The sequence below is a fragment of the Mustela lutreola genome, chromosome 8 (assembly GCF_030435805.1).
Source record: "Mustela lutreola isolate mMusLut2 chromosome 8, mMusLut2.pri, whole genome shotgun sequence".
NCBI lineage: Eukaryota > Metazoa > Chordata > Mammalia > Carnivora > Mustelidae > Mustela > Mustela lutreola.
The window spans coordinates 63,611,778-63,754,424 of record NC_081297.1 but is presented as its reverse complement, the minus strand read 5'-3'; the positions used below and the strand labels follow the sequence as shown (position 1 = coordinate 63,754,424).

At 45.4% G+C, this 142,647-nt stretch overlaps 2 protein-coding genes across 11 annotated transcripts in view; one reads left to right on the top strand and one right to left on the bottom strand.

Annotated features, from left to right (window-relative positions):
- GALNT6 (polypeptide N-acetylgalactosaminyltransferase 6) overlaps window positions 1-34,591 on the bottom strand; it is a 34,636-nt gene extending 45 nt beyond the window's left edge. The window contains exons 1-15 of one of the 7 annotated variants that reach the window (XM_059185308.1): window positions 34,511-34,580; window positions 33,447-33,534; window positions 28,869-28,943; window positions 27,319-27,441; window positions 25,516-25,601; window positions 21,795-22,387; window positions 19,874-20,046; window positions 9,995-10,144; window positions 8,798-9,032; window positions 5,249-5,366; window positions 3,682-3,882; window positions 3,010-3,141; window positions 2,299-2,400; window positions 1,608-1,760; window positions 1-641 (exon numbers count right to left, since the gene is read on the bottom strand). The exon at window positions 1-641 is cut by the window's left edge and continues 45 nt beyond it. In XM_059185308.1, coding sequence (XP_059041291.1) covers window positions 528-641; window positions 1,608-1,760; window positions 2,299-2,400; window positions 3,010-3,141; window positions 3,682-3,882; window positions 5,249-5,366; window positions 8,798-9,032; window positions 9,995-10,144; window positions 19,874-20,046; window positions 21,795-22,285 — 1,869 coding nt within the window. In that variant the 5' untranslated portion in view covers window positions 22,286-22,387; window positions 25,516-25,601; window positions 27,319-27,441; ... (1 more) ...; window positions 33,447-33,534; window positions 34,511-34,580 and the 3' untranslated portion in view covers window positions 1-527. Of the gene's footprint in view, window positions 642-1,607; window positions 1,761-2,298; window positions 2,401-3,009; window positions 3,142-3,681; window positions 3,883-5,248; window positions 5,367-8,797; window positions 9,033-9,994; window positions 10,145-19,873; window positions 20,047-21,794; window positions 22,388-25,515; window positions 25,602-27,318; window positions 27,442-28,868; window positions 28,944-33,446; window positions 33,535-34,510 lie in introns of all 7 variants that reach the window. The other 6 variants (XM_059185310.1, XM_059185309.1, XM_059185307.1 and 3 more) reach the window with 6 other exon arrangements.
- A 31,119-nt stretch (window positions 34,592-65,710) lies between these two features.
- Window positions 65,711-142,175, top strand: SLC4A8 (solute carrier family 4 member 8). Of its 4 annotated transcripts, XM_059185305.1 has the most exons (26): window positions 65,885-65,939; window positions 72,506-72,737; window positions 77,921-78,002; window positions 88,172-88,318; window positions 88,695-88,830; window positions 90,547-90,707; window positions 93,590-93,778; window positions 94,636-94,727; window positions 95,650-95,807; window positions 96,707-96,794; window positions 97,919-98,065; window positions 98,676-98,776; window positions 105,295-105,469; window positions 106,071-106,204; window positions 106,988-107,233; window positions 112,086-112,191; window positions 112,760-112,921; window positions 115,851-115,964; window positions 119,112-119,273; window positions 120,177-120,428; window positions 123,621-123,689; window positions 125,386-125,559; window positions 128,374-128,511; window positions 133,198-133,289; window positions 135,332-135,427; window positions 136,805-142,175. In XM_059185305.1, the coding sequence occupies exons 2-26, from the start codon at window positions 72,723-72,725 to the stop codon at window positions 136,815-136,817; spliced, it is 3,249 nt and encodes a 1,082-aa protein (XP_059041288.1). In that variant the 5' UTR covers window positions 65,885-65,939; window positions 72,506-72,722; the 3' UTR covers window positions 136,818-142,175. The 4 variants fall into 4 exon arrangements, with proteins under 4 accessions (XP_059041286.1, XP_059041287.1, XP_059041288.1 ...); XM_059185303.1 differs by lacking the exon at window positions 72,506-72,737 and having other exon boundaries at window positions 65,711-65,939; XM_059185306.1 differs by lacking the exons at window positions 65,885-65,939; window positions 72,506-72,737 and adding an exon at window positions 66,081-66,221.
- Window positions 142,176-142,647: the final 472 nt, after the last annotated feature.

Here is a 142,647-nt window from a genome sequence, read left to right as displayed (position 1 = left end):
CTCACAGGGTTACTGTGCAAACGAAAGAAGATAAAGGATTTCCGTCAGGGTGCTTTCTATAAACTAATTGGCTCTAGAAATTTCAGGCAATATCAGCAGGGAGACTCCTTAGACCTGTAGTCTCTCTGTTTGAAGGTACTGCCTCACTAGTTCTGTGGGTGCCCAAATGACCAGGGACTCAGGACGTGACTGCAGAGGTATTTTTCTGGAATTCAGAATTGCTGCCTTGGGCCCTACCCAAGTTGCCTTGTGCTTGGAACTCTGTTTCAAGAACAGGAGGTAAGCTCTAGAGCTAGTATCATATGTTCCAGTGGTTTCTTTCATCAACGTGGAGGACGGAAAACGGGCCCTGCGTTGTTGCAAGGAGTAGAAAGATCCTGCCTTGATATCCATTGGGTTTAGAAATCCATCTTTAAGGCCTACAGAGAAGCTGATCAACAGGTTCTCAAATATCAGGTTCCCCAAAATCCTATTTCCTGAGAGGCTTGGATCCCCATGGGGGAACCCCCATGGGGGTGATTGAGGACTTAGTTGAAGAGCCACTGCTGGTGGGGGTCACTGGGGTTGCAAGGGGCCATGGCTGGCTTTTTGTCCTCAGATGTCAGGCAGGTACCAGATCCCAAGTTCCTGATTAGCCGGTCCTAAAAGAGGATACAGTAAAAGATCAACCTGGGCTTCAGATCTCTAACAGTGCTACTAGGGGACAGTGAGACGGGGAACAATAAGGAAAAAGCAAAGGAAATGCAACAAGACACAAGGGGACATTTCTAAATTTCTTTCTTTGCATGCCAGCTCCCCTGAGAGGATACATTCCTGAGTTTCCATCTGGGTCCAGAGTCAATCTCCCACTTCCGGCTTTAGCCCGAGCAGCTGGAATAGAGGAAGGCGGGACCATGGGGCTAATGCTCTCAGGGACCCCTCTTCTAAATGGCCAGGCTCAAAGGTCTGAGCCCCTGCCGCCTACTCCCACCTCCTGCCCTTGATCATATTTACAGCCTTTCTTATGGCCCGTATCTGCCTTGGAGACTGGGGTATGGTGGGGTGTGGAGGCCCATGGGTACTGCTAGTCTGGGTCCAGTATTCTAGAAGTTACATTCTGTATCCTGAGGCAGTATGGTATACTAGAAAGACCCTAGGCTTTTAAGTCAGAATGATTTAGGTCTGAATCCCAGGCCTGCCATTTACTAGCGACCAGCCTTGCCAGCTTCAGCGGGATCATCTCCACCGGGGGCGGCACTCCCTCCACGGGAAAAGCCTCTGGAAGAGTAACCGTTGTAGGTGAGTGTGAGATTTGTGCCCGGCGCACACATGCCAGCAGGAACCGTGCATGAATCTTCACCTGCATCTCCTTGGCTTCAGCCTAAAAATCCGTAAGCCACGACAGCGATGGCCTAACTCCCAACCTCAGCTTCCTATCAGCAGAGCCGGACCTCACTAGACGTTCCTTATGCCCCAAGAGCCCTGCCCGGGACCAAGCCCACTGTCTCTATCCTCTCCACAGTGTCTTGATCTTCTCGATTGGCTAAAGATGCAGAAAAGAAGGAAGGGGTGGGGGGCAGCTGTGGTCGCAGGCTCTTGATTCTGAGCTTTCTGGGCAGCTGACTCACCTGGGTCAGTTCCCATTCCTCATCCTTGGGGACTTGGCTGTTTTTGCCAGTGAAGTGACAGCTCCTCAGGCCCAGGGTGCTGGCACCGGCGTGTAGACACAGCTGCTTCGCAATGTTGTGGCGAAGGTCCCTCTGGGTTGTGTACTCAAAGTACTAGAAGTCAAGACAAGAGGAGGTGGAGAGTTTGCCTGCTGCCTGCCAGAGCCAAGCGCCCTGAGATTCCAACCAGGAATCTTGCTTCTGGGGGAAGCATGTGAGGGGGTGCCACACCTCAGTAATTCATGCGCCGCCTTCAGAATTTTTACCAGATCTAGGTTTTTCTGGAATAATGTTACTATATATATATATATATATATATATATATATATATTATATCTTTATATATATATATATAAAGATTTTACTTATTTGACAGAGAGAGAGAGAAAGCACAAGCAGAGGGAGCAGCAGAAGCAGACTCCCCATTGAACCAGGACCCCCGCCCCCCTGCCACCATACGGGGCTCAATCCCAGGACCCCGGGATCATGACCTGAGCCGAAGGTAGACGCTTAACCGATAGAGCCACCCAGGCGCCCCAGGAAAGGACTATCTTGAGTGGATAAAAGAGGCCTGTGGAGAGAGGAGTTGTTCCAGAAGCAGGCTTCAGTGGGGCCTGCCCGGTACGGTGGGGGTCTGGGGGGGGCCGCATACCTGGTTGCCACCCAGGCCATGGCAGGTGTACATGATGAGGGGCTTCCCCCCGTGGTTGTTCTCACCCACATCCAGACACTGGTTGGTGCCGAGGTTCCGGATCTGCAGAGCGGCGAGCAGAGAGGGGAACCAGAATGGCACCGTTAGGAGTAGTGTGGTTTGTCGTGTGGGGCTCAACTAGAATAAATCTGTGTGGCTCGAATTCTCCTCTGCTCCTTAACCCACACCCCTAGAGATAATAGCAAAGTGAGGTGCTGAGCCCAGAGGCTGGGCATGGGCAGGCTGGGGAACCTCCCAGGCTGCCAGGTCTCTGGGAGAAGTCCTCGACACACGGGAATTTCCTTCCGAGCAATGATTCTCCAAGTGTGATCCCCAGACTGTCAGTCTCCCCTGAGGACTTGTTAGAAACGCAAATTCTCCAGCCCCATTCCAGTCCTACTGAATCAGAAGCCCGGGTTTCAACATGCCTTCCAGGTGATTCTGATGCAGGTGAATGAGAACCACTGCCTAGGGGTTGTTTCCCCCTTATCAGGTTTAGTTATCTCTAGAAGCCCCAAAGGAGCCTGCCAGTCTTCCTTTGGGTAAAGGAGTGTAAGGAGTAGAAACTGATTCCTGTTTGCCATCCCTGGGTGGGGTAAGTGGTCCTGAACCGTTCTTGGGGGTGGGGGTTTCTTACGATGATGGGTGGGCAAATTGGCTTGGGAGACTTACAGCTCCGTAGAAGGTGGGCTTCAGGTCGGGAACAAACATCTCTGGATAGATGTTGTTCAGGAACCAGGAAAAGTTGTGACAATGTAGTTGTTCCCTCAGCTTCAGTCGTTCCGAAATGTCCCCAAAGGATTTCTGTCAACCAAGCCAGCCCCCAAAGAGTCAGTCCCAGCCGGCCTTGACCTGCTCGTACAGAAGAAGTAGCCCAGTTTCTGGGGTCCCCTTCTTCCAGAATGGCTCTCCTGCTCGGGACCTGTTGGGGCTACTGGCTTAGCCCCACATCTAAGCGCCCCTGCCACCCCCGCTTTGGCTTTAGGACCCCAGCCCATAGCCTCCTCCCTCCCGCATCTCCTGTGACTCCCCTGTCAGTTTTCACCCAGACATCAATTCTGAGCCTCTCAGAGCAGACCCCTTCCTCCTGTGAGAGGTTCTTCAAATCAGTTCTCCCTCCCCTCCTAAAAGATGCCAGGACTCTCCAGGCGGGGACGACAAATCTCTCCCGTCTTCAAACTCAGGCCTCCCTGGGCTCTAGCTCACAGGGTCTGAGGGGTAAAGGGAGGCACTGGTGTTGCGGGCGTAGAGATGGGCGGGCCTCTACCGTTAACCCCTTGACTAGGGTCTGGGTTGCTGCACTTTTCTTCACCCAAACCCCTCCCGAGTACCATTTCCTCTCACCTCTTGGGCCATCTTCGCTGCCTGCATATTTCTCCGATAGAAAATCTCCTTGTAGCTATCCATCCAGACCTCAGCCAGGCGCACCTGGTTGCGAGCAATGACGCTGATGCCCTTGGGGAAGGTGTGAGGGCTCTTGGTACGGAACACGTGGCCTACCACAGAGCAAGGGATGATCTCCAGCTGGCCCCCGCACTGCCACACCTGCCACAAGAGGACACAAGATAGGGCTTTCAGGGGGGTCGTGGGTCTCTGGTCACTGCCCACCCCTCCCCAAGCAGCTGTTCTTATCCCAGGTGCTAGGGTCAGGGAAATGCTGCTCTCTCTCCTAGAAAAAAGGACATGGACCAGGAGTCTTCCTAGGCCATGACTATGCTCTATGATGTTAGTTCAACTCTGATTTACACAAATGGAGGTTTGCAGGATCCTAAGGGTTGTCAGGGCCCATTTTAGAGAAAAGACGGTTCGCTAACTTTGTGTCTGTATACCTACTCAGAGCTTTGGTCCCTTGGTTTGTTGACCTGTAATTGGGATTTTTGTCAGCTCACCCAGGTGTTATGGGAAACTCCAGCTCCCTCGAATCAAGATACACTTGTGATCCAATTAGAACATTACTGCATCACTTGTAGTAAGGCTAGTCCATTTCCAGGTGGGCTGGCCCGGTCACCTGAACCTTCAGCACTCCACCTTCCCAGGACACTGAATGGAGGGCGGAGGCCCATGAACGAGCCTAGAATCAGAACCCTGAGAGCTACAGGAACTGACCTGGGGACGCTTCTCTAGGCTAGTGGAATGATTTAAGACATCCCTCCCACCTGGGTTCTCTCTTTCTTAGGTTTTATGTTAGTAGGCATGTTGTTATTCATTTTAGTAGGGCAGCAACAGAAATACACGGTCGTAGTCATAGTAACACAGGCATTGGTGTTACTATGGCACTGTGAGAAGTGACTTCACACACGAACTCATCTACTTGCTAATTACCTCTCCCCTTAGCGTGGGGGATGTGTGCGGACTTCGTGAAGAGGAAATTCTTTCTTCCTAACCTAATCCTGATTTGCCTTATTCCCGGAATCCCTCAGAGTTTGGGTTGCCATCTTCAGTGATGCTGAATTTGGTGAGCAGAGAGTAGGAAAACTTCAAAGGCCACCAGGGCCTGTGTCCTCTAACCTGGAAGGGGGAAATCCGACTTTTCCTGAGGAAGGACAGCGACTGCTGACTGACCTGTTCCACCTTCACCCTAACACTTTTCCCACAGACCTCATGAAAGACATCACCAGGCCCCACATGTCCAGTTGCTTTACCACTATCATCCCTTCCCTCTGAGGAGCTCAGTAATTTGTTCTGAGTTGTCCAATCTGATTCCCAAAGCCCTCCCTGCACAGACGGGGGGTGGGGGGGGGGAGCAGAGGAAAGGTGCCACCAGGACGGGAAACAAACAACCTTTTAAGTCCATTTCCAGCTGTGATAACCCCCCCCCCCCCCCCCCGAGGCTGCCACGGCCTTAGAGACAGGGGCTTAGGCTGTCCCCTGGGCCACGGTGGCTCCCCCATGAAGCCCTCTTCACTCTCACCCGGAAGGACATTTCCACGTTCTCCCCTCCCCAGATCTCCATCTGATTATCATAGGTACCGATGTGCTCAAAGTAGGACTTGGAGATGGAGAAGAGGCCGCCGGCAAACGTCGGGGATCTGTGGAGACAGAGGGAGAAGCACGTGCATCTTTGTGGGGGAGAACAAGCAGAAGCCTGGTGTGGAAAGCTGTGGCCTTGGTGCTAGCCTACCACCCACCACCTCGATTACCTCCTCCTCCCTGTCCATCCCCCCTCCCCCCGCCTCCTTTCTTCTTTCATGGGAGGTGCAGCCCCACTTCTGTTAACTTATTCATTCAGCAAACGTGCGCGGGGCCTTATTGTGTTCTTCCCACCTTCTGGGATCAGGCCAAGAAAAGAGGTATTATCGTCCCTCTTGAAAAGCCACTCATTCATTTGTTCCTGGCATGTTACGTCAAACACGGCCCGCCGGGACCCATGCTGCACGTGAGGCAGGCAGCCAAGAAAATTCTCGTTGGCTGAGAGCTCAGTCTAGCAGCCGATGGGAGAGGCACACCATCCTCTTCTTTTTGGCAGCAAAGTTCCTAGAGCACTGGCGATACTCAGTTATTAGAAGCTGTGTGAAGCGGTCTTCAAAAGAGGGTGCAAACCATGAATGAATGAGTGGTATGACCCAGATGGACCCCATTCTGTTTTGAAACCCCTGGTCCTTTTCTAGGGACTAGAAAGCCATGGTGTTAGAAGGGCAAAGTCTTGCTGCACCAGAAATTTTAGCTTTGGGGGAAAGCTGCCAGCTGCTCTGAGCCAAGAAAACTGAAAAGAGATGCTCCTGGAAACAGAGGAGGAAGTGAGGGGAAATTTAGCTCAATTTGGACTAATGGGTAAATCTGGAGGTTCCAAGGAGCTTCTGGCTTTCCGACGAAGGCAGGGAGGTACAGATACACTGTAAGCAAAATGGGCAAAAAAAAAAGTCTCGTTCCTAGACCTCACATACCATGTTGCTCATAATAGAGGCCGGGCTAAGAGTTGAGTGCAGGGTCAGAGACTGAGGAAGACTGGGGCAAGGAGTCTCTATGGAACCATTAGCTGTTGGCAGCTGCGCCCTGGCCAGCCTGGCTTGGATGGGGTTTTGCCGCCCTCAGTGGGTGGCTCCAGGTGCTACACTCAAGCAGCAAGAGACTGAAACCTTCTGGGTAATTCTAGAACCTAACAAAGTGCTTTACACACAGCAGGCGCTCCATCAGTGCTCACCAGACTGGACTGATGGGTCCAGGAGCCTGACCTTGGCGTCCCCCTGTGGTTCCCGAAGTAGGAGCTAGCTCCCAGAGCCACTTTCTGGAAGGAATTTCACTCAGGAGACTCTCATGCTCAGGCAGGCTTTCCGTCCCTGGTTCTGGCCTCTCCCAGGCATTCTAAGCCCTCCCCCACCATAAGTCCTGGCAAGGCTCAGAGAGCCCTGGGACTCCAGATGATTACTTTGGAGCTAATCTGCTTCTTCTAGAGGGTCTCCCTGACCTGGGCCGTCTCTTGGCCTTGAGAGGTGTCTCTGAGCTAGAAGGCGCTGACAAATTACCTCTGAGGATAGACCTTACCTGCGGACTTCAATGTAGACCCACACCCAATACCCTCTGACAACTCCCTGTACTTCCTGGGCCCTTTTCCTCTCCTCTTAGGCACCTGCCAGCTTTGAGAGTGGAGGATGGGAGGCTACTGCCCACAGGCCTCCTGGTGGGCTACCATGCAAAACGCCCGGGGTAAGCCATGCACACGGCCAGGGCGCCTACACCAGGAAACAAATCCATTCCTCAAACACTGGAGCTTTGTCTTCTAGTGGCATGGTCCTCAGACACTGGAGCAGGAGACAGCAGTGATGGGCGAGGGCCAGGTGCCCTGTCCCTGACTCTGCCACTGTATGCCTGGCCCCCATTTTGGGGAGGGGGGCTTTGTTGCCGTGCACACCAAACAAAAGACATCCATGAAAGAAGTGCTGGGTCGGTAGGGACTTCCAATTCCTTTTCTCTCTCCTGCCCTCTCTTTTCTTCTTTCCCTCTTCGGTTGCTTCTTTTCCTCCTTCTAATGGAGACAGAGCAAGTTGGCTGGTTGGGACCATGGGATGCCTCCCTGTGCACCCACGGGGTCTACTGAAGCTCTGGGTGGCATTTCTTAGGATTTGGGCCTGCGGAGGGGAAGGAACTGCAACCCTCTCCTCCTTTCAATCCTTCCCTCTTAACCTCTCTGCTTACCGATCCCAAACCTTTGCTCCCTCCATCCCTGATGTATATTCAGTTAGGTTTCCTGATCAGTATGGGAAAAAAATGGCACAGACAATCCCAAACCAGAGCACTCTCTACAAGTCACTCCCCAGCTCCATTTGGCTGAGGCATCTGGTAAAATAAACTTGTGGGGGCGCCTGGCTGGCTCAGTCAACAGAGCACACGACTCTCGGTCTCAGGGTCATGAATTCAAGCCCCGTGTTGGGTGCGGAGCCTACTTAATAAATACATAAAATAAAATAAACTTGTGGTCCCTATCAATGCCAGAGGGCAATCTGGAGAGGGAAGGACAAGGTGGGTGAATGCGGGGCAGACCCAGCTGGGCATGAAACAGTGGGTCAACTGGGGCACTAGGGTGGCTCAGTCATTAAACATCTGACTTCAGCTCAGGTCATGATCCCAGAGTCCTGGGATCGAGCCCCGAATCAGGCTCCCTGCACAACGGAAAGCCTGCTTCTCCCTCTCCCACTCCCCCTTCTTGTGTTCCTTCTCTCACTGTGTCTCTGTCAAATAAATAAATAAAATATTTAAAAACAAAAAACAGTGGGTAAACTTTCAAGTATCCACACCTTAGCTCAGGGGCGGGCACACTAGTACAGCCTACAGGCCAGAGTGGGCCTGACCTCATAAGGCGCTGGGCAAAGAATGAGTTTTACACTTTTCAATGGTGGTTAAATGAAAACAAGCCAACAAGGAAGAATGTGCAACAGACTGTACGTGGCTGGAGGACCCCAATGACTTGCTGTCTGCCCCTCTACAGGAAAAGTTCACGGCTTTGGTAACACACTGCAAACAACTAAACACAGATCTAATTTCCTTCAATGTTTCCAGGCCTTTCAAAGACAGTGACCTGGGAGTATAAGGCCCGCTATTACAAGGGCAATTTGACAGTGGCCTCTACCCCCCATCTCTCTGCACCTCTGTATGTACCTGTCATGAACTTCTACATGTGGGTAGTAATAAGGAGACAAGCTATGTAAAGCCCTCAGTCATTGCCTGGCACAAAGTAAGTGGTGAAGAAGAGCGGTGGGTCATAGTGGGAGGCAGCGCAGGGCCCCAGTTAGGGGCTTGGGCTTTGGATCCTCATTCCACCAGGTGCATTGTCTGAGGCTGACTGCTTTTCCCTAGGAGGCTGGGTTCTCCCCTGTAAAGCAGGCTAATCCTAGTACCCGCCTCAGAGGAGATGAGGAGTAAGGAAGCTCTACCACATATTTCGTGGCGTGCCTAATACACGTGCACCTAAAACGGCCCGGGTCCCTGGAAGCCAGCTGGGGGCTCAGCAGGCTACGGTCCTTACTTGATGGGGTAGGTCTCATCTTTGCGCCTCTGCTTCTCATGGGCAGGGAGAGCCTCCCAGCCAAAGGTCAGACTCCAGTCAAAGTTGCCACGGCTGTGGACTCTGCCCCTCGGGACGGGCTTGGAGAACTCGAAAGTGTTCAGGTCTATGGTGACGATGTCTGGGCTCACCACCGCTGTCTCCTCCTCAGCAATGCGAGCCAGGAGGGGCTCCAGCCAGCCGTGGAAGCACTCACCTGCAGGTCGGGACCAGAAGACAGCAGTCAGGGTTGTGCCCCAGCTGAGCCTAGGCCCCACACCCATAGGGAGACTCAGGAGGGCAAGAGAACCTTCCCGATACTCCCTAGTGTTAGAGAAATGGAGGCAAGTGCCACAACTGTAGAAAGCATAGAAAGATCTCCCGAAGCCCTCCTACCTAACCCCCTCACCCAACCAAAAGGTGGAGGTAACTTTGAAGGGAAGGACCCGGATGGGTGACCTTTAGGGTTTCCAGCCTCTCGGCTGAATCAGCCCTCCAAGTGTGGATTCAGAAGGGGGTGTTCCCTTTTCCAGAGGGACCGCACCTCAAGCTTCAGCTCTGGTTCTGGAATAATAATCCACTTCACTCATCTAGCCCTTTGAGATTTTCAGTGAACGGTAGAGATTACTTTATCTGGCTGTTGGTCAGTAAGGTTGGTATCTTCATTCCCACTTTACAAATGGAAACTGAGGTTCAGTTACTGGCAGAGCCAGAAGGCCAAACCAGGTCTCCTGACTCTGAGTCTAGAGTTTTCCCTAATACGTATCACCGCTTTCAGGGAACAATTTATTTCCGGACAACGGCGGGGAGGTGTCTGGGTTTGGGGCAAAGAGGAGGCCTTTTGCACTCGGTGTGGCCCTATGCGAGAGCTCCATACAAACTAGTTCCCATGGGTGACAGGAGGCCTCTCTGCGGGCTGTGCTCAGAATGAGGTACCCAGCAAGCAAGGAAGAGAGAGGAGAGTCTGGGGGCTCCAGAGCACATCCTTGGGCTGGGATGAGAAGAGGGCATGTGAAGCTAGCTAAAGTGAGTCCCAGGCCACCTTTACTCCCAGAAATAGCAGGGACCTTGGTGATGCCCTGGCCCCTCCTGCTCTTCGCTCCCCCTGGGTGCGGGATGGGGGCGGGACGGGAGCACCCTCAGGCCTCCCGGGTTCGAGGCTAGTCCCCTTGTACTCACAGTGGGCGTCCAGGAAGGTGAGCACCTCCGCCTGGGCCACGCTGGCCCCCAGCAACCGGGCAGTGATCAAACCCTTCCGCTCCTCCTGCCGCACGACCCTCACGACCTGCATCTTCTTGACGTACTGCTCCAGTTGCTCCTTTAAGTAGTCTGGAAGGGACAGCCTCCTTGGTGCCGGCTCACCGCTGGGTGGTGAACCCCGCGCCCCCCTCCCCCACGGTGAGCAACCAAGCTGGGTGCGCTGGGGCTCCCACCGGCCCGGACACCTACTGAAGGAGGCAATTCCCTGGGTGTGGCCAGCGCCTGTGTCCACCAAGCCCACTGGGCCGATCCTGTGCTGGTTTACCTAGGAACTGCCCCCCCAACCCCCCTCCCCCCCATGTCTCCAAGTCAGGACCTCGGAGTTGTGGTTCTTTGGTCTCTAGTCAAGGATAAACTTCTGCCAAAGGCACTCAGCTGCCCCTGGGTCTCTGCATCTTCTCAGCCACCATCTTTCCTAATTGGGATTCCAGTCTCCTCTCTTCCCCACACCTGGGGGGCTGCGGCAGTCCTTTCTCAGGACCCCGACTCCCTGTCTCCGGGGCTCTCCCAAGTGAATGCACAGGTAGAGCACACAAAGACTGATTTCTGGCTTGCTGGGTCAGCCATAAGCAGTCGTGCTCTAATCCTCTTTATTAACCCCTCTGCATGGAGAAATCTTTAAGAAGATGAAAAGATACTGAGCAGCTTTTTAATTAAATTTTAAAAACCCAGGTACCAAGTGTCGGCCCTGTGGCGGTCACAGGGTGAGTCTGCCGCTCAGAGAAGTGGCGACTGCAGGGAGATCAGTGACCCCCCCCCCAACCGCCGGGGTTGTGCAGGGCTGGGGAGCCTGTAATGGGTGCAACCATCCTGAATTTGGGGGTGGGGGGGAGGATAGCTCTGCTGAGATCTCCAGCTCCTTCTGTGACAAGGGTTTACTTCATAACACTGCTATTCATTCTGAAATCCTAAAGGCTTACAAAATAGCTCTCTTCTGAAACAATCCATGTTGAAACCCACTCTGAATCTTATTTATGGTTTATTCACCGCTCTACGGTTCATCTGTGCCACGGTTCTGCTCCCGACTGTGCAGAATGGAGTGGCCTAGTGTTTCAGAAGAGGCAGAGGGCAGGCATGACAGAAGTGTGACCTTTCTGGGGCGCCTGGGTGGCTCAGTGGGTTAAAGCCTCTGCCTTTGGCTCAGGTCATGATCTCAGAGTCCTGGGATTGAGCCCCACATTGGGCTCTCTGCTCAGCAGGGAGCCTGCTTCCTCCTCTCTCTCTCTGCCTACTTGTAATCTCTGTCTGTCGGGTAAATAAATAAAATCTTAAAAAAAAAAAATTAAAAAAAAAAAAAAGTGTGACCTTTCTGTGTGGGGCTGTGGGATCAGCCCGGTGCTTAGGTCTTGCTTCAAATGCAGTGTTATACAAATTGTGGGGCCTGAACTCAATTAATTTTGGGGGAGTATGATTGATTTCTCCTCCTGGCCACACATAATGCCCAAATACTTGAGCACCTACCATGTGTCCACCATTGAACTGGGTGCTTACATGTCGACTTTCTTACTTAATCTTTTCTATGAAGATTAAAATGCTCTGAAATCTGGGTATATTCCCTGATATTTAGGACTCATTTGGCTTCAGCAGTCCAGTGCTCTCCAAACATGTGCTCACACACCGCCCAGATGGCAGACGTTATCCAGGGCAGGGACGGGCCTGGTCTGGGTCTTGCCCTCAGGAAGCTCCTGGGCTCATAATCCAACTAGCGCCCCATGTGCTGGCTCTAACAGGAAGGAGGAGGGGGGAACGTCAACCAGGAGCCTCACCTTCTCAGCATGGCTGATGTTTCCCCTGAGAACTTACCTAACTGTGCGCAGAGGAAGTTCATGGTGGTGGAGATAACCCAAGGACAAAGCATCATAGGAAGTGGGTTTTGTGGTGAGAGACTGAGAAGCACTGAGCTGTGAACCCCAGGGGGTGCTAGGCTCTACAAAGCCCTTCTCCCACGCCTTCCTTCCAGTTTCAGATGGTTAGGCTGGACCGGGGCTTCGAAGCATGAGCCCTCCGCCCTTCTAGGGGAGTGAGACAACTCCCCTAAGGAATGCCTCTCCTTCCTGTCACACCCTTGGACCCACCAGACATCTGTCCAAGATATGAGCGGAGCTGACTGTGGAGACACAGGTGAGCCCATCTAAACTCTCTTAGGTTCCCCAGACGCTTGCCTCCTAATTCAGGTTCAACAACCCCAGCCCAGCTCCATTCCTCATGACTGGCGTCTATGAGACTCCTGTGACCTTGAACACACACGCACTACTCAGTCCCACAGTCTGAACTAGCATCTATATGCAGGTGGCTCCTAGGTCTTTTCTCCTGGTCTTGCCATCTCCACTTGGGAGTCTAACAGCACCACAAACCTAACATGCTCAAAATGGATCCAGATTGCCTCCCAACCTGCCTGCTTCTAGTCTCCCAGAGTCAGGATGTGGTACCAGCATCCCTCCAGCGGCTTTAACCCAGAAGTCATGCTGGATTCTTCCCTTTTCTCACCTACCACAATCAGTCAATCAGCCAGTACTTATGTGCTCTCTAATAAATAAATAAATAATAAACAAAATCTCTCTCTTTTTTTTTAAAGAATAAAATACTTAGAAAAAAAAAAGAATAAAATACTTAGGAATAAATGTAACCAAAGAGGTGAAAGACCTGAAAACTATAAGACATTGTCGAAATAAATCACAGATAAATGGAAATCACAATAATAAATCACAAATAAATAAATAAGCAAATCACAAATAAATTGACAGATATACCATGCTTTGGAGGGGAAGAGCTAATATTGCTAAAATGTCCTTACTACCCAAAACAATCTACAGATTCAGTGCAAATATCAATAGCATTTGTCACAGAACTAGAATAGTTCCAAAATTCACGTGGAACCACAAAAGATCCCAAATAGTCAAACCAATCTTGAGAAAGAAAAACAAAGAGAGAGGTATCAAAATTCCGGATTTCAAACTGCAAGTCATAGTGTACAAAGCCCAAAAACAGACACATAGATCAACGGAACAGAATACAGAGCCCAGAAATAAACCCGTACCTATAGGGCTAATCTATGACAAAGGAGGCAAAAATATACAATGCAGAAAAAAACAAAAAGGTCTCTTCAATAAATGGTGTAGGGAAAACTGGATAGCAACATGCAAAGGGGTAAAGCTGGACCACTTTATTACACTGTACACAAAAATAAACTCAAAATGGTTTGTTAAAGGCCCAAATATAAGACCTGAAACTATAAAATTCCTTAGAAGAAAAAAAGTAAGCAGTAATCTCTTGGACATCAACTTCAGCAATATTTTTTTTCTGGATATGTCTCCCCAAGCAAGGGAAACAAAAGCAAAAATAAATAATTGGGACTACAACAAACCACAAGGCTTTTACACAGAGAAGGAAACGATCAACAAAATGAAAAGGCAATCCACTGGAAGGGAGATGATATTTGCAAATCATATATCCAATAAAGGGCTAATATCCAAAATATGTAAAGAACTCATACAACTCAACACCAAAAACCAAATAATCTGATTAAAAAATGGGCCAATGACCTGAATAGACAATTTTCTAAAGAAGACATACAGATGGGGGTGCCTGGGTGGCTCAGTCGTTAAGTGTCTGTATTTGGCTCAGGTCATGATCCCAGGGTTCTGAGATCGAGCCCCATATCAGGCTCCCTGCTTGGCAGGAGGCCTGCTTTTCCCTCTCTCTCTACCACTCCCCCTGCTTGTGTTCCCTCTCTCACTGTCTTTGTCAAATAAATAAATAAAATCTTAAAAAAAAAAAAAAAGACATCCAGATGGCCAACAGACCCATGAATAAAAGATGCTCAACATCACTTATCATCAGGAAAATGCCAATCAAAACCACAATGAGATATTACCTCACACCTGTCATAATGGCTAGTATCAAAAAGACAAGAAATAAGTGCTGGTAGAGGATGTGGAGAAAAGGGAAACCTGTGCACTGTTGGTGGGAATGTACATTGAGGCTGCCACTGTGGAAAACAGTATGGAGGTTCCTCAAAAAACTAAAAATAGAAGTACCAAACAATCCATCAATTCCATTTCTGAATACCTACCTGAAGAAAACAAAAAATCTTATTGTACATTGCAGCATTATTATTATTTTTTTAAAGATTTTATTTATTTATTTGACAGAGAGAGATCACAAGTAGGCAGAGAGGCAGGCAGAGAGAGAGAGAGAGATGAGGAAGCAGGCTCCCTGCTGAGCAGAGAGCCCGACGCGGGACTCGATCCCAGGACCCTGAGATCATGACCTGAGCCGAAGGCAGCGGCTTAACCCACTGAGCCACCCAGGCGCCCCATTGCAGCATTATTTATAACATCCAACATATGAAAGCAACCTCAGTGTCCATCAATTGATGAATGCATAAAGAAGATGTGGTGTATATATACAATGGAATATTACTCAGCCACGAAAAATAATGAGATCTTGCCATTCACGACAACACAGCTGGAGTTAGAGGGTATAATGCCAAGTGAGGTAAGTCAGTCAGAGAAAGATAAATATGATTTCTCTCATATGTGGAATCCAAAGATTTTATTTATTCATTTTAAAGAGAGCAAGAGAGAGCAAGCATGAGTCGGGGGAGGAGCAGAGGAAGAGGGACAAGCAGACTCCCACCTGAGCGTAGAGCTTGATGTGGGGCTTGATCCTACAACCCTGAGATCATGACTTGAGCTGAAATCAAAGTTGGAGGACACTGAAGACATTATGTAAAGTAGAATAAACCAGAAACAAAAGGACAAACACTGAATAATTCCACTTATATGAGATACTTAGTCAAATTCATAGAGACAGGAAAGTAGAATGGGGGTTGACAGGGGCTGGGGAAAGGAGGGAAGAGGGAGTCATTGTTTAAAAGGTACAGAGTTTCAGTTTGGGAAGATGAGGGAGTTCTGGTGATGATGGATGGTTTCACAACAATTTGAAGGTATTAAATGTCACCGAAGGGCACGCTTAAAAATGGTTAAGATGGTAAATTTTATGTTATGCCTATTTTACCACACACAGATACACACACAGGGAAAATCCAAACACTGACCACTGCTTACAAAGGTCTTGGATTCAGTTTTGCTCATCTCTTCAACTCACTTTGTACCAGTGGTCTTTTTGTCTGTTTGCTCGCTACAGCCTCGCTGCCTTATTTCTGCCCCATTAACACACCTAACCTCAGGGGCTTTCCACTTAGCAGCGACCAGCTAGAGAAGCCTTTCCTGGTTACCATGACTACAGCAGCTCCCTGATTACTCACTAGCCCATCATCCTGCATCCTGCATTCTTTTTCTTTTTCCTCTAATTTCTTCAGAGCACTTATTATCTGAAATTATATATTTTCTGTCTTTTCCACTAAAAAAGTAAACTGTATGAAGACAGAGACCTTGCCCAGCAGGTTCACTGCTGTAGCCCCAGGGGCCGGCCCAGGGTGTGGTGCCCTTTAGGTACCTATAAGAATACTTATTAAGCAAATCAGTGAACGCCTGCTTTTGTTTACTCTTCTCTTGCGGGCTCCCCCTTTTCTTCCTTGGCTTCCGAAAAAGCTAGAAAAGAACAACAGAAAAGCCTTTCTTGTAGGCAGGACTTCCTCACTCATTTTTCCTGTTTTGTTTGTGTTGATTCTGTTTTCATGCCCATCTGTGTTCTTTTCAGCCTTGAATCTAAGGAAATTTTTTCTTGATTAATCCATTTGGAAGGATAAAAGGAGAAATAAACAAGTATGACACCCTTTGGGAATGTTCTACGATTCACTGGTCCAGATTCCTTGTCGGCCACTTTCCACTTCCAGGTGTAAGGAGGAGACAGGCAGATGCAATTAACATGTGGAAATGGAATTTCTCTATGGGCAGAAACAGAAGGAAACAGCAAAATGGAAGCTTTCCTGGAAAATCTGGGACCCAGAGTTACAATCGAGAGGCCTTCTTATATTATAAAACATGCACGGAGGTAGGAGAGAGAAGTGATAAAGCAACTTTACCTGTTGAAATCCACCCTGGAGGTTGTAATTCAGCTAAAATTAGAGGCTTTGAACAGTTCCTGACCTGTATTACTGATGAGGGAGCAGGAGGCTGGCCGAGGACAAAGCAGGAGCTGGCGCCTTGCACCCCCTCTTCACCCTTTCCCCTCCATAAGTGTAGCATCCCTCAGGCAGCCCTGACTGCCATGAACAATAAGCAAATAGTTAACTTGCAGAGCTCACAATCCTGCTAGACAGGAGTCTCCCTTGGCTTACAAATGTTCTAAATCTCACTAACAAAGACGATTGATAGCAGGATTGTGACACCCCACCAAAAAGTCTCCCAACTATCTTAATGTTAATGGCTGGTCTAAAGACAACATTGATCCAGCAGCAAGGGCAAGGCCTCCGGCAGGCCTGGAACATCCTGGCACCTTGTAGGCCCTCCTTAGCATATGAAAACTCCACTGACACCTCCCTTCCCCTCACCTTCCCCCAACAGCAGGGTACAGAACCTGCCATCCCTCACTACCCGGGGCAGCAGCTCTTCCTGCCCACGGGTCCTGTCCCCGTGCTTTAATAAACCACCATTTTGCACCAAAGATGTCTCAAGAATTCTTTCTTGGTCATCGGCTCCGGACCTCAGCCCACCAAACCTCACCTAGGTTCTAGAACTTCATCATTACTAAGAGTTTAGGAGGCCATGAGAGGACCTGTCACTCCAATTCTGAGCAGCATGGGGAGATGGAAGGGGGGACATGGAAATCTTGAGCTAATCCCAAGTGCTCCCCAAAAGGTCTCCTCCCTGGGTTTCACAGTGTGTGTCCTTAGGGCTGCCCTTCCCTCCTTCCCTTCCTACAGCACCGCCCCCCGCCCCCCACCCCCCAGTGGCCACCACCTCCTCCTCACCCCTCTCTCCCTGAGGAACTTGCTCACTGAGGATCCTGTTTACTTCCTGACTCTCTGGGTCGCAGGTGTATCTGATTTCCTTCCATCCATCTAGCAAACTCCCACAGGAGGGAGGTCTAGCTTCCCTCCCCCTCAGACTCCCCAAGGGGCTGGGAAGGGCTTTCAACACAGGGACACCCTGTTGGGGGCATGGTGGACCCGTGGGCCTCAAGGGTCAGTTTTGAGAAGTTCGAAGAGTGTGCCAGACTAGAAGCGTACCAGGCTGCTGAATGGGCCATGCAGGAATGAAATCTGTGCCTGGGCTTCGGACTCCAAAGGGGGAAAGAGAAAGAGCCCCAGCCTGGCACCAGGCCTCTCAGGCCAGTAGCAAACGTCTGTGTCCTCATGGTCATACCTCTACTGCTGGGCACCAGGGGAGGAGGGCACAAGAGCGTGGACATTGTGTTTCCGCAGAGACACAGCCCTTGTTTTATGCGTAATGGGAGCCGGTTAATCGGATCCAACGGTCAAACATGTGGGCAATTTTATCCCGCTGTGGACCACAGCAATTTCTGGCCACGGATCTGAGTTTTTCCCCTTTCCCCCGAGGAATTGACCACTACTGAAACACCTCTAGGGTCCGAAAGGTCTCGAGGTGGGGTTATCATAGGGTCAGCAAATCCCCTGGAATTACATGCAAAAAACGTAGGTGTGTGCACCTTGGTGTAACAAGTGTACACTCTTCTAGGGAGGGACCAGAGTTGTAACAGATTCTCAAAGAGGCCAGGCTGCAGAAGAATAGGAAGGAGAATTGGAAGGCCTGCTTTAGGTTTTTTAGGCAGGTGACTGAGGGTAATTAGAACTGGCTCTCAGAGAGCCAGAGAGAATGGAAGCACATGTCTGGGGGCTGGCTAGGGGCAGGCCCTTTGGAGGAGCCGTGGAGGCCACTGCCAAGTCCATCCCACTAGGCACAGGCTGCCGTGCCCTTGAGAGGCCACCCATGCCGGCCTGGCTTATGTCACTTGTCTTGCCTGGTCAGAAGACCTCTCCCTTTCGGATGCTCAAAATTCTGACAGGTGGCAAGCCGAAACAGTTTAGAACTCCCATCGCCCAGTTGGGCAGCCAAGATCTGCGGGGAGAAGGGTCTCCAGAGAACCCAGTTTGAGAGGAAGGACAGCTGATACCCTTGCTCTCATTCCAACCATCCCATTGCTAGGGCCCTCCCACGTCCCTCCCATGTCTGGCAAACTCTCTGTTCCTCCCTTCCAGAAGACCAATCTCTAGCTCCTTATCCACAGACCCTATGATTGCATCCCTGATGCTGATTTGCCCTTGCTCTGTAAGTGGTCCTGCTGGGTGTCTCTTCTCCCGGGGGAAATGTGACCACCCTGAAGACACAGTTCTCACACTCAGCTCCTCCTTCCACCCCTTGCCTCGCCCCATTCTATTGTTCTGGCATCAGCCTTACTCTAGGGCAGGAGGGAGACTGGGGAAGGTCAGAAGGTAGCAGGACACTCGGGGCATACACTGGGAAGTGTGGGGTCAGGTCCTGCCCTTGAGAAGGGAGCACAGGCCCCGGAGGATATGCCAGGGGAGACACAGATGCCATGTGCTACAAGGAGAAGGCTGTGCCAAGCCTAAGGGGAACGTATTGGTCCCACGGCCCCTGCCCCCGTTCTGGCCCACTGTCCCACTCTCGGGTGACTCTAAGAACTTCCTCTCCAGAGTTGGGGTCCTCTGCCTCCCTTCCTGATATTCACCCTCTCCCAGAGCTGCCACCCTTCTGAGACAAGATCATTCTCCAGCTTAAACACTTTCAATGACTCACTTTTGTCCTCAATAAATACTCTGAGCACGGTGTGAATTTCAATTCAACATCTTTTTAGTGTCATTTCCTACAACAAACCTCAGCTTCAGCCGAATCCAACCTCTCAATAGTTCACAAACACACCTATGTCTCTAGAACTCTGCTTGTGCCATTCTCTCCTCTGGGAATGCCCTGGTGAGCCTCTTCTCTCCCCCAGACAAGCGTGCTTCCATCCGGCCGCCACTGTGGGCCACCCTGGGCACACCACGCAGAAATAACACCTGGCTAGGGACCCTGCCGGTGCATGGCTCCCATACAAAGAATAAATTGGAACAAATGCTAATGGAGCGCTTACTCAATGCTAAGTACTCCGTGGCGTGTGAATTATTCCCTTTATCCCCATCTCTGAGCCCTCGCCCATCATGTGAGGGGGTCAGTTGTCTTCATTTTCAGAAGAGGAAGCTGAGGTTCAGAGAGGGTAAGGATCTTGCCCAAGGTCACAGAGCTCGGAAGAGTCAGGGCTAGGGTTTGAGTTCCTGGGTGTCGTAAGCGGCCCTCTGACCTATGCACGTTGTTGGCTTTTACAGGGCAGCTCTGTCCCATTTGTCATTTGTCATGGTATCCCCTCCACCTAGGTCGATGCCAGGTGGGGTATTCAGTAGAAATTTGTGGAATTTCTTTAAAGGGTGGAAGCTTGGGTAGCAACCTCATTTACCTCTCATCAACTACAGCAAAGAGATCTTCTGAGGCACTCTTCGGAGAGCAGAAGAGCGCTCTAGCAGGTAGGAAATGGAGAAGAAGGCGCATCGCCACCCACTGCCCTGCCTTCTCCCACTATTTCTGACGGGGGGTTGCGCTGGGCAGCTCTAAGAGTCTCAGAAACCAGAACTGCAAAGCTTTGAGAGCTCACCGGCTGACATGGGAATAAGATTCGGCTCTGGGAATGTGGTCTATGTGGCCCCTGCTCCTACCTTCCTCTCCCTCCCCTTCCTTCTCCCTGCTCCTGGCCTTTATGATGAGCAGTGGTACCAGGTCACAGGTAGTGGGGGTGCGTGCTCTCCCCAGAGGACCCGCCCTCCTTCCGGAGTACCAGGGGAGACAATGGCTCTCCCACCGGGGCCCCCTCCAGCCTCACCATCAGTGCTGGCGTCATCCACCAGTATGATCTCCTTCAGCAGGATGGCAGGGGCAGTGTGCAGCACACTGTACACAGTTCGCAGCAGTGTGGACCAGGCCTCGTTGTGAAACACGATGATGACGCTGGTGGTGGGCAGTGGAGGGCAGCGGCGGAACTTCTGGTCGACACATCTAGGAGGATGGAAGCATTGATACAGCTCTCCAGGTCCTCAGGAGCTCCGGGGGTAGGAGGTCCCTGTCCACAGGTTGCCATCACTGTCTTCTGCTCTTCCATGCGGCTGGGAGGAGCTGCTCCCTGTTCCTGGCTCACTCTGATCTTCCACCAACCCGAGCCTCTGCACAGGTCCTAGCGAACCCATTCCAAACCCCATCTGCCCCACTGCTGGCTCGGTGCCCCAGCTTGAGGCAGAGGGCTCCCTTGCCCTCCCCTTGACTTCTCTTGTCTGCTCCAGGAGTTCCCAGGGCTGACTCTTTCTTCCTCAGTAATGTGTGCGCTGCAGAAAGTGTAATCCAATCTGGAGGTCCCCAAGGGGATGTAATAAAGGGCAAATTTGACATCTGAGAAAAGTGACTACAATTTCCATACTCCAGGAGAGAAAAAGGCTCTTTTCTTTACAATTTACAGTGCTTCTCTAACCCATTTCCTCATTAATTCCCTGTAATCTGATACTATCATCACACATGATTTCCTGTGACCTTTTCTGTGTCTTCATCGGCTCCAGCTACCCTGAGTAGGTGGCCACACCGCCACACTCTTGACACTCCGTCTTGGCTGGGGGTAGGATGCTGAGAATCCTAGACCTCAGGGAATCATTTGGGCTGACAGTCTATTTTTTTCCCTCTCTCTTCTTTTTAAGATTTTATTTTACTTGTTAGAGAGAGAGAGAGAAGAAGCAGGGGGAGCGGCAGAGGGAGAGGGAGAAGCAGGCTTCCCGCTGAGCAGGGAGTCGAATGTGGATGCGGGTCTCCATCCCAGGACCTGGAACCCTGACCTGAGCTGAAGGCAGGTGTTTAACTGACTGAGCCACCCACGCGCCCCCTGACGGCCTTTCTTATCCCCCCTCTGCTGTCAGATTTCTTACGAATCCTCCAGAAATGATTCCCCAACTTCCTCCCCTGGCTGCCCTCCTGCCTGACACCCCTCCCTGCTGAGGAGCTCTTGAGAACTCCGAGTGGCCCCTCCATCTAGGACTTTGATACTTGGTCCAAGTCTGAGGACCCCTAGGTTCCAGCACTAAGTACTCAATGAACTCAAGAAGGGGGTTGCCATGTGAGAAAAGGCGAGAAAGGATCTAACTCTTGAGCTGGGACAGACAAAATCTATGACTTGAGGACAACGTGAGCAGGCCATGGCAGCCTCAGAGTGAGGCTTGGAGCTCAGAGATCTCTGTGTTGGTTCACTGCCCGGGGCGGTAAGTAAAAATGGCTCCACATGGAGGCTGGAGTGAATTCCTGGTTCTGTGGCCCTTCACAGAGGGAAGCCAGGAGGTGGAGGGATGGTCCTGACTATCCAGGCTCCTGTCCGGAAACAGCCCTTTCTCAACAGCTCAATGGCAGAGTCCCACAGGCTCTTCTTGGGCAGGCCTCCGCAGAGGGCGGGCCATCGAGTCTGCAATCTGGAATCATCCCTCCCATTTACCCTGGTGCCAGGTCCTGGGACCTGAACTCCTCCTTCTGTATCCCATCACCTTGGTCATTTTACTGTCACGGTCTCCCTGGGCCTCTGGCCTGACCACAATACCAAGGCCGAGGATAAGGGCACTGGTCAGGAAAAGAAGGGAGGGCTTAGAGGAAATCCTTGCCCATATCATACAATCACCAGCAGCTCTCTACCTGGCATTTGGCCCATGGCCATGACCGCACCAGCCACACCTAGGGCAGAACCCTGGCCTCCCCCCAGGACTCTGGGGGCTACTTACTCAGGGGGTCGGGTGTCTGGCCCCAGGGCCCTCTGCAGGGAAATCCGGTCACTGGCAAAGGCATTGAAACAGTGCTTCTTATAGCCTTCTTCCTTTTCCTGGGTCTCCAGGCGTGTCCACTTGTCCTTCTGAAATGCCTTCCCATCTGCCCCGGGGCTATTGGGATCCTGGGGTGGCCGTTCCCAGAAGGGCTTCAGCTCAGCTGGAGTGTAGAACCCAGGCAGGCAGGACTGGTTTGTGGAGATGGGCGTCTCCTGGGGCTCGGGAGCCCTGATCTGGAGCTTGGGCATCGAATCTCGAAGGTTGTTCACGGCCCCCAGCATGAGGTCCAGCACGTGATCCTTCTGGCTCACCAAGGACTTCAGCCATGGTTTCTCAGTGGCCTGCTCCGTGCTACTCACATCCCTGTGCAGGATGAAGAGGAAGAGCACGAAGGCACTGCCCACCATGGCCAGGCGCAGGGGCATGTGGCGTCTGCGGAAAAGCCGCATCCTCAGGGCCCAAAGGGGACCCTGGCCGGGTCAGCCCGAGTGCTGTGCCCAACCCTGGAAATAGCTCGATAGGTTGTAGCAGCCACTCCTTGGGGCCTCAGCCTGAGAAGGGAAGAGGAGAGAGAGAAATGAGCCAAGGCAGCAGTGTGGAGGGACTCTGGGGGCTTGGGGTTTGAGTCCCGGCTCTGTCCCTGAATGGTGACCACACCTCGGCCCCATCACATCACTCTTCTGTGCCTCAGTTCCCTCTAGCCACAAGATGAGGAACCAGACTCAGCATTGCTCTCCTACTCTGAGACTGACACCCACGGATCTGGGATTACCAAATGCCGAAACTCTGCGTGAAAAGGTTTAATCGACATAACGGCTTTGGGAAATAATGTGACATTATCAAGCAAAATTTTAAAATGTGCCCACCCAGGGGTGCCTGGGTGGTGCAGTCGGTTAAGCCTCTGCCTCTTGGTTTCGGCTCAGATCATGATCTCAGGGTCCCCGGGTGGAGTCCCGGGTTGGGCTCCATGCTCAGTGGGGAGCCTGCTTGGAATTCTCTCTCCCTCTGCCCCTTTCCCTGCTCTCTCTCTCTCAAATAACAAATAAACAAATCTTAAAAAAAAAAGATTTTATTTATTTATTTGACAGACAGAGATCACAAGTAGGCAGAGACACAGGCAGAGAGAGAGAGAGAAGAGGAAGCAGGCTCCCTGCGGAGCAGAGAGCCAGATGTGGGGCTCGATCCCAGGACCCTGGGATCACGACCTGAGCCGAAGGCAGAGGCTTTAACGCACTGAGCCTCCCAAATAAACAAATCTTTTAGAAAAATTATGAAGAAGAAAAAAAAATACACACCCAATGACCCTGCAATTTTACGCCCAGTTTTATATCCCAGAGAAACTCCTGGATCTATGAGCCAGGAGGCGCGTACAGGAAAGCTCTGAGCAGCGCCAACTGCAACAGTCCAAGTTAGAAACACTCCATGTCCACCGACAGAATGAACAAGTGAGAAATACCCACAGCACGGAGAACTCTACAGCAGTGACAAAGCATGAGCTACCTTGACAAGCAGCTGCATGGGACAGTCGCCAGGACCAGACAGGAGGCCACAGCAGGATACAAACAGGATGGGGCGCCTGGGTGGCTCAGTGGGTTAAAGCCTCTGCCTTCAGCTCAGGTCATGATCTCGGGGTCCTGGGATCGAGCCCCACAATAAAGCTTATTGGTTAAACACTAGATGTTGGTGGCAAGACACCTGGGTACAAATCCCTGCTGAGCAGAGAGCCCGCTTCCCTTCCTCTCTCTCTGCCTGTCTCTCTGCCTACTTGTGATCTCTGTCAAATAAATAAATAAAAAATTTAAAAAAAAGATACAAACAGGATGCACCCACTTGCAGAAAATTCAGAAAACTGGGAAACTAATGATACTGTTTATGAACACAAAAATAAATGGGTGGTCAAGCTATAAAGAAAAATGAAGGCGGTGGGGAAACCCTGAAGGAATAATAAAACCAAAATTTCTGGGGAGGGAAGAAAATGTGTGGGAATGGCGGCTGCTGGTGGAAATGGTATTCTCTACACCCTTACATGTATTTTGCAAATATTTTTCTCTATCTACTCATATTTAATTAAAGAAAAAAAAATACCTGAGGTTCTATGACAACATCTTTCAGGCAGAAATGGGATTACGTGTTCACCAGCTTCTACCCTTAGGCCCATAGTCGCATAGCTCAAAGGACGAATGCAAAACTTTCTGTGGAGAACTCTAGGAGCATAAGGTGCTTTTTTTTTTTTTTTTTTTTTGTTAAAGCTTTTATTTATTTATGTGAGAGAGAGTGTGTGTGCACGTGGGGGTCAAGGGGGAGAGGCAACGGCAGAGGGAGAAGCAGGCTCCCCACTGAGCAGGGAGCCCATTTCGGGACTTGATCCCAGGACCCTGGGATTACAACCTGAGCTGAAGGCAGACACTAAACCAACTGAGCCACCCAGGCGCCCCTGGAAGAATAAAGCTTATTGGTTAAACACTAGATGTTGGTGGCAAGACACCTGGGTACAAATCCCAGTTTTGCCCGTTCTAGTAACAATAGCATCTACTCTGAGTGTAGTAAGGATTAAAGCTCAACGAAATAATTCATGGAAAAACTTTAGCAGTCTGTGTACATAGTAAGTTCTCAAAAAGTGTTAGTTTCCATTGTTAGCATCTGTGTGTCCCTGGGACAGAGCTGGTCATCTTTCTAAGGCTCCATTTCCTCCTCGAGAAAGTGGGGGTAACAAATACTTAATGCACAGGGTTACAGTGAGGTGAAATCAGAGATGATGTCTGCAAAATACTCAGCAGCATGCTGGGCACATAATAAGCCCTTGATAAATGCTATCAATTATTCCTATTATTATAATTAATAAATCCCTGCTCAGCTTCCCAGCAATTATCCTCAAGTACCTGGTCCTTGGCCAAAGCCACATTCATTACTGGTGGCATGTCTTGTTTAAAAGTAATGCCGGGGGTGCCTGGGTGGCTCAGTGGTTAAAGCCGCTGCCTTCGGCTCAGGTCATGATCTCAGGGTCCTGGGATCGAGTCCCACATCGGGCTCTCTGCTCAGCAGGGAGCCTGCTTCCTCCTCTCTCTCTCTCTGCCTGCCTCTCTACCTACTTGTGATTTCTCTCTGTCAAATAAATAAATAAAGTCTTTAAAAAAAAAAAATAAAAAAAAAAATAAAAGTAATGCCGGTTGAGCTACTTAACGCTGTCATTTAAACACACAAGTTCCTTCCTGCCTGTGGAGAGAAGCCTGGTGTCTGGAGTCACTTGGATCTGGGGGAGATGGGCCCACTGTGATCTCAAGAGGGAACAGGGCTAGACATAGTTTTCTTTTATAACAGTGGATTCAGTAGCATCATCAAAAGTCAAAACAAAATCTCTCTGAGCCACTGTTTTGTATCAGGAGTCGGGAGAGGATATGTGTTCGTTCTGCCAGCACTGGGAACACCTGCTACGTGCCAGGTACTCTGCCAGACAGGTGTGTTAAGTGGGAGCTTATATACAGAATTAAGAATATTCAGGTTACGACCTGCTGAGCAAGGAGGCACAAGCCACCCCCACGGGATTGGCAGGTCGCTCCCCCAGCATCTGAGGTCCCACTTAGGGGAAGTGAAACCCATGGGGCCATTCTGACTTGAAGGCCCAGTTTCAACACATCCACACAAAGGAAGAAGCAGAGGTACAAGACTGATTTGTACTTACCAGTCCCAGAAGGGAGGGGGCGCAATGAGCCGGGGGAAAGGCTGTCCTCAGTTTGGGGCCACCGGCAAGCGGGAGACAGAGAGCACCTATACTCAAAGGTGATTGGGACAGAGGTCAGTAACTTTGCTTGGGCTTAACTCCTAAGTGATTATTTTAAAAAGGTGCCCCGCTAAAAGCGAAGTGGGAACTTTTGGCAGGTGTTCTAAACTCAAGTCCTTATTGAAACGTCCAGACTATAGATGTGAGTAGGATGATCATACTTGATAAAATGCCAAGGCAGCAACTCCGAAGAACAAAGTTGTCTTTCTCAAAACTTGTTTTCCTTATCACAAGGGGGGTAGACAGAGATGAGCAAGTACAGCCCTCAAGGACCATAGACTCAATTGGAAAAGTCAGATTTTTTTTCAATTGGAGTATAATTGACCTGAGAAGTCAAATTTTATTTATTTATTTATTTGTTTATTTAAGATTTTCTTTATCCATTTGACAGAGAGAGAGACAGTGAGAGAGGGAACACAAGTGGGGGAGTGGGAGAGGGAGAAGCAGGCTTCCTGTGGAGCAGGGATCCCCATGTGGGGCTGAATCCCAGGACCCTGGGATCATGACCTGAGCCAAAGGCAGATGCCTGATGTCTGAGCCACCCAGGTGCCCCGGGGAAGTCAGATTTTTAAATGGAAATCGCCTAGGGAGACAGGCATCCTTGATGCCCAGGAAGAGAGGACACAGAAAACTCAACAAGTGCAGAAGAGTGTTGGCAGTGAAGAAGTCCCTCGGTGGGAGGTGCCTGACCTGAGCACTCACCCACAGGAAGGGGCTGGCCAGGCAAGGTGAGTGCATTTCAGGCAGAGGGAATGGCACAGACTAAGGTCTAGAGGCAGGAGATAGCACGGCCAAGCAGAGAACTGCCCGTGGTTTGGTATGGTGGGAGCATGAAGACAGGAATTGCTGAGGACGGGCCTGGAGAGGTGGCTGCAACTGGGTCATCATGCCAAGGAGTTTGCCTTGACCTGAGGTATGGGAGCAACAAAAGCTTAGCCAGAGCCCAGCATTACAGGAAGACAGTAGGCCAGCTGGTGGAGGGTGTCTAGGAGATGGATCGGACTGGCAACTGGATGGCTAATGGAGAGGGGTTGGGTGGGGGGTGTGCCTGACCCAAGATAGTAGTGGTGTGGATCAGGAGGGAGGATATGGTGCTAGGAAAAGTCCCATGGGTGATGGGGTGGGACACAGAGGGACAGGGAGCAATAGGAGAGAATTCCTTTTCCTAAGAGAGTTTAAAATCTAGTTGGAGAATAAGAACTGCTAGCGCTGGCTCCAGGTAGCACCTGTCCAAGGAGAAGATGGGAGCAGGAAAAAGAGCTCTCACCGAACACCCTTTTGCACTTTGAGCCCTGATGACATTACTTCTTCAAGAATTAATAAAATTAAAACTTAATAACAGCACAGATGGGAAGTGCTAAGTTGAAAGAGGTAGATCTCTTTGGGTTGGAAGAAGCCTTCAAGGAGGGAATGAGGATACAGTGGAGAGGCAGATTTTTGCCCTAGAGGTTGAGCTATGCTGGGCCAGCACAAGGCGTTGAGCTAGACACCTCCTCAATTCTGGAACTGCGTCAGCTAAGCACAAATAACAGAGTCTGAAAAGTGGGGGGTGTTTGCCATGACAGTGTTGAACCATCCTGCAGGCTGCACCTTCCCTGATACTTTCTGTCTACCTTCCCACTCCAGCAAGAAAGGGAGCACAGTCAGAAACAAAGACCTGGTAAGAGTTTAGTTACCAGCTGCTGCCAAGTGTTCGCGACTCACCTCCTCTAAGAAGTCCTCCCTGATTGATTCACTTAGAATCACCCAGATCACTCCAATTCCCTTGTCCGGGCATTGTCTCGTGGTCCTTTGCAGTGGGGTTCACCTCTGCTCCTTTTATTTCCCCTGGACAAAGAGACCTAGGGTTAAATTGAATCCTTCCAAGCTTCTGCTCTCTCAATCCAGCCTGCCTGTCTAAGCCTTGCTCTCTGGAGACTGCAGTTCCTCAAGGTACTAACCACATCCTGAAATGAAATGAGACACCTGTGATTAGCTGTGGCGGTAAGGAACGAGGTCTCTGTTTGCTCAACATGTGAGCAATAAGAAAGAGCCCAGCAGAGCGCCTGGGTGGCTCAGTGGGTTAAGCCTCTGCCTTCAGCTCAGGTCATGATCCCAGGGTCCTGGGATAGAGCCCGGAATAGGGCTCTCTGCTCAGCAGGGAGTCTGCTTCCTCCTCTCTCTGCCTGCTTCTCTGCCTACTTGTGATCTCTGTCTGCCCAATGAATAAATAAAATATTAAAAAAAAAAAAAAAAAAGAAAGAAAGAGCCCAGCAGAAGGGACACATAATCGGATGGAAGCCAGAAGACTTTGGGATTCAGGATTTCTGGCCTCTGCATGGGAGAGTCCCAGAAGTGTGGTTAGCAAGAGTAGGGAATCAGCCCTCCACCAGCCTGGTCAAGGAGTAGTCCCTGTTGTATGTATTACTTGGTCAAGTTCACAGGATTCTCCCCCGCAGTGTCTTGTACAGCTCCCCCACATTTGAGCTCCCACACCTGGTCTCCAGGACCACTGGCAAATGTGTCCATAGCCCTCACCCACTCATTCCCCTCCTGCTACTGGTGAGGGGAATTCCCAATGCTTTTTCCTCCAGCCATGCTTGGCATTGCCACACATGAACCATCTTGTTTCAGTACCGAGATGATGCCAGAAATCCTCTTCCTCCAGGAAGCTTTCTTAGATTGTACAAATGGGACCTGCCCCTCTGGCCTCACTAGCCAGAACACAAGCTTACTTTCTGTCACTGAGGTTTCACCCAGCCCCAGGGTCTATCAAACCACTGATTACAACTCACTGTAGGATTGTGTACTAAATTTAAAGTGCTGCAAATCAGCATGAAAATATTCTTTAAAAGATGAGAATAGAGGGGTACGTGGGTGTCTCAGTTGGTTAAGTGTCTGCCTACAGCTTAGGTCCTGGGGTCCTGGGATTGAGCCCAGCATCGGGGCTCCCCACTCAGCAGGGAGCCTGCTTCTCTCTCTCCCTCTGCCCCTCCCCTGGCTCTTGCCCATGCCCACACTCTCCCTCTCTCAAATAAATAAATAAAATCTTAAAAAGAAAAAAAGATCAGAATAGAATAGAACAAAAAAGAAAATGCCAAAGTGGATCGCATGCAATATGGGTGTTTTTTTTTTTTTATTTCATATCAGTTATTAGATATACATATGTAGAGTGTACCAAAAGTCTTAGCAGTTTTAAGCATTAATAACGTCAGAAGTGTAAACACTATAGACTCAAGAACATCACTTGAAAATTTTATTAAAATTTCTTTTACCTGATTTTTATGAATTCTGATGAACAAATTTTTATTTTATGCTTGTCTCTGCCCATTAGAGATGATAAACATGTCCTGATACAAAATGAAAAGGAAAATTTTGTTGTTTAAAATTTGTAAAACTGGGGCACCTGGGTGGCTCAGTCATTATGCATCTGCCTTCAGGTCAGGTCATGATCACAGGGTCCTGGGATTGAGCTCCCTCTATGGCTCCCTGCTTGATGGGAAGCCTGCATCTCCCTCTCCCACTCCCCCTGCTTATGTTCCCTCTCTCGCTGTGTCTCTGTCAAATAAATGAATAAAAATCTTTAAAAATAAAGTAAAATAAAATTCATAAAACTCAATAAAAGTGAAAGAAATGTAAATTCCTACATTTTCAAATGATGCTTTTCTGTCTGATTGTAGAATTCATACCTCTGATGTGAGTCAAGTGTAAAAGCGCCCTAAGATTTTTGGGATACCCTTGTAGGTGAGTTGTCACCACGTCTTGCTGTAAAAGGTCTTTCTTATTTTGGCCCAGTCACAGAAGTTGAAAGCCAGTGACCCAGTGCTGTCCCTCCTTTTTACATTATAGCCTCCTCCAAGAAGCCCCTTCAGATCTCCCAGAATTCCTCTCTCCACCCTCCTGTCCCTCCTGTGCCAGTGCTTCCACACTGGGCTCCTCACTGCCCGCCTCAGGTTCAAAGGAGTCTGTTCTCTCTCACCCCTTTGTGAGCGCCTGGCCAGAGAGGCAGGGTGTTTTACCCGTTTTGTCTCTTGCAAAGTCTAGCCCAGGTTTTTCAGGGAGTAGATATTCCATAAATGCTTGTTCAAGGAGATGAAGCCCAAGCGGTTCAAGTGAGCTGTTCCAAGCTACAGGGGTAAACGCTGGCTTCACTAGATGATATTTTGAATGCTCTTAGAGCGGCAAGCATTTGAGTTCCGTGACACTCTGTTGTCACACCCTCGGCAGGCCCCTTTGACTGGGTCTGCCCATGAGTCCAGCGCCCTCCTCTTACAGGACAGGCCAGAGGGGTTCGGTGACTTCCCTAGTATCACACAGCTTGTGGCTCCCAGAAGCAGATGCCAGTCTCCCAATTCCCAGGACACTGCTCTGTTCTCATATTCTTACCTCCCTCTTGGAGGTCACCTGGGTGGGTGGGGACTGGGTTAGGCTCCCGTGAGCCTGGGGCCAGGCTCTTTTCCCCAGTCTCCCCACCACCCACCATGCCACTCTTACACAGCCCCGCCCCTCCCTGGCGCCTGCCCTTCCCCAGAGCCTACATAGGACGACAAATGCTTTAACAATGACAAAATTGTAAGTCCCAGGCAAAGTTTCAGCTTCCGTGACAACCCGAGTCACCCACCCCAGAACACGCCCTTGCCAGCCAGGTGGCCTTTTTGTAACAAAGTTTCTGTTTATCTGCTAAGCCGCTCACCTCCGGGAGACGTGGCAGCCAGGAAGTAAGCAGCCGACACCACCACGGGGATGTCTGCTCAAGTTACTCAGACTACAGCTCAATTACAGGTTCTTCGAAAAAGTGATGACTGTCAGACCGATCTCACTGAGGGCGCAGGTGTGTGGAGCGAGACATTATGCTGGGGAGGGGCAGGTCAATTTCAAGCCACTGGTCTGGGGAAGGAGGGGAGGCACCGAGAGGCCCTTTGGGGCCAGAGGATTCTTTCTGTGACCAGCACTTCTCCATCAAACACAACACTCATTTCACTTCCTCTGTTCTCAAGCTTAGTGAGTTCTCTCCTGCAAACCCCTCCTCCCACCCTCTCACCCTTTTGATTACAGAATGCTGGGAGGTTTTCACTTTCCTTTTAATTACACCTTCAAGACACTTCAACTTTTCCTCAAGATTCAGGCAGCAGGACTGTGGCCTATTTCCCCAGAAAGATGTACTGAAAGTTATTTCCGTAGCTAGTCTCTCCAGTTCTCCTCCCCCCTCCCCCACTCCCGACCTTGGTATCTAGGTTCATTTTATGTTTGCATAACATTTTAAGCCAAAGTTACCCACGGATATTCCATTGAAAAACGCAGCCCAAATTTGCTCACAAGGTACGCCTAGAACAGTGCTTGGCATGTAGTCAGTGCTCGATAAAGGTTTGCTCATTTATTCCAAGTCCGCAAAGACCACTGAAAATCAAAATAATACGGGACCAAACAAAGTTCAGCAGCTCACAGGTTTTTCACTGGAGGACCCTAGACCCGTTGGGTCGGGTGCAGCAGGGATGGGTAACTGTTCTCCAAAGGAAGGCTCAGAGACTGCTGGCTCCTCCGTGCCCAAGTGGGGGAGGGGGAGAACGGAAGCGGGGAGGAGGGGCCCCAACCGTATTCCTGAAGGGAGGGCCCCAGATTTGAGGAGGGGGTGGTGAGGGGGTAGGGCAGAACAGTGGTTTTCCTTCTCTCCTTATCCCATAGTTTGCTCCCCGCGGTAGGACAGCTACCCAGGACCACCCACACTCAACTTGCCAAGCCCTGGAGCTTAGGGTCTCCACTCCGCCCCCTAAGTTGGTGGGTCTTCCCAATCCTCCCCCCTTCCCGCGCCCCCGTCCCCAGCCCGGAAATCCTTGAAAAAGCTCCTGCCCCTGCCCCACTCCCAGGCACCTCGGGTAGTTTTCAGTGCCTTCTCAAGGTCAGGTTCACTCCACGCCCACTCCCAGGTCCTGCTGATTCATTCCCTGCCTCCTGGATCCTCCTCTTCCTCTCTCTCTCAAAACCGTCATCCCAGACCGCATCCTTATCTCCCCACATCTGGAGGCTCAGCAGAAGCTGCCTGCCAGCCTCCTCTGCCTCCTGCCCCTCTCCCTTCCACAATCTGAGCGGGTCTGTATTTGATCCTTAGCAAAACCCTGGCCTAAGCAACGGACTTCCCGTTGTCACTCACCCTCCCTGCCTTACCTTTTCCTCCTTACCACCTTTCCCTTATATTCTTGCTAAACAAGCAGTGTTCTTTTCTCTTTCAAATTCTTCCTTAGACTCCTCCCCTCCTCCAAGAAGCCTTCTTAGACTAAGGTGCATCGGTCCTGTCCTCAGGATCCCCCCATGTATTTGTTACTAAGTTTCACCGCCCACACTTCCCCCCCTGTGTGGGACTTCCCTACTAGATTTTGTGAGACCGGGAGAACCAACAGGTCTAGACTCAGATTACCTAGATCCTGTTCGCCTTCTCCTTCCCTGTCTTTAAATTTCCTCATCCTCCATCTTTGGCCTCCAGAATGCTTTTTCCGACCAACCCACCTAGCCTTCTCAGCCCCACAGCATCCTACAGCCCTGAGGAATTTGGGCCTGCTATTCCACTGCCTTGGTCCGTCTGTCCTTTGTTCTCTGTTAGAGGTAGAGCTGAGGATGAGGATTGGGTTTCTTCCTTCCTTCAAACCTACCGAGGGCTCAAGACCAGATTGCACGGAATACAGGAGAATAACCTGGCCCCATGGGGCTCTCAGGTGCCACAAAAGAGTCTTCTAACCGTCCTCTTTCTCCCCAGACTGAACCCAACCTTGTTCACTGTGTGAGCCTTTTTACACAGCACAATTACAGCATTGAGCTCAACACAGAGACAGGCACTGCCCTGCACTTGACCTCTCATTTATTCAAACCCTCACTCTCATTCTCATTGAATGAGAGCGGACATTTTGGGCTTTCCCAGAGTGGGACAGAATGCCGTGTGAAGGACCAAGTTCACCCGCATGTCTTTGGCACGGCCCCTTGCTGGCTCCCTCCGGTACACAGACACGGCTTCTGACCCTCAGCTTCACTTCCAGAGCTGAGGAGTTCTGTGTGAGCTGAAGGGGGCTTGGGGCAATACCACCACCACGTTTGATATCACTACTCACCCTGGCAAATCAAGTGACCATTATCTTTTCCATTCTACAGGTAAGGTAACCGAAGCACAGGGAGGTTAAGCAACTTAATCAAGGTCACATAGCAAGGAAGTAGCAAAGGACGGATTTGCACTCAGTCCCAGGTCTGTCCAAAGCCCCCTCTCTTAACCATGACACCATGCTGCCTCTTACTTGGCTGTTGCTTGGAGCTTTACCAAAGCATTTTCATGGATACCTTCTCATCTGCTCCCCACCCAGGGAATGTTTATGTGATTTGGCCAAGGTTAGACAGCTAAATGAGAGACAGAGCTAAGTCAGCTGCCTCGATTTACGATACCCAACTGCCTCCCAAGTTCCTAGGGTTAGCTACCCCTCCTATTCCTGACTTCCGTTCTAGGCAATGGCTACCGGGACTAAGCCTATGGTCCTATGTCCTGAACCGGACACCTGAACTTGGGCTAAGATGTTTCTGATCTCAGAAGGAATCCAACATGCATCAGCACCTCCCCTTTCCAGGCGTGAGTTATTCCATGCTGCTCTGGATGGGTATGAGCTGTCCTGTCAACTGCGGGCAGTGATTACCAAGAACGAGGCCATTTCGGGCAGCCGGGGGTTCCTTCATGGTTCTACTGGCTCCAGACTCCCTCTTTTCTTTGACAGTCCCACCCTTTCCGTCCCGATGCCCCTGGAAGTAGTTTTCTGCGTGCCGTGATACTGGCTTCTGCAGGATAATAGGAACCAAAGTATATTTCAAACCCCTCACCTTACCTTGTCCGTGAATTTGTCTGTCTCATCCTTTTCACCCTTCCTCTGATGGGTAGGGATGGGGCTCATGTGTTGGAGAGGTGAAAAGCGCCTGTGCAGTGCATACACATCTTTGGTAAAATGAGCAGAAGCCTACACATCTCTTTAGTGGTCTAGAGTTGCTAACCTCATCCAGTGCCTGTAAACTGCATTTGTGGGGTCCGGAGGGACAGTGTTAAAACCCTGGGACTATTGCAATGGGCGTCAGCCAGTAGAGGGGTCCGTTTTAAGCTCTGCTGACAAACTGAGCCCCCCTTTCAGCCAGACACACAGAAGAGCCCTGTCCTACCCTCTGCAGAAGTCAAAGTCTGGGATGACTTGCTCTGGGGGCAAGTAACGAATGAACGGTTTTTCCTTTCAGTTAGCCTGGGGCTTGTCGGAAGAAGTGACGGGGAAATCGGGAAGTTGGTGACAGTCACAGTCATGAACACCCATGAGACTCCCTTCCCACAATGCCACACAGCTCCCACTCCCAAAAGGCCCACGACACCAGAGAGAGGTCATCTGAGACCCTATCTCTACTCAGGAGCAACGTGGCACTGGCAGGAGCATATCTCTATGAAATATTTCCTGTACGGAGCACATGGAGTGGCCCAATCTGGGAAGACGGGGAACAGAAGGGATGCGGGAGCACGGATGGCTAAAGGGAAAAGGCTGTAGAACCCTGGAGGGATGGCTACGGCTTGTCCCTCTCCTACCTACTCCTCCAAGTCCCAGAGGTCTGAGTCCTTCATTCATCTTCAAAGATGGAGGGGGCGGGGGTCCTACCGAGGGAGGAGCTAGAGGCCACAACGACGGATTAGGAGCAGTCTGGCCCAACCCCTTCATTTCACTACGGGGGGTGGTGAGGAGGAAGTGGAAGAGGAGAAGGTCGGCGGAGGAGTGAGGTGGGGAGCAAGGACCTGGCAGACGCGAGCTCGAGTAGGGGGAAGTCCCGAGAAGCGAGAGAGCTCTGCGTTCCAGGCCCGGGGCGGGGGGAGGTCGGTCGAGGGGGCCTGCGAGGGTCGCCGGCTGCTTCGGTCACTTACCTGTCGCGCCAAGACAGAGCCGCAGCCGCTCGGCCGCGCGGCTCGCGGGTTTCCCGACGGGACGTCCTGGAGGGCGAGGGCGGGGCCGGGGCGGGCCCTGCACAGCCACTGGGGCGCGCCCTTCGCGCCCCTCCCCGGCGAGGTGCGGGCGGCCACCCGGCGCGCCCCAGAGCGCTGCTGCGGGCGGCGGAACTCCGGACTACGCCTAGGGCCGCCGGGAGGCTGGCGGCCGGGCGGAGGGGGCCCCCGGCCCCAGGCATCCTCCACCCCACCGCGGCTAGGAGCCAGTCCTCTCCAGCTTCTCCAGATCTCAGCGCACCCGGGGTGCAGTCCGGGCGGCCAGGCTTTCCGCGCCGAAGGAGATTGGAGCGACGTCGTCACCCCAAAGACGAGAGCTTTTAAGCCCAGCCGCGGGCGGCGCGGAGCAGCGTGTGCAGGGAACCGCGGCGGGCGGCGCGTGGGCTCAGAGCGCTGGGAGCCGCAGGGCAGCGGCGCTGGAGGGGAGGAAGGCGGCCGGCGGGTGAGAAGCCCCGGGGCTCCGTCCCAAGTTTGCTTCTCACTGGCGGGGTGGTCTTGGGCAAATGACTCCTCCCCACCCATCCGACGACGAGAGCAGGTGGCACCTGCGTGCCGCGGACCCAAAGAAGGGCTTCGTCCGCCAGGTCTCGAGTATACCCCCGGGCCCAGCAAACACTACGGTTGTTAGCCAGAATATGCTTGGGGGACGGCTGAGCGCACAGCTAGAGTATGGCTTTAGGTGTGGTTCCCGGGCCAGCAGCGGCATCATTACCAACTGATACTTTGCTAGAACCGTAAATGGTTGGGCCTCAACCCAGATCTGAATAACACGAAACTCTGGGGATGGGGTCCAGCAATGTGCATTGTTAAAAGAGCTCCGAGTGATCCTGGTACCTACTCAACTTTGAGAACCACTGAACGGGTAGTGGCAGGGCTAGAATTAGAATCAGTAAATCCAGTGCGGAAGCCCGGGCTCTGAAGTCTCCCGCCATAGCCCCGGGCTGCCCACCGCTTCTCTCCGACTCTACAGTTCTGGGATGTCATCTTTTAGGTCCTTATCTCAGCCCTCGAAGAGTAATGGGAGTGACTACAAGTAGATGGCAATTTGGAAATTTTCTATGGTAGAAGCTTAGACCACTGATTCGGTTTTCCTTTTTGCCTTATTAAATGCGCGCGTATTTCTAAGTCTCTAAGACGAGGGAGCACGTGTGTGGGTGGGTAAATCTGAGCCAGGAGACTGCCCTCACATGAACTGGGAAGGGCAGAGAAACCAACTGGGGGCTCCACAGTTGGTCTCAGGGAAGTAATCTTATTTTCTAATCTGGGACCCTGAGGTTGGATTGAGCTGTTTATTCAGAAAGCCAGAGGTTTTCTGGTGACGGAGTCTGGAGAGAGGAGGCAGGCCTGCGGAGCCTAGAGAAGACCTTGCCTGGCTACCTTAGATCAAGGGGCCTAGGAGGACGGACTCTCCTCAAAGGAGGAGAAAAGACAGGTGTCCATAACACCAATCCCTCCATGCCACGCCCAGCTCCCTTGCATTCACACTAGACTCTCTCTGGGGTGTAAACTCCTGAAGAGAGAGACCTTCTCCAGAATTTACCCGGATCATCCCTTTTAGCCCCGTTACAGACCCTCACAGCTCCAGCTGCTTCCATTCTTGTCGCTGGCCTTTTCAACAGCTGTCTAACTCAGACGGAGGGCATTTCCTATGGAAGATTGTGGGCTGCTGCACCTGTTTTCGCTTCCTGGGGGCTAGACACTCCTGTATGGTCTGAGCCTTACAGTCTTTGCTCAGCCCTTTCTCCAGCTCCCCTCTAGGACCCTTGGGGTTGTGTGATCCCCACCGGGCCCTTGAGCTTTAGTCAGGACCCATCTTGACCTGAGGGTGACAGGGGAGGCTGGACTCAGCCTCCGATCTATCCCCAGGTCATGGCAGAGTCATGACCACCAACCCTAGCCTGGGGTTCCTGAGAGGGTGGTGTCCGGCTTCTCAAGGAAGCTGCATCTGTCTGGGTTGTGTGCTCACGTTCCGGAAGCAAATTACTCATCTCATTTCACTTCAGCTGACTCAAATTTTAAACATGACGTTGAGTCCTTAGAATATTTAGCTTCCTAATTTGGAGGGGTTATATGGAGTGTAGGATATGTGACCTGCCCCTGATGTGTCATACACCGGGCTGTCTGCTAGCTGGAAGGACAGTTTGGGCTCCCTGCCCTCCACTCCACTCCAGGAAGGTCTGGAGGTGAACCACAGCACAATGGTGACCTCAGCCTGTCACTGACGGCAAGCCACTTAAAAATAATAGTTTTCTTGAATTGAAGAAGTTATACCGGCATGTGGTCAAAATTTTTTTCAAGCACTGTAAAAAGGAAGAGACATTTTCTCCCTCCCTAGACGTTTAGTGCTCTCCAGAAATCATCTGTGCATATGCATGACCAAAACCTCTCCCATCATTAAGTTCTTCTGCAGAACATGCCTGAATTCCCTTCTCCTCGAGAAGTCCTGTGCATTTCAATGTTTTCTCAAAGTCTTATTTTTATTTCTTGGTTGTTTTAGATTTTGTGTCTCGGTGTTTTGAGTCTCGCCTTTTACATCAGTGTGCTTTAGGGGGTTTCCCCATAAGGCAGGAAACGTGGTGGGGAACAGATCGGTTGAAGCACGTGAGACAAGGGCCGCTCTGTAAGGCTATTGACATCAGCTTTGGTCCTTATCAAGTCTCTTCCTGCCACATGTAGTCCCAGAGGAGGGGACGCCCAACTCTAGATGGGGCAGAAGGAGGGAGACTTGCCCATTAGGCTGAGATGCTGCCTCCGCTGAGTAGACAGAGTTTATAGAGGAAGCTGCTGTGAGTTTTCCAGGCAGGTGGTTGTGGGGATACAGCTGGCCTGCCCGATAGCCCGCCCACCCTAGCTATCATGCCGCCCCGCCTCCGCCACCCGCAGGTGGCTGGCCAGCAGAAGGAACTGAATGCTTTCCTTGAGCTTCTCTCTGTCCCCTTTCTTATCTGGAAAGTGAGGTTAATGATGCCTAGTGTTGTTGTAAAGCACAAGCAGATAACTGATGTGAAAGTGCGATAATTTGGTTCTCCTATGACATCTGTTTCTTTTCTTTACCCACATTTCCCCTTCCTCCTTCTCATCGAATTTCTCTCAGGCCCCAAAGAGAAACCCTCAAGGCAAAAAATGTTTTAGGAACCCAAGCGGAGCTGACCCAAGCTCTGCCATAATCTACCTCATGCATTACAATTCACTCACCTCGGTATGCCTCAATTTCCTTACCTATAAAATGGGTATAAATATTATTTTTATTGTTGAGCTGTTAGATTAAATAAGTAAAATGTTTAACCCAATGCCTGGCACACAATAAGTGCTCAGTCAATATTAGAATGTTAGCCATTATCAGCTGTTTTCCTTCTTCTTGTTCTACCATTAGTGAAACGACGGGGAAGCTTCCCCACATGCCAGCATCCGTATGGGGTAGGACACAGAGATACAATGGTAAATAAACCCATCTCTCTGTTCAGGACACCCACAGTATGGGAAGGGAGGCCAATAAATGTACACATGTACACAAACCATTTTACTTTTGTAAAAAATGATCTTTGTTAGTGAGACAGGAAAAAAATGTAAAAAGATCCAGGACTAGGATAAAGTGAGTGAGGTATTAGCCTTAAGTGCAGAATTGAAGCGGACACTGAAAATCTCAGTAATCAAGTAATATTTAGTGTAATATTTTAATATACCCAAAGTAATGCAAAAGATGTGTCTTGGACAAAATATCAACAACTTTTTTTGAAACATTAGAAAATTTTAAATAATTATTTATTCTTATTAAGCACCAGATTTTTAAAAAAATATTTTATTTATTTATTTGACAGAGAGAGACACAGCAAGAGAGGGAACACATGTAGGGGGAGTGGGAGAGAGAGAAGCAGGGTTCCTGCCCAGCAGGGAGCCCAGTGCGGGGCTCGATTCCAGGACCCTGGGATCATGACCTGAGCCGAAGGCAGACGCCCAGTGACTGAGCCACCCAGGAGCCCCAAAGCACCAGCTTAATATTGCAGAAAATTTCAGTTTATCCTTTAACAACCCCTTCTTCCCACTCCCAACCAAATTCTTGATAAAAAAGCTCTTAAAAGATACCCTATCTTCTCTCTTCTGTATAAAATTTTATCAAATAAAGCCAAAGACCTGTGTATATCTTGCTATAAAATGCTGCCCATGGCTGTGGAGATGGTGTCTGCCCAGGCTTCTTTTCACTATCCAGATCCTAAGAGACTCTTCGCTCATGCGGAAGAAGGAAAAAGCGCATGTGCCCCATACACATTTTTTTTTTATTTTATTTTTTAATGTTTTACTTTTATTTTCTTTTTTTTTAATAGATTTTATTTATTTATTTGACAGACAGAGATCACAAGTAGGCAGAGAGGCAGGCAGAGAGAGAGAGAGAGCGAGAGAGAGGGAAGCAGGCTTCCTGTGGAGCAGAGAGCCCGACCCTGAGATCATGACCCAAGCCGAAGGCAGCAGCCCAAACCACTGAGCCACCCAGGCGCCCCCCCCCATACACATTTTAAAATATATTTTTCAGTGTTATTTTTCTAGAACATTAAAATCATTGAAAAATTGAGAAGTAGTGTATTAGAACTCACATAATTTTCAGTTTAAATATTTAATTTATACCAAGAGAATTTACTATGATCTCACTTCAGTGCAAGTTAATTAAAATTTATTTGAGATGATTCCCTGGTCAAAAGAAATTGTCAGGGGCGCCTGGGTGGCTCAGTGGGTTAAGCCGCTGCCTTCGGCTCAGGTCATGATCTCAGGGTTCTGGGATCGAGTCCCGCGTCGGGCTCTCTGCTCAGCAGGGAGCCTGCTTCCCTCTCTCTCTCTCTGCCTGCCTTTCCATCTACTTGTGATTTCTCTCTGTCAAATAAATAAATAAAATCTTAAAAAAAAAAAAAAAAGAAATTGTCATACATGACATACTCTCGGGGTTCCTGGGTGGCTCAGTGAGTTAAAGCCTCTGCCTTGTTGGCTCATGGGTTAAAGCCTCTGCCTTCAGGTAGGTCATGATCTCGAGGTCCTTAAAAAAAAAAAAAAAGACATTCTCTCAGGGGGAAGCGGAATAGGCAAAACATTAGATTTTGAAAACATCACTGATAAGTTTGCTTGCACCAAAGCCAGTTTCCTTTTCCCTCAGGCTCCCATTCGCTCAGCATGGCCTGAGACTGGGGACTGGGCAAAGAACCCGATGACAATGGAGCAGGGCATATGAGAGAGAAGGATTAGAAGAGCTGTAGGGGTGGGTAATATAGTATGTATTGTTTTCTCTAATTATTCAAATGTCGTATGTCCAACATATAAAATTTAGAAAACGCAGAGAAATTACAAAGGCAAAAAATAAGCTATTCATGGGGCGCCTGGGTGGCTCAGTTGGTTGGACGACTGCCTTCGGCTCAGGTCATGATCCTGGAGTCCCGGGATCGAGTCCCACATCAGGCTCCCAGCTCCATGGGGAGTCTGCTTCTCCCTCTGACCTTCTCCTCGCTCATGTTCTCTCTCACTGTCTCTCTCTCAAATAAATAAATAAAAAAAAAATCTTTAAAAAAAAAAAAAAAAATAAGCTATTCATAATTAGGATACCTAAATGTAAAATGTTCTGTTTTTTTCTATGTGTATATAATTCACATGCACATATGTATTTTTTATCAATTCTGAGATGCACTTTTTTTCACTTTTTAATATTTATGAGATCAGGATGTACTTTTTTTTAAGATAGAGAGAGAGAGAGAGCTGGGTGGTGAGGGGCAGAGGGAGAGGAAGATAATCTCAAGCAGACTCCCAGCCAACCACAAGCCCGATGTAGGGCTTGATCTCCCGATGCTGAGATTATGACCTGAGCCGAAATCAAGAATCAGATGCTTAACTAACTGAGCCACCCAGATGCCCGTAAACCAGGATGTATCTTAAATTGATGATGTCATAATTTGAATGAGGTGATGGCTGAGTGGTGGGTCCAGGAGACCCACTTGTATTGGGAAGAGGCTGTGATGATTACTTTCTGTGTCAACCTGACTGGGCTGTGGTGCCCAATTGTTCAGTCAAACACTAGTCTAGATGTTGCTGTGAAAGTATTTGTGGATGTCATTAACATCTATTAAGTAAAGCAGATTCTCCTCTCTGATATGAGTCGGTTTCATCCAATCAGTTGAAGGCTATAAATCCAAAGCCTAGGTTTTCCTGGGAAGAATCAGCTCTCCCTCCAGAAACCTTGCCTGAGTTGCCAGTCTGCTGGTCTGCCCTGTGGGTTTCTGACTTGCCTGCCCCCACAGTTACATGAGCCAGTTCCTTAAAATAAATCTCTCTCTCTTTTTGTATATCTCGTTCTGCTTCTCTAGAGAAGCTGACTAATATGTCAGCCATGCATGAGGTGAGACTGTGGACATTGGGCAAGTATGAAGAATCTGCTAGAAAATACAGCTTAGGGTGCCTGGGTGGCTCAGTGGATTAAGCCTCTGCCTTCGGCTCAGGTCATGATCTCGGGGTCCTGGGATCGAGCCCCACATTGGGCTCTCTGCTCAGCGGGGAGCCTGCTTCCTCCTCTCTCTCTCTCTGCCTGCCTCTCTGCCTACTTGTAATCTCTGTCTGTCAAATAAATAAATAAAATCTTTAAAAAAAAAAAAAAAAAAGGAAGAAAATACAGCTTGTTCCAGGTTTAGGCCCAACTTGTCCAGGCTTCTGCTCCATTTATTGCAGAAAATGCTGGCATCTTTAGCCTCTGTGAAGCCTAGCACACCACAGACTATATCACAGGTAACGGTGTCCCCTCTCTGTCCCTTGCTGTAGAGGGTACTAGGAACCCCCTCATTTTTACAAGTGAGCAGTTCATAAGCTCAACAGGTGCCTGTGATGCCGGGGTCTGAGGTCTTTGACATTATCTTTATTTATTTATTTATTTATTTGACAGATAGAGATCACAAGTAGGCAGAGGGGCAGGCAGAGAGAGGAGGAAGCAGGCTCCCCGCTGAGCAGAGAGGCCGATGTGGGGGCTTGATCCCAGGTCCCTGGGATTATGACCTGAGTGAAGGCAGAGGCTTTAACCCACTGAGCCACCCAGGTGCCCCTTTGCCATTACTTTCTGCAAGTCCCTCCATTTATTCAAGGCCCTATTTTATGACACTCAGATTTTTTTTTCTGGTGTTTTCCCACCCCAGTCTGCACAGTTCTTAAAATGATTTCTTGGTCTTTTATATTTTAGTTGCTGATGTACATATTATCTATTCCAGGGGACGCTTGGTCAGTTTCCTTTTGTATAACAGAAGCCACCTTCTATGTTACAATGAATAGTTTTTCCTTCCTTGGAAAATCACGTAGGATTGGCAAACTGTGACTATGGACTCTTCTCTTTAAAAGCACTCGGGATGTCCAGGATCTATGTGTACCTTTTGCAAGAGAGAACTTTAATAATTGGAAAGAATAAAGCACCTAAATGCTCATGAGGTGTTTTTTTTTTTTTTTTTAAGATTTTATTTATTTATTTGACAGAGAGAGATCACAAGTAGGCAGAGGCAGGCAGAGAGAGAGAGGAGGAAGCAGGCTCCCTGCTGAGCAGAGAGCCCGATGCGCTCGATCCCAGAACCCTGGGATCATGACCTGAGCCGAAGGCAGAGGCTTTAACCCACTGAGCCACCCAGGCGCCCCTGCTCATAAGGTTTTACTGCAATAACTCTTTCTGCCCCAAATTAATATTATCTTATTCTTTAACAGCTTTTCTTAAAAAAAAAAAAAGAGAGAGAGAGATATGCACCTTGAACCTTATGATACAGAGGTATTGGTGTAAGACAGAGGTAATTATAATCTGACAGTCATTTTACCCAGAGTAAAGGAGTAACAGGAGTAATAAACTATCCCCCAGCACAAACTATCCTCTAGGTAACAGTAAAACCTTTGTTAATCTATCTCTAAAAAAATAGGAGAAGAGGTTTCTATCTTCATAGATATTTGAAAAAACAGTGAATTTCATTAAGGGGGTTGAAATGCTACCCGATAGCATTTGAGAGTTGTTTAATATTATTTTAGGTTGAAAATGATTGAGACTTGTTCTAATGTCTTGATGTTTCATGTCCTGTTAATATCCTGAACTTTCTAAAAATTTTTAAAAATATTTATTTTATTTTTTTTAGTAATCTCTACACCTAAGGTGGAGCTTGAACCTAGGACCCTGAGATCCAGAGTTGCATACTCCTTGGACTAAGCCAACCAGGTGCCCCGATATCCTGAAATTTTTGCCTCACTGCTTATTAATCCCACAGAATTTTGATTTTCAATAGATAGCACATCCATATGGCAAAACAATCAAATGTTGACTAGTGAGGTGTAAGTCTTCCTCCTACTCCCATTTCCGGTCGCTTAGTTTTTTACCTCCCCAGGGCCAGCCACTGTTACTGGTTTCTTTTCTTCTCTCTCTCTTTTTTAAAAGATTTTATTTATTTATTTATTTATTTATTTATCAGAGAGTGAGAGAGCACAAGCAGGGGCAGAGGCAGGCAGAGGGAGAAGCAGGCTTCCCGCTGAGCAAGGAGCTGGATGCTGGGCTCAATACCAGGACGCTGGGATCATAACCTGAGCTGAGTGAGCCACCCAGGCATCCCTGTTACTGGTTTATTTTGATTCTTTCTAGAAACATAGCCCAGAGAAGGAGTCACCCTGATTTTAGTGGGTACCGTAAGTAGCAAATTATTTCATTATATTATCTGAAATGGTTAAAGTTATTTTAAAAGCAGTCAACAACAGTCAACTGCCTTTGTGGCTCTGATAGATTTTTTTTATTTTAAAGATTTTATTTACTTACTTGACAGAGATCGCAAGAAGGCAGAGAGACAGGCAGAGAAGGAGAGGGAAGCAGGTTCCCTACTGAGTAGAAAGCCTGATGTGGGGCTGATCCCAGGACCCTGAGATCATGACCTGAGCTCAAGGCAGAGGCTTAACCCACTGAGCCACCTAGGTGTCCCTCTGATAGGTTTTTAATTGCTTCTCTTGGGTTTTCTAAGTGGACAAACATATCAGAAACATATAATTGTGGCAAAGTGAAAACGGTTTTGGAGCGAGACCTAGGCTGAATCCTGGCTCTTCCAGCTACCAGGTGTCTGATTTTTAAATCCAGCCTTTACAAAATGTAGCACCCTCCAAAGGCAGTGTGTAGGTATGAAGTGGTCCTTCCTTCCCAGATGTGGTGGGTAGAGGGGACAGAGGCCACACGGAGCCAAGCACCACCTTTCTGCTGTCACCTGGGTTTGCTCTACCTGGACCAGCAGATGAATCCAGAGGGCTTTGGTTCCGGTGATTTCTAACCACCCAGAGATCAGAAGGAGAGACTGAAAAGAAAGCCCTAAACCAGAGTAACGTTTTCTCTCTCTATGAAAGGACTGTGGCTCATATTTGCTGATAGCAGGTTAAAATAGCTTTTATTGTTAAAAATTAGAGATTTACAGAAGCTCTTTGAAGAACTACTGATGAGCAATATGGGCTCTAGAAACTCCCCAGAAGTAGTGGGTGTAACAGTTGGACACAGTCGGGAGGTGCATAGGTTTTCTCAGAGGTGGGACCTACTTCCAGCAGGGAATTGGTATTTGATGAGGCATGGTACCAAAAAAATCTATGCTTAGTGAGGAAAGAAAAAACATATTCTTACTTGTCCATGGTGTCTTAACAACTTGAAGCAGCACTCCAGAACATCTCGGGGACCCCTGATCCCTTTAACTAATCCATGGTAAAGGCAGTGTGGGATGTGGATTATCTAGTTCATTTCCATGACCTAATGATGTTACCAGAACCTTAGAGGAACAGGAATGAACTCCTTCATATCTTAGCTATCAGGAGAAGGCACACCCAAAGTGGTGACTTGAGGTCTCCCCATTCTGCCATATTACAGTAAGAAGTGACAGGTATTTTTGCCACAACAAAGGGTGAAATTGAACTTCGAAAAGATACTGGCTCCACTCATGAATTATCAAGACTTAAAATATCCTGGGGTTCAGCTCTTCTCAGAGGTGTATGAAAACTACTCCAGGCTTACCAGGTACAAAACAAGGACATCTCGAGAATAGAAGCATCACCTCTGTAGGGAACTGGGGATGGAGTTTTAGGACCCTGACAGGCTCTATCATGTGCTGTCCTGTCCTGGCATTCAGTACTTTGAGGAACACTCATGTTCTAAAGTTGAAGGTAAATTAAGTTCTGGACCCACTTCTGACATGCTTGCATATATGTGTGCATGTGTGAAGGCCCCACCTCCAATTCAAATACCAGTTGCAAGCCCATATGGTTACTATGCTTCTGATAGACTGGTTATAATTCAGAGGTTCCCAAGACCCCCTTTTTGGATTCGATTAATTTGCTAGAACAACTCACAGGAAATCATTTCGCTTACTAGATTACTGGTTTATGATAAAAGGATCTAATTTAGGAATAGCCAGAAGGAAGAGATGCATAGGGAAAGGTATGTGGGAAGAGATGTGGAGCTTCCAAGTCCTTTCCAGGCATGTCCCTCTCCCCAAATCATGTGCTTGGCAATGTGGAAGCTCTCTGAACCTTGTCCTTTTGAGTTCCTATGTAGGCTTCATTACACAGGCATGATTCATTGAAAATCACCAACCCTTGACGAAATGATTTAATCTCTGGTTCATCCCCTGCTCCCTGGAGGTCATAAGGTAGGACTGATGGTTCTAACCCTCCTGATCACATGGTTGGCTCCCCTGGCAACCAGCCCCCATTTTTAGGTGCAGTCCAAAAGTCATCTTATTAACATAACACAAGAGACACCTTTAAGCTCTCCACACTTCCAGAAATGGCAAGGGTTTGGGGAGCTGTGAGCCAAGGAACCATGGGTGAAGACCAAATATATATTTTTTTAATAAATCATAACTTCTCATAAGGCTGGAGTGGTCAGGGGTGCTTACCCCTTGGCATTTATTGGTCCCTGGGTGATTAGTCGAAGTTCAACATGGTGATCCCATTCGCCTTGCCAGACATGGGCAAAGAAGAGTGTCTGCTGGGGACCTCTGAGAAAGCTCTCACTCCTTCAAAACAAAACAAAACAAAACAAAAACCAGATTCAAGAATAAGCCCCTCAGAAGCCTCCCTGAGAATATAAAGCCCACACAGGGACAGGATGGAGCAGAAGGACAACAAAACCTGGGCACAGTGCTGAGTTAAAGCTTCTACTTCTCACGAGGTCCACCCCACGCTGGTGTCTCTTAATGGGACAGAGCTCAGTGGGCTGACTGGATCAGGGGAAAACAGGGGGCACCAGCGTACAGGGGCTCGGAATTTCTCTAAGGGCTTTAAGATTTTTTTTGAGTCTACCAGAACTAGAATTTTCTACAGAACTCAGAATGCAACAGGGGAAACAATCCTACCTGGGGAATCAAAGAACCTTAGAAGTGACCCAGAAAGCCGTGTCTGAATGGGAACTGTGACCTGCTGCCCACATGAGCAGCTTCTCTGAGACCTTGCAGAGGGATAGGTCCCGCAGCTGGAGCTCATGCACTTCTTGCCCTTGGAAGCAGGGAGTTCGAGTCCAGGGAATGGTCTAGAGGAGCCAAGTCACTTTGCCTGGGTTACCCCACAACTCTGTTGTGAAGAGGGACATCTCAGTATATGGGGCGCAGAGGCCTCATAGAACTCCCTCCAGTCAAAGGACAGATTCCGAGAGTGATTGCACGAGGTCCCTCAGTAGCCGGCAATTCTATAAAGCAGGCACCCTGCTTCACCTCAGAGATGATGCAGGGTCAGCTGGGAAATCGAGATGAGATTACATATACAGATCACTAACTTGCTCAGAGAGGAAGATACTCCAGGTTCAACAGCAACAACAGAGGCCCCTAAGGCCACACCTGTCTGCCACCAAGGAAAGCCACCGAACTCTACTAAAGCATTCTACAAGCTTGAGTAGAAAGGTGAGTGGAGCCCACGTGTAGCTTTCTTGGTGTGAGCCTGTAACTCCACCTGAAAGTTTTATTTACTCACTTTCAGAGCTTGGGCAGGAGCCTTGCAGCTCCGTGAACTTGACTGAACCACAAAGTCTGGTCTGGGCTTGAGGAGGGGCAAGAATGATCACTTGGATCCAGTTCAAAGTTCTTTCATTTTGGTTTACTCCTAAAGCTGCTGAATCCTAAACCTGCCGAAGGCTGGGCCCAGGATGGAAATGAGACAAAGGCACAAGCCGGGTGTCGGGGTGTAGGGAGGCCGGTGACTGCCACTCCCTGCAGCCTTGGGCGTCAGTTCACAGAGAAACACCCCACTCCAGAGTCTGAAGGCATTGGCAGTCGACCGGGAGCAAGGTGTCCAGACCAGAGCAGCACGGGACTGTGGGTTCATTACCTTGCTACCCCAGCCACATCACACCCAGGAACAGCAAAGATCTCATAAAGCAATCATGCTGATACCCAGTCCATTCCACTTGGGTCTAAGTCCAAGCTTTGAAATTTTTCCTGTGTCAGCCTTGCGGCAAGCACCCCTTATGTATCCCTGTGCCGCATGTGAAGGGCTGTTAGCCTGTCAGAAGCCTGAGGAATTCTTGAAAGCTGTCAAAATCGTCCAAAGGGCCCCCTTCCTCTGGGCAGATGCAGACCCGGGTCAGGACACAGGCTACATGATGACGCATGCCAGCCACAGCTGCAGGGCCTGGGAGTCCCCCTTTCTGCCCAGGGCCTGCCATAGGCCTTCCGGTAGATAAGGGAGAAGGACTTGACTCAGGGTGAAGCCTGACTTATGGACGAAAGTCAGGACTCTTGCTGCTTAGCCACTGTTGCTGTGTCTCTAAGAACAGACCCAAAGCTGGTGTCGGGAGCTGCCTGGAACTTGAGGACAGCTTTGGAACCTCGGGCTGTCTGCTGAGTTTAACATTGTCAGTCTCTGGAAGTTGACTCCAGACCAGATGTTGGGGTGACTGGGGAGATTAACTAGGCACGAGGACACACAGGGATGGGGACGGTCAAGTGTAAAGAACCACCTTCCTTATCTAGCAGAGCATCAGGGGACTACCTCCCTTTGGTTCTTCATCCATGAAGTTCAGATGAGGCCCAATGCACTCCCCAGCACCAAGAGTGCACCTGTGATCCTTCAGCCACAAGCAGTTCAGGGTTAGGCACCATCCCCAAGCCAGACTCCTCAGAGCCTTCACTGAGATATTTCTTAGAACTAGAATGGGGGAAAAAAAGGACCCCTCCCCCTGCCCACACTTCCTATCTCCCACCCCCAGGACTAGTATGGAATCGTTAGCTGGGAAAGGGATGTCAGTTGCGAGCTGCTAATGGCTAGCTTGGCCATAGCACGAGGAAGGAGAGTCAGCCTGAGTGTAAGCCAACACTGAGAAAGCAGAGAATAAAGGTAAGAGCAAGAGGACTCCAGTGATGTATCTTGGACTCCTGGATCCTGCTGTGCCTGAAGTCATTAATTCCTGGATATCTCGCTTTTGTAACTTTCTTTTCTTTCCTCTCTCTTCCTTCCTGCCTTCCTTCTTCCTTTTCTCCTTCTTATTTTGGTTGAATTTTTTTTTAAAGATTTTATTTACTATTTGACAGAGATCATAAGTAGGTAGAGAGGCAGGCGGGGTTGGGCGGGGTGGGGGGGCAGGGAGCAGGTTCTCTGCTGAGCAGAGAGCCTGACGCGGGGCTCGATCCCTGGACCTGAGATCGTGACCTGAGCTGAAGGCAGAGGCTTGACCCACTGAGCCACCCAGGTGCCCCTTTTGTTGAAATTTTTTGAGTGTGTTTTTGTTACTTGCAACCCAAAGAATCTGACCAACAGATAGTATGTGCAGTGAATTAACTTATTGTGAGTGGGAGCAAGTAAAAGGGCTGTCTGCGGTCACTGAAAACCGGGACTGTCAGGGAGAAGGCAGAGAGAAACCTCCAAGAAAAACTTAGAAGATGGTGCCTTTGGATCTCTAGGGAGTACAGAAGGGGAGCCGAGTGGTGACTCATACTGGGGGAGGTGAGGACATATTGGATTGGGAGGAATGGATCACCTGTTCTTCTAGACTATCTCATCTATGAGATGCCCTTGAACCAGGCCATCTCCCTGGTAAGGCTTAGAGATACATGGGAAACCAGGGGAACTGTTGGACTTGCCCTTGGGAGGCGAGGTGACCCCAAGCCTAGAGAGGCAAGAGCCTGGCCAACTATCTGGTCTATCTCCAAGCCTTTCAGGGCGTGCTGCACCCCAGTCCCTGTTAGCGCCGGTTCAGCTGGGGACATCACCATTTCTTCACTTCTTGACAACCTTCGGCCCAGGCCCATTGTGGCTGAACATGTCCCTCATGTTTGCTTTGGAAAGGTTACACCCGAATTCCCTTGTAGGGCTTCCACTGTCACATGTCAGTAGTGCTGCTGGAAACCCCCTTCGTGCACAGCTCTGGCCATTTTCCTAGGGTAACCTTCTAGAAGTGGAACTTGCGGGGTCAAAAGCTATGAACATTATTAAGGTTTTTGATTCTTATTCCAAGAGGAAATATTATCAATTACCAGAAAAGAGACATAAAACGGTTCCACCCTTGTCCACGAGGAGAGGGCCGATGGCTAAATAAGTAACGTTAAGAGGTGACCTGTTTTTCTGAAAAACAGACTCATGTCACAATGTCTATAATAAATTAAGTTAAGACCATAAAATGTGCTGTGGATGCAGCCAATCATGTGGCATTCAACAAATTGGGTGGCCTGGTTCCCGGGAGACATGGGCCAGAAAGCACCAGAGAGAAGTAATGGGGTTATCAGCATGCTTCCTTGAAAGTAGGAACTGTGGCGGGGGCAGCTGCTAAGGTTGCATTTATGGAGGGCAAGTTCAGTGTTAAAGGGGGTTAGGGCCAGAGGAAGGCAAAGAGCAAGCGTTTCTCCCAGGGAACTCTTCATTTAATGAGATCACCAGCTACAAATAAAATGACCTCAGGAGGGCGCCTGGGTGGCTCAGTGGGTTAAGCCGCTGCCTTCGGCTCAGGTCATGATCTCAGGGTCCTGGGATCGAGTCCCGCATCGGGCTCTCTGCTCAGCAGGGAGCCTGCTTCCCTTTCTCTCTCTCTACCTGCCTCTCCATCTACTTGTGATTTCACTCTGTCAAATAAATAAATAGAATCTTTAAAAAAAAAAAAAAACTGAAAAAAAAATGACCTCAGGAGAGAGATTTCGTCCTGGAACCAGCAAGAACATTCTCAACTTCTACCTGTGGTTGGAGAGCTTAGTGCATTTGAAAACAAGGTGGAAGGCAGAGAGTGTTGTCAGTGCGGAGCACAGTGCCATGTGCTAGGGAGGCCGAGATGGAAGACCTGGTCCCCCTCCGTGGAAGGGTTGGAAGACAGAAGTCCTATCTACTGAACCATTTCTTTTTGTTCTGTTATGATTTCTTTACAGTGTCCAAGAAAGAGAATGAGGCAAGCCACAGAGACCACAGGGCTGTTCTGTGGCCTCGGCAGCATCTGCTGCAGTGATCCCACTGGACTCTTTCTCCTTAAAAACCGTTTCTTCCTTGTCCTTAGTATCTTGGTCCTGGAGCTTTTCTCCCCTATTTGTTCAAGTGGTCCTTCCCCACCAGGTTCGTTAGCCGGCCCCTTTCTTTGTGTAAGCCTTTCTGCAGGACAGAACCTCGTCGGACTTGATTCTTGGTTTTATTCCTCTTGCCTTTTACCCTGGAGTATATACAACATTACAGAATTACAACAGTCACAGAGGAACATATGCCGGAGTTCCGGGGCTCGGGGGGTGCGTACAAAGGAGGGAGGCCTTAACTTCTCCTGCTGGTGGAGAGGGCGACATGACCTGGTTGGTGAGGAATGAGAAGTTTGCCAGGTGGGTGAGTGGGAGAGACGCAGGGAGAGTGGGGGGCATAAGTGTGACCCAGGTGGCCCTCACAATTTGGAGTACAAATAATGTGTCCAGCTGGCCCTCAGGATTTTGTGCTTGGGGCCCTGTGTGCAGCGAAATCCAATCCAGAAGTCTGGTCTGTGGTCCCCTGAGGCTCCACCCCCTCGCCAGGACCCCTATCTTCAGGAGTGTTGAGGAAGCACAGAGCCCTTGCGGGGCTGGCTCCACAGGCTTGTGGCCCCACAGGACTGGGAGCCCAGACCAGTCAGCCCTTAGGCAGAGGCTGGGAGAATTGGAGGCATTTGAAAGGACAAAGATGCTGGGGCGGTGCCGGGTTCTGAGGGTATGTCTCTCCAGGCTGGGCTCCTTGCTTGGGAAAGCCTACTCCTAGCTGAACTGGTGAGAATCCTCTGAGGAAGCCCCCTTGTTTTTCTCCCCAGGCGCTCGGTTTCCTGTCCCATTGATGTGCAGGGCACAGATTCTGATCATAGATGTCTGTGTTAGTTTCCAAGGGCTGTGATGACAAAACACCATGAACGAGGTGCCTTCAAACAGAAATGCATTGTCACATAGCCCTGGAGAGATCTTCAGGGCCACGCTCCCTTGAAAACCTGTGTAGGGGAACACTTCCTTGGCTCTTCCTGGCTTCTGGTGGCTTGCCAGCAATCTTGGTGGCTCCTAGGACAGTAGACAGGACAGTCCAATTGTCTGTGTTCACATGGCCACCTCCTTGTTTCTGTCTGTGTCTTCAATATGGCTGTCTTCTCAGGACAACAGTCATATTGGCTCAGGGACCCACTCTACTATAATATGACGTCATCTTAAGTAATTATACTTGCAACGACTCTGTTCAAATAAAGTCCCTTTCTGAGCTACTGGGGGTTAGGACTTCCACATATCTGGGGGAGGGCTTGGAGGGCACAATGAAATCCCTTACAGCATCTCTCAAACATGTCACAGAGCTCTCAGACGGTGTAAGGACCAGAGCCCCCAGGGCTCTGAAGTGCCCCTTGGGGAGTGGCTGCTCAGGAACTTGGAGTTTCCATCTCTGTTTAGAGACCCAAGGCTGCCCAGGATTGTGTCCATGGGAAGGTGTGGGCTGCACAGGGAGCTGGGGCTGCCAGAGCCAGAAAAGTGGTGTGGGTCTGGAGGGAGGGGGTAGACTTGAGTTCCTGCCAAGGGAGCCATTGCAAGGCCCTTTCTCAGCTGTTCTTCAGTGAAAGAGGCTCCCAGCGTAAAGCTCATTCTAGAGCATATTCCTTCCCGGAACAGGTAAGGAGTGAGGAAGGGATCTAATCAGCCACCAGGGTTTTTTTTTTTTTTTTTCTGAGTTTCCCTGAATATTTTTGCTTACCCTTCAAATAAATGAACGCAAAGGGTTATTTTATTGTCCTCAGATTTATAGATGAGTAAACGGAGAATTAACATCTTTAATAAAATAGAGTTTGTCCTACCAAACATGGGGTGTGTCTTTCGATATACTCTAGGCTTTTGTGCCACTGAGCCTTAGTTTTTTTTTTTAATATAGTTTTTGCATATTACTTGTTTGCCAAAACCTTTTATCTCTTTGCTTATTACTGTAACAGAAATCTTCTCTTGTTCTATGACCCAATCAATTAAGCTTTGTGTTATAGGAAAGCTATTGATTTTTGTATAATAATCTTGTGCCCTGCCACTTTTCTGAATTGTCTTATTCTTTGTAATAGTTTTTAGTTGATTCTTATAGCTTTTCCAGGTTTACATTTATAAGTCTCTTCTGATTTTTGTATATTTTATTTTTTTCTATTATCAACATCCATTAGCTAATTCCTTCTTACCCATTAAGTAGTAGAGGTGGTTGTGATCATTGGAATACTTGTAGTGTTATCCTGATAGGAATAAAGGGGCTTTAATTGTTCCGGTTAGAGTCACCTATGATTGGATCTGGGCTTGAATTCATTTATCTTTTTAGTTAAATTGTTTTAGTTAGTTAGTTAAATCTTGTTGTCCCTCCTCTCCCCACTGTCCTCCTTGGTTTGGTTTTTCTGTTTCTTCTAATAATCTTTCATTTTTTAAAAAAATGTTTTTTATTAACATATAATGTATTATTAGCCCCAGAGGTACAGGTCTGTGAATCACCAGGTTTACACACTTCACAGCACTCATCATAGCACATAACCTCCCCAATGTCCATAACCCGACCACCCTCCCCCTACCTAATCTCTTTTTGTAGAACATTTGCCATTTAATCGAACATTTCAGTTACTTACATAGAGTTGAGCAAATTTCCTTTGCATCAAAGAGATATTGTTATTTACATGTCCTCATTTACTATTTCTTGCATTTATGCTTTTTCTCTTTACCTGCCCTTCTCCCCTGCTATGATTTGGTTAGCTGATGATTTATCTTTTTTTTTTCCCCTAAAGAATTAGTTTTTTTTTTAAAATATTTTATTTATTTACTTGAGAGAGAGACAGTGAGAGAGAGCATGAACGAGGAGAAGGTCAGAGAGAGAAGCAGACTGCCCATGGAGCTGGGAGTCCGATGCGGGACTCGATCCCGGGACTCCAGGATCATGACCTGAGCTGAAGGCAGTCGTCCAACCAACTGAGCCACTCAGGTGTCCCAAGAATTAGTTTTGACTCTATTTTTCCCAGCTTTTTTGAGATATAATTGACATACACCTTTTTGCAAGTTTAAGGTATAGGATGTGATGGTTTGATACATGTGTATTTCAAAATGCTTACCATGATAAGGTTAGTTAACAAGTGTATCTGTCACTTCACATAACTTTTTTTCTTTTTTAAAATTTAAATTCAATTAATTAACATATAATGTATTACTGGTTTCAGAGGTAGAGTAATTTTCAAGTATATAATATGTAATACAGTATTGTTAACTATAGTCACCAGGCTGTACATTAGATCCCCAGAACTTACTTACTTTATACTGGAAGTTTGTACACTTTGACTAACTTATCCCCATTTTCCTCACCCCCAGCCCTTGGCAACCACCATTCTATTCTGTTTCTATGAGTTTGGCTTTTTTAGATTCCACATATAAGTGATACTATACAGTATTTTTCTTTTTCTGTCTGATTTATTTCACTCAGTATAATACCTTCATGGTCCATCCATGTTGTCACAAATGGCAGGATTTCTTTCTTTTTTATATAATAAATATTATTTGTTATAAACAATAATATTCTAATATTCCTAAATAATGTTTATTATATAATAAAATATAATATAATAATATGATATATAATATAAAAGTATAGTATATAATACACAATATAATATAATAAATATTTATATATTTATATAATATATAATATATAAATATGTTATATATTACTTAATAAATATATAACTATTTAATAATATTGTAAATAATATGCTTCTCTGTGTGTGTGCCCATTACATATATTTTTTTTAAGATTTTATTTATTTGACAGACAGAGATCACAAGTAGGCAGAGAGGCAGGCAGAGAGAGAGAGGAGGAAGCAGGCTCCCTGCTGAGCAGAGAGCCCGATTCGGGGCTTGATCCCAAGACCCTGGGATTATGACCTGAGCTGAAAGCAGAGGCTCTAACCCATTGAGCCACCCAGGCGCTCCCACATTACATATTCTTTATCCATTCATCTGTCTATAGATACTCAGGTTGTTTCTATGTTTTGGCTATTGTGAATAATTCTACAATAAACACGGGGATTCAGATATTTCTTGGAGATAGTGATTTCATTTCCATTGGGTGTATATCCAGAAATGGGATTGCAGGCACTTATATTTTTAATATTTTGAGGAACTGTCATACTTTTTCCATAGTGGCCATACCAATTTATATTCCCAGGGATGGTACACAGGGTCCCCTTTTCTTCACATCCTCACCAGCACTTACTGTCTTTTTGATAATAGCCATTCTAACATGTGTGAAGTAATATCTTACTGTGATTTTGCTTTGCATTTCCCTGATGATTAGTATTGTTGAGCATCTTTTCATACACCCGTTGACCATATGTATGTCTTCTTTGGAAAAAAATCTGTTCATGTCTTTTGCCCATTTTTAAATTGGATTATTATTATTATTTTTGTTATCAAATTGTATAAGTTCCTTATAATACATTTTGGATATTAACCCCTTACCAGATACGTGGTTTGCAAATATTTCCTCCCATTCCCATAAGCTCTATTTTTAGTTTTTTGGGGAAATTTTTCTCCCATTTGTTGTCTTTTCATTTTGATAATTTATTTTGCTGTACAGAGAGGCTTTTTTTGTTTGACATAGTCCCATCTGTTTATTCTTGCTTTTGTTGCTTGTGCTTTTGGTGTCATATTGAAAATATTCATTGCTAAAGACCAATGTCAGGGAACTTTTCCCTATGTTTTCTTCTAGGAGTTTTACAGTTTTAGGTCTTACATTTAAATCTTTAACTCATTCAGAGTTAATTTTTGTCAGTGGTGTAGACGGTTCACTTTCATTCTTTTGCATGTGAATATCCAGTTTTCCCAATTGTATTTATTGAAGGGACTGTTTTCCCCATTGAGTATTCTATGCTTTTTTTTTGTTTGTTTGTTTGGTAAGATTGATTTGTTTATTAGGGAAAGAGCACATGTGCATGAGCAGGGGGAGGGGTAGAAGGAGAGGGAGAGAGAGAAGTAGACTCCGTGCTGAGGGTGTAACCCAAAGTGGGGCTTGATCCCATGACCCCAAGATTATGCCCTGAGCTGAATTTAGAAGTTGGTTGCTCAACCAACTGAACCACTGACATGCCCCTATTCTAGGCTTTCTTTCTTTAAAAAAAAAAAAATATATATATATATATATGTATATATATATATATATTTATTTGACAGAGATCACAAGTAGGCAGAGAGGCAAGCAGAGAGAGAGAGGAGGAAGCAGACTCCCTGCCGACCAGAGAGCCCGATGTGGGGCTTGATTCCAGGACCCTGAGATCATGACCTGAGCTGAAGGCAGAGGCTTTAACCCACTGAGCCACCCAGGTGCCCCTATTCTAGGCTTTCTTTTTCTTTCTTTTTTTTTTTTTAAAGATTTTGTTTATTTATTTATTTGACAGACAGAGATCACAAGTAGGCAAAGAGGCAGGCAGAGAGAGAGGAGGAAGCAGGCTCCCTGCTGACCAGAGAGCCCGATGTGGGGCTCGATTCCAGGACTCTGGGATCATGACCTGAGCTGAAGGCAGAGGCTTTAACCCACTGAGCCACCCAGGCGTCCCTATTCTAGGCTTTCTTATCAAACATTAGTTGACTAAGTATTCATGAGTTTATTTCTGGGTTCTTCTTCTTCTTCTTCTTTTTTTTTTTTTTTAAGATTTTATTTATTTATTTGATAGACAGAGATCATAGAGAAGCAGGCAGAGAGAGGAGGAAGCAGGCTCCCTGCTGAGTAGAAAGCCTAATGCGGGGCTAGATCCCAGGACCCTGGGATCATGACCTGAGCCGAAGGCAGAGGCTTTAACCCACTGAGCCATCCAGGCACCCCTATTTCTGGGTTCCTGATTCTGTTGCATTGGTCTATGTATCTGTTTTTATGCCAGCACCACACTGTTTTGATTGCTATAGCTTTGTGATATAGTTTGAAAAGTTCTTGAATATATTTATAAGCTCTATTGTTTTTCTGTTTTCTCATCTAATAGCTTCTATTTTTTTTTATCTTTTAGGAAGTATTTAGTTTTTCTGTGGTTCTTTTTTTAAATAAAAAACGAAGACTTTTATTTATTAATTTGAGAGACAGAGAGAGAACACAAGTCTGGGGATGGGGAAGGAGCAGAGGGAGAAGCAGACTCCCTGCTGAGCAGGAAGCTGGACACTCAGTTTAATCCCCAGGACTCCAGGATCATGACCTGAGCTGAGGGCAGATGCTTAACTGACTCAGCCACCCAGGTGCCCCCATCTTTTTAAACTTTTTGAGTGGAATGTGTAATTCATTTATTTTCATTTTCACATTTATATATGTTATTGTTTAAATCAATAAAATATTTCTGATTCTAAGCTTTTGTAGCTTCATTTTTTTATATTATTACTATTTAGAGAGGGAAAGTGAGGGGCAGAGGCAGATGGAGAGAGGGACTTATTTATTTATTTATATTTATTTATTATTTATTTATTCATATTTATTTATTTATTTGACAGAGAGAGACACAGGGACAGAGGCAACAGAAGCGGGGGAGTGGGAGAGGGAGAAGCAGGCTCCCCGTGACTCCATCCCACTCAGTTTAATCCCCAGGACTCCAGGATCATGACCAGAGCTGAAGACAGATGCCTAATGACTGAGCCACCCAGGCGCCCTTTATTTATTCATTTTGAGAGAGAGAGAAAGATGTACTTTACTCTGGGGATCTAACGAATACCTGTGCAACCAAATTACATAACAATGAAGTTCTCTGGAAATACAAGAATCAACACATTATTATAATAAGAGTTTCTTTTACTCCTCTCAGTTTGTGACAGAACAAGAGAAAACACAAGGATAAACACTTGAGTAATACAACTGATACGATTGATCTAATCAATATATATTGAACTCTGTTGAAAACAAAAAATATATGTTTTCAAGGGCTTGAATCTTTACTGTTATGAAGTGCCTGTAATTTTTGCCTTGAAATCTGTATTACCAGAAGGTAAGATCATGCTTTCCTGCTTTCCTTCCTTCCTTTATTCTCTCCTTTCTTTATTCTTTCCTCTTCCCCTCACCCCTTTCTTTCTTTCACTTATGTGGCATGCTTTCGCCCTTCCTTTTTCTTTAAAACGGAGTCATCTTCCTTTAGGCATGATTCTTATATTTTGGGGCCAATCTGTACTTTTGGCATTTGACCAGCTCAGGGCAGAAATGTCCTAAAGTAGTGTCTACTGGCCTAGGAGTTTGCCTGTTTGATAGTGGTCTTTTTTTTCTTTTCTGTTTAATATTTTATTTATTTATTTATTTGAGAGAGAGCGAGAGTGGCAGAGCACAAGCTGGGTGGGGTGGGGGAGCAGTAGAGGAAGAGGGAGAAGCAGACTCCCTGCTGGGGCTTGATCTTAGGACCCTGGGATCATAACCTGAGCAGAATGCAGATGTTTAACCGACTGAGCCACCCGGGCGCCCCGATGGAGGTCTCCCCCACCTTTTTTGTTTCTCTGTTTCTCTCTCTCTCTCTTTTTTTCTGGAAAAAGTTTTGTTTTGTTGTAAGAGATAACAGTGTGTTGGGGGCACTTGGTTGTCTCAGTCAGGGGAGCGTGTGACTGTTCTCTTGATCTAAGGGTTGTGGGCTTGAGCCCCAGATTGGATGTAGAAATGACTTAAAAATAAAATCTTTAAAAAAAGAGAGAGAGAGAACAGTGTGATTTTAATATTTTTAAAAACTGAAGTATAGTTTAGTGATTCAACTATACTTTAGTGAAGTATAGTTTAGTGATTCAACAATTATATAATTACTTCCCAACTTCTAATTATGAAAACTTTCAAATACAGAGAGAATATGAAAAACAAGGACAATGAACATCTGTAAAGCCTTTACTAGATTCTACAACTGTTAACGTCTTGCCATATTTACGCTATTCCTCTCTACCTAGACATATCTGTTTCTATGCCTATACTGATTTATTATTTAAAAGTAATCTGTAGACACCATGATATATTCTACCCCAAACACTGAACCATGCATCTTCTAAGACTAAGAATTATCTCTTACATAACCCACAAACCATTACCGCATACAAACATTAACCATGGTGGAAGTCTCTTTAAATTCTGTATTTCATTGGTGGAAGTTCTCCTAGTAGTCTAAAATTAGAGGGATGCAAATAGGTTGCTGGAGACGGTAATCCCATCCCGCTCGTGCCCTTTAAGGAAGAGAAGAACAAGGGGAGATATCACAAACTGCAAGTATTTGAAGGGCTGTCGTGGGGGAAAGTAAGCAGATTTCCCTTTGGAAGTACAGAAGTGAACACCTGGAATAAAAAAATGGATGTTTCAAGGAGAAAAACTAAATCTGGAATGGGACAGGTGGCCTCGTTCAGTGGTGAATTCCCTGTCACTGGAAGTATCCAGGGAAATTGGATGGCCCTTTCTCTGAAATGTTGTGAAGAAGGATTGTACTGGCTAGAAAACTGGTCTATGGTCTTTTAAGTCACTTCTGACAATTCTTTTTTTAAAAATATTTTATTCATTTGAGAGAAAGAGAGAGAGAAAGCATGAAGGGGGCGCAGGGGGTGGGAGGGATAAAGGGAGAGGGAGAAGCAGACTCCCCGCTGAGCAGGGAGCCTGCCATGGGGCTCAATCTCAGGACCCCAAGACCACAACCCGAGCGGAAAGCAGCTGCTCAACCAACTGAGCCACCCAGGGGTCCCAGCCTTAGCTCATTTTGCCTATCCCAAACAAAGCTGATTGTTTCTATATCTGTTTTAAGGTTGGACTCTTTTTTCTGCTATTCATTGGCTGCCCATCTCATAGCTCTGGTTGTTCTTGGTAAATCTAGCAAATATTCTCTTAGTTTTGTAAGTAAAGACCAGAGAGGAGGCTGGCCTTTTCAATTTGGCAAAAGATTAGAGGTAAAAAGATAAACCAGGGAAATATTCAAATTCTATGTCTGTTCCCTTTTGTGCCAGCCCAAATGTCTGAATGGGTTTCTTTTTTATTAACTGAAATGAAAGACCTCAAGGGATGTTTCCCAGGGAGTAAGAGTAGCTTGGACTGAATTTATATCTATGCCACATAACGTGCTTCTAGAGATAAGAAGCAGTAAGTTATTTTCACGGAAGTTTGTTAAGTAAACTAAAGACTGGTACCAGTGACATGCTTTTCAAAGTGGAAATTATATGAAACTGTCATCTGAGGGGAAAGGATAACAGAGGAGGAACTCTGGGATTTTGCTACGGGGAGTTCATGTCAATTCTAAAGGAGAGGCACATTTTCAATTGAAATCAATTTTATGTAGGAAGTGGCTGAGTGGAATTATGTTTCTTGGAAGCCACACCATGAAGTGGAAAGTATTAGTAGTTCTTGACCTGGCTCTGCTATTAACTGGCCTGGGCAAGTCCCTGTTCCATCCACAGTTCAGCTTCCTAGTCTAACAAATGTTCTGTGTACATTTACAGATCCGTTGAAGGGAAATGAGATAAAGTGATTAAAAAAAAAGTTAAGGGGATATGGATTATATAAATGTGAGGTGTTGAATGTGCTGCCCCCTTAAGAATATCCTAGGCATAACAGCTAAAAGTGAAGGAAAGATTTCCATACATCACTTAACAAATTCAAGAGGTCTTTATGCCCAAGCAGGTAAGACATGGAATGAAACCACCTGATCTCGGGGCAGGACTAGGTTTGGTTAGAAATGGATAAGATAGGTGTATTTAATTAATACAAATGGTGTTTGGATCTGATACCAAGGGCTTGGCAAATGGTTCTTGGTTAACACCCACTTCTTCCAAATTCCTGAATGATTGCCTTCCTGGATTTAAAAAGTGTGAAGGCTTCTTTCCTCAAAGGGCTGCTTTTCTCTTGCATTCTGCTTCCTCTGTAGGTCCTTCCCCTTACCTCTGCCGCTGTCCAAATATCTTCCTTGTGATTCCAGAGAAGACAGAGTGTGGGTTTTTGCCATCGTATGTGGGTTCCATCTACTACAGCCTTCCTTAGTCCGGAACAAGGTGTGGATGAGTACAGTCTAGGGAATTTCTGTGGGTGATGTTGATGAGGACAAATGGAGGGGGAGTGATTTTCCCAGCCAGGAGTCGGTTTTTGTGACGCATTGTTGTTCTTCCCTGTGATGTGTAGTGTTTCAGCCTGCTGTGCCCAAAGAAATTGCATGTGGTATTCTCTTTGGATATGCTGTCACTTGGCAAAGGGCTGAAGGCAAATCATGCACCTGCACAACCTTGTTAGCTTGACAAAGAATCTTGGCTCTCTCCCTCCCTTCACAGGAAATGCTCCCAGAAGGCAGCACCAACAAGCCCTAATTAAGTCTTCCCTTGGATTTTGAAGCCTTTTCCTCTAACCTTTCCTTGGGTTTAGATGTGTAATTAAGAGGAAGGGTGGGGGAGAACAAAGTCAGGTATACGACGCAGCTGGGAATTGGGAGCTACTTAATAGCAAGGAAAGACTAGAATCTCTGTTCTGGCGGCTCTTTTGACAGTCTAAATGGAGCAAAGGATACGGTAAAATGGAGAAATTAAGATGCTTTTGATGAAAAGATTGGTTGCAATTATATGAGAACATTTGCTCAGACATTTTGAGTTTCTTGTGTTTTCGCCTTCTTGTTGCTGAATAAAAGAATTTCAATGGTTTTTAGCCAATATTTAAGGATAATATATGTAAGGTGCCTGTGCTTCCCTGGGAAGGCTGTGAACACTCCCTTACAATTCAATGCAAAATTTGGGGCTTTGCGTACTTATCTGAAAAGAGAGTTGATTTTTATCGTGTCCCCAGTCGGTTCAAGACAGACACTCTTCCCCCAAAGTTTAAGAACCACTGGTATTAGAGAAAGATCTGGAGACAAAATCTGGAAGGATAGCCACATTTGGAAGCTATGAGGACAGGACGGAGCTTATAAAATTTAGGGAAGGATGGAAGCCCCAGACAGACCCCTGGGAGGCAGTGAGTGGTTAACCATGCGTCCCCTGGAATCAGAGTGGTCATTTATTAACTGTGCCGACTGTGTGACAAGGGCAAATTACATCTTTAATTTGGGATGCGATGATGAAACCTACCTCATAAAGTTGTTACAAGGATTGGGGTCACCCACGTAGCATGCCTCCCTGCCTCCCTGTTGACGTGTGCACGCGAGTACAGTCTCTGCTTCTACGGGTACTTTGCATTTTCCTGTGCATTTTATGCCTCCTTCTGGGCCAAGCATCCTGTACAGGCATCAAGGGGCTCTGCATTCTATTCCACTATCTGTTTTTTCTGCTTTCTTTAGAAGAATAATCATTGTGAGGCAGTGTCCTCAGCTGGGTATCCTCCTTCCAGCTCTTCCAGGGCCTGCTTGCTGGCTAGATTGAGAGCTGCATATTTGCAAGTTTCCAAGCCATCTAGAGAGCATCAGAGGCTGGAGCATGGAGCCAAGTGAGCCAGCCTCCTTTGGGAAGGAGAGACCAAAACTGTGCTGTGAGGGGAGAGCCTGTCTTCTGCTGCACCTCCAATGGCTGCCTCAGGCAGCCTCAGAGGCCGGTTCTGCAGCCTAATTCCTTTTGTAATTTGCACAATAGACCAGAAGATGGGGCTCTCGACTTTGGAGTCAAGGGCCGGAAGTTCTGACTTTCTCTACATTTGAAGTGGTGGAAAATAGACCCACCCGAGCTCCAATTCTTTATCTCCTTAGCCCACTCCCTCCTCTGCCCACTCATGCCCACTCCCATGGCTAGGAGCTATCTTTCTGGGGACTGGGGAATTCGGGGCACACCTTCTCTTTGAACACCATCCTTGGCCTCTCCTGAATTATCATGTTGCCAGAGTCATTCTTTCTGCACCCCCTGCCCGGCTTTCCTCCCTGTATCCCACCTTGCCCCAGTGGCAGATTTTGGCAGGATTGCAATAATGGCCAAGAACTCTAGAGGCAGACAGCCTCAGCCTCCACTCACCCCGTCAGAGGAGCTCTCCCAGATCACCCCATCTAAAGAAGCTCACCCCACCCCCCATGCCAATTAACCTCTATCACATGACCTTGCTACTGACTTCCTAGCAGCCATCATAATCTGTAATTATTTACTTGTTTACTATCTCCCCACTAGCCTGTGAGGCTCAAGAGGGCAAGACCCTGTTTTACTGTTCTTTCCCCAACATGCAACCTGAATACATAGGTGCTCAGTAAACGTATTTTGAATTAATAAATTGCCAAAGCCCAGCTGCATGACTGCCTGACATTAAGATGCTAAACTTTCCTAAGCCCCCTTTTTCTTACCAGTGAAATGGAGAAATAATGGAGGTATTATAACTATTACATGACACAATGCATTTATACAATAAGGCTCGGGTCCTGGTACAAGGAAGTGTTCTCCAAAACTTTCAGCAATGTCTTTCTAGTATAGGACAAAAGTAAAATCTGAATTAATTAGCTGTTTTTCCAGGATGTGGCCATTGGTGTTTTTTGGTTTTTGTTTTTTAGAGAGAGAGAGAGTGACAGCGTGTACCTGAGTGGGCGGGAGGGAGAGGGGAAAAGAGAATCCTCAGCAGGCTCTAGGCACAGCTTGGAGCCAATAGTGGTGGGGCGAGGCTCTGTACCACAACCCTGAGATCATGACCTGAGCCAAAATCAAGAGTTGAACGCTTAACCTTAAGAAACTGAGTCACCCAGGTGCCCCTGTTTGTTTTTTTAAACCTTAATTTGTACTTCACTACTGGTCTTCTCTATAACTTTTTGCCTTTGGCTCAAATCATGACTATTCTGAATGGGCCATATGTATTCCTATTATCATTATTTAAAGATTTTATTTATTTTTATTTTTATTTAAAAACTTTTTTTTAAAGATTTTATTTATTGACAGAGAGAGATCACAAGTAGGCAGAGAGGCAGGCAGAGAGAGAGAGAGAGGGAAGCAGGCTCCCTGCTGAGCAGAGAGCCCGATGTGGGCCTCGATCCCAGGACCCTGGGGTCATGACCTGAGCCGAAGGCAGCGGCTTAACCCACTGAGCCACCCAGGCACCCAAAAAGATTTTATTTATTTTTAAAAGATTTTATTTATTTGAAAGAGAGAGACAAAGATAATGACAGAGAGCATGAGCGAGCATGAGGTGGGAGGAGAGGGGGAAGAGGGAGAAGCAGGTGCTAAGCAGGGAGCCCAACACAGGCCTCAATTCCAGGACCCTGGGATCACAACCTGAGCTGAAGGCAGATGGTCACCCTGGTGCCCATTTTTAAAAAAGATTTATTTGAGAGAGAGAGAGCGAGCGCTTGCACTTCCATGCACACACATGAGTTGGGGGAAGGGGGGAGGGAGAGAATCTTCAAGCAGACTCCCTGCTGAGCATGGAGCTGGACACCAGGCTTGATCCCAAGACCATGAGATCATGACCTGAGCTGAAACCAAGAGCTGGATGTTCAACCGACTGCATCAGCCAGGTGCCCCCATTCCTATTTTTAAGTTTTCCCCCAGTAGTTGAAATGCTTGTTCTCCTTAACTTGGCTCAATTATTTGCAGATTCAGGTTTAACCCATGTCCTCTGTGTCACGGTCCTGAAGTGTCCTAAGTCATAAAAATCATTTTCTCTTCTGAATTATAATCTTTGTTGACTATGTGACTCATATGGTTCTTATTCTATGTTTTATTATCTTGTCATCATATTCACATATCTTCTGTTTCTCTGATTAGACTATAAGCCCTTTGGAGATTTGTATTATATTTTAAATTTGCCTGCATCTTCAGTGACATTTGGGCCTGTATATAGTAGGTGTTGATTATGTTTTTGATGGAATTAAAAGCACATATAGGGGCACCTGGGTGGCTCAGTTGTTAAGTGTCTACCTTCTGCCCAGGTCATGATTCCAGGGTCCTGGGCTCAAGCCCCACCTCGTCAGGCTCCCTTCTTGGCAGGAAGCCTGCTTCTACCTTTCCCACTCCCCCTGCTTGTGTTCCCTCTCTCGCTGTGTCTCTCTCTGTCAAATAAGTAAATAAAATCTTAAAAAAAATTTAAAAAATCAAAGCACATATATATGTTAACTACTTTCTTTTTTTTTTTTAAAGATTTTATTTATTTATTTGACAGAGAGAGATCACAAGTAGGCAGAGGCAGGCAGAGAAAGAGAGGAGGAAGCAGGCTCCCTGCCGAGCAGAGAGCCCGATGCGGAACTCGATCCCAGGACCCTGAGATCATGACCTGAGCCGAAGGCAGTGGCTTAACCCACTGAGCCACCCAGGCACCCTGTTAACTACTTTCTATATGCCCAGAATTCTTTGAGGTTCTGTGGAGTACAGAAGGACATAAAAAAATTGTCTTCTAAACACTTAACAACATTATAATAAGTTTAAGTCAACATACAATTAAAGTACTTGAATAACTACAGCATGGTAACTAATATAAGAAAGGTATGAAGCACCGTGAGGCTTGAGAGAAGGGAGAGATATCTCTAAGAGCTGTTGGAGAGAGTGGGATAAAGAAAGGTTTCTTGGAAGAGATAGCCTTTAAGTTTGACTTTGAAGGATGGTTTTTGATGGGCGAAAATGGGTGGCAGTGAATTCCAAATTCAAGGATTCAAGGGTTAGCCAGGAGATAAACAGAGACGATGGCAAAGAATGCTAAGGCTCAGAAATAGGACCAGAGGCCTTAGATCAGAAATATGGTTCTGCCCCAGGGACACTAAAGCACAACCTTTTGTCAAATTTCAGGGCCAACGCAAGTTGTGGTATGTATGAACGTATGAATTTAACATAAACCCAACTATGTTCTCCAAATGTAGTTTCTTTTGAGGCAAAGAAACTGTTTTTTGTCCCCCCCTCTAATAATAATTTAACATAATTTAACATAAATAATAATAATTTAACATAAATTATTTAACATAAATAATAATAATTTAACATAAATCCAACTATGTTCTCCAAATGTAGTTTCTTTTGAGGCAAAGAAACTGTTTTTTGTCCCCCCCTCTAATAATATGGACTCACCTATAGTCTGATGTGACGGTGCATGAAAGGCAAAAGGCCCCTTGCCTCCTCTTGGGGACAGAGGATTGGTTGGATTGTGGCCAACCTCTCTTTTGCTTTGAAGCCCAAATCAAATTGAATGCATTACTCATGATTATCTAACCTAGCCTCCGATCAGTACTGTTGTTAAATAATCATTTGCCTTCAGCCATTTCTCGGAAAAGTTGGAAGCGCTTTTGTGGAATTATCTCAACAATCAGCCTGGGCTCAACTCTGTGCTTTTTTCTGCCAACCTAAGACCCAGGGAGAAGAAGAAGTCTTAGTGAGTCTGTGGAGGGGGTCTGATCACTGCCTGCCCGCTTCTCTTCAACGCACGTTCATCTGGCCACTAGTTCAGAGATTACCAGGTAATTTTAGAAGGCCCTTCCCTCTCATCCTCTGGTACTTCCTTCTTCAATCCCAAGGGCCTTTTCCTCAGAATTTGAAAACCATTACCTAAGTAATAACAACAGAATTAGACAAAACCGACGCTTTCTCAGTTTTCCAGGGTCAGGTGCAGCCGCAAATAGAAGCATGAGATTTTCAATTTCTAGCAAGCAGTTGGAAGGACCTTTAAGCCCAGAGGCCCCTGAAGGGAGGGAGGCGGTTTCCAAGGCAACCGGGCCCGGAGCGGTAGCCTCCCCAGGCTCCCTCCTCCTCCTCCGCCTCTCGGTAGCCCGGGGTACCGCCGGACAGCGTCCTCCCGTGCTCCGCGCGCTGATTGGCCGCACAGGCCGCACGCTGATTGGCTGCGGCGAGGCCTCGCGGGCCGGTGGCAATGGAGGCGGCGGCGGTTGATGGTTGACCGTTGGCTCCGGGTAGGGGTCGCCGCTCGGGCCATCGGCTCAGAGCGGACCGGAGCGCGCAAGCTGCTGCCGCTCGGCCTCGAGCCCTCGCGCCAGAACTGGCTGGGTTCCGCCATGCCGGCCGGCAGTAACGAGCCGGACGGCGTCCTCAGCTATCAGGTAGGGCCCCGCCTCCCGCCCCTCCCCGGGGCTCAGCCTCCTCATCCTCTGCCCACCCTCTTGCCTCTGCCCCCGAGCCGGGCTCCGCAGGCCACTCCCTGAGGGCGAGGGGAGGCCCTCCCGGGACACCAGGGGGCGCTCCGGGCGGCTGGGGATCGGGCCGGGGCCGCGAGAGGGTGACCTTGGGCCGAACCCGGGATCCGGCGGATCACTGCCGCATCCCTCGCGCGGCCGGCCCGGGGAGCCCGGACGGCGGAGGGCGGTGACCTCTGTTCTCCTCGGGTACTCCCTCTTGGGAGGGAGGCTGGCTTCTGGCCTCGCGGCGTCTTGTTGGAATGGGGGGTGGGGGGAGGGTGGGAGGAAGGGTGGCCAAGGACCTTGCTCTGGTGGGGCAGGTTTCCTCTTTGTGTTTTTATTTCTGGAGACTTCTGCTTCCTCCGTGGCTCAGAGAAAGAGCTGGAAAGACTGGAGGCTGGGACCAGACCCCGTCAGTGTGGCCAGCTTGATGACTTTCTCCATCCCATTAAGCAGACAGCTGGCAACTTCTGGGAAGGGAAGGGGAAATGGGCTGGGGAAGTGTTGAGAGGTCAGGAACAGGTGTTTAATTAAGGGAATGAGGAAACCAGATTTTAGTAAGTGATAACTCATCTGTTGGGGTGGCAAATGTCAGGGAAAACATTGGACTAGCTGTCAGAGACTATAGGCTCAAATTCTACAATTGCTTTGCACTGGCTTTGTGACCTTGAGTAAGTCACTTGCCTCCTTGAACCTCAGTTTCTCCGTCTAGTAAAATGGGAATGGGCAATACCTGCTTAGCTTACCTCACAGGATTGCTTTGAGGGCTAAAGGAGGTGTTATTTGTGAAAGGCTTTAGTGTGTGACAACCAGTAAGTGGGTAGTACCTCAATGAATTCTCACTCCCCCCTTTCCTGTGCAGTCAGGTGTTCTAGTTACTGCTCTGGAAAGAGATTGTAGGGAGGTGGCTCAAGTCTGAAGTGGAGGGGTGTGGAGAGGATGATGAGAAGGATGATGGGTCTTGGAAATAAATACCACGTTGATGTCAATGATGGTTTCTGTAAGGAGGCAAAGGGAAACAGTCTGAGTTTGTAGCAAAATGGGCATCAGACACTGACTCTTCTTCTCCCTGGTAATAGTTTGCCACTAGACAATCCACGATTCCTTGTTTGCTTGCTCCATCAAAAAAGGAATGCTAGCTAAGCTTTTGGAAAATCTTTCCGTATCTGATCCTCCTAAGGTCTACTAAGTGTACTCAATGTATGTTGGGGATACACTGATGAGCAAAAATAGGCAATGTCCTGGCCCCCCTGGAGCTTCCTGTTTTGGGGCTGGTGTGGGGAGAAATAACCATTTGTAAGCAAATAATCCCATAAGTAAATGAATTATTATGAACTGTGATAAGTATTTCAAAAGAAAGAGAGGCAGTGCTCTGAGTGGTTCCAGCCTTGGTCTTAGATGAGAGAAGAGTTTGCTAAGGAAGAAAATAAAAGATCTAAAGAGAAAGTGTCAACTGAGAGAAGAGGGAGATCAAAGGACCTTGGAGACAAAGAGAATAGCAGAAATGAGACACATCTAGTTAGAGGGCCTGAAAGGAGGCCAGTGTGGCTGGAGACAGAGAGAGCAATGGGGGGAGTTATGGCCCATCCCAAGAAAGCTGGGATTTATTTGAGGAACAAGGGGAAGCCGCTGAAGGGGTTTAAGCAGGGAGGGGAAGGAGAGGGAGAGAGAGAGTTCGAGAGAGAGCACAAGTGCGTGAGAGAGAGGGAGGGGGGATGAGAGAGCAAGCACCAATGAGATCATGATCAGATTTTCCTATTGAAAGATTTCTCTGGCTGCAGTGGGGGAATAGAATAGGCTGGAACGAGTGTGAGGAGACAGGGTCCTTAACATGCAGAATGTGTACTGTTTATATTGTCAAGATCATAATAACCCATAAGCCTCTGTTAGTGCTCTGTGAAATTGATAATTCCTGAGTATTTCTTGGGTAGAATAGAAAATAATTATCTCCTTTATATCTATCTAGTTCATGTAACTTTCATGAGTGGTGGGGTGAGGAGAGGAAAAGGAATAGAGCAGAAACAGTAGGACCTCATGAAACCTGAGTCAGGTGATGGGTAAATGGGCACTTGAGATATAGGGAGGAAGAGAAATGAGGGTAGGGGGAGGAAAGGAAATAGAGATGATCTGGAGTCAACCGATTGAAAATTACCAATGAAGGCTCCTATGTCCTAGTTAGGCTGTGTGTGTGTGTGTGTGTGTGTGTGTGTGTGTGTTGGGCAATGGGATGGACATTGCAGAGCGAGGAGATTGTGTAACTTGGTGTAAACAGAGATTCTAGGCATCACATCTAAATGTCATAAGTCTAGGCTATTTCTTTGGTTTGGACTACTGCACTATCCTCCTACACTTCCCTCTGTTCTCTCTTTCTCGCCCTTCTACAGTCCACTTTCCACATGGCAGCCAGAGAGAGCTTTAAAAAATACAAATCATGCCTGATCCTATCTTGAGACCCTTCAGTGGCTTCCCGGTGCATTTTCGAATAAGATCCAAACTCATCATGGCTTACCAAGCTTCAATGTGCTCAGCACTGACTGCGTCTCCTCCATTCTCTCACCATGGACTCCTATACTGGCTTTCTTTCTGTTTCTTTGATATGGCAAGCTCCTTCATGCTTTAGGACCTTCGTTCCTGTCCTTTTCTCTGCGTAGGATATGATTCTACCCAGGTTTTTTTGTGACTCAACTCAAATGCTACCTCCTCAGAGTACCTTTCCCTGACCTCCATCCACAGTCACTCTCTTTCATATGATCCTATTTTATGTTCTTTTTTTTTATTAAAGATTTTTATTTATTTATTTGATAGACAGAGAGAGATCACAAGTAGGCAGAGAGGCAGGGGGAAGCAGGCTCCCCGCTGAGCAGAGAGCCCGATGTGGGGCTCGATCCCAGGACCCTGAGATCGATCCCAGGACCCTGAGATCATGACCCGAGCCGAAGGCAGAGGCTTAAACCACTGAGCCACCCAGGCGCCCCCTATTTTTAAGTTCTTAATAGCACTTACAACTCATCTGAAGTGTTCTTGTTTGACTTCTATATTATCTTTTTGAATGGAAGCTTCATGGGGACAAGGACCAGGCGGAAATCTTATTATACAGCACAGTTCCTGGTATAAAATAGGTGCTTAGTTGCATGAGTGAATGAATGATTTTCTTATATCCAAAGCTAATGTGCTTCTCCTCAAGGAGCTCCTGGTCTTGTCAGGATTAGCACAGAGCATCAGGTGTCCGTTGCTTGATTACACAAATCTCTCCCTTGTGTGCTGCTGTGCCTTTGCTTGGGTGTTCCTGCTGTGAAATCTTTCCCCTCCTCTTCACCTGGAATATTCCATTTAACTTTCAAGGTCTGGCTCTATATCACTATCAGAATTCATCATTCGGTCTTCTCTGCTCACAATGGCCACCAAGAGCTATTACTATCTCCAAAGTATGTGCTTTTAATCACTCTGTATTACGGTAGTTTGTGTCTTTGAAACCTACATCAGCGCCTGGCTTGGAGTGCACTTAAGTGTTTGAGAAGATACGTGGCAAGGTATACAAAGGATGTGTTGGATTGGGAAGAGACTGGACTGAGGGAGGCCAGCTAGGAGGCTATAGTTTAGGATGACATTTTTTTTTTTGTAATGTACGATGACTTAACGAAGGTCTGCATTATGGAATTTTAATGAGATCTCTGGAGGTGGTTACTGATATTTTGAGTCAATGAGCTCTTAAAGGGTTTGGGTAGTAAGGGAGGAGGAAGAGCAGAAAGCTTTAGGGAGAGCCTCTAGTTTGGACTGGAACTGAGGACATCTTGTGTCTTCAAAATTTTCCTGATCACCTCTTTCAGAATAAGTGGCAGGTGAGCAAGTGAGTTTGGGTAATTACCAAGGCTTTTATGTGAGTCAGGACTGCTCAGAACGGAAAATTCTGCAGAAATCTTCAGAATACCAAGCCCTGGGAAATGGGTGATAATTGGAAAGGATGGCTGATGAGAAGGACTGATGAGAAAGCAATCACATTCCATATCTTCTCTGGACCTGGAAAAACTCGTCCAAACCAAGACTTCCTGAGGGAGACCTGAATGCTAGCACCTAATGACAGGCATGCGTTGGAGCCCAGATAACATTGGCTGGATGTTACCGAATTTCTCCTTTTGCCACACTGCAGCGTACAATCCATATCCCTTCACCCTCTCCCGATATCCACTAGGTGTTTTCCTATGTGGGAGTGGGGGAAAGTGTGAGCATCCTCTGTCCCGGTTTTCCCAGCTATACTGGGGAGCTTCAGTAGGAGCAGTGCAGGCTGTTCTGCCAAGCAGAGAAATTGAGGTAGTCTGCGGGATGATTCAGGTTGCAAATTAATTCCTTCAAAATCTGTAGATAATTGCCATGGCTCAGGTTTGCCTTGGCAGGGTAGACAGGGCTCTTAGTCAAGACTGCCATAGTGCTAATCAGGACACAGAAAGCAGCCATGTTTATTCTAGATTTGCTGCTAGGTAACAGCAACAAATCTTAGATAACGGAGAGGTTGGTTGTTTCCTATAAGTAGTAATAAGTTTACTCTGGTCTTGGTAGTTAGGGAACCATAATGTGTGTATTAGTTTCTGTTGCTGCCATAACAAATGACCATTCATTTGGTGGCTTAAAACAACACAAACTGATTATAGCTCTGTACTTTGCAAGTCCAACACAGCTCTCACTGAGCTATATCGAAAATGCTGACAGGGCTGTGTTTCTTTCTGGAGGCTCTAAGGAAGAAACTGCTTCCTTGACTTCTGCAGCTTCCAAAGGCTACCTGCATTCCTTGGTGCCTAGTTCCCTCCCTCCACTCAAAGCTAGCAGTACAGCATGTCTCCAACCCCACTTTTGGCATCACATCTCTTTCTCGGACTCTAGTCTTCCACCCCCCTCTTCTCCTTTTTAGGGATCCTTGTGATTACGTTGAGCCCACCAGATAATCCAGGATAATCTCATTTTAAATTCAGCTGATTAGGAACCTTACTTCTACCACACCTTACTTGGTGGGAGGGGGCATTATTCGGCCTACCACCATGTACTAACTAATTAGTAATCTGAATACTGAACAGGAGTGACTGTAGGTGAGGTTCAAGAAAAGAATCACTGAGAAAGAAGCCAGAACTACTGGAGGTAGCTTCTGGAGGTCCCCTCAGGCTGCTGAAGAGTTGGAATAGGAAGCTCCCGGGTGTTCAGGAGTTCACGGCCACAGAGAGGAGGTCTGGAACAGCTGTACAAGTCCTTATGGAACCTTTTTTTTTCTCACTAAAGCAGTCTGAATTCAGTGAGGATATTAAATAGAGGGCATTAGACAAATGGCATCTGTGGGCCAGATTCACTGACAAGGGTGTACAAGGGGCCAGAATTGAGAGACTTCACTGGCTGAAGAGGAAGATGGAAGTGAATGAGATCAAGAACTATTGGAAGTCTGGTCACTAAAAGAGCGAAGTACAAGTGTCAAGTACCAGGGTCTGGCACACTAAGGATTTAAGGTGGTAATAATGCGGATCTTGAGCTGTGGATTAATGTCCTGATTAGGTGACCTGAGCTCTCTGAAATGACTGGGTTGTTTGCTTTTGGCAATATTAGCATACAAGGTTAATAAGAATAGAGAAAGGCTTGAATTTTAGTTTCTCCTGTCCCACTTAGCTCTTGTGAGACCTTACTTAGCCTTGTTTTAAGACTGCTGTAAGGATTAATTTGGGTAATATATGTAAGGCACAATACTAGGTATATAGGAAGTACTCAGTAAATATTTGTACCTGATACTCATTGTATCAACTCGGTTTGCTGATTAGAACCCTGGAAGTCACTTCTATATTTGTTGTTTTATTGACTCTTTTTTGTTGGGGGTGAGGATGGGAGAGAGGAGGGGTGGAAGGGTGTTATTCACAATCTCTAAAAACATTGGATCCTTAGGAAAAAAAGATAAAAGGGGTCTTTGGAGGTGAAAAGTCTGAGACTAACTGCAGGAAAGGAGAGGGAGTTGAGTTTGACTGGTCCACCACCAGGTCCAGAGTGGTGCTATATGAGTTAGGGAGAGTGCTCAAGGTGGGCTCCATTGTCTGCGGCCTTCCCCCACCCCTGCAGGGGGCTGTTTCCAGGAGCTGGAGCCATTATGTAAGGCTCAGTCCTGCCCCTGCCTTTTCATTTGTCCATTAACTGTAAGTCAGAATCTGACTTATACCTACTCAGGTATAATTCATTCATTTTTCAAGACTCATTACAAGATATGCCTTGCAATTTCAGTGTTTTAATGTGTATTTAACCTCCTTAGTTCTTTTTCTCTTCTCTAGTCCTTGAGGTAGGCACCCAGATCAATTCACATTTACATAGGGGGTCATTGTCAGTGAGCTGGGAGGAAGTATAGAAAAGAGGAGACTTAGAAACACCACCTTTTCTCTAGTTCACTCTTCTTTCCTTCCCTCCTTTCTTTCCCTTTTCTCCTAAAATTACATAATGTGGTTCTCATGATTCCAATCTTTTCTGAGTCACAGCTTCCCTGAGAATCTGATGAAAGTTATGGACCCTCTCAAGAAAAATGCGTATTCACACATAATCCTGAAGGCCCTTCATGGGAACCTTAGAAATCTATGGATAAGAAGTCCTCTCTGCCAGAAAAAATGATGGTATCAGAGGAAATAACAGCCAGCAAGTGAGGACTCGGCAGCAAGTACAGACCAAGAAGACTTGCTATTCTTTTCTTATCTTTTTATGATTTTAAATAAGGTTTGTATATACTTAAAATTTATGGAACATTTCAAGCAGATAACAAAATAAAAAGACTTGTTAAATTGACTCGTCATGCACCCGTGACCTGGCTTCAACAGTGAACACATATCTATTTTGTTTCATTATGTCCTTGCCCATTCTCCAAATCCCAGACATCATATAATTTCATCAGTAAAAACTTCAGTATGTATCACTAAAGATTAAGGACTTTTTAAAATGACGTAACTACCAAATCATAATATTATTATTTTTAAAAAATTAACAATAACTCCTTAATATAATAAATATCCATTTAGTTGTTTAAGTTGATGTGGGTGCCTTGTAATTTTTTAAAAATATTTGGTTTCTTTGAACAGGGATCCAAACAAAGCTTGCACATTCACTTTCAAGCCTGACAATTCAAATGCTTTGGCTAATGGGGTTTGACTGTGGCTCTGTTTTCTTTGGCAAGACAAAGGAAGTGGATGAACGATTATTCAATGAATTTAGCCTGTGGTTAACTAATCTAAATTAAGGAAACAAGTCGATTTTTCAACCTGAATATTTCAGATTTTTGACCTTGCTCTCCATATTTAGTTTTTATAGTTCTTAGAATCATAAAATCAACAATCCCACCCTCCTCCTGCCTGCTTCCTCCAGATTCCTGCTGTGTTCTATGCTGTGCCAAGTATCTGTGGACAGTGCTAAGCAATGTAACTAATTGATCCTATCCTTCGGATATTATAAACCTGTGGCGAAGCCAGCATGAACAAGTATTCATAAATATACGTATATATGAAGTTTTATTGGAAAATATGACCATATGATAAAAGAGTTCAGGACCCTAATAAATATTTATTCATCACAATTTTTGGATACTTACCACATAATGGACATTATACTAGCTGTTAGATGAACATAGTGGTGAACATAGGCACGGCACCTCTCCTTCTGGGACTTACAAGAGTGCAAAGTACTTATAGTGGTAAGCTACTGTATTGGGCTCTAAGAACATAAAGATGACAAATTGTGGGTGCTGCCATCAGGAAATCCATGGTTTAAAAGATGAGCTAGATAAATAACAAATCTGAAATAAAGACAAGTCTTTCTGTCTAAAAGCTATTCCTTTGCTTTATTTATTTTTTTTTTTTTTTTTTTTTTTTTTTTAAAGATTTTATTTATTTATTTATTTGACAGAGAGAGAGATCACAAGTAGGCGGAGAGTCAGGCAGAGAGAGAGAGAGAGAAGCAGGCTCCCACTGAGCAAAGAGCCCGATGCGGGGCTCGATCCCAGGACCCTGAGATCATGACCTGAGCCGAAGGCAGCGGCCCAATCCACTGAGCCACCCAGGCGCCCCTTCCTTTGCTTTATATGAGTCTTTTACATTGATGTTAAAGATGTATCTGAAGATTTTGAATACTTTTAAATAACTATAAAATGTGAAAAAGTAGTCTTTCTAAGTTAATATATTATTTTCCATGTCTGTAATCTTTCAGTTTTATCTGTAAATATTTCTGTGTGTAACACTAAGAGATAAGAATTATTTTTCTAATTTAAAATTTTATTTTAATTTCAGTATTGTTAACATACAGTGCTATATTAGTTTCAGGTATATAAGACAGCAATTCAATAATTCCATACAAAAAAGATAAGAATTCTTTAGAAAATGAGTATAGTATCTCCTAAAGAAAAAATAGCAATTTCTTTAATATGATAAAAGATCTATTCAATATTCAGATTTCCAATTATCTCAAAAATTATTTAAAAAACCCTGAAAATATTATTTCAGCTTGTTTGAATCAGGATTCAAGTAAAATCCACACATTGAGATTGGTTTGTTGTCTTTTTTAAACTACTCTTTTCAAGTTCTTCTTTCTCCGTCTCCATTTCTGTCTTTCTCTTGCAATTATTTATCTTAGAAAAGGGGTACGGGGAGGGAGAAGATTTGTTCTATAGTTTCCCACAGTCTGGATTTGTTGACTGTATTCTCATGCTGGTGTTTTTCCATGGAACTGTGTTTCACTGTATTTTCAGTAAATTGGTATTTGAATTTAGAGGCTTGATCAGATTCTGGGACAATTTACTTGTTAAGATTACCTAATGGGTGGTGATATGGCCTCCCATTAGGAGACATATAATGTCTGGTTGTCTCTCTTTGTGATGTTACTGGCTGTTGAAAATCAATGCAATCCATTAGGGATTGCAAAATGGTGATGTCCTAATTCTAATATAACTTTTTCATTTATTCTTTTCTATAATAAGAAACTTCTTTAATCTCTTCTATGATACACTCTATGGTACAATTTATATAGGAAAGCCAAGATAAATTTTTAATGGTTTTCAAAATAATGAGTTGGTTTGTTAGCATTATCCTCCAATGGTGACCAGTTAATTTTTATTTTTTACGGTTTGAGAACTTCTTAAACTCTTTTTGTCTTTAGGGTATATGCATACACTAAGGATGTTCAGTCAATTTATTATATCTTAAAGTTACATGAATAATTTCTCTTGGAATAGTTATGCCATCAATTCGACCTTTGCTTTCATTTTGTTTCTCATTTCTAGGAATTGCTTTAAAAATTTTTAGTTTTGGGGCGCCTGGGTGGCTCAGTGGTTTAAGCCTCTGCCTTCAGCTCGGGTCATGATCTCAGGGTCCTGGGATCGAGCCCCGCATCGGGCTCTCTGCTCGGCGGAAAGTCTGCTTCCCTTCTCTCTCTCTCTCTGCCTGCCACTCTGCTTACCTGTGATCTCTCTCTCTGGGTCAAATAAATAAAATTAAAAAAAAAAATTTAGTTTTGTTTTAAAATTATGTAAGGTATTTATAAAATCAGGTGTATTCCAAGAAGTCTAGTTTTCTGTCCTTGTATCCTCATCCAATTCCCTAACTTGTCTGTAGGTAACTATTAAAATAAATTGTTCATGGCTTATTCTTCCTTTATATGCTTTTAAGGATAAGCAGATGCTTATATTCCAACATTTTTTTTTTTACATATATATGCACATATATATGGGGTCCTGGGATCATGACCTGAGCTGAATGGAGCTGCTTAACTGATAGAGCCACCCAAGCATCCCCAAACCCTAGACTCTTAAATACAGAGAACAAATTGGTGCTTGCCAGGGGGATGGGTGAAAAAGATAAAGGGAATTAAGAATACACTTACCTTGATGAGCACTGAGTAATGTATGGAAGTGTTGAGTCATTATATTGTATACTTGAAACTAATTTAACATGTATGTTAATTATACTTGAGTAAAAAAAAGAAATAGCAGAAATACACTTGAGTAAAAAAATAGCATATATATGTGTGTGTGTGTGTGTGTATACATTTGTGTGTGTATACATTTGTGTGTGTATATATTTGACTTTCATCTACTTCCCTAAAAGTTGGTTTATTCAAGTTGTCCTCAAAAACTTTTTTGAGGATACGTGGGTGGCTCAGTCAGTTGAGCTTCTGCCTTCAGCTCAGGTCATGATCCCAGGGTCCTGGGATTGAGCCCCACCTGGTACTTGGCTCCCTGTTCTGTGGGGAGCCTGCTTCATCCTCTCCCTCTGCCTGCCACTCCCCTTGCTCGTGCTCAGTCTCTCTCTCTCTGTCTGTCTCTCAAATAAATAAAATATAATCTTTCCCAAAAAACCCCGTTTTTTGAGTCTTCTCATTAGGAAAATAAATTGCTTTATATTCAGGGTTGCCTTATTTAGGGACATTGATGATAACTGGAAAGGAAAAGAGTAAAATTAGGACAGTAAGCTGGAAATTTGAGGAGGATCTAGAAGATGCTTAGGATTTGGTTGAGAGTTGGGGATGGGGCACATTAGATGACAGGACATGTGAGAAAAGGCATGAAAGTGTGAATGTGCACAATGCCCATCGGATCAGTGAATTTGGCTGGAGCTGCAGATTTGATAAGAGAAATACATTGGCAGGAAAATGAGTTCAGATTTTTTTTTTAAACAATAATTCAGGGTTTTGGTAAGGTAGGTGCTGTTATATTATTTTACCAAAGAATTATTGAGTACCTGTTACGTGAAAATCTGTGTAGGATGCTGGGGAAACCGTGGTGAGGAAGACAAACAGGGTCCCTCCCTTGAGCAGAGACATTTCCTTACGAAAGAGAATTACAGTGTGCTGTGAGGGCATATAAATGGGGGGACCTAGCTTAGTTCAGATGAGAGGTAGTCAAGGATGCCTTTCAAGGAAGTGCATTGAGGCTGAGATCTGTGGAATGATGAATAAGTATTGGCTGCTGGTGGTGAGGATCGGGAGAGGCTGATAGTTCAGGGAGGGAGAAACACTCAAAAAAGAAAGTAAGTGTGGTTCCAGAACTGAAAACATGTCCAGTATGACCTTAAGGGCTGGAGAGTCTGGCCTAGAGTGGATGAGACATGAGAGTGGATTCAAGAAAAAGGACAAAGGAGGCCTTGATAAGAAAGGAGAGAAAACAATTTCCCTGAAGACATACAATAGACACTCAATATATGTGGAATGGATAAGTCGATACATTTGAAATTTCAAATGGTGGTAACATGGGTGAGTGTAAGTAAACGAGCACAAGGTACTAGTTTTGGAAAGATTAGTTTGGTTTTAGACATGTGGATCTTGTGGTCAGCATCCCAATGGTTTGTCAAATACCGAGACAACAGTTTCAGGCTGCTGTTGACATTGTAAGACTCAAGCAAGGGAAACAAAAGGTAGAGTGCTCCTGCTTGGGAATTATGGTTAAAGGAAGAAGCTGAGCCTTAGGTTGAGAGGGAGGAGACCTCATCGGAGGAGCAGGATGGAGAATTTCAAGGACAAGAGGCTCAAACTCTGTTGAGAGGTCAAGGAGACCAATTTACCCTAAATGAAATGATGTGGTTGACACCACTTACAAAATGCAGACCTATTATCCACTTGTATGAGAACTGCAGTCATAGGACTACAGTCCCACCTCTGCCTTTTAGCACATTTGTGCCCTTGAGCAATAATTACTTCATTTTCTCTGACTCCCAGGCTGCTCTTTTATACAATGAGAAAGAGAATGGCAGTCATGTTTGTGTCTCAAAGTTACAATGAAGTCCCAATGAAAAACGTATGTAAACCATTGTGTTTTCTCCTCTAAGGGTTGCAAAAAAGGGTCAGACATACAGGTCGGACTTAAGTGAATGTTTGAATGAACATATGTATATTACTATTGCTGCCACTTTGTATTTCAACAGAGACCAGATGAAGAGGCTGTGGTGGACCAGGGCGGGACTAGTACAATTCTCAACATTCACTATGAGAAAGAGGAATTAGAAGGTAAGAACTGTGGTTTTGTGCGTGCGTGTGTGTGTGTGTGTGTGTGTGTGTGTGTGTTGTGTGTAGAATTAATGAGAGGCAGCCTGGTGTGGGAGGAGAGCTTTGCCATCAGGAGGCCTGGGTTTGAGTTCTCTAACTCTTTCTCTAACTCTAGCTGTAAGACCTTGGGGAAAAGTCACTTCATTTCTCTTAGGCTCTATGTCCTCATCTGTTAATCAAAAGTAGGGATATTAATACGGAGAACATACTAGTGGTTGCCAGAGTGGAGGGAGGTGGGGGGAATTGGGGAAATAGATAAAGGGGATTAAGAGGTACGGACTTCCAGTTACAAAATAAGTCACGGAGATGAAAAGTATGGCATAAGGAATAGAGTCAATAATATTGTCATAATGTTGTTTGGTGACAGATGGTGAGTACACTTACCATGATGAGCACTGAGTAACTCATAGAATTGTTAAATCATCATGTATACCTGAAATGAACACAGCACTGGATGTTAATTATAATTCAGTTTAAAAAGTAGAGGTATTAATACCTTATTATTAGGATCCAATAGCATGTGAGACAGTGCTTTGAGCACTGTGAAGCCCAATGATCTATTCCTTGAGAATGTAAAGTACTCTGATCAGTTTGTCAATTCTTGGCAACTGCCTTCAAATATAAATGTAAATATGTACACAATTTAGAAAAAAAAGAAATACAAATAGCTTTTTAAAATTCAGTGTGGTTATATTCATTTTGGTTATATTATTCAGTTGTTTGGTTGTATTATTCGGTTTGCCCCATCTCTAATATTTGCTCTCCCCGTTCTAATTATACCCATTTCTGCCTGGTGTTCTCATCTACACAAGACAAGAGAAAACCTACACACCTGTAACATATTCTTTAAGATCTCATAGCACAGAGTTGTATTTAAAAAAACACGCAGCTAAAGTGGAAGGGAAAGAAGAGTCATTTTTATTGACCTTCTCTATCTAGGTTCCCTTAACCTTCTTTTTTCCCCGTCCCACCCCTAGGTCCCACATGATCCTTGATGACGTCCTTCTGCTTTCCTTTTTTCCATAGGGCCTGGTTTCCTGATAAATGGTGATGTGAGAGAAAGGCTCATGTCCATCATAGCTTTAATAAGAACCCACACTTTGCTCAAAGCCTTTGTGAAATCTCTGCAGCCCCTGAAATGTTGAAGGCTATGATACAGCAACTTTGTAATGACTGAGACTGCATGTAAAATGTTCTGTCTACTGCTTGTTCCCGTGACTTTTTTTTTCATCAAAGTTGTATAATCCCCAGAGAAAACTTGTCCTTTGGTTGGGGAGAGTGAAATCTGTAGAGGCTGACTCAGCCTCTAGGTCTGTTACCATGAGAGTTTATGTGGGTGGCTTCTGGAGGTCAGAGGAGTTTGGATATCTCAAGGTCAAGTTATTCTGACCAGATGGAAGAGGAGCCAGTGTGGGTTTCGGCAACGGGGAGAAAGTGGAGAAGGAACGGGTGTGGAGGCGGGAGGCTAACATTTGTTGAATGCCCCCTGTGCCGTAAGCATTGGATTAGGCATTTCGCATTTTTCATCTTCCTAGCAGCCTGGGCGTGGGGGTTGGGTGGGGGAGGGTAGGTATCATCGCTATTTTACATGTGGAGAAGTTGTTTGGGGTCATTTAGCCTAATAGGTGAGACTGAGATGGAATTCCACTCTTTCTAGTCTACCACACTGCCTGCCGGGGAAGACAGTCCTGAGTATCAACCACCCAACCTCAACTTCTTGCTCCATCACATAAAGATTTTTATATGATATAAACATCATGTGATTATCTATCATGTTGCCCTGTCCCCCGTTCTGCCCTGGTAATCCTGGTGCCTCTTACCCTCTTACTGTTGCTCTCAGTTTAGGTGTCTGGCCCACTAGACCTTTGCCCTCAGCAGGGAGGTAACGACTTAGGAACACTTTTGTCTGCTGGAGAGTAGGACACGGGCAGACTCTTTTGGATCCTGTGGATTGGGTTCCATTCACAGAGGTCAGCTGAGTAATAGGCAGCCAGAGCATCTTTTCAAGATGACATATCTATTCTTTATGCTCTCACCTTTTTGCCATAAAGGAAAGCTATCTATAGTGTTGTTTAGAGGGGACAGTGCCTTGTCCTTCACACATAGAGCTTTTTGAAAACTGAATCTTACTTAGGTGAGCACTTTTTAAATAAAGCACAATTGGCAGCACACGGAGGGCCAATGGTGCCCACTTCTCAGGCCTGATGTGGTTCTAGAGCAGCTCCAGAAAGGAGAAGAGAGTGTTGGGATTCTCTGTAGGCCTGGCCATGCTGGGAGAGTGTACCCTGACTCACTGTGAGGCAGGCCCTAGGACTCAGGCTACCCCTAGGGTGATGTCATTTCTTTCTTTTTTTTTTTTTTTTAAAGATTTTATTTATTAATTTGACAGAGAGAAATCACAAGTAGACGGAGAGGCAGCCAGAGAGAGAGAGAGAGAGAGAGAGAGAGGGAAGCAGGTTCCCCGCTGTGCAGAGAGCCCGATGCGGGACTCTATCCCAGGACCCTGAGATCATGACCTGAGCCGAAGGCAGCGGCTTAACCCACTGAGCCACCCAGGCGCCCCGGGTGATGTCATTTCTTGAAGGCGTGAAATAAAGTCAGTCCCACTTTGATAGAAGGTGGAAGTAAATTGTATTCTGATTCAAAGTGTATGCCATGACAGAGGGTTCTGTGGCTGTGGGCGAATCTCAGGGTCTTTTGTTTTCCTTTATTCTGTACCCTCTGCTCCACATAACACATTCCCTCCCCCTTTTCAGAACTGGACATTGTTACAGAGTTTTGTAAATGGCAGTCTTTTTGCATAAGTGAATTCTATCAGTAGAAGGTGCATAAAACCATGACGTGGCTTCTTTTTATGTATGAGAGGAGTCCAAAGCAAGTATTAGAGCAGATTTCCAAAGATAAACTCACAAAGAGCAACAGTCCATGATGTGCTTTGGTGGACTCTCCTGCTCCCAGAAGGATATGAAACAGTTGCTTTTGTTACAGAACTGCTGTTTTCTGTTTTTTTTTGTTTTTTTTTTTTGTTTTTTGGCAGATCATTATTCCTGATTAACTATTAGCTTTAAAAATCCTACACTAGGTTTAATGCCTTCTAATAAGTTTTTAACAGAGGTAAGAGCCTTTTGATCTTATTTTTAAGTTATTAAAAAAAGGCTAGCATCTGCTCTGCGTGTTTGACTCCCCCCTCTGGTTATTGACTTTGAGTTTAACCTTTTGCCCAGGGGGGTGGAATAATTTTCAGTGTGTGCTAATGAGTTCTGCATGTGTTCTGGGTAAACAGTGTTTATGATAGGCACTCTATGTTGGTAGGCCCAGTCTCCGTCTGCCAGGTAGGGTGCAGCTGTGATTTCTGTCCTAATCGAGAAGATTCAGCCCCAGTTCACTAACAGTCACTCTCTGTATGTGTATATATACTTATTTTTAAAAGAAACATTACATCTCTCCCATAAGTTTTACTGAATGAATACTTGTATTTGGACACAGATAGATCCCAAAGCGCAGGTTTGACAATGGCTGGAAAGAAAGAATAGGGAATTAGATGGGGAGAAGGAGGAATCTGGGTGAGCTGGTAGGTAGATGAGGGGGAAGAAGACTCCTGGTGGGAGAGCAGCAAAGTGACCACAGGAAGAGTTTAGTGAAGTCCCAGACTGCCAGAATCTAGTTCAACGGACTAGATTTTATTGATGCCATATTCATTTCCTGGTGTCCATTTGTTTGTCATTGTTTCTGCTGATTTCACTCAGAAAATCCAAGTCCCTGCTTTGGAGTCCTCGGCTTAGAAACTGAGGCCTAATTTTCTGCCAGCTACTTTGGTCCTTCTTAGCTCTGACCCCTGCTGGGGCTTGTTTTCATTTCTGCCTGTCTCCAGCATTTCAAAAGGCAGGCACTCTGGTTGGTTAGTGTTTGGGAGAACTGACTGGACCAAAAAATTCTTAGAGAAAAAGAGTCTTCTTTCCCTAGGATTTGAGCTTTACCTTACTTCCTACAAAGCCACCAAAGGCTTTGGTGAAGGATGTCTTCCCCATTGATAATGGCCTAGTGGAAATTTTAGTATGAGACAAAACCATACATCATTCACTAACATTTACCGAGCCCATGCTATAAGCCCTTTTTGCAGCAGTAAGAAAGAATAGTGGGAACAATCAAATCATCTTGTCTTCTCCAAATAATGATCTGGCCTGAGCCTTTCCTAAGTTTGTATATAGAATCTGGGCTAGACATGAGAAGTCATTTGGCCCAACCTCCTCGTTTTACTTTAATGGTGACAGCGAGCAAATTAACCAAGAAAATGAGATCTAATAGCACAGGTTCTAATATCTAATCACTATACCTCAATTTCTATTTAGAAAATACTTAAAATTACATAATATTAGCAATATACTAACAAAAGCCCTGTGGAAGTATTTGGAATGTGCTTAAGAAGAAGTAGAGGTCCTTAACCTGGCCAATAACTGCCTGAGGGATTTGTTGGGAAGAGGAAGCTCATGGTTGGGATGGCTCTGTTGAAGGACTAAAAAAGTTACTCCTCAGTGAGGTTATTCTTTATCTAAGTCTCAGCTCTACCTAGACATACCTAATTTTACAACATTTGTTTTAGGGCTGGCTGAAGTGGTTCTGTGGGAACAATTTATGCTTTTAACTGCCCATGCATTTTTCATGATATGCCCCTGCCTGTCTTTTTGACCTTTCCTCCCTCCTCTTCTTTCCTCTTTTACCTTGCTTTGGCCCTACTGACCATCCTTTTGCTTTGGAACTCGCACATTCCCACTGTAAGGCCTGTGCATTGATCTTGCCTTGTCCTGGAATGCTCTTCTCATGGCCTCTCTTCATCACTTAGATGTTGCCCCTTGTCATCTTAGCTATAGTCTCCCTTCTCCACCCTACCTTCTACCCCAGACACTTTATCCTTTTTTAAAGATTTTATTTATTTGAGAGAGAGAGCAAGAGTGCATAAGCAGGGGGAGGGGCAGAGGCAGAGGGAGAAGCAGGCTCCCCGTAGAGAATAGAGCCCTAGGGGGGGCTTGATCCTAGGATCCTAGGATCATGACCTAAGCTGAAGGCAGATGCTTAACCGACTAAGCCACTCAGGTCCCCTACCATTTTTTTTTTTTTTTTTTTAAGAGAGAGAACCATGTGCACAAGAGTGGGGCATGGGGTTACAATGGGAGAGAGAGAGAGAGAGAGAATCTTAAGCAGATTCCATGCCCAGTGCTGAGCTCACGACCCTAAGATCATGACTTGAGATGAAATCAAGAGTTGGACACTTAACTGATGGAGCCACCCAGGTGCCTCTACCATGTTTTTATTCAGAATAATTATCATTACTTGAAATAATATGTTATTGTTTTCATAATGCCTGTCTCCCCTAATTAGAATATATGTCTGGAGGACAGGAAACTTGTGCTGTTCACTACTGTATCCTCAGCCCATGGGGCAGGACCTGGCACAGTTAGGTGACTCAAGCCTGGGTTGGTCTCAGTGGTGTACTACAGGGAACTAATTAACATACTATAGTGGAACATTATTAGTTAACAGATGGTATTTTATTAAGACAGTATTCAATTTAGTCATTTTCACACTTTATGATTTTCATTGATAATGTCAGAGGTTTGGAATCCTACCTCTTAGCAGATGAATTCTTCTGGCTCTATATTTCTGTTTCAATAAAGTTGTAACATGATTACATTATGTTTAGAGATCTGCCTGTCAGTAATGTCCTGAGATGTGCGTGAGTCAATATAGGATTGCCCTAAGACAGGGTGAGGAGGATAGGAGGTGTGATTTCTCCAGATACTAAATGTTTTATCCTTTGGCCTCTCAACATTCTAATAAATCTCTGATCAGCTTTCCCTCTAATCTTGTTCCTTTTTCTCCCTTGAGGCATAATTAACATATAGTGTTATATTATTTTCAGATATACAATATAATGATTCAACAATTCTGTACAGTACTCAGGGCTCATCATGATAAGTATACTCTTAAATCCCTTTATCTACTTCACCCCCACTACCTCCCTTTTGCGAACCACTAGTTTGTTCTATTTTAAGAGTTTGTGTGTGTGTGTGTGTGTGTGTGTTTGGTCTCTTCTTTGTTCGTTTGTTCTATTTCTTAAATTCCACGTAGGAATAAAACTATATGGTATTTAATCTTTCTCTACCTGATTTTTTTCACTTAGCATTATATACTCTAGGTCCACTTATGCTGTTGCAAATGGCAAGATTTCATTCTTTTTGATGGCTGAGGAATATTTCATTTTTTGTGTGCAAATTGATAAAGCTACCCTGGAAACCAGTATGGATGTTCTCCCCAGAATGGAAAATAGAATTACATATGAAATATGTATGATCCAGAAATATATATGATCGAGTAATTCCACTAGTGGTATTTACCTGAAGAAAATGAAAACTCTAATTCAAAAAGATGTATGCACCCCAAGTTTATTGCAGCATTATTTACAATAGCCAAGATATAGAAGCCACCCAAGTGTCCATCCATAGATGAATGGATAAAGAGGATGTGGTATATATAATCCTTTCTTTTCAGTTTTCTTTATCACTTGGGACTTTGGAAGGTGGGAGAGGACAATGAAAAGGAGAGAGAAGTAGAGAAAGGAACGTAGAGCAGCACTCCAGTTTGTCAGAGAGAGAGCAAGTGAGAGCAAGCACAGGCAGACAGAGTGGCAGGCAGAGTCAGAGGGAGAAGCAGGCTCCCCGCTGAGCAAGGAGCCCGATGCGGGACTCGATCCCAGGACGCTGGGATCATGACCTGAGCCGAAGGCAGCTGCTTAACCAACTGAGCCACCCAGGCGTCCCAATCCAGTTTGTATTAATTAACTGACTCGTAAGTGGAGAGCACTTATTGAGGAAGCCTCAGAGAAGTTGAGCAGAGTCTTAGGAAAACCCATTGCAATGGAAACAGGAAGAGTTGGCAACTCTTTCCATAAATTCTCCTTATTCAGGAAGTCTTCCTGGATTAAGCTTTCCATTCTCAGGTTGGGTTGGATTGTCTGAGTCTTATGCTTTGATGAGTCAACTGCCCTAACCATGTTCACTTTGTTTATACATTCCTTTTCTGGCTCCTTTCAAATGAGATGCCCTCTCAGGTCAGACTAAGGAACTCCTGAGGAGATTCAAAGGTGTTATGTTCCTGAGGGAGGCTCTTAGGAGATGTTCCATTTTCTGAACATTTGTGGAACGATGACCATAGGTAAAACACTGTGCTTTGTGTGAGGGATTCCAAGAGGGAGAAAGGCTGACCTGGTACCTTGAGAAACTTGCAGATGAATAGTGGAGGTATTAATTTTAGTGCAAAGCATAAAATAAGTGCGTAAGAGAATGCTAGCCAAGAGCTCTTGGGAGTTAGAGGTAGAAGGCGGCACTTCTGATCAGGGAGCTCAGACATAATACCAAGAAGGATGGTGCATTGCCGTGAATCTTGAGGGATCAAACCAAGTCCGTGTCTGGAAGGCACTGGCACATTTGTGGAATAGCGGGGTTGGTTTGGGTAGAGGAAAGAAGATGATGGTGGGTGCAGCACCTGAGGCTGTGGGGAGGAGACAGCATTGCTGGGATGGATGCAAAAGGCGTACATCTCTAGATTTCTCTCTGCCCCTGGAATGTTTAATTGGTGTGAGCACATGTGAAATTTCTACTTCAGTTTCGCTTGAGCTGATAGCTCCGTTCTTTTAGAGGCCCTTCCCTTTGTTTTCCTATTGGATGTACAATTTGTCCTAGTGAAGAAAAACTAGAAAGGAGGCTGGACCTGGGCATGCAGGAACATGAAGGGTCCTGACTGCACAAACGTGAGCTGTGATCAGAGCAGTGCTTCAGGAGGATTTGTCTGTAGGACTGACCTGGTGTGGGAGGCAGGAAAGAGGCTCCTGCTGCTGTCAAAGTGCAAGGAGAAAAATCCTTGACCTCCATAATTTGTAGGATGTAGCACTGGAGGGGTATGGGGAGAGCTGGAAATCTACAGTAGCTCTTGAGGTTTCAGGCCTGGAAAGTTGAGAGAATGGTGATGCCATGAATGAAAACATGGAAGAAATGGGCATGAGCTTGATCTGAGATGGAGGATAGGGTTTGCTTTGGGATATGTTGAATCACTATAGATAAAGGTTTGGGGTTTATTTGTAGAAGTAAACTTTCAAATCATGAGAGTAGATACTAGTAAAAAAAGGAGAAGGGGCCAGGACCAAAATCCTGGGAGCTTTCCTTTGGTGGACTGTGAAAGGGGTGGAGAAGACAAGTCAGAAGTGTGCAGATGAGCCAGGGAGGGCAAAGGTATAGGAGCTAAGGGACCCTGGACCACCAGTGGGAGGAGGTTGTCAAGGGATTTGGATACTGTCTGGCACGTGGTGGGCTCTCAGGAAAGGCTTTGGAGTTGAACTGAGAGACATAAGATTATAGAGATTTGGTGACTATGTGGTCCCTAATGAGAACACTTTGAGTGGGAAGTAACCACATGCAGAGGCTCTGGAACAAGGAGATGGTGAGGAACAGAAGCTAGGTGGGTAGATTGTTCTTGAAAGTGTTTGATGGAGAAGGAGAATGGACAGGTAGAAGCTTAGAGATTAGCACTATATTGGAAAATTTCTTTTTAAGAGATAGACATGGGGCACCTGGCTGGGTCAGTTGGTAGAGCATGTGACCCTTTGGTCTCAGAGTTATGAGTCCCACATTGGGCCTAGAGCTTACTTAAAAAAAAAAAAAAAAAAAGGTAAGAGAGATTTATAATCAGGAGAAAGCTGTGGAAGGGGTGGATGGAAAGGAGAGACTGAGGCTAGCTGATAAAAGAGGACTCCAGAGTCATGGGAAGCCATACTCACTAGCCTGGAAAAGAGGGGCAGCTGGGGGAGGAAAGCAAGCCAGGCTGAGATGGAAGTCACATGAGATTGTCCAAGTCTTCTTAGTAAAATATGAAGTGAGGTCACCTGCTCAGAGGGAGGAAGTGTGGCTCAGGGCTGTGGATTTGAAGACAGTGACTGAAGACTGGAGTGCATGTGTGGTGGAAGAAGTGGGGAGTCAGCCTGAGTTCTAGGACACTAGCAGCAGGAACTGGGCAGTAGTGGGGGCAGAGTATCTCTGCACCAGGGTTGTAGCAGCCCCTGATTCTAGGCTTCAGGCTGACAGCAAGACAAGGGAAGCCAGGTGGAGGCAAGAGAGAAGCCTGGCAGTCTTGAGCAGCACAAAATAAGGCTTCTAGAAGGAACAAATGAGTAGAAAAGGAGGAATCGGGCAGGAACATGCTTGGATCAATTATCTTCCCACATTCTTCTCTTTTTGTACTTTTACTATCTCTCCCTGTAACCCCAGACTCATGCTTCTTAGGATTGATTTGTCACTAGTCTCTCACTACTATTCTAGATTGTGTATTCTACAGTGCAGAAGGAAAAGTAGTAGAAACTGGTCCTAGAATGCAGTGGCTGCTAAAAGTTATTCCAGGCATCATGTTAAGCATTTTACATACATTATCTTATGTACTACTCATGAAAACCCTCCGAGTTTAAATAATAAGCTTTTGATATTATTTTTTAAAGACACAGAGAGATTAGCTAACTTGTTAAAGGTCACATGTTAAGTGAATGGTGAGGCCAAGTTTTGGACCCAGGCAGGACCTGAGCATTTAGCTACTTCTCTAAACCCCCTCCCTGCCAGGACTTGGCACAGTGACCATATTGCTTTTTTTCAATTGCTCAAATTGTCGTAACAACAACTAGGATCCTTGTTGGCCTTTATGGTTTGCAAATCAAGTCCACGCACATTATTTCCTTTGATCTTAATGCTCCTGTGAGGTTTGCAGCCCCATGCAGGAGGAAGGAGTACGTCAACTCCACAATCTCTACGTCTTTAGTCCTGGAGTCTTTGAAGTTTTGCCATTACAGACTTGTGACCTGGCCAGAGAGCTATGATTTTTTCCTCTCTTAAATATGCTCGATTCCTTTTACTGAAAGTGTTCTCTGGGGTGCCTGGCTGGCTCATTTGGAAGAGCATGAAATGAAACTCTTGACTTCGGGATCCTTAGTTTGAGCCCCGCATTCAGTGTAGAGATGACTAAAAAATAAGTAAATAAAAAAAAATAAATAAAATAAAAAACAAAAACAAAAACAAAGTCCATCTGCTTCATTCCAGGTCATAGAACTCTGTATGTGGGGGTTCGGATGCCGCTGGGCCGGCAGAGCCATCGCCATCACCGAGCACATGGCCAGAAGCACCGGAGACGAGGGCGGGGCAAAGGAGCCAGCCAGGGGGAAGAAGGCCCAGAGGCCCTGGCCCATGGTAACATTCTCAGGAGAGAGGGTGGGCAGGGGTCCATGGCTGGGACCTTGGTGAGGTTGAGGGAATGTGTGATGTCCATTAAGCAGTTTTGATTCTCTAGCCCTTTAATAGAGTTTCCAGAGTTTGCTTCCATGAACAAGAAATGCCTCTAAGAATGGACAGTATCTTCCCGAAAAACTCTTAGTTCTGGCCCCCCAAATCAATTACCATATAAGCTGAAATCATTTATTAGCAAATTAATTCTTTTTGATCAGATTAACCAGATTTCAAGTTCATTGTGGGTTTTCTTCAAGTTTTTTCCTCCCACTTAACTGTTTCCACAGAATAGCATTTTAAAATCTTTTTGATCTACCTTTCTCTGTGGTCAATTTTCTAGATACACCATCTCAGCGTGTTCAGTTCATTCTTGGCACTGAGGAAGATGAAGAGCATGTTCCTCATGAGCTGTTCACAGAGCTGGATGAGATCTGCATGAAGGAGGGAGAAGATGCTGAGTGGAAGGAGACAGCTAGGTGGGCCCTAATCTATCCTGGGTCATGATTTGCTTGGGTAGGCAAACGTCTACCTTTCAGCAAGTGACAGGTCTGCTTGTCTTTTATTTCTTCATGGCAGAAGTAATGACTGACATGGGGATTGATGTTCCAGAGCCTTCTGTGGGAAGTCTTGATCTTGGCTTCTTTGTGTTGTCTCTGGTGACACTATACCATTGACCTTAGCCTGGGATAGGTGACAGAAACAGAAGCTTTACGGAGTCCTCTCATTTCTTTAGGACCAAGAGTTGCTCATGGATCATCTTGCTATTATAGGTCTGGCTTAGAAGATGCCTGATGGGGCCATCTTGGTTTGGAACCATGCAACCAAGCATAGGTGAATGTAGGATAGGTGAAGAATTTTCTGAAGGTGAACCATAGTGTTTTAATTCATTTGGATTTTGATTCATTGGATGTTTTCATAATTTTTGAGATGTCCTATGGGACAGCCCTACCTCATGGAGACCCATGGGTATAGGTAGCCTAATGGTGGATTTCCTGGGGTAGCTGTGGAGTGACCATGTTTGCCTGAGGCTCAAGCCCCAGAAGAGCCCTCAGATTGGCTAAGACCATGTTTGGGCTCCTCCAGTAATTGACTAGTGAGTCTTTTTTTTTTTTTTAAAGATTTTATTTATTTATTTGACAGAGATCACAAGTAGGCAGAGAGGCAGGCAGAGGGAGAGAGAGGGGGGGGGAAGCAGGCTCCCTGCTGAGCAGAGAGCCCGATGCGGGACTTGATCCCAGGACCCTGAGATCATGACCCGAGACGAATGCAGCGGCTTAACCCACTGAGCCACCCAGGCGCCCCTGACTAGTGAGTCTTATGGGTGATAGAAAGCTTGCATGCCTGAGCTTCTGGGAAGAAGGCAAGGTGGGTAACTAGCAAAGTGTGGCTCTAGCTCTCACTGGAACATCTCTTTCTGGATCCTTGCTATATCCTTGGATGTTTGCCATGGGTGGAGAGGATTAGGCAAGCCAATCACTCTGATGTCAAGTGAAAAGGCAGTTAGTCTTGTTATTCCGTCTTTGCCAACTTATAAATGCATAGAGGTTTTTTTAAAAAGAAAAATGTTACCGTTTTATTAATCTATCCAAATGATATTGATTAGATCTATCTTTTTAATTGCATAAATAATATGTGCTCTTTATATGAATTAGAAAAGAAAGATAAGGGGTGCCTGGGTGGCTCAGTCATTGAGCATCTGCCTTTGACTCAGGTTATGATCCCAGGGTCCTGGGATCGAGCCGCGCATCGGGCTCCCTGCTCAGTGGAGAGCCTGCTTCTCCCTCTCCCACTCCCCCTGCTTGTGTTCCCTCTCTCGCTGTGTCTCTTTCTGTTAAATAAATAAATAAAATCTTTAATAAAAAAAAGAAAAGGAAGATAAGCAAAAAGAAGATGTAAATTATGTACAAATCTACTACCTCAAGGATAATGAGGAAGACACCATTTGGTGTCTTATACATGTGTTTGCATTTTTAAAATTTTCTTTAAATAGAAATGGGATCAAACTGTACTCAACTTTGTGCTGTTTTATAACCTGTTTTTTTCGCTTATCAATGAACCCTGAGCATATGATGAAATGATGACGTTCAGTATGATTATTAAGGTATCTCTCATTGTGGCTTATATTAAAAATTCTCTCGTGGAACTTCCTCATTTTCTCCCTTTGACATCTAGTTGTTTGTAAATGCTTTCAGGTGGCTGAAGTTTGAAGAGGATGTTGAGGATGGAGGTGAACGCTGGAGCAAGCCTTATGTGGCAACCCTTTCACTGCACAGTCTCTTTGAGCTAAGGAGCTGCCTTATTAATGGAACAGTCCTTCTGGATATGCGTGCAAATAGCATAGAAGAAATATCAGGTATGGTTAGGTACAGAAAAACAAAGGAATGTTTGTGTAAATTAAATGTGGTATGGAGGAAAGAATAAAGGAGCTGTGTTGACTCAGGTCTGTCACTGAAAGTTCCCGACCTCAGTGTCTTCAGTTAGGGGCATTGGGTTTTAAACTAAGAAAATACTCTACCTATTTCACAGCCTTCTTATTCAAACAACAAGATGTTCAGTCTTCCATCTGCCTGTTCATTTAGCACAGGTTTATTTTGTACCTATTTATGCTTGATAGTGTGCTAAACACAGGGGAATAAAGATAAGATACAATTCCTACCTTCAAGAAACTCACCTTCTAGTGGGGAAATAGCCACGGGACAATTTAAATAAGTACAACCACAGAAATATGTCTCAGTAATAGCTAGAGAAAGGGGCAAGTGGGAATTGTGCAGAGAAAAAGGTGTTAAGGAAAGATTTTTAAACATGGTCACTAGGGAAGACACCATAAGAAATTGAGCCAAAGGCACCCCAGGCTTCAGCAGGGTGTGAAGGGCGATGTCTGATGGGATTTCCTGACATAGTTGAGTATTGCTACCATGTTTTGGAACGAAGTTTGAGAAACACCTGGGTGCACGTGAGGGTTCTTCCCTCAGCTAAGCTTTCACTGGTTGAATAGATTTCTTCAGACTTTTCTTCAAGTATCCAAGTTATTCTGCCTCTCTGGGATCATGTGGGGAAACAGGGGAGGGATCAGCTCTGATGAGATCCAGTGGCCCCTCTGAAGGCTCTAGGGGAAAGCTGTTTTCTGCTTCTTTCAGCTTCTAGCTGCTCTATGTGTTCCTTTCATGAATGCCTAATGCCAGTCTGTCTCTGTCTTCATGTGGACTTCTCATTTTTGTCTCCCTTTTAAGGGTATTTGTCAGTATCATCCAAGATGATCTTATCTTGAGATGCTTAGCTTACTGACGTATGCAAAGACCTTTTTACACATAAGAGCACAGTGACAGGTTCCAGGGGATTAGTACATAGATGTATCTTTGGGAGGGGGATACCATTCAAACCATTACAAAAGCCAAGAGGAGAGAGAGTTTCAACTCAACAGTGTTGGATGCTGCAGAGAGGTCAGGTAAACATCGGATTTAGCAACAGGAAAGTTATTGATGATTTTTATCAAAAACAATTTCAGGGATGCCTGGGTGGCTCAGTCAGTTATGTGTCCCCCTTCGACTCAGGTCATGATTTCAGGGTCCTGGAATCAAGCCCTGCATCGGGCTCTCTGCTCAGCGGGGAGCCTGCTTTTCCCTCTGCCTGTTGCTCCTCCTGCTTGTGTTTTCTCTCTATTGCTCTCTCTCTCAAATAAATAAATAAATAAATAAATAAAAACTTAAAAGAAAAAAAAGCAATTTCAATTAGATAGCCAAATTGTAGGGCACTGAGAAATTTTTCTTTTGAGAACTTTAAATGATAGGAGAGAGAGAGAGGGTTAAATAAGGGAGGACCTGGGGTGAACATTCTTTTTCTTTCTTTTTTTAAAAAATATTTTATTTATTTATTTGACAGACAGAGGTCATAAGTAGGCAGAGAGGCAGGCAGAGAGAGAGGGAGGAAGCAGGCTCCCTGCTGAGCAGAGAGCCCGATTCGGGACTGGATCCCAGGTTCCTGAGATCATGACCTGAGCCGAAGGCAGTGGCTTAACCCGCTGAGCCACCCAGGTGCCCCCCAACATTCTTTTTCTTATTAAATTCTTTTTTTTCAAGATACAGGATCTTGAAGCATGTTTACAATGTGGGGGCAGTGAGCCAATCAATATAAAGGTTAAAGATAGAGAAACCATGGATCCTCAGCTTGAATATTCAAAATATATTTTCTTTATTTAGTGTTTCTAGTACTTGGATAGTTGTGGATGGAGTTGGGGTTGAGAATAGGTTGAAGTTTTGGGGAGGCTCAAGGATAGGTATGTAGGATTGCAGTATAACTGCTCTCATTCTTTCCATTAGGGACCTGATAAATTCTTGTCAGTGATAAAGTTAGGTAAATTGGCTTGTGTATCAGCTGAGAATCAGCATTTTGTGTTTATCATTTCATTAATTTTCCATAACAAGCTTTGAGGATGGTTCGTAATATTAGCTCTGTATTACAGATAATGAAACTGGGGTATGGAAAGTTTGGGGAACTTACCCAAGATCACACAGAAGGTGGTAGAAGTGGGGTAGAATGTGGGCCTTTAGCTCTAGAACACACAATTAATAGCAGGTATGGGGCTTGCCTCCCCCTCAGACTGCGCTGGACTTGACAGGTTATAGGTTGATGCTTGGCGGCAGTTGCCGGGGTGCTTAGTTAGCTTTACCATGTGCTTAGCTTCTACCTTCAAGTGGTCATTTGGAGTGTTCTACAGTTATAGCTCCTCTTGACAATCAGAGCAATGTTGAAATCTTGGAGGAAGGGACTGCAGAGGAACTTCGGCTAATGAAAGAATAAAGTAGCTATTAATGTGGGCTTTTGAGTCAGACAGTCTTGGTTTTGAACTGTCCTGCAACTTTACTAGATGAGACATTCTGGGGAATTCTGTAATGTTTGGGCCTCAGTTTCCTGATCTGTACAAATTGTTACAGTGTCACCTAAGTCTAGAGTATTTATTTGGATTAGATTGAATTATCAGTGGAAAGTTCATAGTACCATTCTGGCACTATTAAGTGCTCAATAGTTTCTAATAAAACCAATTTGTTGCATGAATCAAGTATAACTTGCCATGGTTGCTGTCCTCAGATAACTCTTTGGGACACTGAAGCATAAGTTGTACCCGATGGAACTGCTTTCCCCTACTCTGTGCCCTTCACCCCCCACCCCACCTGATGCTGGCCTCTTTGAGTTCACGGACTGTCAGTTGGAGTGTTCATGTTAGCGCCTGCTTTCCAGACCTGATCCTGGACCAGCAAGAACTGTTCAGTGACTTGAATGACAGCATGAGGGTTAAAGTGCGAGAAGCTCTGCTCAAAAAGCATCACCATCAGAACGAGAAAAAGAGAAATAACCTCATTCCCATTGTTCGCTCCTTTGCTGAGGTTGGCAAGAAGCAGTCTGATCCACATTCGATGGATAAGAACGGTAAGATTATCAGGAGTGACTGTTTTCCCATTAATTAGACATTTAAGAACTAGTTGGAGGTGCTAAGTGACTAGAGGGTACAGGCTGTAATTGCCTAACAAGCTTCCGTGCTGACAGGGAGGATGGCGGGCTGGGGCTGATGACATTGATCTCTTGTCGACCTAGGGATGCAAGCCTCAGAAAGACCGCAGATAGGTCTTAGATCAGGGAGGCAAGTACAGTAGCATAGGTTCTTGAGTCAGACTTCCAGGCTTGAGAATCAGACTTCATTACTTGCAAAGTGTATGATTTTGGGCACCCTCCTAAATCTCTTTATGTCTCCCTTTCTCCTCTGTGGAATAAGGATAATAATAGCATCGAACAGCAAATTTATTGTGAACCTTCAATGCGATAATCCATGTAAATCCCTTAACCAGGTGCATGGTAGATTATAAACACTCAATGAACTTCAGCTGCTGATTGGTTTCCTTTTCTCTGGCCAGGCAGGGCCTAACCTGTATGTCTCCCTGCCCCTGCATACACTGAATCCCAGCGTTCAGGGATGTGCCTGGGAATCCACACACTTGAAAAGTTCTGAGGTGTACTGCTGGTTAAGAATCACTACCTTACTAGAGGAAGGAAAGATGATCAGAAATATGTTCAGGAAGAAGGTGCAGAAGTAGTAAGACGTCTGTCCTCCCTTTACCGCTAACTAGTGGGTAGGGTGATATGTATGTGTGGGTCTTAGCTTCATAGTCATCTGGATGGACTTCTCTATATGGGCTTTGCTGGAGACATGGCCTTAGCCAACCCGTGATGGATGGGGTGTGTCAAAGAGGCAAAGGGCAGACACTCAGGGAATTGTTTCCTCTGAATAGGTCAAACTGTGTCTCCTCAGTCTGTTCCCACGACAAGTCTTGAAGTAAAAAATGGAGTGAATTGTGAACACAGTCCTGTGGATTTAAGCAAGGTGAGCACAGACATGAGAACTTGCCTTAGAGGCCTAAGTGCAGCCCTAGTGGAAATGAAAGTCCTCTTGCTGGAAGCTGGTAAGCTTTGGTATTTCCTCGGTCTTTGTCTAAGACCAGAACCCCCTCTGCAGGAGAGGAGGCCCCTCTGCTCAGGTCTTCTCCCTTTCTCTCCAGCCTGGGCGGGGCCCACTCTGTTCCACCAGGTTCAGCATGCTGGAACTGAGAGGAGCAATTGCTAATCCTTACTGATGCAGACTTCCTGATTTTTCCACCATTTTTGGGGGGTACTTGCTCTTCAGCAGCTCCTTCTTACCTCCAAGGGTTTTGTTAGGACGATAATTTTTGCTCTTGTCTCCTAAAACTACTTGGCAGTTGGGACTCTTTTTCGGGACTGTGACTTGGGTGCCTCCTTGGAGCTGCTGATGTAAGCATTGATCTCCCCGCCTCCAGCCTCTTGCTGGCTGGGTCTATTCTTAACACGAGCTAGAACACGCATGGTGTCATGGTGCTCCTCTGCCTGTAAGGCTCCCTGTTTTATTCAGAAAAGCTGAAATCTCTGACAAAGCATTCAAGTATTTTAAAATGGAAAAAAATGTGGCCTAGCGCTTCAACAACAGTCTTTGAGAAAGAGTGGGGTAATGGGATTCAAATCAGAACACCTGGATTTAAATTCCCTCTCTTCAAAGCTTCACTGGGCAAGTCAACTTCTCTGGGTCTCAGCTGCTTCATTTTTAAAATAAAAAAATGGGGCTGACAAGGCCTGTTTTATCCACTTTACAGAGTTATTGTAAGGATTATGTGAACTAGTGTAAGAAAACACTTGTTAAATCATAAAATAGCAGATGAACGTCAGGTACGAGAGGGTGAATGATGTTTGAGGGGATGCTCCTAGGTTGTCAGAGAGTTCTTTTGGACTTGCAGGTGGATCTTCATTTCATGAAAAAAATTCCCACTGGGGCAGAGGCCTCAAATGTCCTTGTTGGAGAGGTGGATACTTTGGACCGCCCCATTGTTGCCTTTGTGAGGCTGTCTCCTGCTGTTCTTCTTTCAGGCCTGACAGAAGTGCCCATCCCTACCAGGTAAAGACAAGGACTGCAAAACTCCAGTACAAATTTGTGTGAGCGCTGGTGGATGAAAGTAGCTAATGCCAAAATCTAGGATTAACTGGGGAATGCTATTTAAAATTCAGCAGTGCTCTCACTGGGGGTATATTTGATTAATTCCATGCAGAAGGACTCTAAGAGTTTTAAGGCTGTGACTATACAGTATCTACAGGCTTGGGAATGGAGAACTGAAGAGCATCCAAAGGGCAGACCATGGGCTAATCACTTGTTAGGATGGGAAGCCTGAGTCTTAGTCTCCCAGTTCCACAGAGCCGTGTCTTGGGGAAAGGTCTCTGAGCAAAGGTATTGATGTCTTTTTCCACAGTTCTGGCAGGATTTGTAATGGTTTGCAAATATGTCCACATTTCTTCATAAGGCTATTCACGCACTCTGAAAGTGGTGACTCAGGTGATTCAGAGCCCCGTTAATTACAGAGTACCCAGATGTCCAGAACACAGTTTAGACCCCTCTATTGGTCTTCATCATTTCAACTTCCTTATCCCTCTCCTCTCCCCATGATTTTCTTATTAGAGCAATGAAAGAGATTCAGAAAACCTTGAATTTGCACTACAATGGTATGTTTTGAAAAAAGCATTTTTTTCTATTGTAAGGAATTGTGTCTATGGAAACCCTAAGAATGGTAACCATATTATTGAATGGAGTATTGAAATAGCTTTCAATGCTCATAGCGGAGCTTTTAGGTCAAGGCAACTTCTATTGCCCCATCATTAGCCTGTCATGTTTTATTGAAGTTATGACAGTGATTTCTGTTTGATAGGAAAGAGAAATGTTTTGTTGTTTAGAGAGGAATATGATGACACTTCTTTATGTTTACTGACATAATTTATAATTTCATCCTCTGTATGTCTTGCCAGATTTTTGTTTATCCTATTGGGTCCAGTAGGGAAAGGTCAGCAGTACCATGAGATTGGCAGATCCATGGCTACCATCATGACAGATGAGGTATGAGCCACCTCTTCCCATTCATGCTACAGACACTTACTGAGTATCTTACTCTGTGCCAAGTCCTATGCTGTTTTTTGGAGATAAAATAATTACCATCCTGGGTAATTATCTTCAGGGAAGCAGTTCAGGTCACTTCTCTGAATGCCTTTTGTAGGAGGACCAAACCTTCTTGGAGGTATTTCTTCCTATGTTATCTCTCCCTTTTTGAGAAATCAAGGATTCAGAGAATTCCTTTTCTGGGAAAATTATTATTGCCAATTAGGATACCTAGAGAGAAAGACACAAAGGCTGACAACTTTCTAGAGAGGATGGTTAATTCCGTACATAAAGGCTATTTACATAAAGAAACCTCACTCTTATTCCATGTAAACGAGAATAGTTTGCATAAAGGTCAGGGGTATGAACTTGGGCACTGTAATGTGAATGTCCCAAGAAAACTGGATATTTTGGCTGCCATGGTACTGGATCCCCACTATATACCTTAGTAAGGCCTGCACTGCTCATGTAAGCTTCAGTGTAATGTTTTTAAGGCATGTCTTAGCAGGTAGAGTGAGGGGGGGGGGGTTGTGTTTTCTTATCTCTCTTTGACTGGGAAACTTATTTCTTGGAGAGAACTTCATTAGTAATTCCACCCAGTTTTTCCAACTATTATGATCAGGAAAATTTCCCATGCCTTTTGCCTTTTGTTCCATTCTTTGGAGGGATGACAACGATACAATTTTAGAGTCTTATCTCTTCTTGTACTAACAGACACATAGCTAGTCCTTCTTGACTAGCTCATCTTCGGGTTTATGTTTTTTATCAGTTTATCTCTACTTTTTTTTTTGGTAAAGATTTTTATTTATTTGACAGAGAGAGACCCAGCTAGAGAGGGAACACAAGCAGGGGGAGTGGGAGAATCCCGGGACCCGGGGATTATGACCTGAGCTGAAGCCAGATGTGTAACAATTGAGCCACCCAGAGGCCTCTTATTTTTGCATTTTTTTAAATGCTAAAGTTTTCCACATTTCAGATCCCTATGACAGATAAAAATCATGAGGGTGTATCTGTCCTTCACCATAGTCACTGGTGATTGTTTTAAGTTATTTTCAACTTTCCTGAGGATTTTTTCTTCCCTGTAGATATTTCATGACGTGGCATATAAGGCAAAAGAACGAGATGATCTCCTGGCGGGAATTGATGAGTTCCTGGATCAGGTCACTGTGCTGCCTCCAGGGGAGTGGGACCCCTCCATTAGAATCGAGCCACCCAAAAATGTCCCCTCCCAGGTAATGTATGCACATTAGCATCCCCAAGGCTTCCCAACGGTAGAGAGGGGAGGGAAGGACATTTCTTGGGAGTAGATTGTAGATGAGGCCATGCAATGAAAGGAGCAAGGTGCAGAGTCGCAGCCAGTCACCCAGGCTTGTGGCCTGACTAGAGTGGAAAGGGAGCACCTGCACATTAGCCACTGCACTTGGTGCTTTACAAATGCTAGCTCAGCCTTGCTGGCAGCATCCCCAATTCAGTATTTTTATCCTTAGTTTTACAAATAGATAAAACTATCTTCAAAGTTTTAAGGGAAAGTAAGATTACACAGAGAGAGATTTGAAAAGGGAACTTAGGACAGAGCTGACGCCAAAGCTTCCATTTTTCTGTTTCTGGACAAGGCAGAGTTAGGAGTTAGGTACTAGTGGAGAGGGGGAGAAATTCTGTGTACTTGTTTGTTTTTCAGCAAAATCAAATAAACTGCCCCAAATCAGTAAATGCATTTGAAAACGACAAACCCTTGGGTATTTGGGGGCTGCTTTTGGATTCTCTTCTTACCACTACCCCCTGTTAGCAGGAAGGACAGAACAGATGGCTGACTTTACTAATCTGGGGGTCCTTTGTTAAAAGGAGAAAAGGAAAATGCCTGGAGTTCCAAACGGAAATGTTTGCCACATAGAACCGGAACCACACGGGGGCCACAGCGGGCCGGAACTTCAGCGCACCGGGCGGTAAGTCCGCGGACGTTTCACAGCTCGTACTGCTTACCGGGCTGAAGGTGTGCAAAGGAACGAGTCAGACTTTTTGCTTTCAGCTTTCGTCTCCCTAGTATACTGCCTGGGAATGACTTTCCAAATGGAACCACTGACTATAATAAGTATTGCAAATATATCAGATGTGGTATTCATTCATTCAAGTTTCTCAAACTACCTACCAAAGTTTGTCTCCCCTCCCCTCCTTTCCACACATTATTCCCCGATTTGAACACTCATTCTCTTCCTCATCTCCTGGCTGCCATTTGTCCTTTGTCTCGGCTTAGGTGTCACTTCCTTTGGAAAGCCTTCTAAGACTCTACAGATGAGGTTCGGTATTCCCGCTATGTGGTGCCACAGCTTTGAGTTCTGTCTTCGCTCGTCTGCCACCCGCCTCCCCTCCCCGGGACCCTACGCCCCGCACCCCGCCCCCGCCCAGCCCCGCCCTGCCCCAGGTTCCAGCCCTTCTCATACTTTATTATCATTGCTTAATTTGTTGTCTTCCCGCTGGAACGTTTGCCGCTAGAGGGCGGGGTGCCCACTCTATTCCTAGCACCCAGCACTGTGCCCTGCACAGACTAGGCACTCAATATCTGAAGAACTTATGAATGAATACTTTTAGAATGATCCCTGTTCTGTAGCATGAGTGGACTAAGTATAGATAAATACCGAGTAATTATTTGAACTTAAGAAACTCCCTTAGAGTAGGAATATAGGTAGTACTTGAGAGGTATGTGTGTTTCTCAATAGTCAACCTACTCTTCTAGGCCAGGATTCTATGGACAGATGCCCAAGGAGAAGGTTCTCTATGGAAGGTTAGGGAAGCAGGTCTCCAGACTTGGTTTTATTTGTCAGGTGGGAAGGTGGTAAAGAGGAATTTTTTTTTTTTAAGATTTTATTTATTTATTTGACAGAGATCACAAGTAGGCAGAGAGACAGGCAGAGAGAGAGAGAGAGAGAAGAGGAAGCAGGATCCCTGCTGAGCAGAGAGCCCGATGTGGGGCTTGATCCCAGGACTCTGGGATCATGATGTGAGCCAAAGGCAGAGGCTTTAACCCACTGAGCCACCCAGGTGCCCCAAGAGGGTGATATTTTGGGTTGGAGTGACATCTAGGGTTTCCCCCAGATTGTGGGAGAGGGTTGAGACCATAGTTCTGTCTCTGTAAATTTGTCTAAGCAGGACACGTCGGTGGAGATTCTCAGGACAGGACTCTGATCACAGAGAAAAGCTTTGTTACATCCTCTACTTCCTCACTTTCACCTTATTTTTTCCCTCTTTGCTTGAAGTTGTTTTCCTTAGTTTTCTCTCCTCAGTACTCTATGCAGTGGAAACTCAGGGTTTTTTTTTTTTTTAGAATTATAGACAGTCATCTATTTTTCCATTCTTGGAAATTCAGGGAAGAGCTGGAAAAGGAGACTGAGAAGCAGCAGAAGAGACACCTAACTAGCAGTTTCCAGAGGGGAAGTGTGTTTCCTGGCTGGAGGAAGGTATTTGAGGTTGGGGAAAGATAATTGGGTTCTGGGGAGGGATCATGGAGGAAAGGAACAGTCCTTTGATGGAAGGGAGTCACTAAAATGAGGAAGCAACCTCCGAAAGTGAGTTAAACATTTTCTTTACAGTTGGGAGAAGCCTGAATTGGGTGGGAGACCTGGTTTTGAGAGGTAGTTCAAGGGAAACATCTGTCCTTAGAATAGGTTCCAGGATTGAGGCTGTTCTGGAAGAGGTGGTGGTTTTGGGGAGAACAGTCTTAGGAATGGCTTTGATAGTATTTCAGACTTGTGATTTATTTTTTGAATATAAATGGTGTCCATACCCTAGGATTTAAAGTTTGAAGGTAGTGGAAATGAGGGCAACAGGATTTCCTCCAAATGATATCCATGCAGGAGTGAGATTTCAGGGTTCTTTTGGTGTCAGATGAGAACAACCTAGAGTCTCAGGCTTTTTGAGGGGGTCATTTGTCATCAATTCCACGTGGGGGTTGAGGAGAGCATTAGATCGGATCTCAACAATTCTAGATTCTCGACAATGGTGCCGGACATCCCAAAAGAGAATCTCATACAGCCAGAATCATCGCATGCTTTCTCATGGCATCAAAGTACTCTTACTCACAAATTCACATAGGGTTTGAGGAAGTTCTCCCTTTGTGTCTTGTCAGGAAGTTATGGAGTTGATGAGACTGAAAGGAAGAGTTATCTAGGCTCAGAGCCTAGTCTGCTTGGTGAGGGAGATATTTTCTCTTCCTGAACTCCTACTAAAGTTTTCCTTAGAACCCTTTGTAGAAGACCTCAAGACACATGGCCTTTCTCCCATTGTAGACTTGTAGTGGCTACTACAAGGGGACTTAATGCCTGCATCAGAAATTATGGTTCTGTGCCAACTCTTGCCCCTTTCCCAATCTCAGAGTAATGAGATCACTCTCAAAGAGTGAACATAAACCCACCCACACAGATGGACATCCTAGAACTTTCTGGACCTGCCTGGACTGCACAGACTAAAAATACATTAGCAGCCTCGGTTTTGGAGTTCTTCATACTGTTAGTTGTGTTTCCTTGAGGTGGAGAATCTGCTTTATGCCTATCATGTTGTATGGCCTCGGGCAAAACTTGGAGACTTCAGGGATGTTCTACTTGTTGGATGGTGAGGTATATGAATATGGGGGAGTGTAGACTCTAAGAAGGTGGGAAAGAGACAGGTGGAAAGGAGTAGTCTGAGTTCTTTATTACATGGCCTACTGTGCCAGGGCTAACGACAGTGTCTTTGGACCTCCCTGATGTTGATGCAGGCAATGATGCTGATGAATTCCCGTACATAGTAATGAGGAAAGTCTGACTAGGGGCACCTGGGTGGCTCAGTAGGTTAAAGCCTCTGCTTTCTGCTCAGGTCATGATCTTGGGGTCCTGGGATCAAGCCCCACATTGGGCTCTCTGCTCACAGGGAGCCTGCTTCCTCTCTCTCTGCCTGCCTCTGCCTACTTGTGATCTGTCTGTCAAATAAATAAATAAATCTTAAAAAAAAAAAAATGTCTGACTAGAGTGTTCCTAGGCCAGAAGCCTCACCACCAGGAGGATACTCTGAAAGGGCTTTTTCAAGGTGTTTTTATGTACTTTATTGGGTTATTGCCGCTTTGGGGAAGGGTTAATGAAGAAAAAGAATCAGGAGCTGCTATCTCGATGATCCCCACCCCCCACACTTCAAACAGGTTTCTTCCAAAGCATACCAGACAGAGGATGGCTGTCCTGTCCTTAAAGCCCTCCAGAGAAGGGCTCCTTAAGTCAGTGCTCCAGAGCCTAGTGACCCTCTACACGGGTAAGTCCTGTCTTGCATCAAGCTTAAATTCATAGCCCTGTGTACCTCCTATCCCAGCAAAACTTGAACATCAAGGGTAGTTTTGAAAGGGAAAGGAAGTCTCAGATGTGAAGAGAAGCATCCGTGCCTGATCTTGTGGTAGATGTGTGATTATGGTCTGATTTTTATGCATGAATGACATATAAGGCTGACTTTGTAAACAGTGTTCAGAAATTATTAATTTATAGTTATATTACCAATAAAAGCCTCAGATCTTTTCTGTCCTTAATTATTTATTTATTAAAGATTTTATTTATTTGACAGAGAAAGATACAGCGAGAGAGGGAACACAAGCAAGGGGAGTGGGAGAGGGAGAAGCAGGCTTCCTGCTGAGCAGGGAGTCCAATGCAGGGCTCAATCCCAGGACGCAGTGTTCATGATTGGAGCTGAAGGGAGACACCTAATGACTGAGCCACCCAGGCACCCCCCTCTTATTTATTTTTTAAAAAAGATTTTATTATATATTTGAGAGAGAGAGAGAGTGTATGAGCAGGGGTGAGGGGCAGAGGGAGAGGGAAAAGCTGAGCAAGGAGTGCCACACAGAGCCCAAGCCCAAGACCCCAAGACCATGACATGAGCCAAAGGCAGACACTTAACCAGCTGAGCCACCCAGGCACCCCTTCTTTCCCTTTTTAATCACCACTAGGCAAACAGATATCCTCCCTTTCCATTGGCTTCTTAGGAATCCAGTTCACATAAATCCTTTGCCTGTTACTCACAGACATTCCTCACTGAAGGTGCCTCCTGCATCCAAGGGGGTGCTGAGCAGTCATGGCAGCATTTCCCGTTGCCTAGTGGGGTGAGGCTCATTATTGCAGAAGGAGATTATTTTCCCAGAACAATATCCTTCTGAGGAAGGTCATCAATGATTAAGAGGTGATATTTATACGGAACCAAGATTCTGTGTTGGTAAAGACCCAGAAATGCTTATATCGTGCCCTACACTAGTCACAGTTGCCTATAAGGTCTTATTTACCTAGAGGACAAAGCAAAACAGAGTGACACTTTATTACAAATTGGAGCCTTGGTTCCAAACCCTGAGGTGGAATTCTTACACTCCGGGTTAGATCCTATAGATAGCTCCTTACCTAAGCTAGATAGATTGCCAGATAGACGAGAAACAAACTTATCTTTGCCTCTCTTCCCTAAGCCAAGACCTAGATTGTGATGTTACTGATATAAATTAAAAGAATGGTAAATCCCAACTATACCCAGCCAAATCAGAGGAAAAGAGCAAACGGGCAAGACAGAATAGCATCTGCCCTGTGTCTACCTGTGCCCTCAGTGCACCTGGCTAGGGGAGAGAAGGCATTCACATGGAGAGAGAGTGAGAGCTGGCTGGGCCTTCTCCCCTGGCGCCCACGTTCCAGGCCTCCTGGTTCTCCTCCAGGCTCTCAGGCAGAGAGAAAGAAAGAGCTGGCCAAGCCTCCTTTCATGAAAGAATAGCTCATTTTTTGTTTTTAGCTTTTTATTATGGAAAATTTCAACCACATAAGACAGAAGAGAGAATGGTACAATGAACCCCTGTGTGCCCATCAAGAGTGATGAACACTTTGCCAATTATGTTTCATCTGTTTCTCCCCACTTAATTGTTTTATTTTTATGTTTTCTAGATTATTTAAAACCAAATCACCGGTATCATGTCATTTTACCTGTAACTACTTCAGTATGTATCTCTGTTTGATGAGGACATTTTAAAAAACAACTATCATGCCATTAAGATATCTAACGCAATTAACACTAATTCTTTAAATTGTCTAATGCTCAGTTCATATTCAACTTTTCGTGATTGTCTTAGCAACATCTTTTTAGAGTTATTTGCTTAACATAAGATCCAATCAGGAGTTGCATTTGGTTATTATGATCCTATTTTATAACAGCTTTCCTTCCTTTTTTTCTGTGCCACTGATTTGTAGAGGAGACCAGGCCATTTGTCCTGTAGAATGCCAAGTGACTCTTTTTGCGACTCTCCTACCAGCTTTCACTCTGATACAGGGACTCCACTCTCAGGAAAAGTGACCCCATTTGAGAACGCTACTCCTCCTTGGTGTGGGATATCTTGCTCTTGATCAGTCTCATCCTTGGGAAGTGGAGAAGGGTCCCCAAAGTCCTGGCACCGAGTCCTGTTGATTCTACTTCCCGTTTAAGCCCTTGAATCCGTCCACTTCTCCTCGTCCCAATCTACTGCCTCCAGTCTTGCTCCACATTCCATTCATTATATCTCTGCCAGACAGATCCTTCCAGAATGCATGTTTATGTTGTTCTCCTGTTTACAATCCTTCAGTGATGTGACATGCCATTAGCATAAGGTTCTAATTCTGTAAAACAATTTATAAGGCTCTTTGTGACTTGGCTTCTCCAGCTTCTCCAGCTTTTCCATCCTCGCCTGTTGGCATTGGCTCCTCAGTCTCCTCCCACCCCACTCTCCCCATAGTTCGGGCAGCCATGCGCTCTCACCTCTAGGTGGCGCCCGTGCTAGCCCCTCTCCCTCATCTGGCTGACCCCTGATCTGTTCTCTGAGTCCCTGCTGAAATGTCCCTCCCTGTCCTATGCTGTCTGCGGGGGCACCCTCACTGCACTGCCTATCTCCTGCACTAGATTGTGGGTCCTGGAGAGAAGGGCTGTGTTGTCTTGCTCACTGCTGCCTCTCTAGCCCCTGGCATAAGGCCTGGCATGAAGTTATCTGCTATTACTTGCCAACTGCCTGAATGAATTATTATGCTAATTTCTCAACAGGAAGGTGGGTAGCTGTTCAGAGCAGGAAAGTACATGTGATGGGGCTTTTAATGTAGACTACATATACTAAAACTAACAACTTTAATACCTTGAGTTGGTTTTGTACATTTCTTCCTAACAGCTCAGGATTTGAAATTTGAAGCTATTACTTAATTTCACGTTAATTTTTTGGAATGGGTAACATGCACACCCAAATTCATCCTTTTTAGGCTTGGGATAATCAGTCAAACTCACACCCTTAGCTGCAAATAGAATCTGTGCTGACCCCCGAGAGATCTCTTGTACTTGGGGTCAAATTGAAGCCAAAGTATGTCTTAGTACAGAACACATTTGAAGGGCTTTTCAAATGGGTGCTGTTCAGATCCTTTCATGGAAGCGGGACCATGTCAGCCGTCTGTCTGCCATGTTTCCACAGGCTCTTTGGGGGCTTAGTGTTGGACATCAAGCGGAAGGCCCCCTGGTACTGGAGCGACTACCGGGATGCACTCAGCTTACAGTGTTTGGCCTCCTTTCTGTTCCTGTACTGTGCCTGCATGTCGCCTGTCATCACCTTTGGGGGATTGCTCGGAGAAGCCACTGAGGGACGCATAGTAAGGACTTTTAACCACTTCTATGGGTCCCTACACAAGACTTAAAGTACTGTGTTGCCCGTCAAGTCTGCTGAAGAGGAAAGCTCCCAGGCTAGAACCAAGGAGATTAAATCCTTTCCACTGAATTACTGTGGTCTTCTGACTTCATATGGTGAAGCAACACAGTTTCCCCTTTAGAATAGACTCTCTTCCACTTGAATATCAAATTCAGTGGTTGATGGCCCAGTTGAATTACCTGGTGCTCAAAGGATGGAAAATGATACATCAATGTCATTTGACATTTGAGGTGACTCAGTGATGGCTCGTTGTGTGAATGGTGTCATTGTGTTTTCTGTGTATATTTCCGTATACTGAATAGAGTCACCGAAGAACAGGACTTAGTTAAGGAATCATACATGGTTGGATTTGGGCACCTGAATCATCACAGTGGTACCTGTTTACAGGGGTATTAGACAGTGTGTACTCTTCACTCTTGCTAAGATGAAACACAAGCAAATGGCTTGTCAGGGCACACAAGAGATCTAAGTCAGGAATGTACAGAAGCCCACATTACTGGTTACAGACGGGTTATGGACTCTGATGATTTCTTTTCCCCCCTTAGAGTGCAATTGAATCCTTGTTTGGAGCCTCCATGACTGGGATTGCCTATTCCTTGTTTGCGGGACAGGCTCTCACCATCCTAGGAAGTACGGGGCCAGTGCTTGTGTTTGAAAAGATTTTGTTCAAATTCTGCAAGTAAGACATTTGGTTTTCTGAAAACTCTAACTCAATGTGCTAATTGTGCTCTTAGAATTGAATGCCAGGATCCTAGGTGAGGGTAAGCAGGCAAATATTACTGGATTTTACTGGATTGTAAAAACCAGAAGGACGAATATCATTTGGTTTGTTGTCCTGTCCCCCAGGTAGTACTGTACTTAAAATAGTGCATCTCCCAGTCTTAAAGAGCTTTATTAATGGCCCTCAGCCATTATTGAAGTCTTGGCTTTTTATCTTTAAAACAAACAAACAAACAAACAAAAAAACTTTCCTAGCTAATTCAAATTCCTCTATTTTTATTTCAAGTTCACTTTTAATTTGGCCTAATACACCCTCTTCATATTCTGGTTGCTAGTGGTGTGTGGAGACTTGGCAGAACCCTTATCTCCCTACTTTTCCTATAAAATCTTTTCTCCATTTTGTATTAGGAGTGGGAATATGTGGAACAAGGGCCAGCTCCATTTTCCTAACTGCAAGAATAAGATCTGAATCACGTTGGCCAAAAATGACAGGAATGCATGAGGGCTCTTCCCTCCTTCTCCGCTTCCCATGTCCTTGCTGTGGCAAATACCAGCTTGCAGAGCAAATCTTTTGTCACAGCTGTCCCTGGGCAGCATTGAGGAGGGAAGTACAGTTAGAATTAGGGACAAATTGGGTTGCAATACCAGAATGGGTACTGTGAGAAAAACTAACTACATTTCTGACCCTTTGTCTTATAATTCATCCATCCATACTTTCTGATGAACCTTGGTCTTGTTTCAGAGACTACGCTCTTTCATACCTCTCCCTGAGAGCTTGTATTGGACTGTGGACCGCCTTTCTGTGTATCGTCCTTGTGGCAACTGATGCCAGTTCCCTTGTCTGTTACATTACCCGCTTCACAGAAGAAGCGTTTGCCTCCCTGATTTGCATTATTTTTATCTATGAAGCCATAGAAAAGCTGATTCACCTGGCAGAGACCTACCCCATCCACATGCACAGCCAGCTGGACCACCTTAGCCTGTATTAGTAAGTATGGTTTCTACTTGTCTTTTCTTTTTTTCTTCCTTTTTTTTTTTAATTGTACAGGGAACCTGACTTTATGGGCTGAATGCAGTGTACCAGAGAGTATTTGTAGCTTGTGTTAAGGAATAAGGAAGTGTCTTGGCCCTCTTGCTGGGAAATAGGGCTGGGGATGTGGAGACCTGGAAGATCTGCCAGAGAGGAGAACAGTCAGGAGTGATGATGGAGAGGATGGACTAAGAGTGAAACTCAGGGCACATGAGAAATGCTTTCCAGAGCATGGCTTTTGGTTCAGGCACGAGACAAAAATGGGCTGCAAAGGCGGGGGTGGGGGGAATTCAAGTTAGTTGTTGGGAAGAACTTTTTACAAGGATTTGAGAGTCCTTGGAGCATGTTTTCTGAAAATATATATAGACTATTCTTTGGAATCATTAAGTAGAGATATAATAATAATTCCTTAGAGATCCACAAGCCTCTTACTTTGTTTCCTAAAGATCTAATAATCTATTTACTTACCTAGATTTCAACCCAAGAGACTCTGTTCTTTGCATGTTTAAGACAGTTCAGATCAGCTGGAAAAGAAGCATAGTATTTGGCTGTGCTCTCAACCATCTAGGAGAATCTAGTCGTATAAAACATTTCTTATCTGGAATAATATTCTCCAAATTATGACTAGAGACCCTCAACCTTTAGCTCTGTCCATCCAGTTCACTCCCTGCTGGCTGTACCTTTCTGATGTGGTGGGTCTGGTTGTGAAACAAACAATTTCAACCTGAAAGTATCTGAGCAGAGAGGGCACACTGCCAGGAGGTGTCTGCCACCTAGCTATGGATACACTTCTATAGATTTTGCTTATGGATTTATTAACCTTTTAAAGGTCTGAATTCATAAAAAATTTGTTAGAATTTTGAAATTAGTCCTTTTTTTTTTTGCTTTTTAAATTTTTTATGTTCAGTTAGCTACTGTATAGTAAATAATTGGCCTTTGATGCAGTGTTCAGTGATTCAGTAGTTAGGTATAACATGCTCCTCACAGCACATGCCCTCCTCAATACCTATCACTCTATTATCCCCTCCTCCCACCCCCCTCCCCTCCTCCCCCGATTGTTTCTCGGGGTCCACACTCTCTCATGGTTCATCTCCCTCTCTGATTTCTCCCCCTTTGCATTTCCCTCCCTTCCCCTATGGTTCTTTGTGCTATTGTTTGTTTGGGATTTCATCAGATAAAAAGCTTCTACACAGCAAAGGAATCAGTCAACATAGCTAAGAGGCAACCCACAGAAAGGGAGAAGATACTTGTAAATGACATTGTAGATAAAGGGCTGATATCCAAGATCTATAAAGAACTTCTCAAACTCAACACTCAAAAAAAAACTAATAACCTAGTCAAAAAATGGGCACAGACACTTCTCCAAAAAAGACCTACAAATGGCTCAGAGATACATGAAAAAATACTCGACATCATTAGCCATCAGGGAAATTCAAATCAAAACCACAATGATATATCAACTTACACCAGTTAGAATGGCAAAAATTAACAAAACAGGAAACAACAAGTGTTGGTGAGGATGCAGAGCAAGGGGAACCCTCTCACACTGTTGGTAGAAATGTAAGCTGGTGCAGCCACTTTGGAAAACAGTATGGAGGTTCCTCAAGATGTTAAGAACAGAGCTATCCTACAACCCAGCAATTGCACTACCAGGTATTTACCCCAAAGATACAGATGTAGTGAAAAGAAAGGGCACATGCACCCCAATGTTCATAGCAGTGATGTCCACAATAGCCAAACTGTAGTAGGAGCTGAGATGTCCTTCAACAGATGAATGGATACAGAAGATGTGGTCCATATATACAATGGAATATTACTCAGCCATCAGAAATGGTGAACACCCACCATTTGCATTGGCATGGATGTACCTGGAGGGAGGGATTATGCTAAGTGAGATAAGTCAAACAGAGAAACAGTTATCATATGGTTTCACTCATATGTGGAACATAAGCAGTAACATGAAATTATTTTAATAATTACAAAATATAACAACCATTAGGAAGTATGGTCTTTAAAGCCTTGTGGATTGCTGATTGGCATTGGGGTAACATTCATTCTTTGACCTTTTTAAAAATCATATATTCATTTAACAACATTTGTTGAGCACCTACTATGTGCCAAGTACTTTTTTAGGCCCTGTCATAGGGCATGACAGATAAAGGATCTACCTTTATGAGGCTTATATCCTAATGAGAGAAGACAAACAAAAGTACCCAGCCTTGGATTGAGTAGGCTTTGGATCTGGATACTGTAATTCTGTGTTAATAAAGCTCAAGATGGTATTTTCCATATTTGTTTTCCATTGTTTGCAGCTAGAACTCTCCAATTCTTTAAATTATTTTATGTTGGTATTTGTGAAACTGATTTTTAAATTTTTAATTGATTATTTTATTTTATTTTTAAAAAGATTTTATTTATTTATTTCTTGGAGATGGAGAAAGAGCACAAGCTGGGGTAGGGGGCAGAAGGAGAGAGAGAGCAGACCCCTCGCTGAGCAGGGAGCCTGACCTGGGGCTTGACCCAAAGACCCAGGGATCATGACCTAAGCTGAAGGCAAATCCTTCACTGACTGAGTTCCCCAGGCATCCCTGGACTGATTTGTTAAGAGCAGTTTAGGTTCATAGCAAAATTGAGCAGAAGGTACAGTGAGTTCCCATCTACCCTCTGCTCCCACATATGAGCAGTTTCCCTGCTATCACCATCCCATATACCAGTGTTAAGTTTGTTGAAGCAGTGAATTTACATTGATACATCATTATCACCCAAAAACCATAGTTTACATTCGGGTTCACTCTTGGTAATATACATTCTGTGAGTTTTGATGAATCTGTAATCTGTAATCTTTGATGATATACCCCCCGTTATAGTATCATACAGAATAGTTTCACTGCTTTAAAAATCCTCTGTGCGGGCTCCTGGGTGGCTCAGAGGGTTAAAGCCTCTGCCTTTGGCTCAGGTCATGATCCCAGGTCCCTGGGATCGAGCCCCACGTCAGGCTCTCTGCTCGGTGGGAGCCTGCTTCCCTCTCTCTGCCTGCTTCTCTGACTACTTGTGCTCTCTGTCTGTCAAAAAAAAAAAAAAAAAAAAAAATCCTCTGTGCTCTGCCTACTTATCCCTTGCTAATACTCCGAGCCCTGGTAATCACTGGTCTTTTTAGCATCTTCATAGTTTTGCCTTTTCCACAATGTCATATAGTTATAATCATGCAGTATATAGTCTTTTCAGACTGCCTTTGTTCACATACTATTATCTCCTTGAAGGTCTTTTATGTCTTTTAATGCCTCGATAGTTTATTTCTTTTTAGTGCTGGATAATAGTCCATTGTCTAGGTATAGTATAGCTCCTGCATTCATTACTGAAGGACATCTTCGTTGCTTCCAAATTTAGAATTGATTTTTAATTTTTATTTATTTTTATTATTTTTTTTTTAAGATTTTATTTATTTATTTATTTATTTATTTGACAGACAGAGATCACAAGTAGGCAGAGAGGCAGGCAGAGAGAGAGGAAGGGAAACAGGCTTCCTGCTGAATAGAGAGCCCTATGCAGGGCTTGATCCCAGGACCCTGAGTTCATGACCTGAGCAGAAGGTAGAGGCTTTAAACCAGTGGGCCACCCAGGCGCCCCTGGAATTGATTTTTTAGAAGATTTATTTATTTACTTGAGAGAGAGAGAGAGAAGGAGTGTGAGGATTGGGGTTGGGGAGCAAAGGGAGAGGGAGAGAGAGAGTCCCAAGCAGATTCTGTGCCGAATTCAGATCCATGACCCCTAGATAACAACCTAAGCAGAAGCCAAGAGTCTGATGCTCAATCAACTGTGCCATCCAGGCACAGCTGGTATTGATTTTTCATATGTAAATATAGGACTTTATAGCTCTCCCTATTACTTTTCACTTTGTTGGTTTCCACGTCTTACAGTCTGTTGAGATCTTTTTGTATTTTGATTTTGTCACACTATATCCTTAGAAGGCATGCTCATTAAATTTACAGATAATACAAAGTTGGTGGGAATGGCTGTGTTCATTGTGTATCCTGGGAGCCAGTTCAAGCATGAAGCATGTTGGGACTGGGAGGCAACATGGTGACCAGTGGGTGGGCAGATCCGGTCTAGTTAGATGGAAGTGGAGGCTGCTGTGGTGGGATATTTCTGGGAATAAAGCAGTGTCAGGAAGAGCTTGCATCACAATTTCAGGAGACTGATTTTTATTTATTTTTTTCCCCCAAAGATTCTATTTGTTTATTTGACAGAGAAAGAGTATAAGCAGGGGGACAGGTAGGCTCCCCACTGAGTGAGAAGGACCCTGAGAAGGACCTGAGATGAAGGCAGATGCTCAACCGACTGCGCCACCCAGGCATCCTGAGACTCTGATTTTTAGGACAAGAATGTGATGTAATAGAAGGAGCAGGAGATATCCAGGCTTGGAGGAGACTGTTGAGAACTGACTGGGGTATCAGGTCCTCCCTGCTCTGTAGATTGAATTTCATGGGAAGGGCCTGAGAGGAAGAAACTAAGCAGGAAACCACCAGGGCTCATTCTGGGCATGTGAGGTGCCGAGCTTGGTTGTTGGCACAATTTAATTCAAAACCCACATGCTGATTTGTGTCTGTCTTTAGTAATGGCTGACTGGAAAATAAGGATGTGGTTGGGCTCACAAATGGGCCTCAAGCAACAGGACCAATCTCAGGGATCTGAAGGGGCAAAAGAGCAGCAAGGCAGGCTCTGACAAAACTGTTAGCCCATGCATGGCTAAAAGTATTTTAATGGAATACTTGGCTACTTTCTTCAGGAATCTTTTTTCTTTCCCCCTTAGCTGCAGGTGTACTTTCCCAGAGAATCCCAACAACCATACCCTACAGTACTGGAAGGACCACAACATTGTGGCAACAGAAGTCCACTGGGCCAACCTGACTGTTAGTGTAAGTCTGGGAGCTGTGTTAAGGCACTGTGACTGCCAGGGGGTGGCAGAGGGGGGAAGCACGGCAGCCCTTCAGCAAGGTCTGGTGTTTTCAAAAAGAAAGTTCTTTTTTATTTAAACTATTCTTGCTGACCCTTTCCCCCTTCAGAAGTTCTGTTGTCTATAAAGGGAAAAGAAGATTGCCTTTCTCTTCTCTCCCACACACCCCATATCCGGTGCCCGCTCTAAGGAAATATGGGGCATGACACCAGGCAGGGCAGGGGGCACACCCAGTGTGGTGAGGCTTGAAGAACATTCAGTGCTCTGTAATAGAAACAAACTGCCAGGCCCTCCCAGAACTGCGTGCTTGCTTGGGATCATCCTGGTTTCATTTCCAAAAGTGCCTAAGGACAAGAGGTTGTTGGAAGGGGCCCCTAGAAGTGGGAGCACCACAGCCCCGCGGGGGTCAGGCAGATGTGGCTGGTGGCCTGCGCTCCCCCGCGCATCCCTGGCCACTGTGTGGTGCCAGCGAGTGGCAGGCTTTGTGCCTTGTGCCTGCCTCTCATCACCCAGAATGCTTGTCCCTCCAGGAATGCCAGGAGATGCATGGAGAGTTCACGGGATCTGCATGTGGCCATCACGGACCCTATACTCCCGATGTGCTCTTCTGGTCCTGCATTCTCTTCTTCACCACCTTCATCCTCTCAAGCACCTTAAAGACATTTAAGACAAGCCGCTACTTCCCAACCAGGGTAGGTAGCATGCTCGCGCATGTCTTTTGCATTAGAATTATAATGTAACAGTTGATTCTCTGTGTGCTGAGTGGAGCGGCAGGTGGCCAGCCCCACACGTCCCCATAAGCCACACTATGACATTCTCCTCTCTTAGTGTCTGGCAACCTTTCCTCAACGTGTGGTGGGGGATGAGGGATTAATACTTAAAAATTTTGTTTAAAAGTGCCAGGTGACAGGTACCTTGCTGGCTCATTCAGTAGAACACGCGACCCTTTCTTTGTTTTATTAAGTAGGTTCTACGCTCAACGTGGAGCCCAACCCAGGGTTTGAACTCACAACCCTGAGATCAAGACTACAGGTGAGATCAAGAGTCAGACATCTAACAAACTAAGCCATTCTTGCCCCCCAGGCATGAGACTCTTGATCTCAGGGTCATGAGTTCAAGCCCCACATTGGGGTTAGAGATTACTTTAAAAAAAAAAAAAAAAAGTGTCGGTGGTAATTCTCATTTCCAGAATGCTGTTAAGTTTCATTTCCAGAATGTTGGGACATGTAGCTTAGAGATGGCACCTAAATATAATAAATTGGGATGATCACTTTGGATATATAAAGGACCCCAAAGTCTCTTCCCAAGGATGGCCCTTGTGGCAGCTTGTGAAATCAGCGGTGACATTGACTGCAGCAGGCAAAATGCTCCTGAGTTGTTTAGCGTGACTGTTTGAAGGCTCAACACTCTTTCCTGATGCAGATGGCATTGTTTGATCGTGACCAGCTTTAGTAGGACAGAATTAGAGGCTGGGTGTAGAGTGGCTGAAAGGGGCCACTTTTGCTTCGAAAGGGAGTTCAGATCAGGAGAAATGGTGGTTTTTCTGTTAAGGGAGGGTTCAATCAGGTATATTTGCAGAGCAGGAAGTCCACATGGGTGGGGAGCTCAGTTGATTAGATATTTACGGTACACACAAGCATGACTAAAACACATTCTTAGGTATCAGCGAGACCACATAGTTGTTAAGGGAAACACAGATCATATAAGCTCCAGGTCACTGTTTCTGGTCTGAGCAATAGTAAGTGGTGGTTCTCTACTAGCTATTTGCCCAGGCCTGGGTTAAGTGCTAGCAGGGATAAAAAAGATTTTTTTTTTATTCATTTGAAAGAAAGATAATGCAGGAGCAGGGGGAAGGACAGAGGGAGAAGCAGACTCCCTGCTGAGCAGGGAGCCGGATGTGGGGCACAATCCCAGGACCTTGGGATCATGACCTGAGCCAAAAGCAGACAACCGACCGAGCCATCCAGGAGCCCCAAAAGAAGTTTAGAACATGGTTTCTGCCATCATCTAGGGAAGGGAAACATATGAAACATACAGGCCCCTATGAGACAGTAATAGAGAGTTGGGTGTCAGGGCCATAGACATTCAGAGGGGAGAAGGGCCACTGGACACCAGGCTGGTGAGATGAACCCAAGATGGCTTGCTATGGGGATGGGCAGGTACAGGTACAGAGAATATGTGTAACATTCAGAAAAGAACTAATACAACCAGGGGCAGGGAGCTGGAAAGTTCAGGTTTCAAAGTCAGGTTAAGATATATTTTGGCCAAGATATATTTTGCTCAACTTCTGTTGGAAGTTCAGATTAAGGCAGGCACTGGGCACTTTAGAGATGTTTTATTTTATTTTATTTTATTTTGTTTATTTTTTAGAGATCAGATTTTTTAAAAATTTAATTTATTTATTTGACAGACAGAGATCACAAGTAGGCAGAGAGACAGGCAGAGAGAGAGGAAGGGAAGCAGGCTGCCGGCCAAGCAGAGAGCTCGACTAGGTTTCATCCCAGGACCCCGGGATCATGACCTGAGCCAAAGACAGAGGCTTTAACCCACTGAGCCACCCACGCGCCCCGAGACATTTTATTTTATTATAGCCACACTAAACTATAAAGCCCTCTGGGGCACAAAGCGGTGAGAAGTGTTATAGAGAAAATGAAGCGGGAAAGGAGTAGAGGAGGTGCTGGAGTAGAGGGTGGTGACTAGTGTCAAGTAGCATCATCGGGGAAGACCCCCAGGGGCAGGGGATGCCTGCATGAACACAAAGTGGGTGAGGGAGCTGCCTGACAGGTTACCCAGAGGAAAAGCATTCCAGGTGGAGGCATGAGCAAGCACAGAGCCCCTGAGCTGGGAGTGAGTCTGGCCCGAGTAAGAAATGACACAGTGGTCTGCGGGACTAGAGCAGAGCGAATGAGCAGGGAAGTCCTAGAAGCTGGGCTCAGGGATGTGATGACTGTGGGGGCCTCAGTGGCCAAGGCCTTTTGGGTATTTGCCTCAGTGAAATGAGGCACCATTTCAGGGTTTTCATGGAGGAGTGACCTGTTCCAACTTTTGTTTTCAACGATCAGCCTGGCCGCTTTCGAGAAGGGCAGAACAAGATTAAGGGTCTGCTGTACTTACTGGGACAAGAGCCAATGGTCATGTCGATCCGGGTAGGAACAGTGGAGGTGGAGACAGGTGCTCAGATCCGGGCTCTGTTCTAAAGGGGAGCCAATAGGACTTGTGTGCAGGTAGATGAGCTGTTAGACGTAAGGGAGAAGAGGAGTTGAAGCTGCTGCCTAGGTTCTTGGCCGGCACAAATGGACCTTGATTGGTCGTAGAAAATCTTATTCCAAGTTCTCAGAACTATTGTCTCCACCTGGGCATAAATCCTCTGAATAAAATTCTTCCCAGTCAGGGCGGTGACGTGAGAGCTTGGTGAATAGTTTCTTCTCCCCCATCATATCCATGCTTTTAGGGTGTCAGCCTGGGCATAGTAACATATTCCTATTGTTGAAATATGCTTATATTAATTCAGTTATAAAATGAAAGCATGCTTCTGAGGACTTTTAAAATTTGTATAATACTAAATCCTTTGCTACTGCATTTAACCTAAAAAAACGCTTTTCCAATCCTTTCTCACTCCAGGTACGCTCCATGGTGAGTGACTTTGCTGTCTTCCTCACTATCTTCACGATGGTGATCATCGACTTTTTGATTGGAGTCCCATCCCCAAAACTTCAAGTTCCCAGTGTGTTCAAGGTAAACAGCTTTCAGGGCACTTGGTGCCCTCGCGTGGTTTCCCAGAAAAGTTACTCCCCAAGGCCGTACCATACCTGAATCCTGTGTTCCTCAGTGCCTTCCATCTAAACTTTGCTCCTCATGCCTTACCTTTTAGAAGAGCAAACTCTGCAGGGTTAGCTAAGTTCAAGCCCAAAAAGTCCGAGAACAGAACCCTAAAGTGGTTAAGAGAACGGAAGGTCTTAAGATTTAAAACAATGGAATTCACATGTTTGCTTAAATACATACCACATTCTGTGGAAATGTGGGGTCCCTGGAACAAGTCTTGTTAACAGCGCTTTCATGGAGCATCAACTCTCTAAGGGCCCTAGGAGGGATTAAGAAGCTGGATTAGGACTTGGCACCTGTCCTCAAGGATGGTGCTATGGGAAGAGGCGAGCGGGCCAGAGGGCCTTTCCCACAGGGTAGCGCTCCTACTGGCACAGCTCTTCAGCCCTGTTTCAGTGTTTCTTTGTATAACTCCCTATAATCTATAATATTTTGCCCAAAATGTATACAAAAAGGCAAACAAATGATCATATGTGGGGACTCTAGATCTATTTAGGGGCACTGAGTAACACAGAGGATGGGAAGTGGAGGGGAGGGAAAGCCCTGGTGTACTCAGTGACCTAGGAGGAATCATACAATGAGAAGACAGGAGAAGCTGGAAAGAAGGAAGACAGGAATAAAGGCAGCCCCTTGACTTACAAACATCTCTATACCACACGCTTTTGTCTTCCCTTTCTTTTTCTCTCCCTCCCTGAAATAGACCTAGGTAAAAATATCTTTTTCCATAGTGCCTGAAAATTTTTTATTTTATTAAATGCACTGTAATGCCATCAGTTAGAAATTTGTGGATTAAAAAAACAGCCTCTTTAAAAATATAATTCCTCTGAGAATATGTCATTCTCACCATTGTTTGAATGAGTGCAGTCAGCTTTCTCTATAATACCTAGCTAAGGTCAACCCTCCAGGAGGAATGGATTTGGTGTAAAAATAAGTAATTCGAGAACATTAAGCAGTCCTTGGAAAGGTTCCCTGATGGGTAGGCTTAAGATAATCAGAAGGTACTGAATTTCTGGGACATCTGGGAAGAAGGCCTCTGGGAGGTAGGAGAGAGATGAGAAGGGAAAATTGGAGAATGTCAAGGAAAATGTTGCTCATTGGCAGGCCTCCCTTTCAGGAAGCAAAGAAGAAATTTTCTTCCTTCTTTCCTTCTCTATTATGCCACATGGCCCCTAGTGATTAAGACCTGGTCTGAAGTCTAGTACTGTTACTAATGTGTTAATGTCAGTCAGAGGTTTGTTTTTGTTTATTTTTTTGAGATTAAAAAAATTTTATTTATTTAAGAGAGAGTGAGTGCAAGCGAGTGAGAGCATGATCAGGGATTGGAGGTCAGAGGGGATAGGGAGAAACAGACTCCTGGCAGAGCAGGGAGCCCAATGACATGGGGCTAGATCCCAGGACCCCAGGATCATGACCTGAGCTAAAGGCAGATGCTTAATCGACTAAGCCACCCAGGCGCCCCATGTCAGCGAGAGTTTAATGAATTTTTATGCTGACTTGAGAATTTAACTTAGAACATTGATACTAAGGAGACATGGATTCTATAAACTTTCAGAACTTAACCTATTCATAATTTGGGATTTGGTGGCATTATTGATTAACATTTGAATCCTATAGTCATGACCCATATGGACCCAACTACTTTGGATGTAGCAGTCTTTTCTTTGAAGATTTTTTTATTATTATTTATTTATTTGACAGAGATACAGCAAGAGAGAGAACACAAGCAGGGGGAGTGGGAGAGGGAGAAGCAGGCCTCCTGCTGAGCAGGGAGCCTGATGTGGGGCTGGATCCCAGGACTCTGAGATCATGACCTGAGCCAAAGGAAGATGCTTAATGACTGAGCGACCCAGGCACCCTGCAGTCTTTGCTTTGTTCATTGAGTTTGGGTCAATTCTGGGCCAGTTTGTATCCCTGGCCTTTTATCTTCCATTACTACTTGCTAGACAAGGGGAACTTTTCTTCCCCAGAATACCCTGGAGGGGGTTTGAGGATCTAGGAGAGTTTAATTTAAGTATGTCAAAAACACCTAAACAAGATTTATGAACAGTAGTGGTCTTAGAGGGATATTGGAGAGGGTCCTCGACCTAACAATAGTCTTGGGCTCTTCTCTCAAGTCTCTAGTACTTGGGCTCCAGTTTCACTGCTGATGGGAGAGGGCCTCTGAACCAACACAGTCTGAGCCCATGAGCTCTATTTTGCCTTTATTTGTGCCATGACATGTATTGTATGGCTTCTGGGGGGACGAGTCTGAAATCTGGAGGTAGATAGTAAAAATTATTTATATTTGCCTTAATTATAATTGTATTAAAATTCTTTTTTGACAGTGGATTTTGTTATTTTACTTGGGTTAATGTTCAGATAAAGCTGCTTTCTCTGTATGTGGGTTTGGAGAGTAAGAGAAGGAAGTGAAGGATTAATGAATATTTCACAGGAAGTTGATAATTGAGGATTGACTCAAAGGGAATTTGGAACAAGGTCATAGATTTCCTAAGGAGTTGCTGTATTTTATGACTTCTTTTTTTTTAAAGATTCATTTACTTGAGAGAAAGAGAAAGCAAGTGAGATAAAGAACAAGAGCAGGGGAGAGGGGTAGAGGAAGAGGGAGAAGCAGATGGCCTGCTGAGCAGAGAGCCCGATGTGGGGCTCGATCCCAGGACCCTGGGACCATGACTTGAGCTGAAGGCAGATGCTTAACCAACTGAGCCATCCAGATGCCCCACATGACTTTTTTTTTTTTCTTTTTTAAGGATTCTCATTTAAGAATAATGTGAATATTCTGATTTATTTTGATCTGCTTTGGCCTAAAGACTACAGTTAAAATACAAGAATAAAACTTTGGGGGCGCCTGGGTGGCTCAGTGGGTTAAGCTGCTGCCTTCGGCTCAGGTCATGATCTCAGGGTCCTGGGATCGAGTCCCGCATCGGGCTCTCTGCTCAGTAGAGAGCCTGCTTCCTCCTCTCTCTCTCTGCCTGCCTCTATGCCTACTTGTGATCTCTCTCTGTCAAATAAATAAATAAAATCTTTAAAAAAAGAATAAAACTTTGGTTTTTTCCCCTTCAGCCAACAAGGGATGATCGAGGGTGGATTATTAGTCCCATTGGCCCCAATCCCTGGTGGACTGTGATAGCTGCGATTATCCCGGCTCTTCTCTGCACTATCTTAATATTCATGGACCAACAGATCACAGCTGTCATCATTAACAGGAAGGAACACAAGCTCAAGGTAATAAAAGTTCTGACCTAGAAGAACAAATAGCAGGCTGTTACTTTTTTATTTTTTTTATTTTAGGATCAGCCCATTTAGACCATAAACTATAGAACCTGGACAAAAACAGTCATGGAAGGAGCTCATAAAGGGTTTTCAGGGGCTTCCAATCCCTCCACTAGTGACAAAGATTGGTTTGGAGATGAAACCAGAATAGAGCATGATGGGAAGATGCGAAGGGAGATTGGACTCCATCATTGTCCTTGCAAACCTTTGGGGAAGGGGGTGGGCACAGTTCCTTATAGTCCCTATACAGGCTTATCCTTCTGAGGTTCAGTTCAGGGCTTGAGGTTCTGTTTCCTAGAGTCAGATAGTCTCCCTCATGGTGTGCATTACTGGGGTTTTCAGACTGAACCTTGAGCCCAAAGGTTCTAAGGATATAGGGTTGATTTTAGCACATTTACTAGTGAAAGGCTCCATGCCTTCATCTCTGTTCTCTTGTTATGTGGAGTAGACAAATCCATATTTGTCAAGAATCTGGGGATTTTTGTAAGAAGCCATTAATTTCCAAATCCTCTATTGTTGATCATCTAGACACTAGGATGGTCAAGGTGTGTCTTGGTCTCTGGTTACTCTGCCAAGAAGAGGTGAATCTTTGAATGGATGAGACTCCAGGTGAGATCTGGGGTGTGCTTGAATAAAAAATGGATATAGCATATATAGGACAGGCTAAAGTTTCCTATTTTTCTTCTCTGTTCCCTCCAAACCAGGAGGGGCTGGAAGACTCGTCTGGGATCCCTGGACCCCTTCTTCCTTACCTATACAGTCCTTCATACTTTGGGCCTGGGACTCTTAGCTCACTGTTCTATGCCCCACTACCACAAGCCCATGGGTGGTGACAGAGTCTCTGTTTCCCCACAGAAAGGCTGTGGCTACCACCTGGACCTGCTGATGGTGGCCATCATGCTGGGTGTCTGCTCCATCATGGGCCTGCCTTGGTTTGTGGCTGCAACCGTCCTCTCCATCACGCACGTGAACAGCCTCAAGCTAGAATCTGAGTGCTCTGCTCCTGGAGAACAACCCAAGTTCTTGGGCATCAGAGAACAGAGAGTGACGGGCCTTATGATCTTTGTGCTGATGGGCTGCTCAGTCTTCATGACGGCCATATTAAAGGTAACCATTCATTCCCACATTAGATAAATATTTAGTGCCTGATTTATGTCAGGAATTCTGTTAGGTCCTGGGAATACAGTGATATACCAAAGAGATACACATACAAATTCCTGTCCTGGGAGAGCTTACTCTAGCCAGGTAAGATGGATAAGATGTAGTTAAAGACGTTAGTCAAGAAAACAAACATGAGGGGCACCCAGCTGGCTCTGTCAGTGGAGCATGCAACTCTTGATCTTGGGGTTGTGATCAACCCCAAGTTGATGAGTATGGAGATCACTTAAAAATAAAATCTTAAAAAAAAAAAGAGGGGTTCCTGGGTGACTCAGTTGGTTAAGCTTCCAACTCCTGATCTCAGCTTGGGATCTTGGATTCAGGCCCCTCATTGGGCTCTACTCTGGACATGGAGCCTACTTAAAAAAAAAAAAGAAAGAGGAGAAGGGAGAGGAGTGTACAAAAAAAAGGAAGAAAGAAAGCAAACATGATAAATATAGAATATGAAAATGATAAAAGGAAATAGTGTTCTATGGTGCTACAGAGAATGAAGGGAGTGCTGTTTTCATTCATGTGATCAGAGAAGGCTTCTACAGAGATGGTGTTTAAGATGAGATGGAGTCAGGGGTGCCTTGGTGGCTCAGTGGCTTAAAGTCTCTGCCTTTAGCTCAGGTCATGATCTCAGGGTCCTGGGATCGAGCCCCGCATCGGGCTCTCTGCTCGGCGGGGAGCCTGCTTCCCCCCCTCTCTGCTTGCCTCTCTGCCTACTTGTGATCTCTGTCTGTCAAATAAATAAATAAAATCTTCTAAAAAAAAGAAAAGATGAGATGGAGCCAGCTGTACCATGGATGGAGGGAGATGGCATGGGAGAAGTGAGAATAGCAATCTAGTCAGGCCCGAGATGGGAAAGATGGTATGTGTTCTAAGAAATATGAGGGCCATGTGGCTCAAGAGCATTGAGTCAAGCCAACAGCATAGTGAAATGAGAGTGAAGAGCAGGTAGGCTCAGGCAGCTCATGCAGGGCCTCATGGACTCTGGTAAAGTTCACCTCTGAAGGGTTAGCTTTCAGGCAAGGGATATGATCCATTTAGTATTTTTATTTTTAAGATTTTTTTATTTATTAGAGAGAATGAACAGTGGGGAGGGGCAGAGGAAGAGAGAGAGAGAGAGAGAGAAGCAGACTCCTCGCTGAGCAGGAAGCAGATCCAAAGTCTTGTTGGTTGACTGGATGTGGGATGAAGTATGGAAAATGGAAAAATCAAAATGCCTGCTAGGTTTCTGATTTGACCATCTGGGTGGAGAGTAGAGACATTTAAGATGGAGAAGACTGCATGACAGAGGGAGTGATTTTGTGAGAGGTGGTGGGACTATGGTCAGATTTGGGTGAGACACTCAGCAGGCAACTGTGTGAAGAAGCTAGAGGAAGGTTCTGGATTAAAAATATAAATGTGGGAGTCAACAGCACTTAGTGGTATTGAAAGCCCTGGGAGTAGATAAGATCATTCAGGGAGAAGGGTAGATATAACAGAGAAATAGGCCGAGAGGCAGGAACAGAGTCCAAGGAGTTCTAATATTTAGAAGTCGGGTAGAGGAGGAGATAGCAACAGAGACTCAGAAGGAGCTGCCAGAGAGCTAGGATGGAAATCAAGAGGGCGTGGTATCAGGGAAGCCAAGCAAGGGGAATGTTTCCAGAAAGAGGGATTGGTTAGAATCTGTCTGTCTAGAATGATAAAGACTAAACCAAGCCATTAGATTTGGCAACATGGAGGCCTAACGTGCCTCAACAAGAACAGATTCAGTGGAATGATAAGGCTGAAGTTGAATTTCAGGGAAGTGAAGAGCAAATAGGAGGTGAGAAACAAAGAGAGCATGGGCACACAGCTTTTTCAAGAGATTTTTTATATTAAATGGGACGGAAAATGGGCAGTGGCTGGTGTGGGATGTGGGATTAAAGAGGATTTTTGGAAAGCCAGAAGATGCCTTGAATGTGAGAAAAAATTTTTTTAGTTTTGTGGGTATAAGACTTGCTTTTGGAAAAATGGGGTGAAAAGGAAAGTTCTCTGGCTGTATTGCCAAGTCCCAAACACTCCAGAGCATTCTGGAAACGAGGCTCCCTTGCCTCCTTTTCCCCTCTTTTTGGTGACTCTTCAGCTACCCCAGCCTGCCCTGTGAGTGCTATTTAAGGGCGATAGTTGAGAGAAATGGGAGAGGACTTGGCATCATCTTCCTGGCCCCTTACTTTCCACCCAGTCCACCTCTCCTCACGCCTCCTCCCCACTTCTACTGTCTGTCCCCAGCCTTGCCCCCACTCCCTCCTCTGGTCTAGCCATCATCTGGAGGAGCCCACAGGTTGCTGCTCCTCCAGGAAACTAACCAAGAAGGCATGGCAGTGGGCATTGCCTGGTCTTCCTAGAACTGTCTCAGAAGGCTTCTTTCAGGACACCATTCAGTAGTTCTACAAGCAAGGTTGGCAACAAACTGAGATGTCTGCTCACTCTACAGTTGAAACAACATAAAATCTCATGGGGATTTTCTAGTTCTGAGAGGAATTATGTTTGGAAATTTTCTTTAGCTTCAGAATAAAAGCAAGCCAAGTTCAGTCTTCAGCTATAAGACTTCCCTTGCCTTAATTCTGCAGGCCTCATTTCCCTACCTCAGAGAGTTGCCCTGAAGATAGCTGAGATTGATAGATGTGATCTGATAGGTGTGTATGCATATTCAAGTGCAATAGAATGATATTGATTTTTCTCCCCAAATCATTCCCCGATACCTCCCCATTCCTGCCCTCAAGTCTCTGGTTAGCAGAAAGGAAACTTTTTAGTCCATGTTAAAACACACCAAATCCCTGAGATGATTGATTATGTAATTAGTGTCAAAAGATGTGTGTGTGTGTGTGTATGTGTGTGTGTGTGTGTCTGCCCATCTCTATGGAGGAGGAAGATCCAGACAAGGGTAAAATGTGAGGCCTGTGATTTAACTAGGACCAGATTACTCTTATGTGTAGTCATTTCATCTCAGAATGAAAGGATATTTGATCATTGTCAGCTTCTGATTTTGCTTCTCCTTCTAAATCATGCCAGAGGCAGCAGGAGCTAATGAGGTGTTTATGCCGTGGTTGGGGGACTTGGTTTCCTTCTTGGAGATTTACAAGTTTATGATAGCTAATTTAATTTCTGGTCTTCCTGTCCTTTTGTCCTCAGTTTATCCCGATGCCAGTACTCTATGGAGTTTTCCTCTACATGGGAGTTTCCTCCCTACAAGGAATTCAGGTATTGCATGGTTTGGCCTGGGCAACGACTTTGCACCATGAGCTCATCCATCCTGACCAGAGATGGAGGGCTCCCCCAGGGGTGCATGAACCCGTTCTTGTGGGAGTCCCTTTCCTAGGCTTGCCGCTTAAAGCTATTTGAGGATTTAAATGTTGCCTCTGTCACATACCAACCTTAGGGAAATTACCTGTGTTTCTCTGAGACTCAGTTTCCATTTTTGTCCAGTAGAGACCGTAGGTCACCTACTGTCTGCTCATGTTTCTTTGGGCACTGGGCAAGTCATTTGGACAGTCAAGCTGGCATGAGAGGACAGAGACTTTTGGCGTGGCCTGGCTTGATGTCATGGTACCAGTCCTTCATTAGCTATGTAGCAGACAGATAGCAGGCTTCCATGCATGCATCACACTAGCTGATGCGCCAGGCTACGGTGTGAGCCGGGCAGACGACACTGGCTGCAGTGCGGGTTGCTCCGGGTCAGCGGGTACTACTTCCTGTCGTGCTCTGCCTTTGCCCATCTGTCAACTCATTCCTCTGAGTCCTTTGAACATAGAAAATCAGGAGCATGCCACAGATCATGTGGGCACCCCAGATGAATATCCAGGGGTCACTCTTACCCACTGAGTTTTAATGTGAACTTGGGCAGGTATTGAATCCCTCTGGGTCTCTGGTTTCCCTTTTATTTATTTTTAATTAATTAGTTAATTAATATTTTATTTATTTCAGAGAGGGAATGAGAGAGAGAAAGCACAAGCAGGGGGGAGAGGCAGAGGGAGAGGGAGAAGCAGACTTCCTGCTGAGCAGGAATCCTAACTCGGGGGTTTGATCCCAGGACTCTGGGATTATGACCTGAGCCTAAAGCAGACACTTAACTGACTGAGCCACCCAGGTGCCCCTGTTTTCCTTTTTATAATATAAGGATGGTTATATGTTCTATATCCAGAATGTCATGAAGTTTTATCTTTTTACTATAAATAATCAATGAAAAGCTCCAAACTGTTCAAAGAATAAGTAAGAGATAAGGTTTTGATAATAAGCAGAAAGGTGGAACTGGCTTATTTTGTTCTCAACAATCCCCGAGAAAGATCTCTCAGGAGCCAGTGTGAGAGAGAAGAAAGAAATTTGAACGTAGAATTAGAAAAGATGGATTTAGGGGCACCTGGCTGGCTCAGTGGATAGAACATGTGACTCTTGATCTTGGGGTTATGAATTCAAGCGCCGTGTTGGATACAGAGATTACTTTTTAAAAAAATCTTTAAAAAAAGGAAAAGAAAAGAGGGGCACCTGGGTGGCTCAATCAGTTAAGTGGCTGTTTTCAGCTCAGGTCATGATCCTGGGGTCCTGGGATCCAGCCCCACAGCGGACTCTCTGCTCGGTGGGGAAACTGCTTCTCTTTCTCTCTCTGCCTGTTGCTCCCCCTGCTTGTGCTCACTCTCTCTGTCTCTCTCCCTCAAATAAAAAAACAAATCTTAAGAAAAGAAAAGAAAGATGGATTTAAATGTCGCCTCTGTAATTTAACAACCTTAGGGAAATTACCTTTGTTTCTCTGAAACTCAATTTCCATTTTTGTCCAGTGGAGACAGTAGGTAACTTACTGTCTGCTCATCAGAGCAGGTGATGTAAGAGACATGAATGGGCCTCACAAGGCTTCTGACCCAGAGAAGCCTCCTGGAAATAAATGCCAGTTCCCTCCTTCCAGTTCTTTGACCGTCTGAAGCTCTTCGGGATGCCTGCAAAGCACCAGCCAGACTTCATCTACCTTCGGCACGTGCCCCTGCGCAAGGTGCACCTCTTCACCCTCATCCAGCTCACCTGCCTCGTTCTGCTCTGGGTCATCAAGGCATCTCCAGCTGCCATTGTCTTTCCGATGATGGTGAGTTTCCAGCATTATGTTTTATTTTTTAAAAGCGCGATAAAATGTACATAACAGAAAGTTTATCATCTTAACCATTTTGTAAGGGTACACTTTGTGTTGTGGTACAACTCTTGCTACCATACATTTCCAGAACTATTTTACCTTGCAAAACTGAAACTCTGTACCCATTAAACAAGGACTTCCTACTGCCCCTCCCCTAGGCCCTGGCAACCACTATTCTATTTTGGTCTCCATGAATTTGACTACTCCAGGTGCCTCATGTGAGTGGAACCATGAAGTATTTGTGGGTTTTTTTTTTTAAAGATTTTATTTATTTATTTGACAGATGGAGATCACAGGCTGGCAGAGGCAGGCAGAGAGAGAGGAGGAAGCAGGCTCCCTGCTGAGCAGAGAGCCCGATGTGGGGCTTGATCCCAGGACTCTGAGATCATGACCTGAGCCGAAGGCAGCGGCTTAACCCACTGAGCCACCCAGGCGCCCCAGTATTTGTGTTTTTGTATCTGGTTTTATTTTACTTATTAGCATAATGTCTCCAAGAGGCTCATCTATGTTGTAACATGTGTCAGAATGTCCTTATGAAAGACTGAATAATATTCCTGTGTGTGTGTTTTTATATATATATATATACACACGTGCCACCTTTTGGTTATCTGTACATTCGCTCGTACACACTTGGATTGCTCCCACCTTTTGGCTATTGTGAATAATGCTGCCATAAACATGAATTGTACAAATAAATGTGTTCCACTTTCAGTTCTTTGCTGTGTATACCTAAAAGTGGATTGCTGGATCATATGGTGATTCCATTTTTAATTTTTTGAGGAATGGCTGCGCGATGTTATAAGTACATGGGGTTCCAATTGGTCCACATCTTTGGCAACACTTGTTTTCTGCTTTGGGCCTTTTAGTTTTGTTTGTTGTTTTCTGGCAATCAGCCACCCTAAAGCGTGTGAAGCTTGTGGTTTTGATTTGCATTTCCCTTATGACTAGTGAACTTGAGCCCGTTTTCATGTGCTTATTGACTGTATATCTTAAGACCTGTCTGTTCAAGCCCTTGCCCATTTTTAAATCAGATTGTTTGTTTTTGGTTGTTGGTGTTGAGTTTCAGGAGTTCTCTATCATTCTGGATATTAACCCCTTATCAGTGGCGAGTCTTCTGGTCGGCTTTTGCAGGAGCAGCGTTATTTGTGGACCTTGAGGTGTGGGTGCACGTGTGAGGCAGCTTAGCCTCTTTATACTTCCGAGTCTATTGGTCTGTCTCCCTCCTTCCCTCCCTCCCTCCCTTCCTAACTTCCTTTCTCTTCTCTGTGTCTCATGACTCTGACACGGAGAGCATTCTTCATGTTCGCAATAATTTGCATGTTACTTCAGAGCAACAGAGATCCGGTTTAGAATTCATTGAGATCAGAAGTGCTTGGAGTGGTGGAAATGCACTGTTTTCAGCCGCTGGGAGAGGGGACAAAGTTGGCCCAGCACTGAGAAGTGACTGGGACATCCTCACCTCCTCTTGAACGGAAGCAGAGACTTTGGAAAAGGGAGTAGGGAAGCTCAGCTGTGTGTGGTACCGCAGATGACAAGGGGCTTCCTGCCACTAGGGTGAGGGCAAAATTCTTGCCACCAGACATCCTCCCAATCTCATCATCTCCTCCTGTTACCTTCTCCTCTCTGGCTTACCCTGGGTCACGAGGCTGTGGAGCATACTGTGGGCTGTTTGAAAGTGACCAAAGAGTGGGCCTCTAGGGTGAAAAGGCAGTGAGGGTAATGTTTGGTGCACATTTCAGGACTTTTTGGGAGAATATTCAAGGGTGAGGAAAACGGGGGTCGGGGGTGGTGCTCTTCTCCCTTCCTCTCTTACACGTGTACCTCCTGATAGATCTCTCAGTTTTGTCAGAGTTCATGTAGATTTCTGCATTTGGGTGTTATATTCAGGGGTTGACTGTTTGGTTAAATTAACAGCGAATGCCTGACAACCCCTTGGAAGGGACACTATTATTTTGGATTTATTGAGAGAGTAGTTGTGGACATGAGGGAGAAATGTGGTTGAACATAAGCCTGATTTGCCTCATTGCTGTCCAGCCACCAGACATAGCCGCTGAATACCAGTCACTCCAAGCTGGTCATTCTGGGTTATTATTAATTCCCCTTTGGCAAAAATGGCCTTTTATGGGGAAAAAAAAGTGGAGCAGCAGCTGAGGCAGCCTATCCTATGTATAGATGAGGAAATTAGCTGTCAGGTTTTAGGCAAGTTACTTTCTCTCCCTGGGCCTCAGTTTCGTCAATTACAAAAAGAGTGTCAGGCCAGTCCAGGGGGCAGAACCACAAAACACTAGCGATTCATGATGCAGGCATATAGCAAGGATTTTGTGGGGAAATGTAAAGGTGAAGGATCGGGGGGAATTCTGATGGTCCTTCAAAGTCCTTCCTGCCATGGTGAGGTGTGCTTGGGCTGGGCGTGCCTGGTCTTGCCATAGCTGGGCTCTGGCAAAAGCTCTCTCCCCTAGGACTGCCCTGCAGCCCTTCCTGCTGGTCCCACCACAGGAAAAGGCAACGCTGGGCCCTCTGAGGATGAGCGGTATCTCTTTTCAATGAAGGAATTAAGTCGGTTGCTCTCCAAGTTGTAGGGCTGTTATGACGATAGTTACATAAAATCCTATACAGAAAGCCCTCTCCTTAGTATCTGATACAAAGAAGGCACTCCATAATAGGCGACTATTATGATTACTCTGCATTTGCTTTTCCTTGAAATGTCCTAGTGTTTAACTCCAGGAAGGAAATGAACTCCTTTAATTCCCTTTCTTTATTTTTCTTCAGGTATTGGCATTGGTCTTTGTCAGGAAAGTCATGGATCTCTGTTTCTCTAAACGAGAGCTGAGCTGGTTAGATGACCTCATGCCTGAAAGTAAAAAGAAGAAGTTGGATGATGCCAAAAAGAAGGCCAAGGAGGAAGAGGTCATGGTTCTTGCACCAACTGTACATTTCGGGCAGCCTCAAGTTACAGAACATAGGAAGGGCCACAGGAGAAGTCAGCATGTCAGGAATCCCAAGGGTTGTATTCAGGAGTTGGGAAGATTACTCCAAAGGTGTTCTTAGCTGAGAATGGATGAAGGATTTTTGTCCCTATCTGTCCTTTATTTTTGGTCCCAATAATCAGGTCTTTTTTCCCTTTGTTTGTCTACAGTCTACTTAGAATATGAACATAGAGTCTGCTCTTATTATCAGATCTCATGGTTCGTGTTCTTCCAAAACGCCTAATTTGACAACCATACAAAACCTATCATTTGTTATGTACCTAATTGCAGATGGTGTCGAGGTTCGCACCATGCAAAGATAACTTGCACAGGACTTTCTGTCCTTCCTCATTTCCCTCAGCACTTAGCATCTGCTGTCCGCACAATGGACGCTCAATCGATGGTCTATGCATGCCAAGAATGGATGTGTAACAAAATGAAAATACCAGACCAAGAAATGAATGAGCCGGAAAGTGTTTCCAAATACAATTAGTGCCTGAAATAGTATCCTTTGAAATATATTTTAAATGACGTTTTTCCTTAATATCTTGAATTTTTAAAAATCTTGTATTATTTTGTCCCAGTTCTATTGAGATATAATTGACCTATATAACACTGACATAATGATTTGCTATATGTATATATTGTGAAATGATCACAATAAGGTTCGTTAACACATTCATCACCTCACATAGTCACATTTTTTTTGTGATGAGAATTTTAAAAATTACTCTCTCAGCAATTTTCAAATACACAGTACAGCATTGTTAACTATAGTCATCATGCTGAACATTACGTCCCCAGAATTTATTTATCTTATAACTGAAAGTTTGTATCCTTTGACTACCTTCACCCATTTCCCCCACCCCCAGCAACAACCAATCTGTTCTCTCGATTCTAGAACTTCAGATATTTCTTAGGTTCCACAAATAAATGAGATCACATAGTGTTTATCTTTCTCTGTCAGACTTATTTCTCTTAGCTTAATGTCTTAAGTTTCATTCATGTTGTTGCAAATGGCAAGATTTCCTTCTTTTTTTATGGCCACATGATATTCAATTCAATTCAATTGTGTATATATAAACACACAATATATATTACCTTTTCTTTGTCCATTCATCACCTGATGGACTCTTAGGTTGTTTCCATGTCTTGGCTATGGTAACTAATGCTGCAGAGAGCATGGGGGTGTGGAGAGCTCTTTGAGATGGTAATTTCACTTTCCGTTGGATATATGCCCAGTATAGTGCAGTGGCTGGATCGTACGGTAGTTCTGTTTTTTAACTTTTTGAGACCTCCATGTTGTTTTCCAGAGTAGCTGTACCAATTTGCATTTCCACCAGGAGTACAACAGAGTTCCCCTTTTCTCTGCATTCTTGCCAGTACTTACCTCTTCTCTTTTTGGTAATAGCCACTCTGATTGTGTGGGATGTTATCTCATTGTGGTTTTGATTTAAATTTCACTAATTATTAGTGATGTTGAACACCTTTTCATGTATCTTCCAGCCATTTGTATATCTTCTTTGGAAAAATGGCTGTTTTAAAATTGGATGATGATGATGATTGCTGTTGAGTTATATGGATCGCTTATATATTTTGGTTATTAACTACTTACCAGAGATGTGGTTTACAGATATTTCCTCCTATTCCATAGTTTCCCTTTTCATTTTGTTGCTTATTTCTTTTGCTGTGCAGAAGCTTTTTAGTTTGATACCATCCCACTTGTTTATTTTTGCTTTTGTTGCTTGTGGTTTTGGTGTCATATCCACAAAATCACCGCCAAGAACAATGTCAAAGGACGTTTCCCCTATATTTTCTTCTAAGAGTTTTCGTGTTTCAGGTTTTATATTCACATCTAATAACATTTCGAGGTGATTTTTGTGAATGGTGTCAGATGGAGTTCCGGTTTCATTCTTTTGCTTGCGAATATCCAGTTTTCCCAGCGACATTTTTTGAAGAGACTATCCTTTCTCCACTGAATATTCTTGGCTCCCTTGTCAAATATTAGTTAACCATATACGCTTGGGCATATTTCTGGGCTTCTAAGTCTGTCACATGTGTCTTTTTTCTATTATTAAATGAGTTTTAACAATTATAAGCACAAAAACATTGGAGGAAAACTTTAAATAGAAGATTGATAGAAATCACTACATAAAATGTAAAGTTTTCAAGTGTCCAAAGACTCTATAAACAAAATTTAAAAATCATATATACATATGTGCATGTGTGTGAACGCACACAGAAGCATACTTCATTTGATTGTGCTTCCCTTTATTGTACTTCATAAATATTATATCCTTTACAAAGTGAAGATTTGTGGCAACCCTGTGTCAAGTGAATCTGTCAGCACCATTTTCCCAGAAGCACTGGCTTTCTTTGTGTTTCTGTGTCATCCTTTGACAACTCTGGCAATATTTCAAGCTTTTTCATTATTACTTGTTATGGTGATTTGTGATTAGAGTTTATGATTCATTGAAAGCTCAAGTGATAGCATTTTCTAGCAATAGGGCATGTTTTAATTAAGGCATGTACATTGTTTTAAATCTAATGCTCTTTTAGACACTAAACAGACTAGAGTATAGCGTAAACAGAACTTTGATACGCACTGGGAAGCCAAAAAATTCATTTGACTTGCCTTATTGTGATAGTCTGGAACCAAACCCGTAATGTCTCCAAGGTATGCCTATACGTTCGTACACACATACATACATACATACATTTATTTACTGATTTATATAAAATTTTAGGTAGTGATATGTTTGAAGAATAACACAAGGAGTGAGGGAGTTACTTTATTTAGGGTGATCCAGGGATGACTGGAAGGAGACATCTCATCCGAAATCTGGATAAAGTGAGGGCAAGTCATGAGACTATCTGGGAGTCGGAACATTCCAGGCCTGGGGCACAGCAAGGGCCAAGGTTTTGAAGCAGAAATGAGCTTGGTGTTGTTAAAGAACATGAGAAAGCCAGAGAGCCTGGAAGGGAGAGAGGTGGTGAGAGACTAGTCAGCAGTCTGTGGCTGTGGTTTAGGCAAGAGGTGGAGGCGGTCAAGGCTAAGGGAGAGGATCGGAGACTTCCTCTGAAGAGCAAGTAGACAGGTTTTGCTAATGCAGAATGGGCATGGGTGAAAGAGAGGAATCAAGGGTGAGTCTTAGATTTTTGGAGTGAACAATTGGATGAGTAGTTGTGCTGTTTAGTAAGCAGTTTTGGGAAGGAGACTCAAAGCATCTCTTTTGGATGTTAATTTGGGGATGGGTGGTAAACATACTCCTTATTTTCCAGAATTTCTCAAGTAAACATGTATTTGTGAATACATGTTTTACTTTATAAAGTTATTTTGAAGACTAAATGAAAGAAAAATAATGAAGACTTCACCCCAAAATTTCATATCAGCATCCAATATTTATGTTCATTACTTTATGTTCTCTTTAAGTCCCTAACATAGTTTTCGTACAAGTGTAGTAATTGTTTATTTGAGGGGCAGGTATTTTTCTTCTGATTTTCCCCCTCAATTTGATTTCATAAGACACTTTCGTATTTCTATATGTCTATATAATAAAAAATCATATTTATTGTTTTAATGACTGTATAATATTCTATAGTGTTTTCTCATAATTAATTTAAACTTTCTTTTTAAAATTTATAGTTGTTTTAGGATTTATTACTAATATACTACTTTAAACATCTTTGTACATACTCTTTTTCTGTAATTGTTTTCTTTAACTTGAGAGAATTTTCTTTCTTTTTTTTTTTTTTTTAAAGATTTTATTTATTTATTTGACAGAGAGAGATCACAAGTAGGCAGAGAGGCAGGAAGAGAGAGAGAGGAGGAAACAGGCTCCCTGCTGAGCAGAGAGCCCGATGCAGGACTCGATCCCAGGCTCCTGGGATCATGACCTGAGCCGAAGGCAGCGGCTTAACCCACTGAACCACCCAGGCGCCCCTATTATCATTATTTTTAACAATCTGTTTGTTTGAATCAGGACCCAAGTAAGACCTATATATTACAATGGTTGATTTTTTTTTTTTTTTTAGGAGTTTTTATTTGTTTATTTGATAGATCACAAGTAGGCAGAGAGGCAGGCAGAGAGAGAAAGGAGGAAGCAGGCTCTCTGCTCAGGAGACAGCCTGATGTGGGGCTTGATCCCAGGACCCTGGGATCATGACCTGATCCGAAGGCAGAGGCTTTAACCCACTGAGCCACCCAGGCACCCTGGTTGATACGTTTCTTAAATCTCTTCAGGGTTCCCTTTGTATCTTTTTTTTTTTCTTTTTGTTGAAGAAACTAAATCTTTGACCTGTAGGATTTTCCACCATTTAGATTTTACTGTGTCCCTTGGTGTCACTTAACACATGTTCTTCTGTCCTCTATATTTCTAGTAAATTGGTAGTTGGCTCTAGAGTTTTATTCAGATTCATTTTCTTTCTTTAAAAAAAAAATACTATTCCATAGATACAAAGATCTGGTTGTCTTTTTTGGCGATGAGCCAAACCTATGCAAGAACATAAGTGCACTCTTTCAAAATAAATGTGAGAGGAATTAGGTAGAAATTGTGGGGAGAGATGGGTGGTGTAGACTCACGGTTTTACATGGTCTAAGATAGAATAATGTGTTCTTCTCTTGCAGGAAGCTGAGAAAATGTTAGAAATCGGGGGAGACAAGTTCCCCTTGGAGAGCAGGAAGTTACTAAGTAGTCCTGGAAAGAACAGCAGCTTCAGGTAAAAAAAACTCCCTGCACACCAGGGAGATTACTGTTTCAGTTATTCTGTAAACATGTGGCGTTGTGGTGGGGGGTGGTCACAAACACAGCTGCTGGCATGAAGAGCTAACATTCAGCCTTCCGGCTCCAATCTGGGAAAATACCTTTACCTTCCATGGTTTCCTGAGCACCTGCTATGAGCCAGGCACCACACCAGGTGCCAGGAATCACAAGAACGGAGGTAAGGCAGCCTATGTACTGAGCGCCTTCTCTGTGCTAGGAAGGTGTTAGAAGCTTGATTTAGGTAGTCTCCTTTAATGTTTACAATAACTCTCTGATATAAGTCTCATTATCCGTGTTTGTACAATGAGAAAACTGAGGCTTGGAGGGTTTTAGGTAATTTGCCCAAGGTCACAATGCTTCTAAGTAGGAAGTTTAAGAGTTGGCCCTAGTCTTTGTATTCTTCAGGTCAGCGCTCCCTCTCCTTTCTCTGCCATTTTCCAGAGATGACTAGGATATGGCCTTTGTTTCCAGAGGGTCTCAGCTTGGGGGTGTGGAATTCGAATGCTTGGGCCAGACTTTGGGGAAGGGACGAGGCAGCCCCTCCAGTTTGATTTCATGGCATCTGGGGGCCTAGGAGCCAAGTGAGAACTGAACTTGGGTTCCCCAAATTCCTTACTTCTGCCACTGATCTTGGCCACCTCCGGCAAAGATACTGCTCACCACAGATCACAGGACGCTGAATTGGTCCATTTGTGGCTTCGGTGCCAGCATTTTGTTTCCACTGAGGAAGAAGTACACATAAGCTGGAAGAAGCCCAGAGGCTGAGACGGGGGAGAAAAGGAAGAGAGAGGGGGTCTGGATCATCTAGATCCTGGATAATTATTGCCGAATCATTGAATCGATAGTGGTTTATACTGAGGGGAAATGAAGGCCATCTTTGGTATTTTAAAAAATTAGATTTATTTATTTTGATAAATAAAAATACATACTTAAGGAGCACAATGTGATGTTTTGAATATAGGTACATATTGTGAGATGAGGGTTACAGTCAAACTAATACCATATTTGTTACCTCCTATAGCTACTGTTCTTTTTTTGTGTGGTGAGAACACTTGAGATCTACTTTCTTAGCAGACTTAAAGTGTACAATATATTACTGTTAGCTGTGGTCATGCTGTTTATACATCTTGAGAACATATTCATCTTACAACTACAAGTTTGTAACCTTTGATCCACATCTCCCTTTTTCCCCCACCCCCCAGCCTCTGTTCCTATGAGTTTGACTTTTTGTGTGTGACTGACCCCAAAGAAATGGAATCTTTGGACCTTAATAAGCTGTCTACAAGTTGTCAAGGAAGTAGCCGCAGGCTTTGAATTCTCTGGCAGCAAAGTAGGAGCAATGTTCCCTTTCTACTAGGATGCTGCCTCCTTTTCCGGCCTTTTAAAATGAGACTTTCTGGCTGGTAGAAAATTTCCCAGTCCTCTGGGGTGCTAGGAGACCAACCAAGGACTGGATTCAAGGCCTTGACTCTCCACTTACTGATGTTTGACCTTGGTGATCACTTAGCTCTGGGAGCCTTGGGTTCTGCCCTTTCAAAATGAGGATGTGAATAACCCCTGATTTGGTAGTTAAGATAATAGATTGTACGCATTCTTTATAAACTACAAATGGAAACCATTGGCCATGTAAGTGAGAAAACACATGAAGAATGCTTCTGAGCACCATGCCTGGCACATGGTGAGCCTGGCACTGGGGAACACTCAGTAGGTGGTAGCTCTCTAAGCTGTCACCAGCACCCACAGAGGGGCCTTTGAAGGGGCACAATTGTGGGGGCAGAGCTGCCCACACTTGGCACCCCAGCCCCATCCTCAGCTGCCCCTCACGGGCCACCTCACCTCACTACACTCCAACCACCTGGCTCCTGGCACTGCCGAAAGCTGTCAGCTGAGGTCCCTCAGACTGACTCTCTCCCGTCCGGTGGCCTGGTGATCGTTACAGATGGAGATGTGTCTTATATTTGCATGTCCTCCATTTACTGTCCTGAGCATTGATTTCAGATGTGACCCCTCTGAGATTAACATATCTGATGAGATGCCGAAAACCACGGTCTGGAAAGCTCTCAGTATGAACTCTGGCAATACAAAGGAAAAGAGGTAAAGAAGAATATAATTGCTGATTTTTATTTATTTCTGGCTTTTAAAAATAGCAATCATGTTGACAGTGAAATATATCATAGTTGCAAAATTGAATTGTCTAAAAAATATCACTTCTGGGACTGCTGCTAACCCCATGAGACTTGCTAGAAGCCTAAGAAAAGGAAAACAGGTTTTCTAACTATTTGAACAGATGTGCAGTCTGGAGCTGCCCATTTACACAGCCCCAAAGTCAGGATGGGATTATCTGGGAATGTAAATTTGCTTTATCTATTTAGTCACCTTAATCCTCTTTCTAAAAGTTCCCATTTCAGGGGTACCTGGGTGGCTCAGTGTGTTAAAGCTAACCTTCCAACTCTATAGATTTCAGCTCAGGTGATGAGCTCAGGGTGGTGAGGTCAGCTCCACATAGCCCGGAGAACCTGTTTAGGACTGATTCTCTCCCTCTCCCTCTGCCTGTCCCCCAGCTCATGCATGTACTCTCTCTTTCAAAGAAAAGAAAAAAGAAAAGAAAAGAAAAGAACCATTAAAAGTACCCATTTCAAAATCTCCCTGGTTACTGGAACTGTGCAAACTGGAAAATGGCTAAAATGTACAGAGAGTGTCAATAGTATTGATACAGACGTTTAACTCGTTCCATAATGAGAATTATTGTGAAGAAAAGGTTTTGAAATATTATCACAGTTTTCTTATTTGAGAAACGAAATTCTGTATATCATTTGCCAATAGATAGATCAATTTTCATCAGGTTACTGAAGAAAATGGAAGGACTTGAGGCATCTTTGCCTTCACGGAGGTAGGCTATGCTCCCAAATTACTTGAATAATTTAGTCCAAACACCACTTTAATTTAAGAAGTCAGAAAACTAAAAGCAAAATCTTAAGTCTATACTAAAGGCAACTTTTCTAGTTAAGGAAAAAAAGCAGTAGTCTAGGAATTAGGGTACTTGGTCTAGCCATTCATTCCTTGTATAGACTGGCAGGCCGTTGTTTCTGGGACTCAGTTTATTCAGCATTAAAATGGGGATAATAATGACTGACTGCCTCACTCAAACGAGTGTTCTGAGGAGGAGCTGAAGTACTTTGAAAAAAGTCACCAGTGGGTGGTAGTGGTAGGCTCTTTCTTCATCGAATGGGTTAAAATAAATCTGTGCTGAATGTGAGTGAAATATAGAATCTTGTTTCCTTCAGAGGAAAATCCAGGCAGCTGTCGAAATGTATAACGCACGTGGTTATTTTTAGTCAAGAACTAGTCTACTTGTAAATGAACTTAAAATATAGCCAGATCCAAATTGTGGTGACATCTTCAAAGTATTGTGTTAAAAGCAGGAATGAATCATGTGTTCCCTTTTTGTCTAATTGTAACACTTTTATTCAGTCTCTTCAACTAAAAGTCTTTGCTGGGAAGGAAGATTTGGGCTGTGAGGTGCCTCAGGGAAGTTATGGTTACAGAGAAGATGGTGAGTCTCTCAGAGAAGAAGCAAGACCAAGTCTGGCCTGTCCGCCATCACGTCAAAGCCATGCTGAAGCATCCAATTACCCGTGCTGTGCGCTGGAGGGCAGCCAGCCATCCCCATACCAGCAGCCCATCACCAGAGGTGAACGGGGAAGCAGAAGACCACCTCTTGCTGGTACTTCTCTTCTTCCTTTCTCTTTCTCTTCAGAACTGCCACCCGTGAAGACCCAGCTTCCCATCTTCCAGACATTTTCTCTGAAACTCTCTGCTGGCCTGCAGAGCCATATGGATCCACCCTGCCCCTGAGGATTCCTTCGATGAGCTCCCTCTTCCTGAAGGATGGGGCCGGGGAGTCAGAGGAGAGCAGAGAGAAAAGGGAAGGCTCTCCAGTCCCGTAGAATCCGCAGGCTCTGAGGCAGCCCTGGGCCTTCGTTTGATGCCTCCTCTGGGGGAGGCTGGTCATCCCCAGAGGCTGTCAGGGATGTCCGCCACTAGGAGGATCAGTGACCTGGGCATTGGCAGGGCTCACCACCACAGCCAGAAGATGCCTCTGCCCCAGACACGTCTGTGTTGCTTCCTAGCAGCAGCCTACATAACTCGGCAAGAACCGTGGGTGATGACAGGGCCACGAGGGACACTGGAGTTGTTCAGCTCAGACAGGAGAAAGCTTGGGGGGAAGATCAGCAATGATAAGTGAGGACAAGTAGCTTCTCTTGGTTTCATTGAGGATGGACTAAGAGAACGAGCTTCAGTTGTTCCAGAAGGAGTTGGTTTAGACACCAGGAAGGGCTTCCTAGCCTGAAGATTTGTCCTAGTGTCTGCTTTCTAGACATCTGAGAAAGGTTCGATAATAGTTGTTTGTGAGTAGAAAGGGAGATAGGGTGTTTTTATTGGACATGTGGAAACATCCATATTTTGCTGCTGTCTCTTAAGGATACATTCTGATTCTACTCCAGGAGAGATCCAAATGCTTATGTAATGTCTCCTTAGCTGCCTTAGTAGCAAACCATCCTCAACTCAATGGACCCAAACCACCTTCAACCGGGTGGTTTCTTCATCATTGTGAATTTCTTTTGATTGACAAGTGTTTTGGCTCTCAGATGTAAAAAGCCACACTGGGAAATGAACCATAAGTGGTGAAATTAATTTTGGTATTTAGTTGAAAACTATATTTATAGTTTTTTCTCTTCTCTAATGTGATGAATATCAAGTGCGTCTAGGTTTTCCTTTCTTTTGTGCGCAGAATGTGACAAGTCAGCGTGTTGGTACCCAGGGAATTCGATCACATCAGTTTTCCATCTTGGAAAATCTTCGTTCAGTAGTATGTTCCTACGGGTTGCTCTCCTTTTGTAGGTGAAGAGTTGGTGACAAAACTTTGTGGAATTTTGCATTCCTTCGACTCTTAAAATAAATCAGTGTAGTCTAGTCTTACTCTGAAGTCCTTTGAAATTGAAGGAATCCTGCATTTCTTTAACATTGCCCCATCCCCCAGAACCATGCCTATTTCAATACGCAGACGATTGTCAGACTACTGAACAGCTGGCACAGGATGGACGCCAACCACTCAGAACGGATGCCGGCTGTAAACAAGCAGGTATGCGTGGCGTAGCTGCTGCCTGTGGGCTGGGCGCCATGTTGCTTTCAAACGTTAAAACCACATCCCTTGAAATTGTGGTATTGTTCCTGGCTTGCCTGATTTCTGCTCACAAGGCTGTTTTAGGGATAGCCTTGGCTTCCCTTTATATGGTGCAGACAGGAACAGGCACGCATCTTTGAACTATATGGGCATTAAAATCTCTGTGAGCCAAAGCTTCACATTTTATCACTTTGGGCGAAATGTAATGATTGTACCCATTTACCTACTTAATGTAGAAAAATCAAAAGGCAACCTGTCAGCGGGAAAAGCTTTCCTGCTGACTTGCCCTGTCTCTCTTCAGCTGCTTCCTTGAGCTTGCCTCTTTCTTCGTCTTCCTTGTTCCCTGAGAGCACTCCTGCTTTCCTCTTCCAACCTGCCCCTCCTATCATTTCTGGTCATCACTGTAGAGACAGGTTGGTGACTGCTTCTCCTGTTCCCCGAGCCTCAGCACAGCTGTGAGGAATGTGGTGCAGAAAAGCCTATTGTACAACAAGTTAGGTGACAACATCACTCAGAAAAATCTCCTAATGATCGGTGTCTCCTGATGCCTTATATATGCTAGGCCTCTCGCGAACAGAAAACCTGTCCTTGTTAACTGTGTGCAGTCAATCACTGGACCACGTGTATACATCTGGTCCTTCTAGAACCAGACCCTCCAGGTTCCTGCGCCATAGGAATGTTATTTACTTTGGAAGCCCGTGCCAATCCGTTAAGGCCATTACGTCTTTTCTCAAACAGTAGCGAGCCTCGTTTCTGCTGCATCTCTGTGGTGGAAACCATTCCCTACTCTTCTTGTCTCTCTTTTCCCAACTCCCACCAAATGCTCAACCCCAGTCCTACCCGAATGCTTCCTTGCTCACGGCTGGTGGCCATGGTGGCAGAAGCAAGCTGGGCAGTGTTTGGGGTAGGGAACTGTGAGTGGAGGTGAATATGAGTGTGTGTGTGTGTGTGTGTGTGTGTGTGCATGTATGATCATCGACAAATGCAAGTGTGTCCATAGATGTCCTTGCTGCTATTAAGTAGCTTTGTGTACCTAAGCTGGGGGGACATTAAAAAATACCATCGTTCTCCTAACTAGGGTTTCTCAGAGTTCTCTGATAGAATAGCTTGACGACAAATATAGGCAGATTAGTCCATAGGAAAAGGTGTTTAAACTCGATGTTAAGAAGAAACTGACTTAGGGGTAGAGATTGTGGGAATGTTGGCAGGCCAGTGCCCTGACGGGCTGGTTGCGTCAAGGTAGGAAGGGAAGGAGGCCAGGAGGTTAAGAAAGTGATAGTAGGTGAAAAGCTGGTTCTAGTGGTAAGAGTGGGCGTTGTGGGGTGGTTGGGTTACTTCTAGCTCATGACTTTGAGGGGAAGGGTTGGTCCAGAGAGAAGGGGGAGACCAGCGGTATGCCATGAACTTGCCAGATCTGTTCAGTTGCGTAAAACCCAGACTAGTCCTTTGTGACGATATGTGATTTTCAACTTCTGATGATGGGATCATCAGGAGATCTGGTCTTTACGCGTACGGCTCCTGTCTGCACCTCCTTAGTTATAGAAATTTGCCTTTGGAATAGAGAAGTAAGGAACCATTTATTGCAAAAGATGACATGAATAGTTGCTCTTTCTCTTTGTTTGGGATGCAACTGGCTTTTAAACTAGTCATAAATGTTTGATAAAAATCTGGTAAATGCTCAAAAGTCTCAGGCGGGGCTGACATCTCAGGCTATGACAGCTGTGACTTTCAAGAGGTCTCTGATTTTAGGAATCTGTGCTTTCTGGTCATCCAAAGAAGATAATTTCCACTTTTACTTAATTTTCGACTTACTCATATCTCTAGACTTCCCTCTTAGTGGAGAAATCAGCAGTTCTTCCTGCATCTTCTCTATCGACTTCACTGTCCATGTCCTGAGCTCTACGTTTTCCTGAAACATAGGAGAAGGTGTGACTCCTGGGCTCCCGGCTTTCCTTTTAATTGGCATCAGAAGTCCCATCCACTCTGTTCTCTCTGCTACTGTATCAGCTTCTCTAAATGTCTTCTTCTGCAACAGTATTTGCACCTCTTCCTAGGACTTTAAAGCAATCTTTCTATTTGTCACCGCATTTTCTTCAGACTTCTCAGGTTTCCAAGCCACATCCTGGCAGGACATTCAGGAACCCTGCATTGAATGTTCTCGGCCTTCCTGACTTTCTTTGGGTTGCAGCTGTCAGACCTGCATGACGTAAAAATCCTTCCTGCAGGCCCCGACCGGCCAAATGAGACCTCCTCCAAGTTCCGCCCCTTTAACTGACTCAGCTTCCTCCGGCAGTCTTTCTTCTCCTTTCTGCCTGGCCTTTCACGTTCTCCTCGGAGAGCTGACTGTTCTTGGTCAGGGGTCCTCAAAATTACCACCAGTCAGGGGTGGTGAGAGGGGTGAGGAGGATGGACCGTTCTGGGGCTCCTTGGGAAGGGGACTTTTTGGTGATTATTCCTGACTTGGTGTGAGGGACTAAGGATTCTTGAAATACTGAAATATTGAAATCTTGAAATAAGCTGGGACTTAGTCCCCAGCTCATCCATCTTTCAGGGTCATCAGGAAAAGAGACCCCAAAAGCAAATCAAAGTGCTTTTTCTATCAAACCTGTTCTTTTAGGTTCTTTTGATTTGGTGCCCTTGTTCTCGTACCTTAATCGTAGAGAATGGGCGGTTGACTCAGTTAACACTTCTTTACTGGAAAGGAGGCTAATTTTCATAACCGAAAGAGGTGTGAAGGGTCCATATCCCTGCGTGAAGCATGAGAAAGGGAAAGGAGCGTTATGTGGATCTCTTCAACAGGAAAAGTCAGAAAGCAGAATGATTCATCCACAGGCATAATTCCTTTAGGACATTCTGTGCTCAAAGGGAATGGAATGGTTTCTGATCTTCTGAAAAGAAAAGATAGCATTTTTCTTAAGCCTAACCCACTTTCAGCGTTGGAGAACACAGAACTTTTTCTTCTAGCTGATGGCATTGACATTTCCTGAGAGAGACAGACCCCCCCCCCCCCTTCGGGGCACTCTTCCACGCCCCACAGACATCAGCAGATCTTGGGCTTCTCTTAGCAGGTTCGCGACTGACGCCAGTGGGCAGGTTCTCACACACGCAACAATGTAGGAGACAGAAGTACCAAACTGAATGTGCAATTACTCCGTTTGCAAAAGAGGCCAAAACCCTCCTCCCCACTCCTTCCTCCCATATTCACTCCTCCAAGATGATAAGCCTCCCTCACGTGGATCTGTGTCCATCTATGTGATTGGTGAGCTATGGCTGCCCGAAGCTAAAGGTGTCAGGTGGAGAGCAGAGCACCTTCCCACAGAAGGGGGCAGCTTGAGGTGCTGGTACATTTCCCTGGTTTTCTATGTTCTTCTTTCTAGTAGGTCTCATGTAGAGATAGAGATATTTTTGTTTTAGAGATTCCAAAATATATATTTTTAGTGTAAGAAATGTACCCTCTCCACACTTCACGGTGTAAATAGAACCGAAAACAAACGTGTTGTGAGAATCCCATAGCTATCTGTGGTAGGAACAGGACCCTCTCCCTTGCCACCGAGTCTCACGGTCCGCATCTGCGAACCAGGGGAGGTGACTGAGGCGCCTCTGCCTGCCCAGACCTTCCTGTGCTCAAGGGGACAAATAAAGTCTGTGTAAACTGTTCACACTGTGGTATTTTTTGAGCTTGAACCCAGGGGCCGAGCCAATGCGGATCAGCTTCAGAACATGGAAGAAGAGTGAAGAGGAGTCATGAAGACTGTTGGGAGGAGGAGTGGGCTGTCCGCTGGGCTTGCCCTGAGAGGGGCACGTGTGCTGCGCTGCACAGTCCTTGCCAAAGAGAGGGACTGCATAGATGTCTGTCTGGGTGGGGGTTCAGGACAGCAGGAAAAGAGCCCATTTTGGAGATACAACCAGACTATTGAGAGCCATTTCTAACACTGAAGGACTCTCTACTGCCTAGAAGCCCAAATTTCAGGGGCCCCTGGCTGGCTCAGTTGGGAGAGCATGTGATGCTTTATCTCAGGGTCATGAGTTCAAGCCCCATGCTGAATGTAGAGATTACTTAAAAATAAATTTTAAAATAAGTTACTCCTCCCTTAAAAATAAAAATCTAGATTTTAAAAATTGCTCAGCC

Excerpts from the sequence above, each read along its gene's own strand:
- SLC4A8 (XM_059185303.1), top strand. The coding sequence starts at position 65,772 with ATGGTTGACCGTTGGCTCCGGGTAGGGGTCGCCGCTCGGGCCATCGGC. Across the intron at positions 88,319-88,694 it reads CCCAGAGGCCCTGGCCCATG|ATACACCATCTCAGCGTGTT; the intron begins GTAACATTCTCA and ends TCAATTTTCTAG. Across the intron at positions 119,274-120,176 it reads GGAAGGAACACAAGCTCAAG|AAAGGCTGTGGCTACCACCT; the intron begins GTAATAAAAGTT and ends GTTTCCCCACAG.